This window comes from Eublepharis macularius, chromosome 19 (assembly GCF_028583425.1).
Source record: "Eublepharis macularius isolate TG4126 chromosome 19, MPM_Emac_v1.0, whole genome shotgun sequence".
In the NCBI taxonomy this organism is placed as follows: Eukaryota; Metazoa; Chordata; class Lepidosauria; order Squamata; family Eublepharidae; genus Eublepharis; species Eublepharis macularius.
The window spans coordinates 16143673-16255428 of NC_072808.1; the positions used below are offsets into that span (position 1 = coordinate 16143673).

Consider the following 111756-nt stretch of genomic DNA (forward strand, 5'->3'; position numbering starts at 1 on the left):
GAACTGCCAGAACTGCATTCCGGTGCGTTCCCCCTCAAAATGAGCCCTGGTTATATCAATCGTTTTACTTCAAGTATTTAAAGTGGCAAGTGCTCAATTGATAACAAGTAAGGACAGTTCATCAATTTCAAACAGTCTTACAAAAATATCTCATAGATTCATACAGTTAACATAATCAATGATTTCAATACTCCCCCTTAGTACATTCAGACAGAACTAAGGTAATAACTCCGGGACCAGAAGGTAAGTGCCGAAAAAGTCCTTAAGAATAATCTTTCTTAATATCTCTTTTTGTAGTTCTCTTTAGTGATCCACAGTTGACTCGATGGACAGACGGAGATCCGAAAATGACGCCCAAACTGGGGCCGGCTATCTAGAACGCAGATTTCATCCCACGGACTTCCTCAGGGGCGTGTCTATGGTCCACCATGTCATCTGTTATTCATTCATAATACCTGGAGGATGACGCTGATGCAATCTCCGGTGCTCCACACAAAGTGCGAATGGCGCTGCTGTTGCCAGTCTCGCATCCTTGACAAGTCTCCAACTTTGACATCTTCAGGCGCTGCCTTTGATTTGCATGGAGCCACCATCCCCCCAGAAATGGAAGAGCTGTGCTCAGGGACAGTTTTCGGAGGAAGAGAGGTATATACCATTTATATGCCTAACTCAAAGGATGCACTGTGGTGGTCTTTAGCGAATCTTGCAATACGTGCTTCCTGCAAAAAACATACCTGGGGTTCAAAATATGTCCCATGATACGACGTAGCTCATATTAAGGCCTGCTAATTGTGACCCAGCCAGTGTGGTGAAGGGGTTAGAGGGCCGGACTAGAATCTGGAAGAGCCGGGTCAGAATCTCTGCTCTGCCGTGGAAGTTTGCCAGGCGACCTTGGGCCACGGCCACTCTCTCACACACACAGAACTTAACTTACCTCTCAAAGGTGTTGTAAGGATAAAATGGAGGAAAGAAGAAGCCACTCTGGGTCCCCACTGAGGAAGAAAGTGGGGAATAAATGAAGGAAATAAAAATAAGTGAGATGAGGGAATCGGGACAGAGGTCGGAACTAGAAATCAGGCTTTTGTAGCGTCATCAGAACAATATCGCCTTTGGCCTAGGAGGGAAAATGCACATTGAGATAGCCTGAAGACGGGCATTTAACAAAATGGCGTCCTCCCAGTCTGTGTACAACAACTGGGGATGCTAACTTTTTCTCTGGAACCGGTAGTCAGGAGGACTAACTGTGCAATCCTAAGCAAAGTTACACCAGTCTAAGCCCATTGATTTCAATGGGTTTACAGTGGAGTAACTCTGTTTAGGATTGCACTTGATCCTCACACCTTTACATCTTTGGTGCCATCTTATGGCCACCACTGTAATGACAAGGAGCTGCAGAATGAAAAAATGAAATCCGGCCCTCAAGTCAGAGTTGATTTATGGTGACCCCAGTGGGGTTTTCATGACAAGAGACTGAGGTTTGCTGTTGCCTGCCTCTGCATCCCTGGTCTTCGTTGGAGGTCTTCCGTCCAATTACTAACCAAGGCCGACCTTGCTTGGCTTCTGAGATCTGACGAGATCAGGGTCTCCTGGCCTATGCAGAATACAGTGATCAAATTGCCAAGGCCTAACCGGGAGCAGAACTACCATGGAAGAACAAATCGGAGACAGAAAAGGGGGTTAGGAGTAAGCACCAGCAAAATCTGGTACCCTTGACCCCAGTCTCCATCAGCTCAATAACAGATTATGTAAACAATTTCAGGATGGTAATATAACAACAGCAACAACATTCAATTTACATAATGCCCTTCAGGACAACTTAATGTCCACTCAGAGCCGTTTACAAAGCATATTATTATCCCCACAACAAAACACCCTGTGAGGTGGGTGGGGCTGAGAGAGCTCCTAGAAGCTGTGACTAGTCCAAGGTCACACAGCTGGCTTCAAGTGGAGGAGTGGCGAATCAAACCTGGCCCTCCAGATTACAGTCCCGCGCTCTTAACCACTACACCAAACTGGATCTGCCCATTGGTTCACATAGGGTTAAATTAGAACTTGGCAACCGTTTACATCACCACCAGCCCTCCAAGGAGTGGATGTGTCACAGCTGGCTTTCCCATAGGAGTCCGTTCCAAAGCCATTCAACAGATGTTTTGGTGTTAAACAGTAGCCTGATTCCACCAAGTTTCAGGAGCAGTACGAATCTTTCACATTGGCGAGGCTTGTCCCCAAGCGTTCTTCAGATCCTTACAAACTTAACCCTTTTCCTCAAACAGCATCTCATAGGTGCACTGAGCCCCTTTAGATGAGGCCTACATTTAGAAAGGTGGCATTTCTGGAAAGGTGAACTGGGACTTCTAGGAATTCAGCATCTTACCTACTGACGTAAATATGCCTTATAGGACTTTGCAGCTACCTTTCCTAATCTTGGCAGGTGCCAAGATGTCCCACAACTCCCTCCTTCCACTATTAGCAGGCCTCAACAGCACACGATGGCTGCAATTTTAGCCCAAGGTAGACAATACACTCATGACAACTGAATTATCAAACTACACACTATTAGGATTCTAGCCAGAGTTTTGCTATCTTTAAAGGCCTCTTTGTCTCTGCCCAACCTCCATGTTCCCCTAAGGTGAGACAGGCTTTTACAAAAAGCAGAGCCCCTTCTTAGTTAGCACCTTCCAACCCTCAGCTGCTTGTTAGCACCAAGCCTTTTGAAGTTTCGGCACCAAGTGGAAATCCACCTGCTCCCACTGGATTTTATTATCCTCCTTTTGAGTTTCTTGCTGTGCTGTTTACGTTTTGACTGTTCCGCATCCTGCCTTTTTGTTCTATTTGATGTCATCCGCAATTTTTTTTTTACTGAATTGCTGTGTTAATTATACTCCAGCTTTGAAAAAGATACATTTTCTGGCTTTCATGCTTTTATTAAGACTACTTGCTGTAGCCCACATCCGTTCCGCTGAGGGACTGCTGGAGCCAATCCAATGTTATGAAAACAGGGTGGGGTGGAGAATGCAATGCCACGGTCACCCACACCCCGTTCCCCTTCTTGTTACAAATTCTTCCAGGAATGCTGTACATCCCTCGGTGGCCATGGGCTGCAATCCCAACAGGTATGGGGAGGGGGGAACCAACTTGCCGTTATCTGCCCATAGATGTAAGCACCGGTGGTCCTGCAACAGAGAGCGCAACAATTCATTCTGCACAACTGGTTGCACATCTTGATAAGATACTTTGTATATGACTCGACAGCCCTTAGAATGATAGAATCATAGGGTTGGAGGGGACCTCCAGTGTCATCTAGTACACCCCCTTCACGATGCAGGAAATTCACAACTATATCCCCCCCCCAACACCCCCAGTGACTGCTGCTCCAAGCCCAGAAGGTGGCAAAACACCGTCAGGATCCCTAGCCAAACTGGCCAGGGGCAAATTGCTTCCTGACCTGAAAGTGGCAATTGGCATTATGCTGGGCATGAAAGAAGGGGCCATGAGACCTAAGCAAAATACCTTGTACAGTTTTTCACTCAATATTTGTAGAACAGGCTGTCTGGATCATGCCCATAGAGAAAGTTCTTTATTCCCCCTGGCATTCTAATCAAAGCATTTGGAAACGCTTACCATGCCCACATCTTACCCCTACCTTCTATCTTCTTCCTTTCAGCTGGCTTTTTTTTTTTTACTTCTGTGTGTCTGGTTTGCATCTGAGACTTATTCTCTTCATAGGTTCCTTCCAAATTCCTCTAGGCTCCAGCAGGACTTCAAACACGGATGAATTTTTTATTTCAGCATACATTTCTGTGGCTTAGAACTCACTTCTACAGATAAGGTAGCTATACTCAAAATAAGGTTTTGCTAGACTTCCATGAAGAATACTGTTGTGTGCCCAAGCAAATTTTTACTAGCTTTTAGGTACTTTATACAGTAGTTAACACAAACCAATAAAACACATAAAATGACATTGGATCTTCTCCCACGCTGTTGAGGCTTGGTATGTCATTCATCTTAGTCCCGAAATCCTTCTCAGAAATCCCCCCCCCCCATTTAATAGTTTGGATAGCTGATTCTTCAAACATTATTCCAAAAATTTGGGGATGCTATCCATTAAAGTTGCTATAAAAAAAAAAGCTTAAACTGCGAAGACCTATTTAAAGAGCTTTGTAATAGGGCAGAATAACACAACAATCCAACTGAGGGCGGAATCCGAAGAACACATTTTAGCAATGTTTGGCGACTGAAAGACAAGTTGAAAAGGACAAAATATCTCAAACTGGAGACAGTGAGAAAAAGAAAAGGGTCTCAAGTTAAGATATTTCACACCACCTAATACTTTTAACTGGAGATGTTGGGAAACCTGGGAACTCTGGCATGCAAAGCAGATGTGCCGCTGAGCCATGACCCTCCCCCCCAAGGAAGAACATATGTTACCGTTCATCCCTCCATGAATTCTCGTTCTTTTTCTGCTTTTTGCATTGGCGGTGGGGGAGAAAATGTAGCAGGTTCGATTTTGCTGATCTGTTCAGGCTAAATGAAAATGACTGACTCAGAAAAGTGTAAGGGGTGAGAGGTGGAAAGGACACTCTAGGTGCTGAACTTTTTAGTAGCCCTGATCGTCTCCTACAGGACAAAATGGGACTGTTTTGTATCTCTTCCTTCTTACCTTTTAGAGAAACAGTCATTCTCCAATAATTAAGGAAACCATCACTTTTATACATGCTGGGATTTCCTTCCTAACCCTTTCAGGATATGATATATATGGAAAGATATACGACTGTCATCGTCTTTTGATCTCTCTGTTTAGCTCCTCTTTAGAACCTCCTCCCAATTCTTCTTGTATCCGTTCTGGCCATTAGCAATGTACCTTCTTCGTAGAGACTGATACATCTTCTGTGTTGAGCAGCTCCACCTTGTTGAGCTTCATGCTCTCCTCAGCTGGGCAGAATGTCAAGTGGGGTTTTTTTTTTTAACATGAAGGCCGCTTACTATAAGCCCTACTGTATATCTCCCTTTCCAAAAAGCGCCATGGAAAAATGGCTAAGTTACGTTACTTCTTAACAATGACATGTCCTACCTCGGCTTCAGGATGCCCCAGTACAGCTAGGTAGCCAAGACAGTTTTCTACTGAAACAAACTGAGTATTAAGTAGCCAACTTGCTTTCAATGAGACTTGGTTACGATTAACTCCATTGTCTAGTAATCCACCCCAAGGTCTTTCAGGTACTTCCTTGATAAACTCGCAGGGTAGCAAGCAGCCCTTTGATACTTTGACCTCTCTCGCTAGCTATAACCCATTTTGCCGCTTTGCTCTGTCCACGCGCAGTTTATGACAGCTTCAACAGGCCCCCAAAGAAGCTACGAACCAAATCAACAAACAGCACCGCTTTATTTAGACTTAATTCCTTTGTCACAAACAAGGACAGAAAAATGCCTGAGGCCTGGAAGGAAAACCACCGTTTCTGTCGGATGGTAATACATTAGAAGAGGATCCAAACTGGAAAGCAGAGATACACACATGGGACTGTAATGAGAAGGGCCCCCTCACAAATCCAGCACTCATGTTATGCCCACCAATTTCAGGGAGGTTTAATTCCAAAGGCCATTCACCCAAATTGCTGCCACTGTATTATTTTGGCCAGCTGAGATTAAACCTTGGCCCACTAACTTCCATTTGGACTAAACAAGGGGAGCAGAAGAATGAAGCAAAAAACCCCAAAGCATCGTCCTAGCTGAACGTTAGAGGGACAAGTCTTCAGGATTTACAAGAATGCAGTCCATATATTTACTCTCTCAATGAATGTACAAATTAAGGATAAAAGATTAGTGTATCTAGAGGCAGCAGGAGACGTTTTGCTGCCTGCGGCAGAGGAGCCAGAACGCATTTTCATTCCCATTCATTAAAATGGGGGTGCAGGTCCAGCAAGAAGTTCTCGTGCAGGTGCTTCATGTTAACGAAGCGGATTGTATGCAAGTACTCTTACGCTTTTGCGCTGCTCCCCTTAACTTCCGCCAGATGGAACTTTACACAATACATTTACACAGCATTCATGATTAAGCGTCCTTGGTCATCCTTAGCAGTATGTAAAATCCTGAGCTGGAAGCAGCCACTTCTCTTGGATTCATGGGACAGACATCTCTGGTTACGGTGCGACTGCCGTTGCGCCTGTGCTTTTGCTTAGGAACAAGAGGGAGGAGGCAGATGTGTGCGAGGAGGGGGGGGGGATGACAACAACAGCAATACTGTAATCCCGCCCCACAATTCGATTCTTCCTTTCTCCTCTTCGGCTGCCATAGCAAACTCACACTTGCAGATCTCTCGCACGACGAGGACGAAATGCAGCTTCCAAGACACAAATATCACTCAAGGCATTTCTGTAACAGCGATCCAGTTTACACTTGGCCTCGAGATTTTGCTCGGGGAGCCCTACAATGAATTGAAGGCTGCCTGCTGGAGCTTGGACATCACCTTGGTGGCTTTAATCATGGGCTTCTTACTCCAGAATATGTGGAAGAATTAATTCCCACAAAGATCTCCAGGGATCCCAGGATGCTAAACTGAGGAACCTAATGACTGAGGTTTGTACCACGTTCCAAACCTAAGGGAACTGGTACTCCCTCCATCTCCACCTCCACCCCTTTTTAACAAGGCTCTTGGGCTCTGCGTGACATTTGCACTTGCAAATGAGAGAACCCCTGGGATGCAAAGGAGAAATTTCTCCCCAGGGCTGCCAGTGAGGGGTAAACAGGGGTACATAATTCAAGCAGTCTGCATCACCTTAGAGGCTCTGCCACTGTCCTCCTGAGAGGAAGACTTCATTGGTGCTTCCTGCCGATGCTTTCAAGACACAAAGTGTAAAAAATGATCACGCGTCCCAGTCCGATTTCATCCCTTGGCTAAAGCAAGTATTAGTCAATTCTTAGGGTATCTGAGAGCACGGAGAGACAGAGGAGAGAGAAATCTCCCTGCTTCCTGTAGCACAATCATAGCAATAACTTACTCAGAGCTCAGTGGGACTTACTCCCTTGTAAGTGCGTTTTTAGGATTGCAGCCCGATTAAAATAAATGTTAATCTTTAAGGTACCATAAGATACTTGTTCCAGTTTCTTTAAACTTTGCAATGCAGTAGGAAGGATGGGTCCATCACTGAACCCCACTGAAATCAACTGGAATTTAAGCCTGCAATATGGTTTTTTTTTTCAGTGCCACCTTGGCTTGGTGTAGCTTCTCTAGATCTAACTGATGGAGGAATTCTTCTCAAAAGGCAACTCCTTTATTCCCTCTCCGTTTTGTTTCTGTTCCAGATTCTACCATGCATCATTTTTACAATTAAACTACAAGAGACAAATTACATGAGGATGCTCATACGAAGAGAGTCGCAGTGTTAGCCGGGAAGCTGAGTTTTAAAAGACGGATCGGAAGGCGTTGTCAATTTCCCCTCTCTACAGAGCCAGGGAGATCTCTGCTCAGAGGGTTTGTTAATTTCCACTTTTCCTCCAGAAGGTTTTGCCAGTTTCACCTCCCCTTCTAGGAAGCAAAGATGAAATTGACAAACCCTTTGAGGAGTGATCTTTGCTGGCTCTCTAGAGAGGTGAAATTGACAGAGCCTTCCGATCCGTCTTTTAAAACTCAGCTTCCCGGCTAACACTGCGACTCTCTTCACGTGAGCATCCTCGTGTGATTTGTCTCTTGTAGTTTAGCTCTCACAGTCAAATGAAGCTGAAAGGGTCCGCTCTTCTCTTGCTTTACCATGCTAGCAGATGCTCAATGGGTTCAACAGAAAGGGACAAGAAAGGGCAGCAGTGCAAAAATCATATTTTCATCTCTCCACCCCCGCCCCTGCTCTTTCAAAGGCTTTTCCCTTTTCTTACCAAGCCATGCTGTAATAGAACAGCAGGACATGTTAGGAAAGGGCAAATACAGGGAAAGCAAAGGGGTTCAAGGTGATGAGGGTCGCAGACTATAGCAAAGCCATCTACATCTTGAACTGCAGCTTCTATTTGAAGTGGACATTTCTAATTTTTCAGCATTTTCCTAATAAGCTGAACATGTCTACAGCAGAGGTGACGCAAATAATTGCACATAAAAGAAATCAGGCCAAATCGGTATACACTGAGATTTCGGCACAGCCGGTCACCAAAGCCACAGACTTCCGCTCCTCTAAAAATCTGTGTATTATCCACAAGCCTTGGCCCAAAACTTAAAGCACAGGGGGGGAAAAGTCTTAATAAATAAGCAGCACAAAAAATAATACCGCAGCAGAGCCAAAACACACACCTATAACACAAAACAGGATAAATTAAGCAGTGGAAATCATGGAAGACAAGTGCTTACACGCCAGGATGTGAAAAAGCGTAATCATGCGGCTGCAGAATAATTAGAACTACCAAGGAAGTGGAGAGGCACAACAGAAGTAGAAACAGAAGGGGGGAAAGTAAGGCTGAGGGACTGTGAATATGCGTATTTTAGCATTCTCCCATGGCAAGCAGGAATCCCTATTGGCAGACACCAGAAGCAGGTACGCACATTGCCTTTGTGCAGTCATCTTTCACTAGCAGCACTAGGAAAGCTTTGCCTGTTGCTTATTTTCCCTTCTAGCCTCAGAGATGAGGAAGAACAAGAGCCATGGCAGAATGTACTGTGAAGACTGCACTCCACGCTGCTTCTGGCCCCAAATCGAGAGAAGGGCCTGGGAACAGAGCTGCTCCAGGCATTCGAGGCGCCAAAGAAAGGCGTTCCAAATAGCACTCTCCCCCAGGCTCCACAAACTAACCAACCTGGGGGCACAAGGCCCTGGGAAGGCGCACAATTTACAGTGATGCTAGAGAGAGGCACAAGAGTCATTTCATTGATTATTATGTAGAGCTGCTCTACAAATGGTACCCAATGGATCGGCTCTGCTTCTATGCTCTCCACGGCCTTCCCACAGAAGAGCTTCCTCGTGGGAAGGTTTCTCTGCCTGTGAGATGAAAAGGCAGTTGGTGGGGCCAGCAGAAGTGTGGAGAGGGGAGAAGAGCAGGGGGGCAGGGGAGTGCAGTGCAAGAAAGCTCAGCGTTGGAAGAACGGTTCTGGACCAGTCAGTTCCATGGCTCAGCAACTTCTGGGATAGTTTTAAAAAAAGAGGGGAGGAATAAGCTTGAGAAGGAATCAAGGAAACTGTAGATTAGATCAAAGCCTACGAAGCTGCTAGCTTTCTGAATATGAGAGAAGTTCGCCTTGCTTGCTCCTGGGGTGGAATAACGGGCATTGCATGGGAAATCAAGGCAGGGCCTTGAGGACTGTTGAGCATCTTCCCACAGTCATCTTTATTATATCACCCTGGAAGCAAGAAGCTGTCCACACTAAGTTCACCTGCCTCGTGCTGGCTCCACACATTTTCTGGAAGCTGTGTAGATGGGCAGTGGAACCAGTTTAGGCCAAAGATCCCATCACAGGAGGGCCATGAGCTTGGATTCACTGGAAATGTCCACCGGCATAAGGAATCTCCATCCATGAGGCACAACTGTCTTGGCTTCCTTCCCTGACGGCAGCTCAAAACACCCCCTGAAAAGCTGCTTCTGGAGGACAGGGGGGCTCCTGGAAGAGCACAAGGGGCAAAAATTGTCCCCCCTTCTACTTGCAAAAGTCCTCTGTGGGCTCCAAGTTATGGAGCTCATCTACGTGAGCTTCTACTTCACAAAGCAGGCAAAGTCCAGGCATGTCCTAAGGACAGGCAAGACCCCATTAAGTTGCGGCCCCTGCTAACACAAACACCTTTGCAGTATCAAAAGTCTCTAGATCTCTACCCAAGCTAGCAATTCAGTGTATATATGCACGTGCATGCCGGTTCTTTGCAGGCTTAGAGGAACAACATATTCAGGCCTGAACACCTGTACAAGGCATCTCATGTAGTGGCCTAGGCAGAACAGCTTTAAAGGACCATCAGGGCCTGGCTTTCTGTGCGTGCCGACACACTCTTTCTCTCTCTCTCTCTCTCTCTCTCTCTCTAACAAACACACGCCCCCTTCATTCCAGTATCATCTTGGCTCAAACAGGTTTTGCAGGAGTCTGAAGTCTTGCCTGGCTACAGAAATAACAGAATAAAATTACTGTACGCAGAGGCAGTGATGGCTTGGTTTTTTTTTTTAAACCTTATCCTTTGTCTCCTTCCGAGGAAATAGACCCCGTTTTCATCCAAAAGGGAAGTCTGCTTGAGCATGGGTAGAAAGCTGAAGTCCAAGCCCATCTCACCCTCCTACAGAGGTGAACTATTCAAAAACCCTGAACAAAAAGTAGGCGCTGTCAGGAAACAACCACGGGGACCCCCGCTGAGACCCAGCCGCTGAAACAATGCCATGCAGGAAGCAGACCTCCAAGGGGGCTCTCTGATCCGCCCTTTACAAATCAGGCCAACGGCTCTGTGCGTTTGTTTGGAATGTTCTTCCTGTCCAGAAAGATACACATGGGGGCGTCTACATTGATGAATACAATTCCACTGCTGACTCCACTCCGTTGGCAACGTCGCCCAAGGCCATGGAAAGCAACCTTGGCCCAACAAGACTGTGAAAAGAGCAATGGGCTGGCTTCCTAACCCAACTTTCAACCCTAAAGGTATAGGATCCAAAAGCTGAAGTTTGGTTTGGATCATCGCCACCGGCGCAAGACTTTGTTCACTTAAAGCCTCCTCCTCCCCATGATTAATGTTACTCCATATTCAGCTGATGGAAGATAATTTAAGACGCACTGAAAAGGAAGCCAGGACTGAAAGCCTCTTTCCGGTGCCATGGAGTAAGGCAGGCTCCAGATATTCCAGGTACTGATCGTCTAGTGGCAATATTGAGTCATGTAGATCAGTGCAGCTGCGTGTTGTAATTGGAGTCTTGAGGCATCACAGACCAACCAAGGGACTATAAGATTATATTAGGACTAATAAAACGAGGCCTCTTGAAGAGCCTCCCTATGCACAATCCCGGCATCATCCTGCCCTCCAAGACCCAACTACATTTGGTGCAAGCCTGCCTTCCGTGGCCAGGCCTATTGTAACAAGGGCACCTCGCCTGAGCCAATGCACAGTAGTCACAATGCCAGCCTCTCGGCCTTCCCAGCAGCACACTGCAAGCTCTTCCAGAACCAGAGCTTAAATGTCCGTCGCCATGGGGGCCAACGTCACAGACAAGTCATCTCCAGGGCCAGCTCATGCTTCGACACCCTTTCTGAGCAGGACAGCGTTCCTGTATCCTCGGGAGGATCACGGCCTTCGTTGGCTAAGTATTCTACTAAGCAACCAGCCTTGACGCATAATGAGAAGGCAGTGAGCTGGTCTCAATGGTATGACCCCTACACAGATCAGCAGCCCCATGGAAAGCTGCCCCTTGCTCACCAGCATCACTGTACAAGTCCAGACTACCGTAGTGCGAGTCCTCCTGCTTTGCTAGCAAACAGCATCGGCTTAGATTGAAGGTACAGCTGCTACAAGCACAAAGCACTCTGAGACTGAAGACTTTGACGAACTCTGATTACGAGCACGAAACGCTTTAAGAATGGAAAGCCAGCCAGTGTGGGGAAGTGGCTCGAGCGTCAAGACGAAGACCTGGGGAATGGCCCTCTCGGCCATGGAAGCTCTCTGGGTCACCTTTCGGCCAGTCTCTCTCTCTCTCTCTCTCTCTCACATACACACACACACACACACACAGGCTAACCTACCTCACAGGTTTGTTGCAAGGATAAAAGAGAGGCGAGGAGGACAACTTAAGTTGCTTTGGGTCTCCACTGGGGAGAAAAGCAGGATATAAATGAAGAAATAAATTATGCTTCCTTTCTGGAGATATATATATTTAAAGTGCTTTGTAGTTATACTTCTCCGATCAATACTGGATAAATTAAGCCTTCGTGTGTCTTTTTAAGGACTTTATCCTCTGGAATTGGTGGAGATTTTCTGAAACATAAAGAGCATGAAGCATCTTATCGGGAACTTGGACTGTTTATTTATCTGAGAGAACTCCGGGCTGTATTTTAAGGTGGATTATTTTGAGCTTTTTCTCTGAGCTGTCGTTTAGAGGGTTTTTTTTAATCCTTAAGAGAAATGAATTAGCTAATTAAGAATTCAATGTCCTGTGTCTAGCATTCTAAGAAAAGTTTATGGATTTCTTTGGACAGATGCATTAGATACTTAATGCTCTTCTCTGTCTACGGAGGAAACAAAAATACGTTAAATAAAAATAATTTCAAAAGAAAAACTGAAAAAACTATAAATATAAAATTTTAAAAATGAATGAACAGCCAATACTATCAACATTAACGGAGAAAAATATGGAAAACAAAATAATCTAGAAAAGAGTAGCAAGGCTCCTAAATGAGTTTAAGAAGTATTTATCATTACAGTTCAGAACTTTCCGAGAGATTTATACAAGTGTTTGTATGCATTAGAACATAAGTTGGAGACAAAAAGTAATAAAATTGAGTTAACAGAAGAACTAGGAAAAAAATATTAGGAACAAGAAAATGCTACAATTAAGAAAGAAATGGAGGAACACCAAAAGTTTGTGGGGAATGGTTAAAGACGAGGAAGAACAGAGATAACTTGAATGGAACAGAATGGTCAGAAGGAGTGAAAATAAAAAAAAGCAGAAGGGGTCAACCTTATGAGAGTGTTTTACTTTATTACTTTACTTTATTACTTACTTTATTAATAGTATTACTTTACTTTATTAATAGTTTTGAACTATTCAGGGATAACAGAAACTTTATTACTTTATTACTTACTTAATAGTATTACTTTACTTTATTAATAGTTTTGAACTATTTAGGGATAACAGAAATAAGAGTATTTTCTAAATATGCAAAGCAAAAAAGTTACCACGGCAGCAGATTTAGAACAACGAGAAATTGAATCATGACGATGTTTAGAGAAGGCTAATCTGTTACGGTAAGTCGAGCTGAAAGATAAGTGTTTGCTGACTGACCAATGGCAACTTGGTGGGAGACAGAATTCTAAGCCTTCTGTAATTGTATTTGAGAACAAAGGCATACAATATAGACAGGAAAGGGTTAGTAACGCCAATTAACAAAAGGAGGGTGGAGACGAAGCATACTCTGCCTCCGAGCTGACTGAAGCTGAAAGAATGGCCACTGTGCTTCTAGAGATTATTTCCATGTAAAGTAGAAGAATGCTTATGAGGGGAGGGGCATTTTAATAAGATGATTAATAGCAGAGAGAAGAGCTTTTGCTAGCTTTTAATGGTTCTGAGTGATTTTTTTGTAGTGAGCCGCCTGGAGCGGAGGCATATAAATTTTCTAAATAAACAGATAAAGCATTGGTTTACAAAAACATCTTTTGGAAGGACTGAAGGACCAAACAGGATTGCCGTATGACACATCCCAAACAGCGAGATTAAACTTACTACTCTTGCTTTCATCATAGTTTTTCTGAAGCAGATACAATTCTTATTCATTTGAAGGTGACCCCCAAAAAATCAACAATGTGAACATCAATACAAATGGGTTTATCAGACCACACATGTTTAAGTTTACAGATACAGGAGATCAAGACAACAGGATAGAGTGAATGAATCGTTATCTGATTTTGAAAAAGGGGTAGATAAAATTATATCCTTGTCCCAAGTTAATGTAACACCTGGAATGGATGGCCTGGGAAACTTTTCATGTTTCTATGAAAAGGTATTATGTCCATGGTGAGCATGTTAAACAGGAAAAGATTAGTGGAGAGGAGACGAAAAATAAAATATTTAAAGGGCAAGAACAAAAGTTCAGTATAAGATTACAAGGGAGTTAAAACACGTAAAGAGCAGCTTCAGTTACTGGAGCTATCAAAGGCATTGTTGTTCACAAGGCAGAAGCAGTTTGAATACAGAAATAAGGAAACTACTGGCTAAGACTCAAACAGTAAAAGGAAAGATCTAGGATGCAAACTGCGTAGGTATGGGATATATAAACAGGAAGAGATTTGGGGCATTTCTGAGAAATATCAGAGGGAATTATGTACACCTAAAGAAGACACAGACATACCGACAACAGGATCTGCTAAACGGAATTCCTTTTTTAAAAAAATTAATGAAGCAAGCAGAATGGAAGCGGATGACACACATCAAGTAGCGAAAGGTGATCCACGGATTATTAAGAAATAAAAGCCCGGGCCCTGATGGTTAGCCACAGAGTCTCCTGGAAGGACCTGCAAGTTGAATACTGTCTAGTTTTTAAACAGTTCAGCAATAATGCCATCACGATCAGCATCACAATAGTCTGAGAACAGGTGCAGAAGGTTAAACTCTGCTGTGGCTGGGCAGTTTTCAGCAAGGTGGGCTACAGCGCCTTCTAGTGGACTCCCTTGAAGGGGGAGCGGAAGAAAGCACAAATGCCTTTGGGGGCCTCTGTTGTTCATCCGAGCGCATTTCTGCTCAGCTTCCATTCTCTTAATCATGTTTTAAGGCTGTTGATCTTTCAGGATTCATAACTAAAGAATAAAGTCAACTGATTTGTGGATGAAGCTGCCCACGGTCTCACTGCTGATGGGAAGCTCTTGCACTCCACTCACAGCCCAGGAGGGTCTGAAAACCATTTTGGTGGAAAGCGCAATTGCCCCCATCGGCCTCATCTTGCAGCCTTTCAATATATGCTTCTGAGAGTCTTTCCTCCTGAGCTCAGAATTTTCCAGCCTGGGAATTTTAACCGTATCCAATGATCAGCAAAGGGAGAGAAACGGCAGAGAAAACACACCAGCAGAGAAAACACACCGGCACCCCTACAAGGGGAGGAGGAAAGAGGACAACTGCTTTCCCACAAAACATGCTGCTTAACTCGTGAACTGTATATCTAAACCAGGAACTGATTCCTCAACATGCGGCACAGCCTGGTTTTTATCTTGTGCCACCTTCCCTCCAGCTTATCCCACATACTATTACGCTGTTTTACTAGTTAGGCACCACTAGCTTCACCCAGAACAAGCCAGAACTAAGATTCAAGGCATCAAGACACTTTTTAAAATATCAAGCAGCCAGCCACGTCACCCTGGCCGTTTCCCCATGTCTTAAAAATAGCGGCCCGCTCATTGAACGCCAGCAGTTTTTCAGTGCGATTTCTGACGTCACCGTTTCCAAAACAAATGCAGGCAGTAATGATTCCGTTTTCGTGGTGCCACGAAAACAGAATCGTAACTACGTGCATCCATTTTGGAAACGGTGATGTCAGAAATCACGCGGAAAAACCGCCGGCGTTCAGTGAGTGGGGTGCCATGGGGAAACGGCCCCTCTCGTGTGGTACTATTTGAGAACAGAAGTATGTGTAACATGAGAAGTAGGTTGTGATCTTTCCCCCCTACCTGATGTGTGATCAGTAGCAATACATTCCAGCAAGATCTCACCTTACAAGCTCATAATGCATGGAGAAGCAATCATATAAACCGGTGTTTAAATAGGGGGTGAGAAAAAGGCTTGCCTGATCAGCCAAGATCTTGATCTATAGCACGGAAGTTTTGAACGATGTGAGGAGACACCTAGAAGAAAGCAGGCAAGCTAGACAGGAGTGATTGCTTCCCCAAAAGCAGGAATATAAAAGCATAAAAACTCCATTCACTCTCCCCACCCACCTTTTTATTTGAATGTTCACTTCCTTGAGTATTTGTTTATAAAAGACTTACAAGATGGTCCAGGTTAAAAACAAAAAAGGACTGGGTCAAAAACTGGCCAGTTAGGACACCGGGCATGCTGATAGCCAGCTCTGAAAAGCTCTATATGGTTTTTCACGGTTACAGGCTCCGTTTTTTATAAAGGGATTTCAAGAAAAATAGAAAAGGCAGTACCATAGAAAGGAAGAAATGCTTGAGGAAATAAAGTGCTTTTAAAACAGATGAACGGAAGTCAAAACTGAATAACTTAGCATAATAGGCCTTTTGTTTTTGAAGAGGGGGAATAAATACGCAGCTTCTGCCGATTACAAACTGACACGCTATGGAGAAAACAAACTCACGACATGAGGCAGCATCAAAAAAACACTTGGGGCAAACCTGCCCCAAACCTGAACGGAAAGCACCAGGTTTTAGAAGGGGTAGAAGTCAATCTAGGTTTCTTGGTGACTGGCGTTCTTTGAAGAGCTCTAAATGTACCAAGAGGGGAAGGTTTGGAAAATACTGGAAAGGGGCTGTTCCAGGATAGATCTTCTTAAGAAGATTACTTGTACTTAGAAGGATAGATGGGGCCTCTATGCAAGATATCTGCACAAAGAAACAGTTAAAAACCAGAGTATGCTAGACACAGAAGGTGTACTTAGTGGAACAATCCAACTTAGACGCTTCGGCCCACCTTCCAAGGGGATCGTGGAAGAATTGAGGCCAAGCTGGATTAGTCTCTGATCTCTGTGCCACATCAATCCTTGCACCGACGGGTAGCAGAGAACCAGTCCCCGTATCTCGGGAGAGCAGGGGTCATGATGCGGCAGGCGACTCGGCAGCTGCCTCATCGCCCTCCTCGGAATCCCAGACTTCCGACTGCAAATAGTTGGCGAAGAGCGCCTTGGCGCGGTGCAAGACCTTGTTCAGGTTGTGTCGTCGGACCAAGCGGTCAAAATGCATGGCCAACTCGTTGTAGTCCATGTTTTTCTTGATGATGTGGTCCCGATGTTCCAGGAGGATGGCCAGGCAAAGGAAGAGTACAAACGGGTTGCCTTTGCCAAACTCTTGAGGAGGTGGGAGGCTGACAGCAGTGGTGGGCGAAGCGGCAGCGGGTCCGCATGAGGAAGAAGGGGTATTAACCACAGAGTCTCCCTTCTCCTCTTCGGACAGGCTTTCCTCGTGGCCGCTGGTCGAGGAAGAAGCCGAGTCCCGAGAGGTTGGGGTAGGGGCCCGAAGCGATGGAGCAGAGAAGGATTTGGCCACATTTGGTGCCTGGATCAAAGGATTCTGCTCGCTGCTACAGTCTTCCTCCTCTTGCACCGAGCACGGAGATTTAGGAGACGGGTCATCCTCCGAACTGTCCTCATTGCGAGCACTGTAATATTTGAATTCTCCAAAGCTAGACTGTTTGACTAACGCCTTTTCTTCAGGAACTGCCCCCTGGCAAGGTTGATCCCCAGCTGCCTCAAAACTACAAGCCGGACGCAACATGTGTCTCCGCCGGACAGGCTTGCTGCTATCTCCGGGCCTGGCCGGTGGGCCCACCAGCTCCACTTCCTTCTCAGGAGGGTCTGGCGGGAAGGAGCTCCAGGTGATCTCCAGCATGCGCAAGGCGTCCTCGAAGGCAAACTCGCGCTTGAGTTCCAACAGCAGCCAGCGGAAGCAAAAGAAGAGGTCATCAGCGCCACGGGAGAGGAGGTAGGAGTAGAACTCGGGGTCTGAGTGACGAAGGAGAAGCTTAAGGTGGGAGAACTTGACCGACATCACTTCGCCATCCACCTGGAAGTTGCCCTCCAGGCGCTTCATGATGCCACAGAAACAGATGAAAGCGTGAGCCTCGTTGTCCATCACGGCCAGGATGGGGGAGGCGATGTCACTCATACCTTGGCAGTAGGAGATCTGCGGGTGCGTCACGGCATAGGTGGTCAGCAGCTCATGGAGGGCCGTCAGGTGGGGATTGTCATCAGAGCCTGCGTAGTAAGGGTGAGCGCGGTCCGTTCGCAGAACGTCTTTCAGCACATTGCTGCGGATGAATTCTAGGTCTTCGGGGCTGGACCGTACGTTCCACTCCCCCTTCAGCTGCTCGTACTCCCGTGTCTTCCGCTTCATGTAATCTATTCGCTCCTGCCCCGTCAACCCGTCAGGGTAGACATTGAGCAAGTACCTCCAAACCACCTAAAGGAGACAGGGGTAACTCAGCATCATGAAAAAAAGCTTGCCATACTGACGGCAGCAAGCCCCGACCCTTAGAGCAAAGGGCACTCTCTCTGGTCCAACACCACTGCTGGTCAAGAAGAACAAGAGAATACAGCCTCAGAGTGGGCAGAAAGAAAAGGAAGCCGAGTTCCTGCCCGCTAGACTCCGCTCCCACTTTAAGACACAAAACCACCCCCACCTTCAATTCTCACCTTGCGCAGTGAGGGCTCCACTCCACCGTGGAAGATCCGCAGGCGCAGCTCCGCGGGCCTCGTCAGCTGCCCTTTGTGATTCAGATACGTGTGGAACTCTGAATCGCTCAGTGGGGGCTTAAAAGGTTTGACCTCCTCCCCGTAAGACCAGCCGAGGGCCTGCTGGACCTTTGACAGCGTCCTGCCAACCTGGCAAAAGATACAAGGAAAACGGAGGTCAGCAAGTGACCAGCACTCCAACATATATAGGAGAGAACTCAAATTCTAGAAATTTGGTATGAATATGTCCTCAGTGATCCTGAGAGGGAAGATAGCGGAGACTAACACCCCACTCACACACACTATTCCACATTTTATCAACAAGGTTATAGGGCTTACGCATCACGATTACAGCATTGGCTCGAAGGAGCAACTGGAAACCAGACTTCTGAACCTAAATAGCAATTATGAAAGAAATGGAATATTTTTTTTGCATAGAACTAGGTAGTGACCAGATGTCAGTCAGAACTCTATTCTACCCCTTTCCATCTAAAGAAGCTTAGTTATTCTGGGATGTTTAACTGAACATCGCATCATGAAAGCCTAGGTTGGCACAGTTCCATTCTTTTTTTCGGACTTACCTGGGAAAGGATAGACTGGGTAAAAGGCAGAGCTGCCGCTGCTAGAGATCGTTTTTCCACCAGCAGCAGGTCAGTGCTGATTACATCTTTGGGGCTGATAATGTCCCAGTCCTCCAGAAGAGGGCCTAAGAGAAGACAGAAGTGAGAGCCAACCCTTCCAGCCCGCTGTCTAAGGTCGCTATCTGCCGTTCCCTATGCTTACCAGTCTATAAAGCCATAAAACTCATTGGGAAGCCTTGAGCAACTTTACAAGCTAAACCAGGTTCTGTATTTTTGGAAACGACTACTCTCTGGCAACAAAGAGCAAAAAGTTTATTTTGCCAAATGACAGCCTCCACAATAACGGTATTGCCATCTAGCAGTAATGGCTTCCCAGTTATGGAGTACATTTGCCCAGTTATAGCTAAGATATTACATACAAAATCCAAAGAACGATCCTCAGCATTTTAATATTCCTTTCCTTATCTGACACATTTTGGGCAAGTTTTCTGCAACTTCTTGACAAAAATTTGGTAGGGCTGGTGGGGGCCAGATCGTGCCATGGGCTAACGATTGGCTATTCCTGGGCTGAATTACTTCATGAGAACTGGTGTGAGGATGAATACAAGTTCAAAACTGTAAAGCTTACAATTGTAAAGCTGCACACCAGCTGAGAAGCACTCCAAGAAGAAAACACACACATCATGATCAGGTCTATGCATATATTAAAAAAAAAACAAAAATTCAGTATGAAGAGAAGCTGAATTCCATGAGCCATAAACATTGCGCCAATCAGGCGTATTTCCACATAACTGCTTATTCTGCATAATTTTGCTTCTCTGGGGAGAAGCAGTGAGGTCTCCGCTGCTAGAAATACTTGTTGACATTTCCAACCCTATATTGGTATCCTAAAGAACAAGACCTTTGCTTTGAAAAAAAAAAGTAGGCATGGTGAATTTTAGGAAGCTAAATTCAGCACCGAATGTGAATGTCTGCACTTGCGAGCCACAATCAAAAATTCACCAAGTGCTGTCCTTCCCCAGATGTATCCAGGCTGCAGCAGGTGGCCATGACCCCAGCTCACACCTTCAATCTGCCAACAGCTCCTACAGCCACTCCAATGGGAAGAGGGCTGGCATCACCTGGCAAGTCAACACACAACTCTTATGCAGCGCTGAGGGGCTCCTTTAAGGAGCCACCAGGAGCAGCTGACCAAACCAGCTAATTTCTCAGGCCAACAGGAACAGCTGTGGGAGATCAAGGAAAGGTATTGAGCATCTGCACAATTAAGCCAGGTCCATAGAAGGGGCCAAATAGCAGGCTAGGAGAAGGCTGGAACCACAAAGGGGGAACCAAGCAGTTGCTAATCCCCTAGATCCCCACAGCGCTGAGCACAACTAAAGTTTCTGAGCGCATGAATGACCTTAAGTGCATTCCCCTAGAAGTGTCCGTACAGACAGCTCTAGAGTGAGCCAAGCCTTACACTGTATCTGAAGCTAGGATAAGTACATAGGGAGAACAGAGTCATTCTCTCCTACTCAGTCCTATAATTTTTCACTCCATACAGCATGGAAATCAAAGCTGAACAACTAGCACTTCTTTTTTATTTTTACAGCAGCAACTAGCCAACTCCTCCGCAAAAGAGTGGGGATTTGTGAATTGCTTGGGAGGCAAAGAGGGGCTGCAAATAAAGCAATCGAGGGTTCCTGGCTCTCTTGTTCAGGGGGAGAGAGTACAAATTACTCACTGTCCTCAGAAGGCTTGATGTCTATCTTGAGCTGCAAGTAAGGCTTGGAGGCACTGGCAAAGGCCACACCTAGATCCCAGTCGGACATCAGTGACAAGTATATTTCTTGGCCCTGCTTATCTCGGCCCAGATAGCAGATGCCAAAGTTCTTCTTCCTGAGGTGGGGAGAGAAGAGACCCGTGTTCACAGCCATTTAAAGCAAGCCCTGCACGGATATTCCATTGGGGTAGGACGCTATGCACACAAACAACTCTCTCATGTGCTGAGTCAGTTTCTTTTGCTGCCTGGACACACAGGGAGCAGCAAGCCCCACCCCCCTTGGCATTGCAAGAGAGGTAGAACAAATAAATGTGCCTACCACAGAACAGACAAGAAGCATGCATGTCATTTTCCTGCACACGTCCACAAAACTGTGATGTCCTGAGGGCTACTGAAGTGGACTAAATAGCTGTTTACGCATGGAGTGAAATCAAGAGCACCTTCGCTATATTCAACAGCATAATATCTTCGCCTGAACATGCATCTGTGTTATAACACTGTGGGATTTTCCTCCAGTGTGCCCATTGTGTTTCATCACAAAAGATGATGGAGGAATGATAAACTTTCCTTCTTTTTTAAATGGCCTTCTTTATTGAAAACCGCTCTGGATCACTACTGGTCAGAAGAGCCGCTACTAAAATTTTACAAAATGACAACCGGTCCGGTGTACTTGATGATGATGATGATGATGATGATAAAATTCGATTTATATACCGCCCTTCAGGATGACTTAAGACCCACTCAGAGTGGTTTACAAAGTATGTCATTATTATCCCCACAACAACAAACACCCTGTGAGGTGGGTGGGGCTGAGAGAGTTCTGAGAGAGCTGCGATTGACCCAAGGTCACCCAGCTGGCTTCAAGTGGAGGAGTGGGTAATCAAACCAGGTTTCTCCAGATTAGAGTCCTGCGCTCTTAACCACTACACCAAACTTGAGAGGAGCAAAGGATTGGTTATGCAGCTTACCACTATTCATTTTCAGAATACCCTCCTTTACTGTCTCAGAGGTGTATCTTGGAACATTCTTCCCCCTCAATGGGGAAACATAAATTGACAAAGCAAGATCGGATATCAAAGCTACACAGAGACAGAGGGGTTTCTTGTTCTCACTTCACTTGCACCATACAAAACTGAGCTTTCCTCCCAGAACTGAACACGTGTGCCCACGTACTCTAAGCCCTACTGACCGGCAGTTGGATTTACTTTCTTTTACCAAGACCCTCCAAAAGCCAGGATGGCCTGATTCCATTCTCCCCAGGACTCACCCGTTGAGATCAAAGGCTCTGATAAGGATGTGCTGCAACACTTCCAGCGAGGTGATCTGCGGGTCTACAGCAAAAGTGCGGAATTCAGGCTGCAAGAGGCCGTCGCATTTCTGCAAGGGTGACAAGGAGCAAGCGGGATTGAAACAGCGACTCCAGTCAGTCTCACAGCTTGCACATCCCATCGCCGCTGACTCCCCTACGGCTAAAGAAAGACAGTATCTAGGCTCTGAAACTCCCTCCTTCCCCTCCCCATTAGGCCCTGCTATTCTAACACACTGTGGATGGCAAGAGCATTTTGCTTTCAGTGAAACCAAACCCTTTCCTTTCAGTGTATACATCAACGATGCCAGGTGCTTTAGAAGAACAATCATTCTATCCTCAGAAAAATGTTTCCGTTTACTAAAATAAAAATGCATTATATGCCATTTCATCTAGCGAGAGAGGCCCTGTTGTTTATTAACACAGAATATTGCATTTCTAATCCGCTTACCTTGCGACTGGGCTCAGAGCAGAGCGCAAACACATATTATATGACATTAGTTTAAAACCAGATAGAACGTCAGTAAAACCAAGAATACAGTTTCTGAAAGACAGCAGCACATATATTGCATGGCCCAACAAGTTAAAATATCTGTTTGTCTCACTTCTCAGAAAAGGCCTTTTGAAAAAGCTACCGCTATGGACTTAAGTCAGATGCGCCACTTGTAACAAAGAGAGCCACAACTTAGTATTATCAAACCATACTAACAGGAGGACTCGAGGCCAACTATCTAAATTCTGCTTCCGCCCTTTGTGCATTATTACAAGTTTGTTGTCTGAGAGCCCATAAGCATTTATTCCGAACATGGGGACTCAGATATGTGAAATATATGCCCTATCACCCAATCCTATGCAGGTTAAAGATGGATCATTTATTCATGTAAGAGGGAACTGAAGAGGAGAGAAATGGCTTTTGATGACTGATGCTTTCTTTTTCATGGCAAACTGCAACTGTAGAGTCAACTGGTACTTGACAGAAGTTAGACTGTGATTCAAAAATTAAGGTTATGGGAGGTTCGTAGCAGAATAACATCAAAACAATGTGCGAACCAAGACTGTAGTCAGCAAACTGCAGGCCTAACCACGACTGTAGCCAGCAAACTGCAGGCCTAACCATGACTGTAGCCAACAAATCAGCATAATCCTAAACATATTACCATGAAAATCAGACCAGTTTCAGTAGGGCATACTGCCAGGCAGAGCAAGCCTGCATCCAGCTACAATTCCTTCTCATAAGTCAGACTATTGACTTCAATGGGACGCATTCTCAAGACTGCTAGATTTTGGCCCTGGTGGGTTAAACTCAAGAGGAGCTACATTCCTAACGCAAGTCCCTGCAAGCGAAACAGCTGCTCAGCAAATAATCTACAGATGTATTGAAGTCAGGTTGTCAAAGCAACAGTTGTTCAGAGGTATATTTTGAATCTTCGTATCAGTGCCCAATTCTAGGGGAATGTTCCTGAATTGGTGATAACTAGAATAGACCCTCTCCCGGGGCGAGCAGGCTGGGTTACTTTGATTACCACTGAAGAGAGAAAAAACTAAGAAAATGGCACCACGTGCGGTTCTTTTTTTTAAAGGGGAAAAAAAAGACCATTCTGATTTCACAGAGCAGGAGGTAAAAGAATGATTTCAGAACAGCTGACTCACAAAGGACAGCTTGTCACTGGGCTAAGTAATCTCTTTTTGGAACAAGCAGTTGTAGGTCTGTAGCCCTCAGGAGCTGCTCAGTTTGTTCCTAGGCCCTTGTAACAGCACAGTCTGCTCCTAATACTGGGATTTCTTATGGCAGTAAAGCATTTACGACTGTTACCTCATGGGGACCTTAAACGCAACACAGAAACAGAGATTCACACGCAGCAAAGAGGGCAGCTTACAATCTACCAGTATAAATATTGCACAGAAAGAAATGAGAGTGGCCCCTGAATAAGACTCCTGCTAGTTCAGAAAATAAGTCGTCGAGAATCTAGCCCACCAGGGAATTCATTCATTCATTGCTGCTGCCTCCTCCTTTTGCTTTGCAGCACTCAGAGAGGATTTATGGGAGATAAGCATCAGGTTGCTGGGTGAAGGCAGAGAAAAGTGCTTGGAGTACTCCTTCTACAAGGATACCCTCAGGATCCACCCCATGGTTTTACCTATGGTGTAATATGTTGCGGTTCACAAACCGTAACTGAAACCTTCACTTGGCGTCCAAAGGCTACTTTACCATGAAGAGAGAAATGGAGCAATGTATGTATAACATTATGAAGATGAGTGATGAGACCATGGAAAAGAAAAGCAGGTCTAAACCTCCGGTCACCTGTTGTGCGACTGGATGCTCAAACTGTGGTTTGGGTTCTGAACTACGGTTACTTAGCCGGTGACTCGCTCAAGGCCATAATTTTCACAGCCAAACAGGAATTTGAAACCTGGGTTTCTTCATACGCAAAGAGAACATTGTAACCACTGCATCACACTCGTCATCTCAAAAGCGGCTGGGAAAATATAAGGACTCTAAAGCATGATGTATATATCACAAGGGCTAAGCGAGTGGCTGACGTGTCCACACTGAAAATTCTCTTAAACCTCTTGGCCAGTGAAACTAGTCGGCCCAATCAAGTCTCAAAAATAAAACCCATTGAAGAGCAAGAGCATTCCAAAATACTATTTCTTTCTGTGTGCCTGGCTTTCATGAGCCCAATCTGACCAAATCAGCAGGGCCCAACATGAAGGATCAACTCTCACGATCATTTTGCAGAATGGAATTGACCGAACAAACATCAAGATGGACATACAAGAAAGCGACTTACCAGTCGCAGGTTACAACGGCACAATGAGTTAGGGCAAATAGCAAAACTACACAACCATTTGACCAAACTGATGCCAGCAAATAACTCTGTAAAATGTAACCGCCTCATTGCTATATCAGACCAAGTGTCTGTTTATTTAAATAAACAGCATTCTGTTTCACACCGGAGCCAACCAGATGCCCCCTCCCTAATCCTGAGCCTCTCAGCATTGTTGCTCCTCCGCAATGGTATGCAGACAATCGCTGCCTCTGAAAAAGGAGATTACATTTAATCATAGTGGCTAAAAGCCATTGATGGACCTTTCCTCTATGAATTTCTTTAATGCTCCTTTAAAGTAATGGCCATCATCACTACATCCTGCGACAATGAACTACACAAGTTTAAGTGAAGAAATAGTTCTTTTTGTCTGTCCTACTCTACCACCTAAAAACTTTATCAAGCGCGCGGGAAATGTTCTCTCCACCACACGGATAAATTTACAAAAACTCTTCACATGCACCCCACGTTGTCTTTTCTCTTTAAAAAGGCTGCAGATTCCTTGCCCTTTTGCCTTAGGGAAAACGTTCTTTAATGATTTGGTTTGCCCTGTTCTGCACTGTTTCCAACGCTGTAATATCCCTTTTGAAATACATTAACAAGGAAGTTAAACAATATTCTAAACACAGCAACACCACACATTTTGTTTCCAATTCTTTTCCTAATTATCCCTGGCACAGGATTTTCACTGCTGCTCACGTGCTAGACATTTTTATCTATGTATCCTTCAAGTCGGGATTTTTTTGCCACAACATGCTTCATTTTACAGCAAGGGTGAAAGTAAGCCATTACAAGCCAGTACTGAATACAGACTAGAAAACAGTTCTTTCTACTCGAAGCCCCTCCCCACCCAAGAAAGCCAACACTAGTTTCACCTCTGCTTTCCATTTACTGAAAGGAACGTCATCTGCTGCCTACTTGCCCAGTTGAAACCTCGTCTTAGTTAAGCCTGAAGCAGCTATTTTAAAGAGGATCACACGAATGAGTTCTCCTCGGCACACTACCTGCTTCTGATTTACCCTGACATAATTTCCTTGGAGTCTCCATTCCACCAGCCTCTCCCCAACTCAACCCAGATATCAGCACACCCAATGCATGCACCCTTCTTGTTCACCAGCCAGACTGCATACAACACACAGTCACAATTCAGGCTCCTTTGCCATTTGGGCAGCTGTGAATATGATGCAATTCAACAAAGACAAGTGCACAGTATTACATCTGGGCCACAAAAATGAGAAGCACAAATACTGGATGGGGGGTACACTTCTGGGCAGTAGTATATGTGAAATGGATCTTGGGGTAAGAGTGGACTGTAAACTGAGTATGAGCAGTCAGTATGATGCGGTGGCAAAAAAGGCTAATTCAATCCTGGGTTGTATCAAAGGGGCCATAGCGTCGAAATCGCAGGAGGTCATAGCCCCTCTCTATACTGCCTTGGTCAGGCCGCACCTGGAGTATTGTGTGCAGTTCTGGAGGCCTCGCTTCAAAAAGGATGTGGACAAAATTGAGAGGGTGCAGAGGAGAGCGACAAGAATGATCAGGGGTCTGGAGACTGAGCCCTACGAGGAAAGGCTGAGGGCCTTGGGAATGTTTAGTTTGGAGAAGAGGAGGTTGAGGGGGGACTTGATTGCTCTCTTTAAATATTTGAAAGGCTGTCATTTGGAGGAGGGCAAAGAGCTGTTCCAGTTGGCAGCAGAGGGTAGGACGCGAAGCAATGGGCTAAAACTACATGCACAAAGGTACCGACTGGATATTAGGAAAAATGGTCAGAGTAGTTCAAAAGTGGAACCAGCTGCCTAGGGAGGTGGTGAGCTCCCCTTCACTGGCAGTTTTCAAGAAGAGGCTGGATGAATACTTGTCAGAGATGCTTTAGGCTGATCCTGCACTGAGCAGGGGGTTGGACTAGATGGTCTGTATGACCCCTTCCAACTCTATGATTCTATGATCTCAATTCATTACCTTTGTTTGTTTGGATCTTACCAGTTGCTAACTTTGAGGAAGATCCTGAAGTTCTCCTGGAGTTACAAGTGATCTCCAGAACACAGTGATTAGTCCCCCTGGAACAGCAGGATTTGAGTCCAGTGGCAGCTCAGAGACCAACAAGATTTTCAGGATATGAGCTTTCAAGAATCAAAACTTCAGATACCTGACGGTATCTTCAGAAGCCAGCTTTGACACTCAAAAGCTCATATCCTGAAAACCTTGTTGGTCTTTAAGCTATCTGATATTTGAAGATACCTTCTGAAGGTATCTTCAGAAACCAGCTTTGACACTTGAAAGCTTATACTCCAAAGATCTTGTTGGTCTCTAAGGTATCTGAAGGTATCTTCAGAAGCCAGCTTTGAATCTAGGGGCCAAGCTACAAGTGACGAATGACACAGGTTGGACACTTGGCAGCTGCTCTCAAGTTTTGATGGGAAATGTAGGCGTCCTGGTCTCGAAAGTTGGCTCTCCGACTGCTGCCCAATGGACTTTTCAACTGTCACTTGTCCAACATTCCACCAAGCTGCCTACATTTCCCATCAAAACTTAGAGGGGAGCTGACTAGTGTCCAACCAGTGTCATTCATCACTTGTAGTTTGGCCCTTAAAAGTTCATACCCTGAAAATCGTGTTGGTCTCTAAGGTATCTGATACGTGAAGATATCTGAAGGTATCTACAGAAGCCAGCTTTGATAATCAAAAGCTCATACTGCTAAAAACCTTGTTGGCCCCCTAAGGTATCTGATATCCAAAGATATCTGAAGGAACCTTCCGAAGCCAGCTCTGACTTTTGAAACCTCGTACCCTCAAAATCTTGTTGGTCTCTAAGGTGCCACTGGACTCCAATCCTGCCTTTCTACTGAAGGCCAACACAGCTACGCACCTGAATCTAGTTCCTCTGAAGAAATTAAGTTCCTCAAGGTATCCCAATGCCCCCACCCCCGAGCTACCTCCTCTCCTCGAACTCTGCTTCCCCCAGGCCTCAGCGCTGAAAATCTCCCGAAATGTCTCAACCCGGTGGAGCTCCGTTAGCGGACTGAGCCCCTCCTCTCTGGGAAACGGCCAGCCTCCTCGAGCCGCCGCCGGCTCACCTTGACCCGCACGCGAACCACTTCGTGCTCCTCTTCTTCTTGCGCCGCGGGCCCGGCCCCGCCACCCGCCGCGGGCGCCGCCGCCTCCGCCATCGCGGCCCCTCCACCTTCCCTCCCTCCGCCGCGGAGGCGACTCGCGCCAGGGCCGTTGCACCCCCCTCCCCCTCCGCCTCACCCACCAGGGGCGCGGGGGAGGGGAGCCGCGAGGCGCCGGCCGGTCAGGGCGCCCGCGAGGCCCGCGCTCGCCTCGGGGCTGGCAGACGCCGGCGGGCCGCTTCCATCCCCCGACAGCCCTCCCCGCCGCCGCCGGCTACTTCCGCCTTCCGGCCGCCAGTGATGACGTCATTCCGAAGCAATCGCCTCCAGCCCCCCCCGCCGAATAGTCCCGCCCGCTACCAATGACGTCATCCCACGTCGCCAAAACGCCGCTAAAAGGGAGGGGGCAAACTGCTGAGGTGGAGTGGGAATGGCTCTAGGAAGACAAAACGAGGAGGGAAGAGCCTGCCGGTTAAAAAAACACCCAGCGCGACAGTTTCGTCCCTCACAACCAGAGGCGAAAAGTCGGCCCTCAATCATCGCGCGCACGAAAATGACGTCAGGGAGCCCCTGTTGGGAAAGGAATAACAACATCCGGATGAGGCGGAAGCATTCAAAGGCTACATCCGGTTCTAATAAGATCGCGGCCTTAGGTGGGGAGAGGGGCTCAGGTCTGGAATAAAACGTTGCTCCTCTTCAAGACGCCACAGGACTTCCGTTTTATTATTTAGTGTGAGTGCCACTCTACCGCCCAATCTCTATGGTATCTGTCCCACTTCCTCATCTAAGATTCGCCCTTCTTCCCCGTAAACCGGAAGTGTTGGCATGGTTTCCTGGAGCCTTGTGTGAGCGAAGCCCGAAGGGGTGACGTCACAATGGGAGGCGTGGCCCGCAGGCAAAACACGAGGCTGAAGTCAAAAACCAGCGCGGGGACATTTTAATCTTCCTTTACATTCTGTGGCTGGCCTAAAAGTGTCTTCAAACAAAGGAACTTCAAGAGGGTTGTATTGTATGGAGGGGGTCTCATATGCTCCACTAATAAGTTAGAGACCATACACTTCACCCATAGCCTCCACCAGTACGTTGTAGGGTTGCCAGCTCTAAGTTGGGAAATTCCTGGAGATCTGGAAGGAGAAACCTGGAGAAAGTGGGGTTTGGGGAGGGAAAGGGCCTTGGCATGGCATAATTCCATAGAGTCCACCCCCTAAAGTAGCCATTTTCTCCAGGGGAACTGATCTCTGTGGCCTGGAGACCTGCTGTAATTCTGGGAGATCTCCAGCCACTACCTGGAGGCTGGCAACCCTATGTTGCCTTATGAACTATCTGTTGCTCTAAATATGTGCTCCTGTGTCAGCCAGAATTTCTTCTATTCTGTATTGCTAGAATTGCATATAGGGTTGCCAGCTCCAAGTTGGGAAATTCCTGGAGATCTGGAGGGAGAAACCTGGAGAAAGTGGGCTTTGGGGAGGGAAAGGACCTTGGCATGGCATAATTCCAGAGAGTCTACCCCCCAAAAAAGTAGCCATTTTCTCCAGGTGAACTGATCTCTGTGGCCTGAAGACCAGCTGTAATTCTGGGAGATCTCCAGCCACTACCTGGAGGCTGGCAACCCTAATTGCTTACATTCTATTTCAGCATTTCTTCAACTTTATATTGGAATCTTAATGTTATGGCTTTGTAAACTTGTGTTTATTTACCCTGTGGCATTGTTTATGAAACTGGCCTTGATACTGACAGTACTAATCTCACACTCTGTAATCCGCCTTGAGTCTCAGTGAGAAAGGCATGACATAAATGAATAAGTAAGCCTCTCTGGAAAAGCCAATAATGCTATGAAAAGAGGAAGACAGTAGGAAAACCCAAAGTGAGATGGCTTGACTCAGTAAAGGAGGCCACATCCTTCCAGTTTGCAAGATCTGATTTTTTTTAAACCCTCTCAGCCATCCACAATCAGTTAAAGGGAAGACACAGGCTTTATCTAACTGGCTGGTAGTGTGTAAGCTTTATTTTCTCTAAAATATTCTTATTTGCGACTACCCAAATAATGTGGCCCTTTACTGTGGGGTACATAAAACCTCATTCACACAGGTATTCTGACTTGACAGAGAAGACACAGATGGAACTGAACAGACATATATTATTTACAGAAGATAAGCTGGAACACAGTAAAGCTTTAGGGTGGAATAATCAGCACAAAATGCTTTCAACTGCACTCCCCAGAGGTTATTCGTCCGTCCACTCATTGAACTAAGCCTTAATTAACAAAACAAATGCTTTTCCCCCAGATAGGGTTCTCAGCAATTAAGGTCTAATAAAACCTTTTTACCACAGCTTAGAGACTTACTGCTCAGGTTCCAGGCTGCTCTTTTACCTCACAGATCCTGGCCACAAAACCTGTACACAAAAAAGCTAGAATTGACAGGGCCCTCCACAGGGTTTGTGTTTGTTTTTCTTGGCTTTTTTCTGTATTATGTATTTTTTTGTATGTTGATCAGTTGTTTTTGTTTGTTTTATAAGTATATGCTAATTGTATTTTTTTAGGTTTGTTTTAATTATATAACTTTTAATAGTAAAAGGTTTCCTTCAAAACAAACAGTCGTATCATGTCAAATCTACACTTTCTCTAAATAATTAACAGCTTTTTTTTCTAATGTCAAAATCCCTTAATCCAGAAATCATCAAATCTTTGTTATCTATTTCATATAGTTTACGAAGGTTGTTTGTTTATCTCACAAAAAACAACTTTCGTTCCCTAACCTGACCCTAAATCCTAACTAAAAACCAAAGTAAAAAAACCTGCCTGAGCATGGGCCGTTTATCCATAGCCACCTAAAGTCCTCTCTAAGGGGGAAAGTTTCTCTCCCCCACCTCTCTCTTAAGATGAGGCCGGCTCCTCCCCTCCCACCCAGTGGAGTTCCAGAGGTTGTGAATCACCAGGATTGGTTCAGAGCCTTAGACAGTAGGCGGGACTTGGGAGGTTGATTGCCACAGTGACACGATTGTCTTTTCTAACACAGCCCTGCAATTTATTAACTTGATTTATGCCCTGCCTTTCTACCCCAACGGGGAACCAAAGTGGTTTATATTATTCACCTCTCCTCCATTTTATTCTCACAACCAGTTAGGCCAAGAGACAGCAAGTGACTGGCCAACTTCTGTGGCACAGTGCAGATGCAAACCTGAGTCTCCGAGTCCAATACTCAGTCTAACACCTGTATCACACTGGCTGCATCTTTAAGGCTGAATATACTCCACCAACAACACACCAATAGACTCCTAAAGGGAGGGCACCCAGGGACAGAGCAATTTTTTTAGAACCTTGGGAAATTCCCAGATTTGTAAGGAAAAAAATATGAAAAGTTTGGTGGTAGTTAAAAAGGGATGTCTGCATTTGTACAGACATCACAGCTCAAAGAAAAAGATCTGATGACAGCATTATGAGATCTCAGCTGCCATTTTGGGGATGAATAGCAACCTCTGTAAGCATTGTTGAAGGGAGAGGGCAGAAGGCAGCAGTGGAAGGTTTGGAGGGATTGAGTAAGGGGAGGGATTTCACCTCCCCAACAAGTTCCTTGATGTATTGTCGAAGGCTTTCACGGCCAGAGAACGATGGTTGTTGTGGGTTTTCCGGGCTGTATTGCCGAGACAATGCCAAGACCACGGCAATACAGCCCGGAAAACCCACAACAACCATAGTTCCTTGATGGTTGGAAGGCCCATTTGTTTGAAAATGTATAGGTCATGGGTAGTTGGCAAACTGATTACACAAATATTTGCCCCGACAGTGAGCGGCTAACCCAAGTTAAGAGGAGATCCAGGGACACCATCCAGGCTGCTTCCTTTACAGTGTAACCTTTGCTACAGGCACAAATGGATGGACAGGAGTTTCAAAATAGCTTTCAGAGGGTGAAGGGATGAGACTTGTAAAAGAGAAAGAAGCCCTAGCATTAGGAAGAACTCGTAATAATCCTGCTCGGGCTCAAATACACCATGATTCTCCCCGCCTCTGGCAATTCTATAAGAAGGGAACCCAGGGGTCCCACCTTCCACCATGCAATCTGGGAGCTTTGATCCCAGTCATCAGCCTTTTTATTATATGGTCAACACAACTTTCAACAATACAGTCATTATAAGAAATCATAGTATTTGCATATGTTTCGTTAACAGTTTTTTCAACAGCCAAGATCTAATTTCACTAGCTTCATGTAAAAAAAAAAAGCCACTCTTTCAGCTAATGAGTACATTTTCGCCAGCAAGGAAAAAGGTAACCATTCAGATGAATGGCCTACAATCTTGGCCAAAAGTGGAGCAATTGCTTCATATTCGATTCCTTTATCAGAGCTACAGAACTGACCGCTCTACTGTAAATGGCTGTCTGATGTTAGACATTTAATAGGAGGGAGACCTGCTTGCAGATTTCATTGAACTTAAGGCAGCTTTTGACTCAGTTTCAAAAGTGCTGCAGGACTCTGCTATTTGTGATCAGAAACTGCTCAGTCATGCAAACAGATAAAACTTTATCAACCACTTAGCTTGAGTTTTTTAAAAAGGGTTCCATATAACCAGCAGAATTCTTGCTACCATTGGGATAGAACAACATCCACAGCTAACATAATGCACCTCTGTGTTCTCTAGCCCTAGCTTAAAATTCTCATTGGTTCCAGATCAGGAGACTACCAGAAAGCCACAGCACAGAAAGAGACCCTGTGCTGAAGAATAATAAAGAGTCCAGTAGCACTTTTAAGACTAACTTTATTGTATCATAAGCTTTTGAGAACTACAGCTCTCTTCATCAGATGCTGAAAAGGATACCATGCCAAATGTTACACTTCTTGCTGAAAAATTCAAAGTTTAACAGCTAGAAAAGAGACCGAGCACCAGCCGCAGCCTCTGCAGCACCGCTCTATTGGTTTATTTGACTCCCACACCATCTTTCAATCAAGACGGATCCCCAAACGTTTACACAAAATACAACTAAACTAGGAATGCTCCCACGTTCTCTGATGTGTGATATTGGTCTCGGCTGACACAATGGAAGAATGGCAAGGGGCTCTCTGTCACTCACAGCCTGGTCCTCTGTGCTTGTGAAAAAGCTACCAAGTCCAATGCAGTTTAATTCCACTTGTGTGTAGGGGGAAAAGTAAGGTCTTACACGGCACAGAGCCCGAACAGTATATTGCGTCTCACTGTCTGAAATATCTCAAAATGGAACATAGAGTGGAACTGGGAGAGAACAACCCCCCTCAAGCAATGGAGCAGAGGACTAACCAAGCCCTGAAGAGTTACAAAACAACACCACAGTGCCCCTGAAGCAGGCCATAGCTTAAAGTGAGTGGAAAATTACCAGAGGGAGCCAGTTTGAAGTTAGCTGAGCTGTAAGCTCATACATGTATCCAAGTTATGTAGCATGATGTTAGTTAGCCAATGACAAGTCTGTAACTATGGCATGTGGTTCAGTTATGTATTCTGCCTGACAAGAATGTATTTAGGCAAGTTGCTGTCTGTGTTAGGGGGCTCAGTTTGTTTTGAGTGGCAGAAGTCACGCTGAGCCTTAGCCGGCTAATAAAGCACGCTCTCCTTCCTGAATCCTTGTTGGTCTCATTCCTGCACAACTCTTGAAGCTGCTACATTTTGGGGGCTCGTCCGGGATTTGAGGGGGCTTTTGGGTCCCCCTTGACCCTCAGGTCAGTGCAGGCCGGCTCTGGAGAGAGAGGGACTCCGTGGGCGCCACCTGACTGTTTTCAGGATCGGATACCGTCTCTCTCTGCTGCCGGTGGCACCCCTTGCAGCGTCAACGACCCGGTTAACAAGGCAGGAACAATTGCCCTGAAGGAGTCTCGGGACTGGTGAGTATAGTAACTGAGGGACCGTTCCTCTTTTAGGGACGAAGAGGGGCCTGATCACCCCCTAGCACAGCCCAAGTAGGAGAGTCACAGGGACTCATCCGAACCCACTGGTGCTGTAGGACTGGGTTGGAAACTCGTCATGTGTGATGTGAACGGAACACCGCAGGGCGATCGGTGTGTGAAGCACGTGCGTAGGGATTCCTGAGAAGCAGACCCCTTACTGCCTTCTCGCTGTTTACTCTCCCTAGATTGTCTTGTCTCTGTGTATTATGGGTGGTTCATCTTCCAAGCCAACTCCACTGGAGTTGGTACTGAAATATTTCCAGGAGGTTTATGGGAATTGGATAAAGTCAGGGGAAAATGTAACTCCTGAAACTTTGGAAACCTTATGTATGGTAGAATGGCCTACTTTTGATTTAGGATGGCCATCGGAGGGCACATTTGAAGAGTCTATTGCCCTTGATGTATATCATTTTGTTCTTAAACATCATGAAGATCAGATAGTATATGCCCAGGCTTGGCATTATATTTGTATGCACCCCCCACCCTGGGTTAAAAAGCGGCAGAGAGGCAGGGCTAAGAAAATGGAGGCGCGGCTCCTGGTCCTTGATAGGGGAAGAAAAGCAGGCCCACGACCGGGAGGACTACAGCCACAGGAAAGTCTCTATCCAGTTCTGCCCGCTAGGGGAGCCCCAGTCAGCTCCACTGCTCCACTCGATGCAGGCCTCCGACCAAAGATGAAGTTAGTGCAACAGGCCCCAGAAGATGAAATGTCTCCCCCGCCCTATGTGCCCGAGGAAGAAAGTGGAAGGACAACCCCGCCAGTGACACGGTCGCAGGCGCAGAAAAAGCAGGCTGAGGAAGAAGGTGCAGGAGAGGAGGAGATTCAGATGCCACCATTAGAAGGAGAGGCCACTAATACTTGCCCCTTAAGGGAGACTGTGGACCCTAGAACAGGAGCAACCCGGCTAATTTACCAACCATTCACCACCACTGATTTATACAATTGGAAGACCCAGACCCCTTCATTTTCGGAACAGTCTGAGCCAGTGACCACCTTATTTGGGTCAATCATTAATAGCCACCAGCCAACCTGGCAGGACTGCAATCAGCTCCTGATCACATTCTTTAATACTGAGGAGCGTAAGCGTATAATTCAGGGGGCAAAGAAATTGTTGTTAACTTTTAAAAAGGATGGTGAAGATGATAAAACAATATTAAAGGCTGCTTTCCCAGTAGAAGATCCATTGTGGGACCCCAATAATAAGGACCATAAGGATAGATTGGCTATATACCAACAGGCTATACTGAAAGGAATACAGGCGGCAGGGAAGAAAGCAACAGATATGCGTAAGGTACAGGAGGTACAGGAATTTACAAAACTTACCGGCAATACACGCCATTTGACCCAGAGGCAGAGGAGAATAAACGGATGGTTCTTACCACCTTTGTCAGCCAGGCAGCAGGGGATATAAGAAGGAAACTACAGAAGCAAGATGGCTTCCTAGGCATGAATATAGAGCAGATCCTGGAGATAGCACATAAGACTTTTATTAACAGGGAACAGGAAGAAAAGAGGCAAAGTGAGAGGAAGATGAAGAAGAAAGCAGAGTTGTTAGCAGTAGTCCTGACGCAATATCCACAGCGCGGGGCACCCCAAGGAAGGGGAAGGGGAGCCGGGATTGGAAGAAGGGTTCAGAGGCCCCTGGGCCCCAATCAATGCGCCTACTGCCACCAAGAGGGCCATTGGAAGAACGAGTGTAGAGAAAGGTTGCAGAATGTCAGAGGACGTGGAAGGGGACGAGGTGATTACAGAGGGAGAAGAGATGGATACAGGAACCGGGGAGTAGTAAGTGAAGGATTGTATGAGAGATGTGGGCCCACCGTAGCGGCAGCCCTAAATGAGGATGGATACAGATGGGAAGTTGAAGATGAAGAGGAGTGGGAGGCATAGGACAGACCGGGCACCTTCAGTCTTGGCCCCCAGGAGCCCATGGTCGAAATTTCTGTAGGGGGCCAAAACATATCTTTCCTCGTAGATACAGGGGCCGAACATTCAGTTGTAACCCAGCCAGTGGCCCCAGTCACAAGAAAAACAATAGTTGTAAGGGGGGCAACAGGGGCTTGCCAGAGACAACCTTTCCTGGCTGCCCGGATTTGTAATCTTGGCTCACATGTTGTGCGCCACCAGCTTTTATATGTGCCCCAGTGCCCTGTCCCATTGCTAGGCCGAGACCTGCTGTCTAAATTGCGGGCTACCATTTCATTTGAAAAATCAGAAGATGTGACCCTAGGAATTGGCTCCCCTGCTATGAGTTCCATAGATACAGGAGCATACGTACTAGAGTGCCCTCTAGAGGAAGAATGGAGGCTCTACCAGCTTGGGGGCAGTGAACAATCACCTTCACTCTCACAGGAATGGAATCGATTTCCAGGGGTCTGGGCAGAAGACAGTCCTCCAGGATTGGCAAGGCTCCATACCCCTATAGTAGTCCAGAAAGAACCTGGAGCCCAACCCATCCGTATAAGACAATATCGTCTTCTTACTGCAGCAATACAGGGCATACAGAAACATCTAGACCACCTCCTCAAGTATGGCATCCTAAAGGAGTGTCAGTCTCCCTGGAACACCCCCTTGCTGCCAGTCCAGAAGCCAGGAGGGGATTATAGGCCAGTGCAAGATCTGTGGGCAGTTAACCAACGAACTGTAACAATCCACCCTACGGTGCCTAACCCCTACACTTTGTTAGGCCTTGTCCCGCAGAGGGCGAACTACTTTAGTGTTTTGGACATCAAAGACGCATTCTTCTGTCTGAGGCTCGCCCCTGTTAGCCAGCCCCTCTTTGCCTTCCAATGGGAAGATCAGCATACAGGTCGTAAGTTACAGTATACCTGGACAAGGCTTCCCCAAGGCTTCAAGAATAGCCCTGTGTTGTTTGGCCAAGCATTGGCCCAAGACTTAGCTCATTTTCCCCTTGACCCTGAACAAGGGGTGTTGCTGCAATACATTGATGACTTGATGGTGTCAGCAGTGGGATGGGAGGCATACTATGAGGCTACCCAGAAGTTACTTGAAGTCCTCCATGAGGCAGGCTATAAAGTGTCTCAGAAGAAAGCCCAGTTATGTCAGCCCCGAGTAAAGTATTTAGGCTTTGAAATATCAGAAGGAACCAGATCCCTGGGACATGAGCATAAGGAAGCTGTTTGTTCCATTCCAGAACCCAAGTCCCGTAGGCGTGTGAGGGAGTTCCTAGGATCTGCAGGTTATTGTCGGATATGGATTTCTAATTTTGCTGAGATAGCACGGCCACTATATGAAGTCACAAAGGGGGGAGAACACGACCCATTCTTATGGGGAGAAGAGCAGAGGCAAGCTTTCAGAACTTTAAAGCAACAACTGTTAGAGGCCCCAGCTCTTGGCCTGCCAGATCTTATGAAGCCCTTCTGTCTTTTTGTGCATGAGCGAAACGGCACTGCAGCGGGAGTATTAACTCAGCGTTTGGGAAATTGGGAACGACCTGTAGCCTACCTGTCAAAACAGTTGGATGTTGTGGCAAAAGGCTGGCCAGCCTGCCTCCGTGCAGTAGCAGCCACAGCAGAGCTAGTTAAAGATTCACAGAAGCTGACCTTAGGACAGAAGGTCTGTGTTAAGGTTCCCCATTCAGTACTTGCCTTGATGGACTATAGGGGGAGCTACTGGTTCACAAATGTTCGCATGACTCGATATCAGGGGCTTTTGTGCGAGAACCCACAGGTTGAGATCGGGGTGATTAGTGCCCTTAACCCAGCGTCACTACTCCCTGTTAGTGATGAATGTCCAGAACATGACTGTCTCCAGACTATGGACGAAGTATATTCTAGTCGAAAGGACTTGACTGATGTTCCCATGCCAAACGCAGATATAGATTATTTTACTGATGGCAGCAGTTTTGTTGACCAGGGAATAAGACGTGCAGGGTATGCTGTTGTCACTCATGTGAAAGTCATTGAGGCCAAGCCCCTACCTGCTAATACCTCTGCCCAAAAGGCGGAACTCATTGCCTTAACAAGGGCCCTTCAACTGGCCGAAGGATTAAAGGTTAATGTCTGGACTGACTCAAAATACGCTTTCCTTACTTTGCATGCTCATGGCGCACTATATAAAGAGAAAGGCCTTATCACTGCCTCTGGGAAGGGAATTAAGAATGGCCCTGAAATTCTGCAGTTGCTTCAGGCTGTCCATGCCCCACTGAAAGTAGCAGTGATGCACTGTCGGGCACATCAGAAACCATTAAGTCCTGTAGCTAGGGGAAACCGGCGGGCAGATGAGGCTGCAAAGGCAGCTGCTAGGGAAGAATATTTGCAACCGTCTCCTCTTCAATGCCCTGTTTTCCAAGTCCGAGTGTCCGAATGGACCCCTAAATACTCTCAAGAGGAGGAAGATTGGGCCAGTACACAGAATGTCCAGCGACAACATGGATGGCTCCAGTTCCCTGATGGGAGGCTCTTTGTACCAGAGTCAGTTGCTCATGCTATAGTGCAGACTGCCCATGAAGCCACACATTATGGAAAATCTGCGTTAGCTGAACTGTTAAACAGGGACTTGTACATCGCTAAGTTGCATGGACTGTGTGCAGCAGTGTCTAGAAGTTGTGCTGTCTGTGCCAGAAATAACCCCCGACAAGGGCCAGGTCCTCCTCCTGGGTTCCAGCCCCCTGGGTCTCTGCCGTTTCAATCGCTGGTAGTAGATTTCACTGAATTACCACGGTGCCAGGTCTTTCGATATCGGTGTTCGTAGATTCCTATTCTGGGTGGGTAGAAGCATTTCCCACAAAGACTGAGAAGGCAGGGGAAGTTATCAGGTGCCTGATTTGGGAAATTATTTGTAGGTGGGGCCTGCCAGCCATAATCGGGAGTGACAATGGCTCAAGTTTTATTGACAAAATAGTCCAAGGTGTGTCTAGGTTGCTAGGAATCCGATGGAAGTTGCACACAGCATACAGACCTCAAAGTAGTGGTCAAGTGGAAAGAATGAATAGGACCCTTAAAACTCAATTAGCAAAAATCTGTCAGGAAACTGGTCTGCAGTGGCCACAAGCCCTGCCCATAGTTCTTTTCCAAGTCCGTTGTCGGCCAAATAAGCGTACAAAACTGTCCCCATTTGAACTGATGTTTGGCAGGCCAGCCCCTATTTTGCAAGGTATAACTGGAGACCCCTGTCAGCTAGGAGATTTGGTGCTCAGGGAACAAGTTATGGCACTGGGCAAAACGTTACAGCAATTACGGAAGTATGTAGGGGAACAACAGCCCCTCCCTGTGTTTAACCCAGTGCATAAGTATCAACCAGGGGATGAGGTATGGGTGAAAGACTGGCGTGTAACTCCCCTGGGGCCTAAATGGAGGGGTCCACATGTTGTTTTACTAGCTACCCCCACAGCAGTCAAGGTAGAAGGCATTGCAGCATGGGTTCACTGGACTAATGTTAAACCAGCTGCTGCGCCTTGGGTTTCAGAGGCTCATCCAGATGATCCTCTTCGCCTCCACCTGAAAAGAATACCCTCTGGATCCAGGCCTACTGGGAACAGCTAGATTTGCAAGCTCCAGTTCCAGTATCTGTACCCGCGTACACCAGACGCTGCCAGGTCCATAGCAGGAGCAGGCTCTGGTCTAGTCACCCCGGAAGCTGACTAGTCTACCCACAGCTGAAGCTTAGATCGTCGGTGGATCTCGCCTATGAAGTGATATCCTTTATAGTATTTTGTACTCATTGTCTATTGTTGTAGACTGCTTACCTGGTCTCTGGTCCACTCTTACTTTCTACTGTTCTTTTACATAGACATAGGTCGTGCAGCCGGCCAGTTATTGAGATTTGTCCCACTTGTAACTGCCACCATTATGGATATAAGCCCTGTCTTAATTGTATGCAGCCTGCTCCTTTTACCCACCCACTCTAATTTAAGTTCTCATTGTTATGGCCATAAGCGAGGGAATCGAGTGTTCTATTCCCTAGCCACTATTAATGAGCTGTGTTATCAACATCTCAGTGCATCTCCGTGTCAGAGATGGGGGAAATGGTATATTATGGCCCGTTCACAGAATAGAGTTGGTTGTTCTCATCCTACGTGGGTCTGTTTCTTACCCACTGCACGTTGGGCCCCAATTATAAAGAAGGCCAAAACAAAGGCTTCTAAGGTACCTAAAGCGCCTCTGCCTGCAGCCACTGCTAAACCTTCATTGAAGGTGTATTCTTCTTTGTATCAGGAGGTGGCACAAGAAGTACCAGTCCCGGTTCCTGGGCGGAATCTCTTTCTGACACTAGCGGAACAGATAGCTGCTTCCCTAAATGTTACTGATTGTTGGGTATGTGGGGGGCCACTTATGAGTGAGCAATGGCCTTGGGTGGCAATAGAAGTTACTCCTGAAATGTTAACTCAATGGAATCATTCTGTGAGGACTGCTCATCAGATTCAGCCACATAGTTGGGCTTTAGCCTCCCCTGTTATTGGTACCTTTTGTCTTACCCGATCCCAGGTTGCCAATTATACGATCCGAGTTGGTGAAACCCCTTGCCGAACTGCCTTGGTAGTTAATGCAAGTGACACAAAGGCTACTTGGTGGACTGATGGGTAGGTGCCCCTGACAGGTAATCCCTGGGTGAACCATACCCTCCTAAAGTCCTATTGGGAGAACCCTCAAAGCCTGTCTCATATCTGGGATGCCCCTGATGGCCTATACTGGGTGTGTGGGTCCACTGCCGATTCTCGACTCCCCAGGAGATGGACTGGTTCCTGCACAATAGGAACTATACGACCTGGGTTTTTCCTTTTACCCAACCAGATGGGCCAAACTCTGGGAATCCCTTTGTTCGATGATTTACAACACTCTAAGCGGTCAATAGACATCGGGGGATCTCAATGGGGAGATGAGTGGCCTCCACAGCGAATTATAGAGTATTATGGTCCTGCTACATGGGCTCAAGATGGGTCCTGGGGCTATCGAACTCCAGTTTATATGTTAAACCGCATAATCCGGCTTCAAGCAGTCCTTGAAATAATAACAAACCAGACTGCTTCAGCCCTAGAGCTTCTGGCCCGACAGCAGACTCAGATGAGGGCTGCTATCTATCAAAATAGATTGGCTTTAGACTACTTGCTGGCAGAGGAAGGAGGTGTACGTGGGAAATTTAATTTAACTGATTGCTGTCTTCGTATTGATGACAATGGGCAAGCGGTCACGGACATAGCTTCTAACATCCGTAAGATATCCCATGTACCTATACAAACGTGGAGATCAGCCTGGGATGCGGGATGGTGGGACTCATTGCTTGGAGATGGTTGGTGGAGACAACTTCTGCTCCTTGTGGGATGTGCTTTAGTTGGAGTTATCATTCTCCCCTGTTGTATTCCCTGCATTATACGCCTTATACAGACTACTGTTTCGAATATGACAATGTTGGCGACCCCAGTGTCAACTCCGCCCACAAGGGAATTTGCCCCTAGTGCACACCTAATGACATTCAGCTCACTGTCCTCAGAACGGGTTCGCTTAATTAAAAACTTACACAGGATGCGGCCTACCCGGGAGGAGGGGAAGGAAATGTAATTCGGCCCGCTTCCGCTTTGCTACAGGGGCCGAAAGGGGGGAAATGAAGCAGGCCATAGCTTAAAGTGAGTGGAAAATTACCAGAGGGAGCCAGTTTGAAGTTAGCTGAGCTGTAAGCTCATACATGTATCCAAGTTATGTAGCATGATGTTAGTTAGCCAATGATAAGTCTGTAACTATGGCATGTGGTTCAGTTATGTATTTTGCCGGACAAGAATGTATTTAGGCAAGTTGCTGTCTGTGTGAGGGGGCTCAGTTTGTTTTGAGTGGCAGAAGTCACGCTGAGCCTTAGCCGGCTAATAAAGCACGCTCTCCTTCCTGAATCCTTGTTGGTCTCATTCGTGCACGACTCTTGAAGCTGCTACACCCCAACCCTTAGCAACAGAACCACAAGCCATTTTGACCACCCGGGCAGGTTTGTTAGTGTCTCTTCAACTTGCTGGCATCCATCGCTTTCTGGCTGGCACTAAGGTGTTTCCAGGCGTCCACGATTAGAGCCCCAGGAATGATAATCCATAAGGCATTCATGAAGACGAAGTAGAACCAGAAGTAGAGGGGGTGCCCCATTTCACCGTGACTGAAGCCGTGGTGGTATTCGGTGTAGAAGTAAAGAATATCTCCATAGAGCTGACCTGAAAAACAGGGAGGCAGAAAGAGCGATTAGAGGAGTGGGGAGGAAAGGACCACAGGAAGCTAGAGAAGGACTACTTATTTATATATATGTTAATAATAATAAAAACAATATTCAATTTATATACTGCCCTTCAGGACAACTTCATGCCCACTGTGAGTGGTTTACAAAGTATGTTGTTGTTATCCTTACGACAAACACCCTGTGAGGTGGGTGGGGCTGAGAGAACTGTGACTGACCAAAGATCACTCAGCTGGCTTCAAGCGGAGGAGTGGGGAATCAAACCTGGCTCTCCAGATTAGAGTCCTGCCGCTCTTAACCACCACACCAAACTGGCTATTTGTAGTCTGCCTTTCCCACTGAGACTCAAGACAGATTACATAGTGTAAGTCGATACGATCACTGGCTGGGACATTCAATAAACAATGCAAGACTTGCAGGAAAACCACTTTTTAAAAAGGAAATTACTAAACATTATTTTTAAAGCTGTTTGAACGCATGCATTCTTCAGCTATCCCACTGACTTCTGAAGTCCAGTAGAAGTTAACAGGAAAACCCTTATTCTGGTTTATGCCTGGGAACACACTACCCAGACCCACTTTGGAAGTTATGGAATGGACAAGATGCTGTCGTTTTCTGTTTTACTAACAAATGCAGAGACGTCCAATGTGTGAGTTCTTCTCTACAATATCCTAAGAGCCACAGAGAGTCAGAAGCGTCCGTCCTTAAGCATCCTTAAAGCGCCCTCATCCATAAAGCTTGGGGGGCGGCGGGGAAGCTTGAGAAAAAAAGAGTGCAAACAAGCAAAGTTGGGAGGGAAATACAGCAAGGGATTTAAAAACTGCGTTTTGTAGATGAGGGACATATTTCAGAGAAAAAAGAAGAAAAGGAGGTGTTGGGAACACAGGAAAAAAATTAAGCAGGCAGAACATAGAAGAAACTGCAAGTGCCTGGATCACAGCTACTACAGGATCTTCAACAATAACAACAACAACATTTGATTTATATACTGCCCTTTGAGACAAGGCCACATTCAGAGTGATTTACAAAGTGTGTTATTATTATCCTCACAACAATCCCCCTGAGAGGTTGGCGGGGCTGCGAGAACTGTGACTGACCCATGGTCACCCAGCTGGCGTCAAGCCAACAAGTGGGGAATCAAACCTGGCTCTCCAGATTAGAGTCCTGCCGCTCTTAACCACTACACCAAACTGGCTCTCAAGTATTCTATTAGTATGGGGTTCGTACTTAATAGCTCTTAATGCAGGCAGGTTGCTTCTATATAATTTGACAGCCAGTCAGAACAGCGGATGATTTGTCCCTGAGCTTGCCTCGCATACTTACCCAGAGACACTATCAGCTGCAGCAGAAATCGGTGAGGCTGGTGTGAAAGAAAAGCAAGCGCTGTCCAGAAGCTGAGAGGCCCCCAGAGAAGGGCTGTGACAGTCTCTATAGAAACAAGGAAGTTGTCTGATCTTCAAAGAGAAGGGAGAAACAAGAGTCAAAGGCGTTTCCAAACACATCTTTTTAATCCACATGGAACAGGACACCAATCCTTCAGACATGGGTAATAAAAAGTTTGTATAATAGCAACAGACAAATCATTAGCGAATTCCACAGGAAGCTTTAGGCAAACACGCTTTTCTATTGATACTATCCTACAGAGCGCTACAGAGATACTAATATTAATCCGATTTGTCAAGACCAGCCTTTCAAAATCCTATATGGCTAACCTGTCTGGGTGACTTCAGGGCTGGATCTAGGGTTGCCAGCACCCAGGGCAACCCAAGTCTGGCCCCCTTGTGCGTGCGCTCCCAGTCATCACGCAGGGCGGAGCGTGCTGCCCTGCGGCAAGCCGGGTGCCCCGGCATGCTGAGGAGTTGGCAGAGGCAGCACAGGGGGCTGGGAAGCCGCCCGCACCATTCGCCTGCCTTGCAGGCGAATGCAGGCTGTCCTGCGGGGCAGGCGAATGGCGCGGGTGGCCTCCCAGCCCCCCGTGCTGCCTTTTGCCTGCCCTGCAGGACAGGGGGCAGCCAGCTTGCTGCGTGTCCCGTCCTGCGGGGCAGGCGAAAGGCAGCGCAGGGGGCTCAGAGGCCGCCTGCGTGCTCCCGGTGGCTGGCAGCTGTGCACGGCACCCCCTCCTTGGCAACGCCGGGGGAAGACTACCTCCCTGCCCCCCCTCGATCTGGCCCTGGGTGACTTTGGTTCAGGAATATAAGTTTCCACAGGCCCAGGTCTTAAAGAAAGAATGCAGGCCTCCTGATTAGTTGCACTTGGAGCTTGTTTACTCCCAAGGGAACCCTCCTTGGGCAGCAGGCCGAATCAGCCTCCATCTACCCACCCTAGTTTCTCATCCTAGCACCACCAGTTATCTAACTGTGCCCTGATTGGCTAACAGTTCTAGAAAAGATGGCCGCTCTATTCAGAATCAATCTACCAGCATGTGAGAGAGGCTCTCTTTGCTCCATAAAACAAACCAGGGACTGTAGTCCTATGAGACCTAACAGATATTAAAGCTAACAGTAATGCAATTTTTATAGTATTAATTTAATTTTTATATTTTTGTAAAGTGCAAAGTGCAAAAAGTGCAATCTTATACTAAGTCAAATAACGATGAATTCATTACATCCGTTCAATTGGTACCCCAAGTAACAAACTTTCAATCAACCAATGCTTCCAAGACCAGGTAAGTTTCACAGTTCATATCAATAAAGTCCTTTTTCTGTTGTAATTCTTTTTCTTATTCTCTCTTTGCAGGCAGACAACTGTCGGTGGAGAACAAAGGTTTCATCTAACGGGAAGCAAAGATCCGGGAGAGTTGGCAATGGGTGCGCTAGCAACTGAGAGCGGAACTACAAATGACAAAAGGCACAGGCTGGACACTTGTCAGCTTCCCTCAAGTTCTGATGGGAAATGTAGGCATCCTAGTCTTGCAGCTTGGCTCTCTGACTGCTGTCCAATGGACTTTTCAACGGTCACTTGTCCAACATTCCACCAAGCTGCCTACATTTCCCATCAAAACTTGAGGGAAGCTGACAAGTGTCCAATCTGTGCCTTTTGTCACTTGTACTTCCGCTCTAATACATCCCGTTTTGCAAAGCTTCTTCATAAAAGCCTACAGAGTATAAAAATATTTACAGGACTAAAAATAATAAATATATAATAAATATGCAATAAATATCATAAATATGTACATAATCTTATAATGAATTGTAAGAGTATGGATGTAAAGAATTCATAGTTATTAGACTATGGATAGAGGAGTGCGGTCCCTGCTTTGTTTTTTGGAGACCTCCCCTCTATTTTGTTTGTGGTTAGTCTCTTTACTCCATGCCAGAACTGTCTGGCATGGTTTTAGATTTCCTTTCTTAAGTCTGTAAGTACGAGCAACATACTTGGAAGCCACATCAGAGATGCAAGTTATCAAGCCTTTTAACGTCTAGCTAGCATAGATAAGTGTTATTTTTTTTCTGCCCGTTGCTTGTGCTACAATAGAGTGGTTCCTGCCCTGCATACACTCTTCCTAGGGTTGCCAGTCTCCAGGTAGTGGAGGAGAACAACGGGCGACCCTGATATGGAACCAGAGGAGAACAACAAGACCAGGGAGCCACAACTATATATAAATTTTTGTTAATCAATTTTTGAAGTGCAAAAGTGCAAAAGTGCCAATGTGAATAAATACAACAAGATAGTTACAATACTATTACAAAATACAAAGTTACAGAGTCCATCCATGTATATTACATAAAATCCTGAATAAATATTCAAAGTCCGTAGAGCTCTTTCAACACATTTAAAGTGCAAGATGCCAGCAATAACAGAAAAGCCAGTAGGTAGGGAGAAGTGCAAGATGTTATTTTTTTCACAGTCCAACAATCTTGAATTAATACATTAATAATCGCCGACGGGAGTATGCAGGCAATTTTTCATTAACCTGTTCCGTGAGTAAAAACTCACTTCATCCTGGGCATAAAACAGTTCAGACCGGACACACTGCAAGTATAAAAATATATATTGTAACGAACAATTACTCATACACCATTCCATATTAAACAATACTCAAAATCATACTCACATGCCCAAGGGCCACTTTGCATATGGCACATGCAATGTGTGCAGCCATATGGTCAGGCTTGACCAGATTCTACCGACTTATTCCTTTCACCGGAATAACTTTTCCAATTGCAAGTCCGCGAATGTTGTTTATATCATTCGATGCAAATGCCCCTTGTTATATATAGGCAGCACTACCCGCCCCCTAAGGACAAGAATCCAAGAACATATATCTGGGATCAGGAACGGAGTGCTTGAGGCACCTTTAGTGATCCATTTCCGTGAGTGCAAACACCCACACAATGATTTTAAGGTCTCTGTGCTTGAACATTTGGACCGCCCACATGCTTCAGATACAGGTAAATTTCTTATGCAATTGGAATCTAAGTGGATTTTCAAACTTCAGTCCTTAACACCGCATGGACTAAATTTGGAAATCATGTTCTCTTGTTTCTTATGATCCTCAGCGACTTCACTGTAAGTTGTGAGGTGCGTCCAGATTTCCCTCCAGCTGTGATTGATTTACATAGAACATTAAGCAATTCAGCCCCATTGCAATATATATACAGTAGCCATTTTCATTCATTATTAGTCCGTTAATACCATCCTTCATGAGCCGTAGGAGAGTGTGTCTTGAGCACGTAACGCATCGTGAGTATGATTTTGAGTTAACCCGAGTTAATGAAAAATTGCCTGCATACTCCCGTCGGCGATTATTAATGTATTAATTTAAGATTGTTGGACTGTGAAAGAAATAACATCTTGCACTACTCCCTACCTACTGGCTTTTCTATTATTGCTGGCATCTTGTACTTTAAATGTGTTGAAAGAGCTCTACGGACTTTGAATATTTATTCAGGATTTTATGTAATATACATGGATGGACTCTGTAACTTTGTATTTTGTAATTGTATTGTAACTATCTTGTTGTATTTATTCACATTGGCACTTTTGCACTTCAAAAACTGATTAACAAAAATGTATATATAGTTGTGGTTCCCTGGTCTTGTTAGTCTCCAGGTAGTGGCTGGAGATCTCCTGGAATTACAACTGGTCTCCAGGCCACAGAGATCAGTTCACCTGGAGAAAATGGCTACTTTTGGGGTGGACTCTATGGAATTATGCCATGCCAAGGTCCTTTACCTCCCCAAACCCCAATTTCTCCAGGTTTCACCCCCCCCCCCCCCAGATCTCCAGGAATTTCCCAACTTGGAGCTGGCAACCCTAACTCTTCCTAATCTGAATTACTCAATAAAACAAAATATATTTTGCTTCTGGTGTTAAAAGTTACTTATTGAATGTGTGCCCAGGGCTTTTTTTCCTGGGCAAAGAGGTGATGGAACTCAGTGGGTTGCCCTTGGCGAAAATGGTCACATGGCTGGTGGCCCCGCCCCCTGATCTCCAGACAGAGGGGAGTTGAGATTGCCCTCCGTGCTGCTCAGTGATCTAAACTCCCCTCTGTCTGGAGATCAGGGGGCGGGGCCACCAGCCATGTGACCATTTTCAAGAGGTTCTGGAATTCCGTTCCACCGCGTTCCAGCTGAAAAAAAGCCCTGTGTATGCCTATACTCTCAGAAACGGACCCAGGGGCTGGAGAGTCTCAAACTAAAGGCCAGACCCCTATAAGCCTGCTAGGGGTCTCAAGTGGCTGTTGGCTCAACACTTAGGAACGGTAGCAGAGGGTTTTCTAGGTCAAGTCACTATCCTAACAGGCTTATATCGAAAACCTTATGATGAGCCAACCCAAAATGGAAGAAGATATAGTGCTGAAAGACACGACCCCCAGCAAAGGGAAAGTCCAATGCTGTGCAGCACATAATAAGCACAAGGAATGTGAAATATATAAATCCAAGTAAGCTTGATATCATAATACAAGAAATGGAACATTTGAACATTGTAATCCTGAGGTGTAGGTGAACTAAAGTGGACTGGATTAGGACATTTTCATCAGGGAATTACAACATGTTTTACTCTGGAAATGACACATTTGGAAGGAACCGTGATGTTTTTATAGCAAAGTGACACAACGCACAATCAGGAGCTATAATGTAAAGTCTGACTGAATAATATATATCAGACTTCTCGGAAAGCCTATCAACATAACCATCGCTCAAGTTTACATCCCAACTACAGATGCTGAAGAGGAAGACATTGAAAGCTTTTTTTTTTTTAATGGAAGTGTCCGGGAAGAAATTGATCATACACCAAAACAAGATACATAGATAATTCCAATACAGTTGTTTCAAGAAACTAAGAAATCGAGTCCATCAAAATCTTAACAAGGATATGTTATCAAACCTGGAAAACAAAAAAATGCCCCACAGACTGGAAACATTCAATTCTATATTCCCATTCTTAAACAATAGATGCAAAAGACTGGAGCAACTATGTCAGATGTTCAATCTGGATTCAGAAACGGAAGAGACGTTAGAGATCGTATTGCAAATTTGCGATGGTTAATGGAGCACACCACAGAATTTCAGAAGAAAATCAGCTTGTGTTTTATAGATTACAGCAAAGCTTTTAACTGTGTGGATCATGAAAAGCTACAGGTGGTGTTAAAATAAATAGGTGTGCCACAATATCTGATTGTGTTGATGCACAACCTGGAGTCTGGACAGCAAGTTACTGTTTGAACAGAAAATGAGGAAACAGAAAGGTTTCCAATTGGCAAAGGTGTCAGGCAACGATGTATATTATCTCCTTATCTATTCAACCTGCATACTGAATATATTATAAGGAGAAATAGATTAGATTTAGATGAAGGTGGAGTGAAAACTAGTGGAAGGAACATTAACAATTAGAGATATGTAGATGACACCACGTTCCTGGCAGAAAATAGCGAAGACTTGAAATGACAACTGATAAAGGTTAAAGAAGAAAGTGCCGAAGCACAATTACAGCTGAACATCAAGAAGAAAACAGTAATGACTACTAAAGAATGACATGATGTTAAGGCCAACGATGATGCAATTGAAACTGCTAAAATTGTCCATTCCTTGCCTCAATCGTCAACAAAAGGGAGACTGCAACCAAGAAATCAGAAGAAGATTGAGACTTGGAAAGGTAGCCATGAAGGAACCAGAAAAGATTCTTAAGGATAAGGACGTGTTGCTGGGGACTAAGATCAAGATAATTCAAACCATGGTAGTCCCCATTGCCATGTATGGATGTGCAAGTTGGATGGTAAAGAAAGCTGACAGGAAGAAAACTGATTCATATGAAATGTGGTGCTGAAGGAGTTTTACAGATATCATGGCCTGCCTAAAAGACAAGGAAGTGGGTTGTAGATCCACTCAAACCTGAATTCTCCCTAGAAGCTAAAATGACAAAACTGAGGCTATTGTACTTTGGTCACATCATGAGACGACAAGACTCACTGGAAAAGTCAATAATGCTAGGAAAAGTGGAAGACAGTAGGAAAAGAGGAAGACCTAAAATGAGATGGTTTGACTCAATAAAAGAAGCCACGTCCTCCAGTTTGCAGGATCTGAGCAAGTCTGTTAATGATAGGATGTTTAGGAGGCTGTTAATTCACAGGGTCACCATGAGCCGGAAGCAGTTTGACAACACATAACACACACACGCGCGCACATTCTCGTGCACTTTACATGTTGTGTTGGCTTTAAAACCACCTTGCAAAGTTCTGGTTGTCCTTTTCTCTCCCCCACCATTGCCACTTTGCCTTCTCTCAGGTCTCTGCGGCACCACCATGCCCAGCAAGGAAGCCAACAGAGGGAATGGAATTAAGGTCACTTGATTCGGATACAAGCCCCTCCTCAGGACTCTCTCTCAACAGCGGCTACCATGCTGAGCTACTGTTTTGGACCTAGGCAGGTTTCCAAAAACTGGCACTGTAGGCTCTGGGAACCCAGAGATAAGAGTGTGAAGCAATACGAAGACTCAGGAGAAGGCACGGGCATGAATTGAAATACAAATCAAATTTCGTGACAAATCGGACCAATATGTGTATCACAAAAACACGTTTCGTGAGGCCACGTTTTTCATGAAATCCATGACTTTTTGGGCAGATTCGTTCAATTAGTGAATGCTTCGTGATGCCAGACAGGCTGGCGCCAATCCATTCAGTCCTTAGGCAACATAGGCCCGGAATGTCTGCAGACTTTTTGTTGCCATGGAAACCCCAATCTTAGCCCACATAACCTTGATAGGCAGCTTGCCCTGCCAACCTGTGATCTCCCATTTTGCTCTATGAGAGCAATGAGCAGGGGGGAGATGGGCCTTCTGTAGCCATGAGAACACCAATGTCATCCCTCCAAACCCTGTTAGGCAGGTCTGTCTGCCAACCAGAGAGCTCCTGTTCTGCTCTATGTGAGCATTTCTTATATAAGGTACAGCTCTGTGCCTCCTGCTTTCAGTTCCAGTAGACAGAGGGAGAGGGAGGAGCTGTTGCTGGGATTTGGAGTGAGAGAGAGTGGATTTTGGAACTCTTGGCTGGATTTACTGCTGCTTCAAAAGAGACTGAAAAGACTCTTATTTTTTGCTCTTGTCCTTGCTGAGGTTGTTGAGTGAGGGTACCTTTGAAGTCTCCCTGCGAGTTTGGAATCTCTGGGTATGAATGGGGCTGTTGTAGGGCCCCGGGATCTGACGAATCACGAACCTAACGAATCGTTTTGTGAAACAGGACAATTTCATGAAAGTTCGTGGTTCATGGAACGCAATGAACCACGAAACTATGGGTTCGTTTTTTCCCGTTTCGTGCCCATCTCTACTCAGGAGCAAATCTGCAGTCTGCCATGAAGCTTGCTGGATGCACTTGTGTTAGGCTTAGCTTACTTCACAGGAGGGGAGGTCCACATATGCCAACCTTGGAGAAAGGGCAGGATTAAAAAAAATGGAATTGACAGAGGGAGTTCCACCTTGCCCTTGCTCACTCCGGGCTCCTGTTTTTAAGGAAAGAGAGTCAGGAAAGAATGCAAGTGTTTCTAGGGAATGTCTGTACATTGTGCCTCGACAGGCTTTCTGATGAATTTGCTGACCTTGGAGCCAGCCTCGCCTCCCAGAAGTGCAACATGTACCTTACTGATTGGAACTAGTGAGCAAGTTTGCCACATATACACTTTGAATGCCAAGCAAGAAATTTTATACGCCATTTCTCCTCATAATTTTTATCTTGAAAGAAGGAAGACAGAACCGCCTCCCTTCTCTCTAGCCAAGTCTGCCAGCCAGATGGGGCAAGCACCCCACATATATTGGAGGGATCTATTGTCATCTCGTGAAACAAAAAAAAGGGTAGAGGTTTCTCGGAGCTCTCTCAGCCCCACTCACCTCACAGGGTGATTGGCGTGAGGATTATAATAACAATAATAATAATGGCATCCTGACACACCAGCCATCGCTCCTGTTTTTATCCGGCTTTAAGATAAGTGTCTGTGCTGAACTTTGTATTTTGATAAAGCTGCAGTTTGTTTGGATTTTGTACCTTCAAGGACACTTTCCCAGGGAACTTTAGTGCATTTCTTAACTCCCTTGGCAGCCCACGGCTGGAGAGTGAGGCGGCACTGCCGAATAAATCAGGGTGAAGCTGACTGGTTTTTAACTGAAGAACAGGAGTTTCCACTTGGAGCCCAAGCTGGCAATTTGAGGCTTCCTTCTGTCTCTTTGTATTTGGAGCTAGTGAGAGCTTGTGCTTTCCAATAATGGGAGCGTCTAAAAGAGGCTGTGATGTAGATGATTTAGCTTCCTCTCCGGCACGTAAACAGACTAAAATGGATGATTTCTTTATGCTGAGTTCAGCCCCATTGACCTCTATCCACTTTGTTAACAGCTCTGAGTGGGCGTTAGGTTGTCCTGAAGGGCAGTATATAAATTGAATGTTGTTGTTGTTAATGGGATCAGCTAGGATTCAGGACAGGAGTCAACAACCTGTGGCACATCAGCATTGCACAGCCAAAGAGATGGGACCTGCTGATCAGCTATTCAGCGCTAAATGGCGCTCCTATCTGGATGTAAACAGGGCAGCCATTTCCTCCCACTTCCCCTATAGAGGAAGAGAAGCAGGCAGAGCCCAGCAACCTTAGGCACTGTTTGAAAGGTATCAGGAAGGCAAGGGTCACACTAAACTGATAAGATCTACATTTTAAACTTCATTTATTATATCAATGCTTGTTTAAAACAAATGCTTATTTTTGAGGGGGGGAAAGTATTTACTTTAATACTAGCACGTAAAGACTGAGCACAACATTTCTGAAAGGTTGCATGCTCCTGACTTAGGAAGTCACCAGCTTAAATCTCACCCAAGCCGTCAAATGACCAAGAGATCTTAAAAAAAAATCCCAATTATCTTCCCCCCGCAGTTCCACATCTCTAGTATGGCGATAATACTGGCCTACCTTCCAGAACGGTTAAGGATTACTTTAACAATATATGTGCAGTGTTCTGAAAACAAAAAGTATTATACAAAGTGCTGATTACCTTTTTTGGCTTCCTAAACCTGCTACAGCATGCACGCTTTTTAATTACGAGCACACAAATGCTTAAGACTCTTTAGAAGAAGAATATCCTATAAACTGTAAGTGAGTCTGTTGCAAAAATGACACAAATGCCATTTTTGCAACAGACTCATCCGCGAAGATAGGCTCTTCTTTATCCATTTTTAGTCCTTTTTGCTCAATATTTGGTGCTGGATATTTGCAGGAATAATTTTTTTAGTTTGCCTCATATCGAGATAACAGAAACACAGCAATAACCTCTCCTACCCAGGCCCTTTGCGATACTTACACGAGGTATCTGCTGTCTCCTTTAGCATATTCCTTCCCTTTTAACACAGGAAGAGGAGAGATAAAATAACAGAAAGCTTGGTTATAATAAGTAAAGAAACTGTAAATTTCACAAAAATTGGTGTATGAACCAGGGTGGGGACAGAAGGGGACAGTTCTAACAAAGTTTTTGGCTTGCAAGTGTACTGATGTTTATCTCTGACACAACATTTAATTAGCACCAGCATTAATGAATGCTATTTCTACTCTTTAAAAACAGTGTTCATTTCAAGAAGGCAAAACAAAAGCTGTTTACCTCTATCAAACTTATCGATATAGGAAGTCAACATGAAGGAAATGAGAACTATGTTAGCTGCTTTGGGGTCCCAACAGCAAGAAAGAAGAAACGAACCAAATAAAATAAATAAAATTGTGCTTCCTTCTCAGTTCTTCTTGGCCTTAAGCTAGAAGGCAGTCCAGACAAGCAGCTTGCATTTAAAAACAAGCCAACAAAGCAGAGGGGGGAAAGGAAGAACCGTGGCTTTGTAGCACAAACAGACCGTATGCGAGGCTCTCCGTCCCCCTCCTAAGGCCATTTCCAAAACTGAGGCTCTCTATTCCCCATCTAAGGCCATTTACACAAAGTTTATTTGTCCAGAGTTCAATGTTGCTGGGAAGCAGGAGGTTTTCTGCTTCCCCACAGCAACATGGTATATTCATACCTCTCACAGGATTTCCCCATCTTTTCCCCAATCCCTCCCAAACCTGCTTTGCTCCAAACATTTGGGAAAGATTGCAGCAAACCCTGAATGGCTGCCCACACAGTAGCCAGCCCTTTCCCCCCACAACAGTCATTACGTCCCACTTCCAGAGCTTTTTTTCTTAATCAGCAAATGAGTATCATTATATCACTATAACGTTATAGCACCACACGTAACAAGCTTTCTGAACTTCTAGCTTTCATTTTTTTAAAAAAAAGTCTCTAGCACTTTTCAATGCAGAGGTATAAGGGGAAAGGCAGAGACTTTAATTTTTTTTAATTAAAAATGAAAACTGGGAATTCGGAGAACCAGCTACACAAATTGTTATACTGCTATAACAATACTCTATTGATGATTTATTTTTTTAAAAAATCTGCTGTGTTTGGCAAGGGGAGGGGACACTGCTGCGGGGGGACCAGGACAGGGATACTATAGAGAAACCTGTTACATGGCAGCTTCAGCAACAACAGGGCAACTACACATGCCTGGCTATGTGTGGAAGGCACTTACCTGTAAATAACTAGTAGCGCTTTGAGAGAAGATAGTAAGAATGTACACATGAAGGGAGGATGTACACAAAAGCTTTTACAGTTCTATACCTTTCTTGCCCTCCTGGTGGAAATCTAACGTCTCCATCCCACTTTGCCCCACAGCCAGTGATCAAGGCCCATTTCCTAGTCTCCCCATTATAAACCCACATCATCCCACTGTCCAGAACTGGAGACAGGTCCCAGATGCTCTGCACCCACATACCCATCCCCAGGGCTTTTTTTCTGGGAAAAGAGGTGGTGGAACTCAGTGGGTTGCCAGCACAGGGGGCAACTCCTGGCGGGAGGTGGTGCCCCTGGTACCACATGTGCACGTGCGAAGTGCACGCGCACACCCAGGACCGCACGATGGCATCACTTGGGGTCAGTTGGAACAAGGGGGGAGTTTTTTAAAGTTTATATCACCCTCGGTGAAAATGGTCACATGGCCGGTGGCCCCGCCCCCTGATCTCCAGATGGAGGGGAGTTTAGATTGGAGGGCAATCTCAACTCCCCTCTGTCTGGAGATCAGGGGGCGGGGCCACCAGCCATGTGACCATTTTCAAGAGGTTCCGGAGCTCCGTTCCACCACGTTCCTGCTGAAAAAAAAGCCCTGCCCATCCCTCCTAATACATCCCATGACAACTTACACAGCTGCGAGAGGAAGGTCTGATCCCCTGCGATCTCTACGTGGTAGAGGCTAAACCAGCCCTCGATAACAATATGAACGAAGCCACAGATCACAAACCAGCAGAGAGCCAAGGCGCGCCAAGTTCCAAAGGGGGCATCCCTCCGGCTCCACCGCCCCACTGCTAGCCAAGTCAGTATCAGGACGGCACCCGTAACAGAGAAAAATAAAGTCAAGATCTGCCACATGGGGTAGTTGTTGGGGACGTAGTTTTGGAGCTCCAGGTTCCGAGGCCAGTAGGGATGCGGGACGGCAACGGACTTTGCTTCCAGACCCATGGCAGCCAAAGAGAAGGAATAAAACAGGGTCCTGAGACAGATGTGATGTATTACCTACAAAAAGAAGAACAGTGTTGATAATGAAATGCAAAACACCCAGTTCTCCAGAAATGGCTATGTAGTGAATCCTACTAACTTGGGCCGTTTCCACACAGCTTACCTGAAGCCGGGCCATGGCGCAACGTTGCGGATCGTGCTGGGGAAAACGCAAAATATGGTGTTTTCTTGCACGAATTTTGTGCAACGTCGCACAAAACTCGCGCGAGAAAACGCCATATTTTTGCATTTTTCCCAGTACAATCCGCAACGTTGCGCCATGGCCCGGCTTCAGGTAAGCCGTGTGGAAACGGCCCTGGGCCCTTTTCACACTGCCTGTAGGGACTCGCAACGACACGGAACATTGTGCTACAAACGCGGAAAATTGCGTTTTCTCGCACGAGATTTGCACAATGTCGCGCAAATCTTGTGCAAGAAAACGCGATTTTCCATGTTTGTAGCACAATGTTCCGCGTCGTTGTGAGTCCCTACAGGCACTGTGAAAAGGGCCCTGGTTGAAGAACAAGAGGATGGTCACAAATGCTTGAGCTATCTATATAGAGTTTTTTTTAAATGAAAAGCAAAGGAAACTGTAACAGTAATTGTTCCGAAAGTAAATGAACAAATGGATTGTTCAGTCAGTCACCATTCCACCTGCTTTGCTCCTATTTCCCTTCTAAGAGATGTTTGCCTCCCATTTTACAGCCACTAAACTGAATCCAGAAAGGAAGCTAGAAATGCCTCCAGGAGATGGAACCGGTCTAGCATATACACAGGTTACAAAATACTCATCATTGTACACATGAATAAAGATTCAAAATATATTACCGCTATCCAAGCAAAATACCAAAGACAAAAATGTATAAGTTGCAAGTGTTATATTTTTACACAAGCATATTTAATATATAGTATTAGAACATAGGTTGCTGTAGGGCAGTGGTTAAGTGGTTGGGCTGCGAATCAGCACTCTACTGGTTCAAATCTCACTACTGCCATGAGATCAGTAGGTGGCTCTCAGCCCCAGATGCCCAGCTGTATTGTGGGGATAATAATACTAACTTGTTCATTGCTCTTGGTGGGGCACTAATCTGTCTAGAAAAGCAATATATAAGCACATCATCATCATCATCATTCGAGTTATCTGAAACACCATCAACAATAAGCAGAGGTCACATGTTATTATTGACTGGCCTTACTAAGCTGATACAAGTTTCTGCCGGAGACCTAAGTATCAACCAGATATCGGCGTAATATGTACGCTGTTCCAAGTAGCACCGCCTTTTGCAGCTCTGTAGGTGTTATGTCAGAAAGCTGCAGTTTTTCCATAAGAATTGCAAAGTTTTTCGAGATGGTTCCAAGTGCCCCGATGATAATGGGGACTACTGTTGCATTCTTCTTCTATAGTCGAGTGGTTTTTATTGCTAGATCTCCATATTTAATCATTTTTTCTTGTTCTTTTTCTTCGACACTGGCATCCCCAGGAATTGCAATGTCGATTATCCAGACTTTTCAGTTTTCCATGGCTGTTATGTCTGGTGTATTATGTGCCAATCAGTTTGAATTCTGTAATCCCACAAGATCTTGACTTGTTCATTTTCTAGCACCTTTTCCACTGATGTTCCCATGAATTCTTTGACACTGGCAAGTTATACTTTTAACACAATGACCAATGAATCAGCTTGGTGACACTGTCATGTCTAGCTTTGTAGTCTGTCTGTGCAATTTTGCTGTGTTCAGAGATAAGGTGGGACACAGTTCCATCTTTCTCCTAGCAAAGTCGACATTTTGGATTTTCACTAATTTTCTGAATTTTGGCTTTCATACATTCGTTTGCAATGCTTGTTCTTGTGCTGCGAAGATCAGACCTTCAGTTTCTTTCTTGACTGTACCCATCTTCAACCATGCCCAAGCTAGGCTGTTGTCACTTGTCCCTTCAATATTTTTTAGATGTTGCCCATGTAAGGGTTTGTTCTTCCAGCCATTTAATCTATTATTATTATTATTAAGCAGCCATACAAATCCATCATGCAACGGAGAATACAATGGAGAATAATCAACAGAAATCTGGTAGTGAGGTGACTCCTACTCCTAGCCTACCACTTTGCGGAACAAAGTTTATTTATGTATTCATTCATTAAAATCCACTTTTCCCTTAGACTCAAAGTTGAGTCTATCAAGGACCGCCAGGACCATCTCTACCCAGCTGAGGGAGAGCACACAGAGAGACCAGTGGCCTTTTAGGCAGAACTTACAAAACTGGCAGCGAGTTCTCACAATTGCCCTCGTAGCTGCCACCAGTCCCTTTGTCTATTCCAGGGCAGTGGAGTAAAGGGACAAATCTCCAAGCTTATCAGGGAACTAAAACAGAAGGTCTACCTTGCAAGGGTGACATGCAAGCAGAGGTCTTGGGACAAAGTTTACTTAGTAGGTTGTCCAAGAGGTACACAACAGAGGGATCGTGACTTTGAGGTTTCAGAGTCAAGAACCACAACAGAAGAAAAAAGGTGCAAAGATATTCAAAATAGACGAGACAGACTGTGGGGGATAAAAAAAACGAAAAACCTATAGCACGTAGCTCTAACTATATATACGACGGTATTCCAGAAGGCAAAACAGAAGCTAGGTAAACTGCAAATATCAGTCTCTTTCCAAGACTTCAGTTGTAGATCTAGAGGAGGTATCCGTGTTAGTCTGTAGTTGCAAAATAGTAAAGAGTCCAGTAGCACCTTTAAGACTAACCTTATTGTAGCATAAGCTTTCGAGAACCACAGCTCTCTTCATCAGATGCATGGAGGGTATAAAGAAACTGACCAGAGATATATAGGTGGTGAGGGGAGGGGGGAGAGGGTGCCGGGAGTGACGGCCACGTAAATGTAAATCAGTTGCAAACATGATCCAGGTTGGGTGCGACCCCTTTCCTCCACTGCTGAATCTGAATAGAATGCTTGAAGGCAGTTACTTCTGGTAATGAGATTACCATCTAGAGTCCCTATTAAATCCAAGTCTGACTGGGGGCCAAGCTACACGTGACGAATGACACTTGAACGGCAAGTGTATTTCTCCCTGTTCACTTGCCCTCCACTTAATCCACTTGCTGTTCAAGTGTCATTTGTCACTTGTAGCTTGGCCCTAAGTCAAATTCAGTTGTTCATCACAGCAAAGCAGAAACTTGGCTGCATATGAACTTCCATCTACAGAGCCAGAGTGAAAGACATAGGAGGGTTACAGCTTGAGTGGCTGAAATCAAACTACAGCCCAATAGCTCCATGTTGGTTAGCTATTTTTATACATTTTGGCAACCTAAGTGGCCCAGGCCTGCTAGCCAATAAGGAGCCCAAAAGCTGATGTCACCATTGCTAGGTGGGTACTTGAGGAGGCAAAATTTGCTGATTGTTCAGGAATGTTAATTGGCTCAGAACACTGTATACGGAGGCTCTACAGTGCTAACGAGCTAAAACATTATCTTTTCTCCAGGTCACTGTGTACCGAGAACCCCTGGAAGCTCTGCAACCTTCTCAAGCAGGTTTCTCATAAAGGCCTCCTTGACCAAAGTTTTTAAAAAATGACTCAGTTTGAGTCAGAAAAGAGCCATTTTTTCACAGAATCTTATTCCAATGTATGTGGTTTCCCCATTAGAAGAAGAGCCACTTAATTTAGAGGAAGGCTACTTAGAGGATGGTTGGGTCCGCTCCATTAGCTCATGTTCCAAGATTTTCTTGTTCAGAAGAATACAAGATTAAAGTCAGATGAATTTCCTGTTAAGTTTCCTGTCTTTGAAAGTCATAAAACCCAGAGCCAAGCTACAAGTGACAAAAGGCACAGGTTGGACGCTTGTCAGCTTCCCTCTTGATGGGAAATATAGACGTCCTGGTGTTGCAGCTTGGCTCTCCGACTGCTGTCCAATGGACTTTTCAACTGTCACTTGTCCAACATTCCACCAAGCTGCCTACATTTCCCATCAAAACTTGAGGGAAGCTGACAAGTGTCCAACCTGTGCCTTTTGTCACTTGTAGTTCCGCCGTCAGTGTGAACTCCACAAGACAAAAGGTCTAGAGGTAGGCAGGAACCGAAATACGAACCAAAATTCATCACGAACCAGGGGGGTTCGCAGTTCGCAAACCGGCAGTTCATCAGAGCCCATTTCTGACGAACTGCCATGAATTTTAGGGCGGTCAATTTGGTTTGTTTTTTTATTCATCGCCGCAGAGAGCCTGGCACCGATCAGTTTCCTAGGCAATTGGGGAGGGGCTTTCTGCAGACCTTCTGCTGCTCCAGGAGTGACGTTTTCACGAACCAAACAAACTGGTCCGCGAACTGGGGCAAGTTCATGGTTTGCGGTTCGTGAAACACGATGAACCATGAACCACATTTGCCCGGTTTGTGCCCATCTCTTTGAAATATCGATGTGGTGCTTAAAGCAGCAAAGAAATAGTTTCACATCGCAAGCATGTACATTTTGCCCTTGGCATTCATTTGATACACGTAATATTTCAAACATTTATTAATGTGTACAGCACAAATTAGCATTGTATATTCTGTGTTATCACACAGCGTTCCTCCTTGCTTCTTCCGTTACTAGTCTGAACATGCGGTGTACCAATTATGGCTATGATAGCATCTTTCTCTAACTAAGTTGCACATTAGGATAGTGGTGTAGAGAGAAGCTTCCTCCACTTAGTAAAGACAGTGGCAGTAATGGCTCTCAGTCGAAGCCTTTAACTAAACCTTACACAGTTTATATCACTGCCACCACCCTCCCTGCTCTGGTCCCAAAGCCGTCAAAGAGTCAGGTCTCTTGACTCGGGCCCCTCAACAAATCAAGCGTGTTCCAAGAAAGATCATCAGAGCCACTTGGGCACACTCAGGATAGAGTTTTCCCTCTTCAATCTAATTAAATAAGCTGGTTCAAGATGAGAATGGATCGGGCCTTCTTTCCCTTCCTAAAGAGACCAGCAAGACTTTGGAGACAGCAGAGCAGTGGCAGTCAGTTCCCCTGGCAAGTACACAGAAAGCGGCATACCAGATCATGCTACTTGATATTGAGGGCTGCTTCTGTGCTTCAACAACCAGGCTGAGCCCCCGAGGTGTTGCTGGCTGTGCCACCGGGGCTAGTGGTATGGAAGAAGGTGAACCCGTCACTGCCTGCCGGACCTGTATAGCCTGAGCGGAGAATCACTGAGGGGCTGGCAGCAGAGATCAGGAGCCAGTTTGGTATAATGGTTAAGAGCAGCAGCACTCTAATCTGGAGAGCCAGGTTTGGTTCTCCATTCCTCCAGTTGAAGCCAGTTGGGTGACCTAGGGTCAGTCACAGCTCTCTCAGAGCTCTCTCAGCCCCACCCACCTGACAGGGTGATCGTTGTGGGGATAATCATAAAATACTCTTTAAACTGCTCTGAGTGGATGATAAGTTGTCCTGAAGGGCAGTATATAAATCCAATGTTATTGTTATTGTCATGGTTGTTGTTGTTATTTGCTCCCAGTGCATCTGAGCAAGTACATCCCTCATCTCTCCCCCACACTTTTGATTGCTGGGACACCAAAAAGATTGCCAACCCATGCGCAAGAGCATGTGAGCAAACATACTGCAATTCTTCACATGTATCATAACTTAATTCCAACTTTCCTCCAAGGAGTTCAGAGCAATGTACATAATCTTTTCCTGTCCCCCATAACAACTTCACAAAGTACATAAGACAGAGATGAAGCAGCTAGCCCATGGTCACCCAGAGAGCATGTGGTTAAGTGTTGCTACCTTCCAAAATATTATTTTTTTTTAAATCCTTCCACATAGAATACTAGATGTTCACAGAGAAGACTAGGCTAAAATTCTTCCCTTTGACATCCAGTTGTCCATACACGGAGATTGTAGGAGGAACATGCAGTCTAAAGTGGCACAGCCCAGACAAAACACCAGTCTCATGCCCAAAGCATAATGTATTTAACACCGTACCTCAGTGCCTCTGAAAAGACTCTGCATATGCGGGTTGCTGACCTTAACAAAAACTTGCGACTCTGCTTAACTCGATAATCATCGGTTGTCCCTAATCAAGCTGTTCTTTTTTTTTTTTTTAGAAAATTTTTATTGGTGAGTATACTTTTCAAATTCAATACATACATTCCCTCAATATCTAATTAACCCTATCCCCCACCCTTTTCCTCCCCCCTCTCTATCGACTTCCAACAGCTTTCCAACCCTTACCCCCTCTTATTACTTGATAGTTCCCTTAGTCTAAGCACATTCTAATTTTTTTTCCAGGTATTCTATCATATATATCAAATACCCTATCAATATAGCATGCTTCTATCAATTATACTATCAAATATTCTATCAGTATAATATACATCTATCAATTATACTATCAATATAGTATAAATCTTATACCCCTCAATATAGACCAGTATAATATAATATAATATAATATAATATAATATAATATAATATAATATAATATAATATAATATATAACAAAAATCTTAGTTTAAACATATTCTATTTCTTTTAAACATATATTCTATCATATATACTATTATCATTATAATATGTATTAACACCCCTACTGTGCACCCTGCCACCAATGTGGCACCGCACACAGCACCATACTGCACATTCATTATATAATATACAATCTGATCTACCAACATAATAGTATATATAGTATGCCCCATCAGTATATTTGTTTAACTATTCCCTTATTCATATACTCTGATAAAGGTATTACTTATCATAACCTCCCTAGCTTATTCTTTAAAAAATCAGTTCTAAATTTCATCCCTCTTCTGCTATATTATAATCCAAGCTTAGATTAAAATAGATATAAATTCTTAATGGTAAAGTCACTTCTCTCTTCTGTTTAAAATGTCTTATTTCAAAAGTTCTCAAACTGCCACAGTTCTCCTTTCACATCCCATTTTTTTTCCAAAAATTGTTTCAGTTTTGCCCAGTCCGCCAAATACTGTCCCGGATCCAGGTCTTTAAGTTTTCTTGTCATTTTATCCATCTCTGCCATGTACAGCAATTTGTAAATCCAGTCCTCTACAGTAGGTACTTCTTGCACTTTCCATTTCTGCGCATACAGTAATCTTGCTGCAGCTGTCATATAAAATAACAATGTTCTATTTTGCACTGGAACATTCTCCATTCCCAAATTTAGTAGCAGCAGTTCTGGGTTCTTATTTATTTGGGTTTGTAAGACCTCATTAATTACTTCTATTATATCTCCCCAGTACTCCTTCGCTACTTCACAAGTCCACCACATATGGTATAATGATCCTTCGTGCTTTTTGCATTTCCAGCACTTATCTGACATTTTAGCGTTCCCCAGTGCAATTTTCTTCGGTGTTAGGTACCATCTGTATATCATCTTGTATACATTTTCTTTAATATTCGTACACGTTGTAATCTTAATTGTATTCTTCCACAAGTGCTCCCATGCCTCCATTGCTATTTCTTTATGAAAATTTATTGCCCACTTCACCATCTGTACTTTCACTGTTTCATCCTCAGTGTACCATTTTAGAAGTATCTTATAGATCTTTGAGATTTGTTTCTTGCCTTCTTGTAGCATTACTTCTTCCAATTCTGTATTTTCCATTCTTATTCCTCCCCTTGAACAGTCCGATTTATAAAGATCCCTTATCTGTCTGTATTGAAACCAACTATAGCAAGGAGACAATTCTTCTTGTGACTTTATTCTTAATGTTGAATATTGTATTTGTGTTATCTCCTTATAAATTAAACGTTGCTGTTCGTTCTCGACAGTTCTCGGGTCTATTACTTCATACGAGACCACCCAAGAGGGGATTTGATCTTCCAGATACATCTTATATTTCTTCCAGATTGTGAAGAGGCTTCTTCTAATATAGTGATGCAGAAACAGAGAGTCCGCTTTTATTTTATCGTACCATAGGTATGCATGCCATCCAAATATTTTCTTATAACCTTCCAATGCCAGAAGCTTGCGATTTTTCAACGTTATCCAATCCTTTATCCATGTCAAACAAATTGCTTCATAATACAGTCTTAAGTTGGGCAGTTTCAAGCCACCTCTTTCTTTCGCATCCTGTAACACTTTCATTTTAACACGTGGTTTCTTGCCTGCCCACACAAAATTTGAAATTTTTCTTTGCCATTTTTCAAATTGTTTACAGTCTCGAATAATCGGAATAGTTTGTAACAGAAACATCACACGAGGTAGAACATTCATTTTTATTGTCGCGATTCTGCCCAGCCATGATAAATTCAACTTGTTCCACTTTATCAAATCTCTCTATTTGTATCCACAATTTCTCATAGTTGTTCTTAAATAAGTCTATATTTTTTGCGGTTAGTTCAATTCCCAAATATTTTACTTTGTTTGTTACCTCGCAGTCCGTTAATTCCATCAGTTCTTGTTGTTTCTGTTTGGTCATATTTTTGCATAGTATCTTTGACTTCTTTTTATTTACAAAAAAACCAGCCAGATCTCCAAATTCCTTTATCTTCTTTATTACCTTTGGCATATTGTCAATTGGATCCTCTACAATCAACATTATGTCGTCCGCAAATGCTCTGACCTTGTAGGTAAACTCTGTTATCTTTATACCTTGGATTGTGTCATCCTCTCGTATCTGAATCATCAATATCTCCAAAATCAATATGAACAGCAATGGAGACAATGGGCAGCCTTGCCTTGTGCCTTTACTTATTTTCAGTTTTTTTGTCAAATCGTCATTCACTACAATCACTGCACTTTGATCTTTATAAATTCCTTTAACTGCTTGTATGAACTTTTCTCCCATTTGCAGCTTTTCCATGGTGGCGAACATAAAGTCCCAGTTCAGATTGTCAAATGCTTTTTCTGCGCCTACGAAAAAGAAACCAACCTCCTTATCACAATGCTTATCATAATATTCAATAGCATTTATTACTGTTCTCAGATTGTCTTTAATTTGTCTATTAGGTAAAAATCCCGCTTGTTCATCTGCAATGAATTCCGACATCCATCCTTTAATTCTTTCTGCCAACACCTTTGCAAATATTTTATAATCATTGTTCAACAATGAAATTGGTCTATAATTTTTAACATTAGTCAAATCTTGTCCTTCTTTTGGAATCAATGATATGTTATCCTCCTTCCAAGAATCAGGAATCTCTTGATCCTGCATAGCACCATTCATCACCTCTTTCAGGAGAGGTGCCAATTCTTGGCCCATTATTTTATAAAATTTTGCCATTAGTCCATCCGGGCCTGGCGCCTTCCCCAATTTCGTTGATTGAATAGCTTCTTTTATTTCTTCTTCTGTCACTTCCTTATTCAATTTCTCTTTCCATTCTTCAGAGAGTGTCGGAAGTTTCATCTTATCTAAATATTCCGCTATTGAATCTTTGTTCACCTCTTTTTTTTGGTATAATTTTGCATAAAATTTTAAAAAGGCTCTACTAATGGCGACTTGATCACTTAATAGCTTATCATCTTCTCGTATCGTACTGATAATTTTCTTCTCCTTCCTCTTTTTTAGTTGCCATGCCAAATATTTCCCAGGTTTATTTGCATCTTCAAACGACCTCTGATTCATCCTCTTTAAATTCCACTCCAATTCTTTATTGTTCATTGCTGATAACTGTTCTTGCAATATTTTTATATCCTGATATATTTTCTTTTTGCCTGGTCTCTTTTTGAGCTGAATCTCTTTGGCTTTAATTTTTTCCATAATTTCTTGTCTTTTCTCCTCCTTTTTCCTCCTGTCTCTTGCATTCAAGTCCATTAGTATCCCTCTGATCACGGCCTTATATGTGTCCCAAACCTTATTTGTCGATACTTCTTTATTCAAATTGTATTGCAAAAAGAACTTGGTCTCTCTTCGCAGCAACGCAATATTCTCATCCGTTTGTAACAGGTCTTCATTTATTCTCCATCCTCTTCTTTTAGTATTCTTACCAAATTTCCACACAATTGGATTATGATCTGAGCCTACCTTTGGCATTATTTCCACCTCTTTAGCCCAGAGCGACAGTTCTTTGGAGGCCCAGATCATATCAATTCTTGATAGTGTAGAGTGTCTTGCAGAGTAATATGTATATTGTCTATTCTTGGGATACTGTCTCCTCCATACATCCTCTAAACTTTCCTGTTTCATGATTGCAAAAAATGACTTTGGTAATAGTCCTCTTCTTTTTGTGTAGTCTTAGATTTCTTGTCTTCCTCCAAGTTTGTAACTCCATTAAAATCGCCTGCCAATATTATTTGGTCATAAGACAGTTCATCTTACTTTTGTAAGTCCGTAAAAATTTTTTCTTTTGCACCATTAGGCGCATAAATTCCAATCACCAATGTCTTTTTTGAATTCCAAATTATTTCCACCACCAAATATCGAGCTTCAACATCACTGAACACCACTTTAGGCTGTAGTTCCTCCTTTATATACAACACAACACCCCTCTTTTTCTGTTTGGAGGCAGCTATAAATTCTTTTCCAAGTGTTGCCATTTTCAAATATTTTACATCTTGCTTTCTAATATGTGTCTCTTGTAGGCATACAATTTTATATTTCTGTTTTACAAGCCAGTGGAAAATAACCTTATGTTTACAAGGTGAGTTTGGTCCATTTACATTCCAAGATATAATTTTACACTCCATGATCAAGGTTTTGTGGGTTTTGGTAAGTCCTTTTCATTTTTACTAATAAAATCCTCCATTTCCTGGCCAGATCTGATGCTCTTTCTTACTCCACCAAACTCAAATGTCAGTCCCTCTGGTATTTCCCATCGGTATTTTACTTTCATTTCTTTTAACATCTGGACTAGCTCTCTGTATTTCTTTCTTTCCAACAACACCGATCTGGGCAGTTCCTTCATAATTCTTACCGCCTTTCCATCAACTTCTAGTGGATCCTGAAACTGTTTGGTCACAATTAGTTCTCTTGTATTTCTTGTCGTAAATTGCACAATCATATCCCTTGGTAACTTCCTCTGAGACGCAAATTTTGAATTAATTCTGTACACCACGTCTAGGAGAGCTGCAATTTCCTCTTCCTCCTTCCCCAGGTACTCTGCCAAAAATTCTGTAATCTGCTCTCGGGCGGTCTTTTCCTCTGTTTCTGGGATCGAACGAAATCTTAGCTGTTTTTCCATTTGTTTACTTTCTGCGATGGTCACTCTCGCTTTCAGTCTTCTCATCTCTGTCCTCTGCAGATCCATCGTGTTTTCTACTACCTTCACTCTCTGCTGCGTATCTGATACGTCTTTTACCAGCTCTGCCATTTCCGATTTAAGTGTCTCTTTAAAGTCTCTAAAGTCTTTTGCCATCTCCTGTATCATACCTTTGAGCTCTTTATTGCCTTCTGTAACTTCAGAAACTTTTTTATCCAGATTCTCCATCGCAGCTTGCCACTCCTTCTTCGACATCGTGGGGCTAGATTTACCCCGCTCCCACGAGTCTGCCCTTTTCCTTAAATCCGTGGCGCTGATTTATTACTTCCAATTGCTTTAAAAAGTCCCAATTTACTCAGTTTTTGTTAAAAGTTGTTTTGCTCAGTCCAAAATGTCGGGCGTTTTTTCTCTATGATTTTAACTTGAAGCAAACGCCCTTACCTTCTTCCAAGATGTCCTACTTCCTGTTAACTTGAAGCCAAAACTTTGGCCTTCTCCGAAATGGCGAACTTCTACTTCCTGTATTAACACAGAGCGCCTCTTGCCAGTCTCTTTATGGTCCTGACGTACTTCCTGTTTCTTTAATGTTTGCAGCAGTTCTTGCAATATTCAAGCTTTCCCACAGTCCAGTATCTCTTCCCACCTCAGGTATGTAAACAATATCCAATTTTCCGCCTTAACTACTGTTTAAAATGTCACTTTTTAAATTTTCCCTTGCCAGAATCTTCCCCTTCACTTAATCAGTCTGTTCCTAATCAAGCTGTTCTTTGAATGCTCTGTCTCCACATGGTCATACCTTGCCTCGGTAGTTAGTGTCTCTATAACCTCCCCAAATCACTTCTCAAGCACGGGGTGTGCTACATATATAAAATGTGTACAGCAAAGCCCTCAATTCTTCCTTCCCTTGCGGCTTGGCTTCGAATCAGGCTTAGCCCTAGAACTCATGCCTGAATTCAGCCCCAGGAGACTGAATTCTGACGGTAATAATAACCAGTTCTCCATGTATCATTGTGACCAAGGGAGCTTCCACATCATAGGAATACAGCAGTGTTCAACTCTACATATAGTTATAATAAATGGTTCCCAATAACATTGGTAATCATTTACAATTCCTCCAACCTCTTTCCGTCACACTCCCGATTTCACCAGGAGCCTGCAGTCAATTTTTAAGGCTCCATTAGCACAAAATCACCAATGGGAGAGAATGCAGCTTAATTGTACAGCAACTGCTTGGCATGCAGAGGGACAAAGGTTCTATCCCAAGTACATCCAGTTGAAGGGATCAGGCAATAGAGGACATGAAAGATCTCTACTAAAATCCTAAAGAGTCCAGTAGCACCTTTGAGACTAACCAACTTTATTGTAGCATAAGCTTTCGAAAACCACAGCTCTCTTTGTCAGATGCATCTGACAAACATTGCTGAGCTTCTCGAAAGCTTATGTTACAACACAGGTGGTTAGTCTTAAAGATGCTACTGGACTCTTTACTATTTTGCAGCTAACAGGGCTAACGCCTCTGGATCTATGACTACTAAAATCTTAGAGAGCTACTGCCAATATAGACAATACTGACCTTGATTGACCAATGATCTAATTCAGCATAAGGCCGTTTCATATGTTCAGTTAGCTAATGCCATTTAGAATTAGCACCATTGCTCAGTGAGTGATATCCAAGGAGGAAATTTGAAAAGAAAAATGTTGCAATCTCCTAGCGATGATTAGCAGAAACTTAGGGGCAGCCATAGGAATACCTCCATTACTGTTGGAGTGGTTGCACAAGTGTCCTGGGACAGGTGTAGGGTTACTGGATTTGCAACATGGGTTATGTGATACTGCCTTGAATTAGTAGCGCAATTAGTTCAAAGGCATTGGGGGAATACTTCTGCCCACCTCTGTGAACAGAAAGCAGGAAAATCCAGATGAGGAATGATTTCAGCACAGCACCCCAACAACATACACACCACTATTGTAATTCCACAGAACAACTCGTATTAGAACAACACTATCTAGTACACACAGAACAGCTACAGCATGAAACAACGCAGGGTGGAACTATTCACATAACTGTGCAAAGCTGATTCTGTGATGTAGGTCAACCGGTGCCAGATTCTTGCCAAGGGCAAAAATATCTCTCTCACGGCTAATACTCAATGGCTCAACTCTCCTACAGATCCAGCACACACAACCCCTCCCCCACACACTTTCATTATCAATTTCATCAATTTCACACACAAAGGTACTTATACCAATTCCATCCCTTTATCTAGCAAGAGTAGTATTACTCTGGCAAGAATCCAGAGGAGTTAGCCGTGTTAGTCTGTAGTTGCAAAATAGTAAAAAGTCCAGGAGCACCTTTACGACTAACCAACTTTATTGAGGCATAAGCTTTCAAGAACCACAGCTCTCTTCGTCAGATGCATCTGACGAAGAGAGCTGTGGTTCTTGAAAGCTTATGCCTCAATAAAGTTGGTTAGTCTTAAAGGTGCTCCTGGACTTTTTACTGTCTGGCTGGAATGGCTCTCTGGGGTCTCAGGCCTCTCGGATCACCTATTACCCTCACCCTGAGTAACTCCAAAAGCCAGGGACTGGGTCTTCTGAAGGGTAACGCAAATGCAAAATAATGTTTTTATTTCATTATAACATGTATCTGTCTTACCTTTCTGTGGACACAGTCAGGACCCAAGAAGGGTACAAGAAGAAATGAAACGCAACTACAGTCCATACAACAAGTCTCATAGACTGTTTGAAATAATTCTAACATCCTGGCCAGAAAGCCTTACTCTTTCCAGGAAACCGCCCCATGCAAAAGACACAGGCAATTAACCTGACCCTACACTTGAGAATAAGGGGGCTGTAAATCAGACATTAGAAGCTAAGCAGGGTTGGCCTTGGTTAGTAATTGGATGGGAGATCTCCAGCAAAGACCAGGGTTGCAGAGGCAGAGAACGGCAAACACCCCTGTTTGTCTCTTGCTATGAAAACCCTGCCAGGGGTCACCATAAGTCAACTCTGACTTGAGGGCACTCTCCACCACTTCTCTGTAGATATCTAGTATTCTATGTGGAAGGATTTAAAAAAAAATATTTTGGAAGGTAGCAACACTTAATCACATGCTCTCTGGGTGACTTGAGAGCGAGATTTCATTTAAAAGAACTTGTTGAGAGGTGCAGAATTGCAATATGGCTTCATAAGTTTCAACCCTTCAGGGGCTTTAAAACCAGTGCCTTAAATTGGACCTTGAAAGAAGCAGCCAGTGCTGCCACGGAACCACATAACAGGGCCCGGATCACAAACGGGCCACAGCGCTTTGCATAAGCCATCTGCATAACACCTCTTCTCCCAATTGGAATGCCTTCGCTTAAAATGCTTCGATTAGTACCACATGAAAATGAAACCCTGCCCTCAAGTCATAGTTGACTTATGGCGGCCCCTGGCTGGGTTTTCATGGCACGACTAACAAAGGCGGTTTGCTGTTGCCTGTCTCTGCAACCCTGGTCTTCGTTGGAGGTCTCAGGGCCAAGCTACAAGTGACGAATGACACTTGAACGGCAAGTGGATTGAGTGGAAGGCAAGTGAACAGTGTCTTTCGTCACTTGTAGCTTGGCCCTCATGCAATTACTAACCAAGCCTAACCCTGTTTAGCTTCTGAGATCTGACGAGCTCAGGCTCTCCTGGGCTATACAGGCAAATAAACCCACCAAACAAGGTTGCCAACCTCAAGGTTGAAATCTGAGGGCAGTGCCCAAGGAGGGCAGCATTTGGGGTGGAGAGGAACCCCTGTGAGGTATAATGCCCTAGAGTCCACCCTCCAAAACAGCCGCAATCTCCAGGGGAACTGATCTCTGTCATCTGGAAACCAGTTGTAAGTCCAGGAGATCTCCAGTCCTCCCCTGGAAATTGGAAACCCTAGCAAACGATAAGTAGCCTCTGAGCACGTGCAGAGTGCATTCCTGCCACAATCTTTGTTCCTAAAGTTAATTTTAAAGTTATTTTTAACTGAGCTCCTAAGCAGCCGGTTTTGACCCTACAGGCTTTCGCGATCTCCCGCAAGATCCTTACCTTCCACTTTCAAACGCTGTTATAGCGGTTTCCCCTTTTACTACTACAGACCCTTTAGCTCCGTGAGCTGTTATCTACGCTCCACCCACTGAAGCATCGCAACCAATCAGATCGCCTCGATCCGAATAGAGGGCGTTTCTGGGTCTTCCCTCTTACCTTCAGAGGCGACGTAGCCTCTGACGTCACGGAGACCCTGGCACGATGATTGGCTAAGGCGCAACTAAGGCGATGATCGGTTCATGGGGAGGAAGGTTAAGTGCTCCTGTTGGAAAATGAGTTGTGGGTTTGCACAATCGGTCAGCCACAAATAACTATTAACGAATATTTAACAAAGAGATTGCAGTAATCTTTATAGTTACTTTGTGGTGCGAGTTACTCCAGTCTAAGGCCCATTGAAATGAATGGGTTTAGACTGGAGTGGCTCTGTTTAGGACTCCACTGACGTTGCCAACCTCCAGGTGGGTAAAAAAAAAAGGGGGGGGGCGAGAGATCAGGGTACAAAGAAGAGAAGAATAAGGGATAACCAGCCCGATAATCTCATTACTACCATTGAATCAAAGTTCTCTTGTGAAATTCAACTGGGTTTACGTACTTCTTTGTATAAATATACAAAATTGCCAAATCATCAAGTCCCTACACAAAAGCTGCTAATATTAACCTAGCCCGTTGAGATTCACAAAAATTGTATATATCCCAAAAAAATTCTTAAAAGCTTGCACAAGACAGTATATAATGCACTTCAATAAATTTGTTTGTTTCAAATTTCTATTCCGTCCACCCCACGAGCTGGCTCAATGCTGATGGCTGTCTGAAACAAAACAACACCCAGATAAGCAGTCCAAGTTGTTTGTCAGTTCCAAACGACTGTTACACAATGGCTGGCTAAATACAATTTTTGTGGGGCCTGGAGATCTCCCAGAATGATAACTGATTTCTGGATTACTGGGATCAGTTCTCCTGGGGGGAATGGAGAATGGACTCTATGGCGTTATACCTTCCACCCTGAAATCTCCAAGAATTTCCCAAATCAGAGGCTTTCTTTCCGGTATATGGACACAGGCTTGGACTGATGTCTACTTGCCTGGAGGAAAATCAGTGAAACTTGCGCCTGAACAAAGGATTTTTTTAAAAAATGGCTGCCACTGGATTGTTCAATGGCTAGTTCAGATTGTATGCAACTGCTAGGGCTTTTATCATTATTGATAACTTGCATATGGCATAGAATTATAGGGTTGGAAGGGTCCACCAGGGTTATCTAGCCCAATCCCTTGCAGAATGCTGGAAATTCACAACTACCCCCACACACACACACTCCCAGCGACCCCTGCTCCATGCCCAGAAGATGGCAAAACACCATCAGGATCCCTAGCCAAACTGGCCTGGGGAAAATTGCTTCCTGAATCCAAAGTAGCAATCACCATTACCCTGGGCATGTAATAAGGGGCATGTCCCACACCTGCGGGCATCCTGGTAGGGGAATTCCAAAAACCCAGAACACAATCCACAATAATACTTTCCATTGGGGGTGAAAAGTGCCATCAAGTCACAGCTGACTTCTGGCAACTCCATAGGGTTTTCAAGGCAACAGATACACAGAGGTAGTTTAGCACTGCTTGCCTCTGCATAGAGAACCTGGGCTTCCTCAGTAGGTTCCTATCCAAATACTAACCAGGGCAACCCTGCTTACCTTCCAAAAGCCGACGAGATCCAGCTAGCCCTGGCTATCCAAGTCAGGGTGGTCTTTTGTTAGGACCAACTAAATGCCATATAACAAACCAAGTGCAAGCTTCAGAGTTCTCCAGAACTCTTCTTCAGGCTGTAACGAGCTTTTGCCCGTGTCTGAAACTAAGCTTCTACTTAACCAAAAGAAAGATGTATCTTTTCTCTTGGAAAGCTTTCAGCAATTAGTTTTCGGACCTGTCAAACAGCAAACACCTGTTTATCAGTACATTTATTTATATAGGGTTCAATATTGCTTTGCAATGCTTTATCAAACACACAGACACCTGTCTAGAGTTTATTTCCCTTTATTGAAAATACCACCCTAGTTTTTTAATGAAGCAAGTAATTAAAATAGAAATTGACTGTGACACTGAGAGATCTCTGTCTTTTGGTGCTACACCTCTGAAGATGCCAGCCACAGCTGCTGGCAAAACGTCAGGAACTACAATGCCAAGACCACGGCAATACAGCCTGGAAAACCCACAACAACCAAAATAGAAATAGTTATTAATATAAATCCTATAAAACAGAACACAGAAAGGCAATAAGAAATAAGTTTGCTAACATTTCCTAATAAATACCAAGTTTAACATAATCAAAGTTTCTATGAAATGAATAGGTAAAGATAAATTCTCACCGAAATTCTCTCAAGAGATTTCTTCCATCAGAGCTCTGACATTCTATCTGAATTTGCATTTTTATAAGTCATCATATGCAAATATCTAAGAGCTTTTCACGTGATAGTACAAACAAACGATCATTGGTCTGATGCTTCATTGAATATTCATAGTTTCTATTGTATAACCTTCCAATTAGTAAAAAATGACGTTATACTCAAACTTGCAAAACAAAACTATAAATCTCTGAGAAATGTTAGAAAAAGTTAAGTTGAGATATCACTATTGGTTGAATCTCTGGTAAAGGAATGTTAATTTCGATAGAGTCCACTATTTTAATTAACTTTCAAAAGATTAAAGCACACCTGTTAGAATTACCTAACACTTAGAAAAAAACACACAGACGGTTCATGCAAAGTTTGAAATTTCATCTAGAATACAAGTACATGGCATAGTATTGCTCAGTATTGATTATTGCCATGTGCTTTTATCTACATTGGTGCAATAAGGCTGGATATTACCAAAACAAAAATGCACGAAGGAAAAGAAGAATGCTACGGCATGATGTCCCGTTGCAGTCTGCTTCTCCATTGCGCTCAAATAAAATGTTAGTGAAGCTTTCTGTCTATGGTTCCTGTTCAGTGCTGTATAACAAACAGAAACACAACAGCTCCCCTCCTTGCCATGTTCAATGATGGGGAAAGCTTCAGTTGTTGGATGACTTGCCTGTAGAAGATCCCAATTCAATTGGGATGGATCAATTGGGATGGAGCAGAGGTCCATCAGTGGCTATTAGCCACAAGGTGTAGATTGAACTCTCTGTCTAGGGCAGTGATGCTCTGTATTCTTGGTGTTTGGGGGGACAATCAGTGGGAGGGCTTCTAGTGTCCCTCCCTACCTCACTGGCAGACCTCCTGAGGACACCTGGGTTTTGACCAGGGCTCATTTGGAGGGGGAACGTGCTGGAACGCAGTTCTGGCAGTTCCCCCAAAAGGTCACTGTCAGGTGGCCCCACCCACCTGACTTTTGGCCATTTGGGGTGGGGGAACCTGCCCCTGCCTGGCACCGACCCGATCCCAGCCATTTCGGCCCTGATCTGGGCCCGAAAGGCCATTTTGGGCCCATTTCTGCCGGGATTGGGGCCAAAACAGCCCTGATCAGGCTACTGCCAGGTGGAGGAACATTCCCCCATCTGGCAGAAACTGAATCCCAGCCATTTTGGGCCGATCAAATCAATCATGCTAACAACACACTTCTGGTGATGTCAAGGGGCGTGGCATATGCTAAGGAGTTATGCTAATGAGTCCCTGCCGCTCTTTTTCTACAAAATGACCCCTGGTTTTGGCCACTGTGTGACACAGAGTGTTGGACTGGACGGGCCATTGGCCTGATCCAACATGGCTTCTCTTACGTTCTAATGTTCTTAATTCTTGATAGCTAGGTCCCTCAGGCAGCTGCTATGGGGTAAGGCCAGCCAGCATAGAGCCTGGGACACAGACAGACAGAGAGACAGAAAAATTTATATGTGGCCATAGGCCTTTACAAGTTAAAAACATATGTACAGCTCTAAAAATTTTAAATTTCTAAAACATCTCTTAACATTCACATTCAGACCCAAAGATTTCATTTCATTTCACCTGACTGCTTTCTTAAGAACCACATTTGCACTAATTTTCCTAGTGGCTAAAGCAAAAAGTGCCATCCTGTTGGAAACAAGGGGATCCAGAGACTGCTAAAGGCACTCAGTTAGGATTCGGCAGATTTATGTTTTGTAGCCCTCTGTGGCTGAAGTCCTATGAACACTTATTTGAAATTTCATATAAACTCAGGGCTTTTTTTCAGCTGAAACACAGTGGAACGGAGTTCCGGAACCGCTTGAAAATGGTCACATGGCTGGTGGCCCCGCCCCCTGATCTCCAGACAGAGGGGAGTTGAGATTGCCCTCCGCACCTCTGGAGCGGCGCGGAGGGCAATCTAAACTCCCCTCTGTCTGGAGATCAGGGGGCAGGGCCACCAGCCATGTGATCATTTTCGCCAAAGGCGATTTAAACTTTTAAAAACTCCCCCCTTGTTCCAGCTGACCCAAAGTGACGTCATTGGTCCTGGGAACGTGCGTGCACTTCGCGTGCGTGCATGTGGTACCAGAGGCACCACCTCCCGCCAAGAGTTGCCCCCTGTGCTGGCAACCCACTGAGTTCCACCACCTCTTTTCCCAGAAAAAAAAGCCCTGTATATACTTATTGTTATATTGTAAGCCCACTCTCTAACAAAGGACTCACAAATAATAAAATTGTGATTTAAGGGCATTTTAAAGTTTTTCTTCCAATCAAATGGCAAATATGTATGGGGGGTAGGTTTGGGGAGTATAAATGGCACCCATGAAGTACTTGATCTATGACATGTTTTGAGGATAAGAAAGTGATTTATAATTTGTGTAATTGATATAGAAAATGACGCACATTTGGAACGTTCTGTGTCGACTCTACTCAACCCAACTTTTCCCCGCATTTTGCTTCAGTCTAAGCTTTCATGAAACGCACTGCATGAAATGAGCCCTGACTTGCAAGAGCTCGTGCTGAACATGTTTTGTTCATCTTCACAGTGCCACGGAACTTCTGTTTGATGCTGCTGCTGCATACTAGCACATGGCTGCTGCTCAAGTGAAACTTCTTACCCAACTTCTATTGCATCACACAGTTCCTGGCAATTGGGTTTGATGCAGCAATACCAGTGAGACTGATGAAGCAAGACGTGGGATACTCTAGTTTGGATCCCTCCTCTGCCATGGAAGCTTGCTGGTTGACCTTAGGCCAATCATTCTCTCCATATAACCTACCCGAGAGTAGGGTTGCCAGCTCCAAGTTGGGAAATTCCTGAAGATCTGGGGGGTGAAACCCGGAGAAACCGGGAGAAAGTGGAATTTGTGGAGGAAAAGGACCTTGGCATGGCATACTTCCATAGAGTCCAACCCCGCCCCCAAAATAGCCATTTTCTCCAGGTGAACTGATCTCTGTGGCCAGTTGTAATTCCAGGAGATCTCCAGCCACTACCTGGAGGCTGGCAACCCTACCTGAGAGGGCTGTTGTGTGACGATAACATGGAGAAGGGAGGAAGGCTGCATGCCACCCTTCATAGGTCTAAACTACGGGGGGGCTGAGGGGCTCGAGCCCCCCCTGGATTTGGCCAGGGGGGGCTGAGCCCTCCCCGGGCAACCAGTGAACTATATGGGGGCTGAGGGGCTCAAGCCCCCTTGAATTTGGCCAGGGGGGCAAGCAAAAACAAACTCATATGAGGGACTCAGTTATAATGGCAGATGAAGCACAGGACTGTCCACCCCTCCTATTTATCATATTACAATTTCCATGATTCTTTGGGGCTTTGTTCCTGTTTTTTGCTCTTATGTATTTCTGTGTTTATTAAGAATTTATAATTTTAAAAAGGAGTTGCCGTTTATATAAACAATTTACAAATAAATGCTACAGAAGAATTAAGAGACTCTGACGGAAGATATAGATCCAGAGGAGTTAGCCGTGTTAGTCTGTAGTAGCAAAATCAAAAAGAGTCCAGTAGCACCTTTAAGACTAACCAATTTTATTGTAGCATAAGCTTTCGAGAATCACAGTTCTCTTCGTCAGATATAAGATTTTGAAAATCAGGCTCCTAGAAGGCAAGATGTACACACTAGCAACAATGTATGTGCCAAACAATGCAAGAGAAAACATTTATGAAAATGTTTTCCAATTCTTTTTCAATTTTCAAGCGAAAATTGAAGTGATCCAATTCTTTTTCAATTTTCAAGCGAAAATTCAAGTGATCTTTGGAGATATGAATGGGGTAATAGATCTAAAAAAAAATGATAGGTGAAAAAAACCAAAGAAGGCAAACTTCCCAAAAATGTGTTTAATTATATGGAAATGTTCCAATTGGAAGATGCTTGGAGGATCAAAAATCTGAATACGGGAGACTATACTATCTTTTCTGACAGACGTCAAACACATTCAAGGATTGATATATACTGGATATTAAAAAAAACCCTGAGTTGTTTATATTGTTTATTATATGTTTACTCTTTCATTTCTTTTTCTTTTGATGTAATTATAATTGTGCTATCATTTTTATTTTATTTTCTCTGTTTTCTCTGCTTATATTTATAAAAATAAATTTTATATAAAAAAGAATTTATACACAGCCTTAAAATGCCTATGGCTATGGCCAACACTAAGTAGCTTAGGCCTTAACCCTAAGCACAAACGAGGCTATCCCTGGTACAAATGAGCACAAGAGGTGGAAGTCCGCCTGGGAATATAGAACAAAGAACTAAATTCTCAAGAGCCAGCCTCTCTGCCATAGTTAGATTTTTCCAGGTCTTATTAGTATTTGCCTCTAGCTGCTGAATATCCCTTAACACCAAATATTCGAAGGTATTAATCCTGTGGTCAACCACAGCAGGTACAAAAGTGGATTTACTTTGTAGCTTGTTTGGTAACATCTCTCTGGGCTGCGCAGATTCCATTATTATATCCGAGAAGTATTTTTTAAGTTTAATTTGTCTAATTAATTTAAACACATCTGTTCTTGTTTGGAATGAATTATACTGAGGGGTCAGCACGAAACTTAACCCCTTATTCAAAACCCTTTCTTCCAGATGATTTAGGGGACGGGAAGAGAAGTTAAACACTAACCTTTCATTTTGTTTTTCTGGTACGGTCACTTCCTCTCTCTGCCTAAAAAATGGGTGTGCTGTTCTCTGAGTGAGGCTTTTGTTAGAGGACTGCTTATCTATGTTGTAATTGCAATATTTCACATGGTCAGAGGAATATTTGTACTATTGGAAATAATAATTTAAGCACAATTGGAAATAGGAATGTTATGAATTCTACTGTACAAAGTTTCATTCGTTATTGTGCTTGATTATAGGAGCTGTTTGCTTTATGTACTGACAGTGTAATTAGAGGCCTTAACCCTTGCTGGCTCCACCCACTTTCAATGTAGCAACAGTCAGATTGCAAGGCTTTTGTTGGACATAATTGCAACATAATTACTTGGCTCCAATTTACATTTAAAAAAAAGCCCACAGACTGGAAACGCTCAGACAACATTATAATTCTTTCATTTGTAGGGTCGCCATAGGTCAGAGGCAATTTGATGGCACATAACAACAACAAGACTTCACTTCTAACGCTGTCCCTTTCTTTAGGTTTCAGAAGTGGAGAAACCAGAGAGTTAGAAAGATAGACAGGTTAGGGCATCTGTTTACTCCTTTACTGCCCTGAACCAATCCTTTGATGTGTAGATTGTTAATCTCAGAACTTCCTGCTCAGGAATAGATCAGTAGATAGAAATTTTCTCTCCACTTTCCTATCAAAGTACGGAAATCCTATAATAAAGAACTCTTACTTCTTTTCTAAAACTAAGGCAAGTATCAGTTTGTTATTTTCTCTTTCTCTTTTACACTGACACCAGCCAGCATGCTCCAACCACCTATCATCATGCTTTCTCTGCAATCAATGCTACTCTGTTAAGGAACAGTTTCTGTTCCTTTTAATAGGGAAAATGACTATTTTATTTTACTTTTCAGTTACTTTATCATTACATTGTATTTTGGAAATGGAACACTGGGAAGGGGTAGACCTTCTGTTTCCTTGCTGAAACAGCTTGCTTGCTGTTGGGGGGAGCTGGGTGTGGGAGAACAGTTAGTTTTTTCATGGTAGTGTGTGGGGGTGCTTCAGCCACTCCTAAGCTCCTCTTTCAATTTCCATTCCATTTTTAAATGGAGAGGTGGTATCTATTGCCAAAAAAGCCAATTCCTAAAATGGCAGCCTGAGTGCTGTCTCTCTGAAACAATGAAAAAGCCCATCTGCATGAACAAGATTTGGGAGGGGGGATGCCTTTAAAAAATTTCTTTTTGCCCTGTGTGCAGCCTGGAGAGAACATTGGCAAGGAATGTGCACTTAAGAAATATCAATGTTACAGTTCAACATACAAAATAATTTGCAATGATGTATGCTTTTGTATGAAATGTTTATATGGACTTTTAAACATTTGTTTCAATTTTCTTTACTTAAGTGATTGGAGAAGTGGTGAAAATGATACATTAATGCAGGGTTTCCCGACCTTTGTTCCAAATCCCAAGGAATCCTACCTATGAAAATGTTTACAGGCCAGAAAAAGTTGATGGCAGGGAACTCAGTTCATGCGAATTGTGAAGAAATTGTATTTGTACAGAGCTAATGTTTGTGTGAGCTTACATCTTAAGAAAGTGAATGATGCTCTGTCTTTTTGTATTGTCTAATCTTTTTTAAAAACAATCAACTCAAAATAAAGTTTACTTAAACATCCAAACAAAATTCACATCCAAAGTAAATATAAGGTTGTGAAATTGCAACGGCTCCTTTTATGCTACCAGTTTTAATTGTTTTATTTCTGTATTTTTAAACTGATGCGATCCGCTCTGAGCCTGCTTGCAGGGACAATGGACTACAAATTGAATAAATAATAACAACAACAACAACAACAACAACAACAACAACAACTTACTTTTGGTGTGATATTTTGGGCTTGCATATTTGGAATTTTTCAGGCTATTTCAACATTTTTATTTACTTATTCCATGATTTCTCATGAAATCCCTGAGGTGTCAGATGGAAGCCTGGTTGGGAAACAAGGCACTTCGCAGAGTCCTCTGTTTCTTCGAAATTCCCCCCTTCCAACCAACCCGGTGCAAATTCTGCAACAGTTCACCTACCCACCCACACGCCTGCACCTAAAAGACTTCCTATTCCAGCCTTAGTTTCTTGTGCACTTCGCTCCATCCCCCAAATTTGTTATTTATTTATTTTATTTACGTCATTTATAGTCCGCCTTTCTCACTGAGACTCAAGGCGGATTACACAGTATGAGGTCAATACAATCAGTATCAAGTAAGTACATTTCAATACAATACCATAAGGTAAACAGATACAAGTTTAAAGACATAGCATCAGCAAGGATCCAAGACAGAGTAGAAAAAATACTGGAACAAAACGTTATCAATTCTAGGACTACCATTAGACAACATGGAGCACTGGTGGTACATAGGAGTACATATTTAAAGCAGCAGATAATATATAAGGCAAAAAAGGTGATGAAGTCTATGATCCCCAATTTGTTAGTGAAGCACCCGAGACCCCATTCTTACAATGCAGCCCTCCCATTTGAGTAAAAAACCTTTCTGAATAGTTCGGTTTTGCATCGTTTACGGAAAGCCACGAGAGTTAATTCCATGATCTGCCCTGCAAACCTCTCTCAATTTCATCCCACTTTACCTCTCAGCTGTCCCTTCAGAGAATCCTGGGAATTGTAGTTTGGGAAAGATGCTGCAAAGCCGCCTCGTCTCACGTGGCGGTTCTGATTTTTTTTAACCCTTTACCTACCGACCCGTTTTATTTTCTCCTCTATACAGTTTGTTCTTTGGGGTTGTCAGCAACAGAACAACAATAACAAACAAACAACCACAGAGCAAGAGTCCAGTTGCACTGACAAAATTTGTGATAGGGTGTGAGCTTTCGGGAGTCACAGCTCACTTCTTAAGATCAAGATGGGTAGCTGTGTTAGTCTGTCTGTAGAAACAGAAAAGAGTACAAATAGAAAAGAGTCCAGTAGCACCTTTAAGACTAACCAACTTTACTGTAGCATAGAAAAGAGTAAGAGTCCAGTAGCACCCATTAGACTGACATAATTGGTGGTAGGATGTGAGCTTTCGGGAGTCACAGATCTGAAGAAGTGAGCTGTGACTCTCGAAAGCTTACACCCTACCACCAATTTTGTCAGTGCTACTGGACTCTCGCTCCGTGGTTGTTTGTTTGTTTGTTGTTATTTTGTTGACAACCCCAAAGAACAAACTCTATAGAGTAGAAAATAAAATGGATAGGTAGGTAAAGCGTTTTTAAAAAAATCTTGCTCTTTTCTACTGCTACAGGCATGCTAACACGGCTACCCACCTGGATCTAACAACCACAGAGTGGCGGTTTCTTCTTTACTCCCTGACGTTTCCAGTTCTAGCGAATGCTTTTGCAAAGTAAGGGAGAAGCACAAAGCGCGCTGGTGGGACTCGAACCCGGGAACAAAGAGAGCCAGGGAGCCTTTTCTCTTCCCCTCCGCGCTGCCCTCTTACGCCCGCCCCATTTCTTCCCTCCGATTGGCCTCGACTCTTCCTTGTCGGCATCCCCATTGGTCGCCAGGGTCGATCCTCCTCCACTTTTAAAAGGGATTATTTCCCTTCTTTCCCAACCAACCCCCTACCTCGCTTCCCCCCTTTCTCCGGCATATTTCCTTGCCTGCGTTTGGAAGGGTAAAAGAGGCGAAACTGACACGCGAACCCGGGGAAAAGGAGGGCGGTGGAGGAAACCGCATAGGTGAGTTGGTGGGAATCCGGTGCCTGTCTCTTTAAGGAGCACAGCTGGATGAACCAGAGGGAACAGCTGGCCTAAAGGGATAAAGGGTGGGGGGGGAGAGGTATGGGGGAAGGGAAAAGAGAATGCTGCTGCTTTCTCACCAGGCCCCCTGCAATGCAGGAATGCAATCTTCAAAGGATTCTCTCTCCCTAGGTCCCCATGGCTTGCTGCAGAGATTCCCTTCCTTTCTCCTGCTCCAATAATATCCGGATCGGCAAGGCAAAGGAGTTCCCACGAATACCTCCCCCCCATCCCAGAATCGAGGCCCTTAGGAAAGTGAGCCAGCGTCCTCTGGGGTTTGGCAGAGGCTGCCCCTGGGGTTTATATTCTAAACAGAGGAAGAGAAGGGAATGAATGGCTCCATGAATCAGGCATTGGTTCAGCCAAAGCTTTGCAGAGAGAGTATATCTTTTCTAAATAAGTACATCTAGAGTCCACTTACTTGCATTTCCTTCCTCATTGAATATGTGCACATGTCATAGAATCATAGGGTTGGAAGAGCCAACCCCCTGCATAATGCAGGAAATTCTCAAACTACCCCCCCCACAGCCGCAGTGACCCCAGGTCATCTAGTCCAACCCCCTGCAGAATGCAGGAAATTCTCAAACTATCCCCCCACAGCCGCAGTGACCCCAGGTCATCTAGTCCAACCCCCTGCAGAATGCAGGAAATTCACAACTACCCCCCTCCCCACTCCCAGGGACCCCTGCTCCACGTCCAGAAGATGGCAAAACACCGTCAGGATCTCTAGCCAAACTGGCCCCAAGAAGGTTGCCCCAAAGTGGCAATCGGCATTACCCTGGCATGTAAGAAAGGGCCATGATGTTGGAGCAGTGAAGGCATTTCTGACTAATGATTTTCCAGCAAGTTGCCAACAGACCTGGAGAAAAATGCCCCCCCCCAACCCTTTAATAGAGGGGGAGGTGTTATGTAGAAGTGGCCAGCTGAAGTTAACAATTACCAGCTAGTAAATATCAACTTCTATTCAAAAGATGGCATTTTCCCCCCAGGCAGTTGGCAACCTTGTTTCTCAACCAGCCTCCTACTTTTTCAGCCTTTGTGTCACAGTCAAGCCTTTATCTTTCTGTGAGCAACTTTTCATTCAGCCGTCACGTGTTTCTCACCATCTATTCCTCATCCGCTGCATCTAACCATGCCTCTGTCTTATTTCCCAATTTTTGCAGCCCTTCTTCATTTGTCATTATTCCTGCTCCAGAGCCCAGCCTATACGTAGCCTCTCATATGATCGCCTGGGGCGAGCGAAGAATTGCCTCTAAGCGATTATGCAGAGGAAGTTTTACAAAAGTTGCCGCTCTGTCTCCTTAATTTTTTTTTTAATGAACACAAATGATTCACATGTAAGTGGGCCAGTTCTGGAAGATCTCAGGAACGGAAAGATACATGCTACATAACAGCCTTAACTGCTGATGCCAAGGAATGAAACTGAGATTTTTTTGCATATAAAATGTTCTCTACACTGATCTGTAGGAGGCCCAAGGTGCTGGGAATAGAATTCCTGTATATGGACTGTACCCATCATCATTGTCATGTTGGTAGATCAAGATGGGTAGCTGTGTTAGTCTGTCTGTAGCAATAGAAAAGAGCAAGAGTCCAGTAGCACCTATAACAAAATTTGTGGTACAGTGTGAGCTTTCACGAGCCACCGTTCACTTCTTCAGATACAACTAGAATGTGAGTCTATCTGTCCTTATATCTTGGAGAGAGGAGTGTTTACAGGAGCCGAATGACAGTCGCTGGTGAGGTGAATGACAATAGCAGGCATGATTGGATAGGGTGGGTAGTGGGTGTGGAGAAATCAGCATTGGTGATGAGACAGGAAGCCTGGGTCTTGATTCAATCCAGGTGGATGCATTGTCTTGAGCTTCATTATCAGTTGCAATTCAGCAGTTTGTCCTGTTGGTAGTTTGGATTCATGGTGATACTGGAATGCCTTGCAGGAAACTGGGCATGCAAAACTAGCTAACAATCACAGTCCTAAACTCTGTGGAGTAGAAGCTTTCCGCTAGACCAGTGATCCCCAACATGGTGCCCACTGGGGGTCTCCCATTTACTTCTCTGACAAAGCATCTCTTCCTTAAAGCAGAGAGCCAATCCTTGCTTTCTTCCACCTCACTGAAGCAGATGGTGCTTCAGAAGAACACAGGAGGCTTCATCTTTGTGTTTACAAGAAGCTCCCGTTTCAAAAGAGCTGTCTCCAGTGTAGGAAAGCTTGGGACTTCTCAACATTGTGCAATTAGCCTCAGTAGCCCCGTGGCAGCCATTTTGCATAGCAGGTGTTTTATGTTTATGTCCCCCTCCATTTTCAAAATTCCAAAAGTGTCCACATACTCGACAAAATGGGGGACTCCTGAGCTCGAGCAACTGAGATGTTAAGAATGGGATTGTACGTATCCTGTGATTCTACTACTGTAGACAGAGCGAGCAATGAAACGAGTGTAGAATGCAACAGGGGGCAGATCTTACCGGGCCTTTTCTGAAGGCGGCTGTGCATGTTGGAGACCTGTCTTTCCGCTATGCTTTTCACCTCTTGGTAGCCTTTGCCTCCTACATCTTCCAGGCCGTGGCTATGGCCACGTTCACCCGTGCGGAATTCTACCAGCAGCTGCTGACGGGTTGCATGCTGCCCACCGCTCAGCAAGGTTTCGAACAGGTCTGGACGCTTCTTCTCTTGTGCCTGCTGTGTCGTCTCTTTTGGAGGCTGGGTAAGTACAGGCCGTCAACCCTTCCCTGTGACACGCTGGTCCTCCTAGGTGACTATATTCTTTTTTAAAAAATATATTATTAATAATTATTTATTTATTTTAATTGTATGCTTTTAATTGTATTTATATAATTATGTATTTTTGGAATGTGGTACCCCGTCCTGAGCCCGTGTGCAGGGAGGGTGGGCTAAATACCAAATAAAGTAAGGTAAGTAAAGTAAAGAACATAAGCAATTCTGGGGCTGACGTAGGAGCACATATTTAAAGCAGATAGTATGTAACATAGTGGTGAAGTCTATGGTCCCTAACTCATTAGCAGAGCCTCTGAAACCCCTCCCAGAATACAAAAGCCATTTTGAATAATTTGGTTTTGCATTGTTTGCAGAAAGCTAGGAGAGTGGGGGCTCTCCTGACCTCCTCGGGCAGGCCATTCCACAGTATAGGGGCCACCACAGAGAAAGCCCGTGTACGGGCTGCTGTTGATTTTGCCCATGTGCAGGGTGGCACCTGCAGGGGACCCTGTTTAGATGAGCGAAGTTGCCAGGGAGGAACGTAAGGAGGGAGGCGGTCCCGCAGGTATGCCAGCCATGAAGAGCTTTAGCTCTTGTCTTTATTGACAATGGCTCTTTCAGATGTGGTGACAAAATTGCTCGCAGGGGGCGGGGCTGAGGATATTCTCTGGGAGCTTCTCTGCAAAGAGCTGGAGGGAGAGTGTTTGGGATCTTCCTCCTCTCTGACCTTCCTCCCTCCTCTTTGCCCTCACAGCTCTGCCGTCTTACGCCAAGCACCTCAGCACCGTGGCTGGTGGCTTCTATGCCCTCTACCACTTCTTCCAGCTGCAGATGGTGTGGGTCGTGCTGCTGAGCCTTCTCTGCTACCTGGTGCTGTTCTTGTGTCGCCACTCGACCCAGCGGGGCGTCCTCCTCTCCATCACTATCCTCATCTATTTGCTGATGGGGTGAGTCAGAGGACTGGGGAGGTGGCAAGAAAGGGCATTCGCAACCACGTCGAGGGAAATGACCTTCTCTGGGAAAGATCAGGAAATGTAGTTTGAGGGACAAAGAGAAGGTAGGCTTTACTGTGTGGAGTGGTGGTGAAAGAGATGTGGATCTCCTGAGAGGTAAGAGGTAAGCAACGGAGTAAGTCTCAGCTGTTCACTAGGAATACTTATAATAATAATAATATTTGATTTCTATACTACCCTTCAGGACAACTTAATGCCCACTCACAGCAGTTACAATTATCCTCACAACATTCCCTCTTTGATGTGGGTGGGGTTGAGAGAGCTCTGAGACATATCTTACCTTACTACTGAATATCTTCCCTTTTTGTTGTTATTGAAATTATTGAAAATATTTTTTTTTTAAAAGAGAGAGAGCTCTGAGAGAGCTGTGACTGATGCAAGGTCACCCAGCTGGCTTCAAGCAGAGGAGTGGGGAATCAAACCCGGCTCTCCAGATTAGAGTCCTGCCGCTCTTAACCACTACACCAAACTGGCTGGGCCATTCTAGAAGGAGACTGGGCCAAAGAAGAGATGATGAAGTTTGTGGGGGGAGTACATTTTTGCTTAAAGATTTGTGTCCTCCTGTCACAAGCAGCATTATAACAGTTAAAACATTTCTAACAACCAGATAAAATTACTTACAGCTCATAACGTCAGAGATTACCCATTCTCACCAGCCTTTTAAATACGGTGCATTTTTATCTATTTGTTTAGAAAACTGATACCCCCTGCTCAAGGCAAGTGTGATAAAATCATTAAAAAATATAGAAATAAGTTAACAGATCATTTTTTTTAAAAGCTATTAGAATCCCAGCCATATACTGAGTCAGACCTTTGGTCTATGAAGAGCAAGATATGAGTCCAAGATTCATGATGAAGGGAGCTTTGACTCTTGAAAGTTCATACCCTGGAAATCTTGTTGGTCTTTTAAGGTGCAGTTGGACTTGAACGCAGACCAACAGGTTGACCCACCAGAAACTGCTTTATCAAGATTAGTCTTGTCTTCTCTGTCTGACAAGTACGTCTCCAGGGTCTTAAACGGAGGACTTTTGCATTACCTCCTACCGGATCCTTGTAATTGGAGGTGCCGTAGATTGAACCTGGAACGTTCTACATGCAAAGCGGATGCTCTACCACTGACACACAGCCCTTCCCCAAATAAAGCAACCCTGCATAACGTCTGCAAATGGGCCAGTCGGATGCCCTTCCGATTTCTTTGGGAGGGCAATTCCAGAAGGATGTAATTAACGATGAAAATGATCAAGATCAGGTTGTAGCCTATTTAATAGATCTGAGAGAGGAGGGGATAAATAGGATGGAGCTCTACAAGGATCTAAACTTCCGCACATGTTTATACCAGGAAAGATGGTCCTTTAGTTAAGCATAAAGCTTTCAAAGTAATAACCGAGGATTTGATTGGATCTTGGATTGGACCTAGAAGCAGGGCTTTCTGGGAAAAGAGGTGGTGGAACTCAGTGGGTTGCCCTCGGAGAAAATGGTCACATGGCTGGTGGCCCCACCCCCTGATCTCCAGACAGAGGGGAGTTGAGATTGCCCTCTGCACCGTCTGGAGATCAGGGGGTGGGGCCCTGATCTCCAGAGGATCAGGGGGTGGGGCCCTGATCTCCAGAGGTTCAAGAGGTTCCGGAACTCCATTCCACCACGTTCCAGCTGAAAAAAAGCCCTGCCTAGAAGCATACGGGTAGCCAATGAAGGTGACTTAAAATCAGAATAACGTGATAAGGCTTTTGTCAATAGACAAGCAGCTGTGTTCTGTGTTCATGAGCTGTGGAAACAAAAGATCAGAGAAGAGTAAGCCATTGAAAGGAGAGTCTGGCTAGTGGAGGAAGTCAGCCAAAACAAAGAGCCTAACCAACTTTATTGTAGCATAAGCTTTCGAGAACCACAGCTCTCTTCGTCAGATGCATCTGACGAAGAGAGCTGTGGTTCTCGAAAGCTTATGCTACAATAAAGTTGGTTAGTCTTAAAGGTGCTACTGGACTCTTTACTATTTTGCAACTACAAACTACTAACACAGCGAACTCCTCTGGGTCTAAAACAAAGAGAATACAGTTCAGTGGCAAGAGTTCGCTTTTGATGAGGAGCAGGAAGTCGTGATTAATTTGAGGTGAAAGTTGAGTTGATGGTGACGATGAAAAGAGTGGGTAGGTGTAGAAAGTCCATGGGACAGGATGGTGAAACTCTTTTGAATCGGCTAGATTCCAGTATCCCTGGTGTTCCCTCTTATTGGAATGCCCAGTGGAATGCCCAGTCTGGGGAGACTGTCAGATAGGAGAGAGAGAGTGGGGAAAGAAAAAAAGGAAGCGGATTACTGATTCACAAGGATCTCCTTCTCTTCTGACCCCTTGCAGGGAGATGCACATGGTAGACACCATGACGTGGCACAAGATGAGAGGTACGTTTTCCATGGAGTGTTTCTCTGATATGGTGCAGGCTGCGGAATGTATGTTGGGAGGGCAGGTGAGTCTGTAGGTATGGAAGAAAGTGCAGAAAGTGATTTCAGTGTCGCGTTCACATCGTTCCTTTAAAAAAATTGTGTATGTAAAATATACAGACACAATTTTTTAAAAAAAAAAACAGAACATCCATCTATTCCATCACTTATGAAATGAAACCCTGCCCTCAAGTCATAGTTGACTTATGGCGACCCCTGGTGGGGTTTTCATGGCAAGAGACTAACAGAGGTGGCTTGCTATTGCCTGCCTCTGCAACACTTGTAAGAGTGGAAAAATACATCAGATTGTATATTACCTTCATGTTGAACATCCTGGTGCGTTATAAAGAGCACCCGTTTCTCAATAAATGTATTCGTTTGGGAGTTAACACTTGGCTTTGAAAAGGGGATGGTGCATAGCAGGAGAATGGAGGTGAACTGGTGTGAACTGGAACGTCTGCATTTTTTAAAGAAAAGTGGATTCTGGTAGCTTAGGAAGTGGATGGGAGGAAGGAATGTGGACCTTAGAAAAAAATAAAGCCTTTATCTTCAACAAGAGCAAGAGAAAATTTGCAAATGATACTTATCTTTGAGTTTACATGCTTTTTTTCCTTTCCCTTGCCTTTTCCGTTTTGTCTGTATGATCTATTCTCTTTGTTAGCTGATATTTCTGGGGTTCGCTTTTGTGTCACGGTCGTTTTGTGCCTTGTTTTCTTCATTATATAAAACTCTTCATTTAAAAAAGGAAGTGGGTGGGAGGAGCCTGGAGGTCAAATTTAAACGTTGCTTTGCTGGATAATGTTAAGCAGGGCTTTTTTTCAGCTGGAACACGGTGGAACGGAGTTCCGGAACCTCTTGAAAATGGTCACATGGCTGGTGGCCCCGCCCCCTGATCTCCAGACAGAGGGGAGTTGAGATTGCCCTCCGCGCCGCCGAGTGGCGCGGAGGGCGATCTCAACTCCCCTCTGTCTGGAGATCAGGGGGCGAGGCCACCAGCCATGTGAACATTTTCTCCGAGGGCAACCCACTGAGTTCCACCACCTCTTTTCCCAGGAAAAAAAACCCTGATGTTAAGATCTACCTAGTATGACCTTTCTGTTTCCATCAGTGGCCAAAAGATGCTTTTTGGACGCCCAGAAGCAAGGCAGAGACATCGCAGCCTTCCAGTTGTTTTCCCCTGCCCTTTATTAACCTGAGACATTCTACTCATGAACATGGAGGTTCCATCGAGTTATCGTGGCTAATACTCTTTGAACATGCTTCTCCATGCATCTGTCCCTCCAAGCCGGTGCACCGTGTGAAAGTTCCACACAAACGCCGCCCTCTTTTCCCTTCTCTGCCCAGGAGCGCAAATGATTGTGGCCATGAAGGCTGTGTCGCTGGGCTTTGATTTGGACCGGGGTGAGGTGCCGTCCATCCCTTCCCCAGTGGAATTCATGGGTTATATCTACTTCGTTGGGACGGTCATCTTTGGGCCTTGGTTCCGCTTTCGCACCTACCTACAGGCCGTGGAGAGCAGGGAAATGGTGAGTGCCTTCTAGGGGGTTGTTCTTGGCACAGCAGGACAAACAAGTTCTTACATCCTGAGAAAGGACAAATTTAGGTTCTTTGATGGATCCTGAAACACTCAGTCTTTCCTGTTTTTCCTGAGATTGGTCCAAAGAATAATAACAATCATAATATTCGATTTATATACCGCCCTTCAGGATGGCTTAACACCCACTCAGAGTAGTATACAAAGTGTGTTATTATTATTATCCTCCCAACAATCACCCTGTGAGGTGGGTGGGGCTGAGAGAGCTCTGAGAGAGCTGTGACTGACCCAAGGTCACCCGGCTGGCTGCAAGCAGAGGAGTGGGGAATCAAACCCGGTTCTCCAGATTAGAGTCCTGCCGCTCTTAACCACTACACCAAACTGGCTCTCAGTGCACAGGACTTCCTTCATCATGTAGCCAAAAACTGACCAGATGACAGGTCTGAGCAAAATAACAAAACCCTTTAATGCAATGATCTAATTTGTTTGATGTAATGTCAATTGCTTTAAGATATTTAATAAGTAAACTCCTCGCGTGTTCTCTTTGAACACTGTCTGATTCAGGGGTCCCCAGCCTCTTTGAGCCTGTGGGTCCAGCTGCCGTGTCCTGTGTCCTGTAAAAGAGCTTCCCTCGACCCCAAAAGGCTGTCATAGACAGCTGCTGATCACTTACCCTGTAACTGACTGATGGATGTTTTATGAGCCGCCCATGTTGGGCCTCAACATCACAAGTGTATCATAAAACCTGCCCTCACCTGGATAGCCCAGATCTCAGAAGCTAAGCAGGGTCAACTTTGGTTAATAATTGGATGGGAGACCTCCAACAAACACCAGAGTCGCAGAGGCAAGCAATGGCGAACCACCTCTGTTAGTCCCTTGCCTTGAAAACCCCACTAGGGGTCACCATATTCACCTATGACTTGACAGTACACTCCACCACCATCATAAAACCAGTGCAGAGGGTATGCCTTAGATAATTCTGTGTTATCTTTTCCCCTCATTGTAGAGCTTCTCCTGGTTCAAGAAGGTGTGCTGGAGCAGTTTCCTCTCCCTGGTGTGTCTCATCATGTCCACTTGCATAGCCCCCTACCTCTTCTCTTACTTCATCCCCCTCTACAGCTACAAGCTGCTCAGAAAGTAAGTTGGGTGCTTGGAACAGTTGCTTTGGGCTTGGAAGTCCAAATAGGTTTCTACTGCTTTTAACTTTTTTGTTGTTTGTACAAAGCAAAACAACAATCAAACAAAAACGATGCTGGCAAATCTATACGTAAGCGTAACAGGCCTTTTTTTGCCTGTGTCTTAACTAAGCTTTGTCAGAACCGTGGCTAGATAATATCCTTACTCCAGTCTGCCTTCTGCAATTAGACAATAGTCCATTGTTTCCAAAAAGCATTTAATGAAGAAAAAGATCATTACAGTCCACTGGCCTGAATGCAATATTCAGGTTGGTACATATGCATTGTTACCAATGACTAGCAAATATTCTAGCAAATGACTAGCAAATAGCAATATTCAGGATGGTACATATGCATTGTTACCAATGACTAGCAAATATTCTAGCAAATGACTAGCAAATAGCAATATTCAGGATGGTACATATGCATTGTTACCAATGACTAGCAAAGCATGAGGTACAAAGTAACAGATCACAGATGGCCCAACCTCCCCCCCATAGTTCTCAAAACAACCCCTTTGAAGTCAGGATAGCGAAAGTTCCCAAGGCCGGTTCTTGGTGGAACGTCGGTAGCCAAAACAACCCTCTTCTGTGAGATAGCTGCCTGGGAATCTTGGCACCTGGGGAGAGAGCACTTAAACACTGAAAGGATTAAATATGGAGTCGGTTAAGCAAAAGCATACATGACAGCATTCTGAACCTGACAAGCTTCTACTACTCCAAAGGAAAGATTTATCTTTTCTTTTGGATAGAGTTTAGCAACTAGTTCTAGACCTGTCAAGCAAAATTGTTCTTTGAACCGTTTGCTTATCAGTACATTTATTCGTAAAAGGTTCTTTATTGCTTTGCCGCTTTTAGTTAAAGTACTCAGACACCTGTTAGAGTTTATTTCTTTTATTGAAAATACACTCTATTTTTTCATGAAGCAAGTAATTAAAAATATATGTGATTATTCATATAAATCCTACAAAAATAGAACACAGAAAGGCAAATAAAATTAAATTTGCTAACGTTTCCTAACTAACTTTTAAGTTTAAAATAATCAAAGTTCTTATGAAATGCATTGCAAAGATGAGAATCTCAGCTAATCTTCATGAGAGCTCTTCCAGTCAGAACTCTTAACTCATTATCGAGATTAGCATGTTTTGTAGGTTATCATATGCAAATATCTAAAATCTTTTCATGTAATAGCATAAGCAAACTATGATTGGTTTAATGCTTCATTGAATATTCATTTCTATTGTAAAACCTTCTAATTAGCCGAAACATGACGTTATAGCTAACTTGCAAAACAAAGCCATAAATCCATGAGAAATGACAGGAAAAGTTAAGATACTAGATCACTATCGTTCCAGTCTCTGATAAAGAAACATTAATCTAGATGGAGTCTGCTATTTTTAATTAGCTGTTAAAAGATTAAAGCGCACCTGTTTTAGTTACCTAACACTAAAAAAATGCATAGACAGTTCATGAAAAGTTTAAAAGTTCACCCAGAATACAAGCCGTTACTATGTATTAACTTAGTATTGATTAGTATAATGTGCTTTAATCAGGGGTCATTTCGTAGAAAAAGAGCTGGAGGAACTCATTAGCATAACTCATTAGCATATGCCACATTTCTTGCAATCACTGGAAATGTGTCATTAGTATAACTGATTTGCATATGCCACACCCCCTGACATCACCTATTCTGGCTGTTTTGGACCCAATCCTGGCCATTCAGGGCTTAAATTGGGCCCAAAATGGCAAAAAGGGGCTGAAAAGGGGCCCAAAATGGTCAGGATCAGGCCGCTGATGAGCGGGAGAGTGATCCATCACCCGTCAGAGGTCCGATCCAGGCTGTTTCGGCTCCAATCCAGGCTGAAACAGGCCCAAAATGGCCGAGAGTCAGGTGGGCGGGGCTACCTGTCATGTGATCTCTTTGGGGAACTGCCAGAACTGTGTTCCTGTGCGTTCCCCCTCGAAATGAGCCCTGGCTTTAATTTATACTATCACAACATAAGCTTCTATAAAACATCTCCCAATATCTAAAAATAAGTCCATACACAACTGTTGAAGAACTTACTAACTTAACAACATTTGAACACATAGCACATATGCTATGTGTTCAAATGTTGGTAAGTTAGTAAGTTCTTCAATCCAAAGAGTTACAGGAAGTGGCTTTTGTCTTTGCTGTAGTGTCGGTCTTTTAGCGACTGTAAAGACACAGAGGGTCCGTTTCTGTTAACCATCAGATTCCCACTACTGGTAATGGTTTTCCGGGTGAAGTAAACCGTTCAACATTGTCCAGCTTGGGGTGGGGGGTGGGGACTAATTGGAAGGTGATTTAAAACAGGGTACCTGTTTTTGTCCTTAATATCTTCAACTTCTAAAGCAGGTCTGTGCAACAATATAATACGTTTCTTAGCCTAGACAGATCATAACAGCAGAGCATTTATTAACTACCCAGCAATTCTCAAGATGTGTCTGAGAGCCAAGCTACAAGTGATGAATGACACAGGTTGGACACTTGTCAGCTTCCCTCAAGTTTTGATGGGAAATGTAGGCATCCTGGTCTTGCAGCTTGGCTCTCCGACTGCTGTCCAATTGACTTTTCAGCTGTCACTTGCCCAACATTCCACCAAGCTGCCTACATTTCCCATCAAAACTTGAGGGAAGCTGACAAGTGTCCAACCTGCGTCATTCATCACTTGTAGTTTGGCCCTGAGATACTGTGTAGAATCTGGCGGGTGGGGTGGGAGGGACATCTGTTGTTTAGGATTGCTCTACATTCTCACTTCGGACCGTAATTCTTTTATTGCTCACCATGGGATACAGAAGGCTTTCTCTTTTAAGGACCTAAAAGCCTTATCTCCTTCCTTCTGAAATGTCACTGTAGAGATAAGGCTTCAGTTAAGGAGATTGTCCGTCATATCCACAAGAGAGTTCTTGTACCTTGCAGATGATAGAAGAGCTGTGGCCTTTTAAAGGTGCGTTCATCCCTTGATGGCTGCAGCATCAGCCATTCTGGGTGTGAATTAAACCACTACAGGTCAAACCCAGAAGGTTCCTATCACTTCACACCACCTCAGTGGGGTCCATTCACACATTCATCTGTAGGTCATCAAGTGATGAGTGCCGTGTATATGTTTGAGCCAGCATTAGAGCTTGACATGTTGTAGGTGTGTGTTCGAGTGAGCTGACATTCAGGGTAGGTAAAAGACACAAGATCTTCTTCTTTTCCTTCCTCCTCTTTTCTTTGCATACTTCCCTCTTCTTTTCTACCTCAGTTCTTCAGGAACTTAGTACTTCCATTTATTTGGACTGTGGTGTCTACTTAACTGAAGACTTTTGGGTCATCTTAGAAGAGCCTTAGGTAGTCATTCACCTCGTGTGTAGATGGAAGCATCTGGAACACTGAGAAGGATTTGTTACTTTGTTCATCTTCTGAAGCTTTCTGCTCTGCTTATTCCTTAAAATTCTTCTGTTTGAAATTGTGCAGCACCACAGGATGGAGGGGGGCGTGTATGGGGGTGTTGAAACATTTAGGAGTTTCTTAACATAAGCAGCTGTGAGGCAGGGAGGAGCTCAGCAAGAAGTTGTGCCTGTCAAACTTCTCTCTGCTGCTTAGTTACAGTGCAGAAACCCTCCTCAAGAACAGATATCCTACTATATAAAAGGCAAGCCGTATTTGCGATGACTCACTTTTCATCCTTGCGCAGGTGCATTGCCGACAACTCTGGCCTCGAGGCCACTGCGAAGCGCCTGCTTGCTGCCAGGAGGGCCCCCACTGAATCAGTTTTCTAGAGCCCGTTGTATTTTTTCACACAACAGGCGTTTTTTCTAGTTTCCAATATTGTTCAGAATTATCTATGCCCTAATGTGCGCCTTCTTTCTCTTCTGTCCTACCTTTCATCTTTTCTCTCCCTCTCATTACTTTCTGTTTGGGATCCCGTCGCTGGCCACAGAAAGCGGAAAACCAGGTAACAGCCTAGATGATGTTTCTTTGGAGCCACCGTAGTCACCGTCTCATCGCTCATGCAGCTACCTTCTTTGCTTCTACACGCATCCCGTCGTTTTTGTGGCTTTCATCCATGGCAGCCCATTTGCTTCGCTACTGGCACTGTGGTGTGTGGTGGTTCCCCCCAATCTGTGACACATCGTCTTCGTACACTTCATTTTTCTCTGTGGCCCAGCAGCTGCCGTGTCCTGTGGCTTACTGGTTCACTCCTGTCGTGGCTCATTTTGTGACACAGGATGTCTGCAGAGGTCTTTCCTCTTGCTCTGTGGCCGGTGCATTTGTAGATCTTTTGTGGTCTACCCTATAGTGGCCTTCCTTCATGCTTCAATGGCATACTAGTTTCTACCTGATTTATGTCTCTGTCATTCAGTGGCTTTGGAGAAGGGCTTGTTTCTCTTTCCCTGGGTCTATGTTGTGGTGGTTTATGGCTGGCTCTGTGGCTCTCTCCCACCCCCATCTTCAGCGCTCTTCATACTTCTACTCTAAAATTAGGAACCCATGAGAACCTCCATGCATAGGGGCAGTATACCTCTGAATCTCAGATGCCAGGGTAAGACAGGAAGAAAGCCATTACCTTCTAATGATTGGCCACTGTTGAACATGGCAAGCTTGGCTAGTGAGTCTCCTTGATCTGAGCCAGCCAGGCAATGCTTATTTTCAACAAAACTATCAAATCTTAATCAAGTAACCATATTGGCACGTTGATTTAAATCTTTACAGGTTTGCACAGGAGGAAAAAAACTGGATCTAAAGAAATAAGGTTGCCTTTTGTAGATGCACACAAAGGCTCATTTTTAAAAGAAGCACCCCATTTCTCCTTTGCACAGCAGAGAATGCATCTTTCCAGATCACGCTGGCCCTCTGCTGCTTTTATAAGTGTTAAGTGATAAAATCTGCTGCTCATTTGAGGGACTTCTTTGTCGCCCATCAACCAAAATGGTTTTTTTTAATTGATTAAATGTTGTGTTGCCGTCAAGTGGATCTCACTCTGATAACTGGTTTTCCTGACCAGCACACTGTAACAGATATGGCCCTAACTCTGAGGCATCAGTTTCAAAACAAGAGAACAATTCTCCCATTAAGTTGGTTGCTATCAGACAAAACAGTCTGTAGTATATGGAGAGAGGGAACAGGCCAATTGGGTTGCTGCTAGAGGTGGGCACGAACCGAAATATGAACCAAAGTTTGTCACGATCTGGGCTGTTTTTTTGGTTCATGAACTGGCAGTTCGTCAGAGGGCATTTCTGATGAACCACAACAATTTTTAGGCCAGTTTGTTTGGGGTTCCCCCCCCCCCCGGTTTGTCACTACAGACAGCCTGGCACCGATCAATCAGTTTCCTAGGCAACAGGGGGGATGGGCTTTCTGCAGACCTTCTGCTGCCCCGGAAGTGATGTATTCATGAACCGAACGAATCGGTTCGTGAACCGGTTCATGCCAGTTTGTGGTTCGTGAAATGCAATGAACTGCCATTTTCCCGGTTCGTGCCCATCTCTAGTTGTTGCTTTATTTTACCTGGTAAGGTTTCCTGTGGCTTGAACAGCTCCAAATCCCACATGCTTTTGTCTTTAGCATAGAGATGGAATGATGGGACAAAACATCTACCATGGTGAAAGGGGCAAAGTTCCAAAGCCATCCAATCTCCAACAAATGTCCTCCTAGACTGCATAGAGATGGGATGGGAATGCTCTCATTGACCGAATCAATTCATGAAGGAGCAGAGACTGTGAAAGACAGATGAATGTCCAGTGTTTTTCCAGCCTCATAGGATGGCTAAGTGGGGACCCAGTTTGAGCTCTGCGAGTTCTCAAGTCATGTAGCAGGCAAGGAATGTCTAGGGAAGAGTTAGTCCTTGGATGGGAGTCTTCTATGTTGGGTCATTCCAAACCCTGGCTGTTCTCTTGTTGGCATTCTGCTCACAGGCCAAGATTTCTTGGCTTTGGCCAGACTTTTCTGTTGGTGACAGAAAGACTCGTGCACCACACTCTCACCAGATTTATCCTGGGTGGGATAAAGTTGGGGGGTAGTTGGTTAGATTTTCAAGGGATCTGACATTCCAAAACAGTCACTGACAGGAAGTAATTCCCACTTCAGCATTTTTAAGTTGTGTGTAATATCCAAACATTCATGATATGAATAAGACGTTCATAAGAATGTGATAACATTAAAATATATGTTTATGGAAGTCCAGAAAGTCCTCTTTCCAGACAAAGGAATGACCCATCTAGTAAATTTTGCTCCCCCTTCCCTTAGCTCCTGTCCTCTTTACCTGGTTTGCTTTAACACAGCAATGGCAACTGTTAGACGTGGCGGGTGGGCCTACCAGAAACATGGCAGTTGCATCCACCCTCTCTTGAATGTAAGTATTTCAGAGGGTGACACACAAGCAAAGGGATACAGATCTCAAGCCCTGTGATAATGCTGTAATCTGACCCATAGAGACTGCAGAAAATAGAAAATAAACATCCAAGTCTTGGTTACAGGATGAACCAGACGGTGGGTGGGGCCACGTGCATTGTTCCCCAATCATAATTCTGCCCCTAGGAAAGTTGATGCCGGCGACCTATGGCAATGGAGCACTTTTGTATACATTGCCCAACTTCTTCTTCCTTGGCCAGCCATGCAAAATGGCTTCAGAGCCTGAATTTCCCTGCCATTAGCTACTAAATAATCCTGCTGAGTTTTTCCCTAAGATTTGACCTTGTATTTCACATGCACTTCTGAGACTATTTTTGCAACCCTGACGGCTAGAAAATTGCCTTTTCTTATCAGTTCTGCACTTGCACAGTGCCGCAGAGCCTGCCCTGCCCTGCTTTTATTCAATGTGAATCAAAACTGTGCAAAATACAACCAAACGATGCAGCTCTTTGTGCCTCCCCCCCCCCCCCGCGATATTTCTGTGGTTCTGTCTGGGGAAAAAAATACTCTGGTACTCCATGCTCCTACTGATCTCTGTCTTATCCTCTCGCTGTTGGTCCTTTCTTTCTTCCCTGCTTTCCCACTGTGCCAGGAGCTCCATGTTAAGGTGAGTCTTTGCGGGACTTTAGTTTTCTGCTGTCTTAAGGTGGGGGGGATGTTTGCCAAGATTCAACAGAGTCGAATCCTGACTCCCTGCTCTTACAACACAGGTGGCTCCGGGCATATGAAAGCGCCAGTTCTTTCCACTTCAGCAACTATTTTGTAGGCTTTCTCTCTGAAGCGACAGCCACATTGGCAGGGGCCGGCTTCACAGAGGAGAAGGATCATTTGAAATGGTGAGCGACGCTCAAGAAAGGGAGTAACCTGGGACGCTGTCCTCCTAAAACGCTGAAATTCCCCATGTTGCCATTTCAATGAATTGGGGGATTTGGGGAAAAAAATGTAACGGATTTGCATTGTCTGTCGGGAGTAGACATGGGCACGAACGGGAAAAAAACCCCGAACACCCTGTTCGTCATTCGGTGCCATCCGCGAACAACAAACATGAACTGTTCCCGGACATGTTCATTGTTTGTTGTTGGCCAGAACCCCCACGGCTGCCGAAGGCAACGAACCCCCACGGCTGCCGAAGGCAACGAACGAGGCTTGCAATGATCACCTGTTCGGTTAGGATGGAGCCTCACGAACAGCTTGTTCGAGAGGGATTTTTTTCTGTTTGTAATGCTGTTCGTGCCCATGTCTAGTTGAGAGGGGGGAATTGGTTCAGGCGAGGTCATTCTAAGCAAGATACGCACCTCTTCTAGGCCTGAGCCACGAAGCTCAGGATTCCTTCTCTATATCCTACCCAGTGTGATTTTTTCTTCCTGCCTCTTTTCAGGGATCTAACAGTGTCTCGCCCCCTGAATGTGGAACTGCCCCGTTCTATGGTGGAAGTGGTCACCAGTTGGAATCTGCCTATGTCCCGTTGGCTGAACACCTGTAAGGGCTTTTATGTCTCTGTTATTAGTTAATAGTGGGGTGGCTTTAGAAACATGCTACCTTCCAAGGGTGGAATGACATAGTATAGCCCGGTCTTGTCAGATCTCAGAAGCTAAGCAAAGTTGGAACTTGGATGAGGGACCTCTAAGGAAGACCTGGTTTATGTGGAGGAAGGCAATGGCAAACCACCTCTGCTCACCCTTTGCCTTGAAATCTCCATGAGGGGTTGCCGTCAGTTGGTTGCAACTAGACAGCACACACACACACACCTTGAGAGGATCAGCCTTGGATAGCTGTGCCTCATATATCTGGTAACATTTCCTTTTCAATGAACTTTAGAGGTGCAGGATCCAATATAGTGGTGCTTCTCAACTAGCGGTACATGTACCACCAGTGGGATGCAGAAGTACTTTTGGTGGATCAAGATGGGTAGCCATGTTGGTCTGTCTGTAGCAGTGGAAGAGAGCAAGAGTCCAGTAGCACCTATAAGACTAACAAAATTAGTGGTAGGGTATGAGCTTTTGTGAACCACAGCTCACTTCTTCAGATACAGATGATATGTGTGTATCTGAAGAAGTGAGCTGTGGCTCACAAAAGCTCACACTCTACCACTAATTTTGTTATTCTTATAGGTGCTACTGGATGCTTGTTCTCTTCCACTACTTTAGGTGGATCGTGGGATTTTTATAACAATTACTAAGAATTTGCTCTCCCTCAATCTCTGTGTCCGTCTGCAAGGGTGACGCACCGACTTCTGCCAACCCTACCTACAAGGGGACTATCTATCTTTCAAGGATCTTTTGAGATCTCACCAGATTGGGTTATATCATACCACCTTCTCTCTCCACCTCCATAGCAGACGCATAATCATTGCCTCCTCAGGGCACACAAACTTCTGGCTCTCTCTCTGGCAAAGGAGAGGAAGTTGTAGAGCCTCCAGCTCTCCTCAGATCTTTGCGTTTTTGCGGTGTGGGAACGGAATGGGAGTAGGACAGATTCGGGGAGAGAGGTTACAACACGAGCCTGGTACAGATGTGATGGAGGGAGAGCTGGCCGCTCAGTGATCACGTGGTGGCAGGAGTGGAACCAAAGCACTTTTGGACACTCTCCATAGAGTATGTCAACAGATGGGTTGTCGAAGGAGCAGGGGCAAACCCCAGCCAGTAGCATCTCTCTTGCTGTCACCTGCTAGTTGCTTCTGTGCTCAGCTTATAAGCTTCCTGGCTAGATAGTACTGGAAGCAGAATGCTAGATAAGATGGATCTTTATCTAGTTGCTATTATATTTGTACATGTGGGATCTCTGGCAAGTGCTTCCCACCGCTCCAGCAGGGTGATTTACATATGGAACACTTAGGAGTGAACTTAATTGGAACAACTTATTGATGACATAGCACTATAATCCAGCCTTCTGGAGCTCTTTGATGTCTATGGACTTACGCAATAACTGTAATTTTGTAACAAAATATTTACAACGTACGTATTATTCAGCATGAGCACCTGATTGTAACTTAACAGTCAGGCATATTACAATTAGAACTGGCAACTTAGTGCAATAATTATGTTCATCTGTTGGGTATACTCTTGGCACAAGCGCTTTGAGAAAGATTTCGTGGGAGGTAGATAAAGCGATGTAAGGAGACTTTATTCTGCTATCATTATTAAGAGCATACAAACTGAATGTGTCATATGAGTCAAAAAAGGACTGTTCTGTGATAGCCAAATTCAATTGTCTTTAATTACACCCATTTTCTTGATTGCTATGCTTAGTTAGGTTTCGCTGTTTTTTTTCCCCTTGGATATGCATCGGTGGCAACCGGGAAAGAGATCTTGGCACTGCCATCTCTTGGCAAGGTGACCAAAAGATGTAATCTGTGCTAGTAAGAGTGATATCCGTTCACAACCTGTTCAATGAAGGTCCAAGTGAATTCGTTGCAGTCGTGCTATTGGGGGTGGAGCAAAACAAGGAAAGTGCTTAGATAGCCAAATCTTGATAATGGATTACCTAAGAACAGGGCGATATTTTTTATTTTTAGTATTAGTGTTATTTTTTTTCTTTCATTTTTACATCTCGGTAGAGGATTCTGGAAAGAGGCGAGGCGTAAGAGGCTGCCCAGTCACTAACATATTCTGTTTCCAGATGTCTTTAAGAGCTCCCTGAAACTGGGCACCTTTTCGGCAATCATCGTAACCTATGCTGCAAGCGCCCTCTTACATGTGAGTATCTCATGTATACAGTCTATAAAAGCCAACTCCTGGGTGCCATCGCTTGGTCACATCCTATTGTGACCCAAAAATGTAATCTATGCTGGCAGGAGCCATTCCACCTCACTCTCTATTTAGTTACTTATCCTACCATTCATCATGACTCAAGGTGGCTTACAAGTGACCATTTAAAAACTTACATGTCAGACTATGGAATCCCAGTTATCCAGAGTTCGTCTCTCCCCTTCTGCAAGAAGCACAACGTTTCTTGATTCCAAAAGGTTTATTGAAAGACTATGCTCAGTATACAGGGGTCCACACTCCAAAGGCTGAAGGCCCTTGGCTGAACGAAAGCTTTGTTGAGAATGACACATGAAATGAAAGTAACAACATGGTTGTTGTGGGTTTTCCGGGCTGTATTGCCGTGGTCTTGGCATTGTAGTTCCTGACGTTTCGCCAGCAGCTGTGGCTGGCATCTTCAGAGGTGTAGCACCAAAAGACAGAGATCTCTGTGACACTGAGAGATCTCTGTCTTTTGGTGCTACACCTCTGAAGATGCCAGCCACAGCTGCTGGCGAAACGTCAGGAACTACAATGCCAAGACCACGGCTATACAGCCCGGAAAACCCACAACAACCATCGTTCTCCGGCCGTGAAAGCCTTCAACAGTACAAAGTAACAACAGTTCAAACACCCATTCTCAGCCTCCCCCCTTAGTCCTGTCTGCGAAGGCATGAGAAGATGAGGACATCAAGGTCGTTGGCTGGAACGGGCTGATAAGGACTCTTCGCTTCCATGGATATATGCGGCCTGGGTACCATCTGGGCCTAGAGGGAGGAAAACTAAACAACTACAGATTATAGCATGTTAAAATGGCGTGACTCTGGCTAGAAAACTGACAAGAATACTGACACTCTGACATTACAGAATAAAATAAAAGCACAAACCACCACCAACCAAAAGATACCTGCTGACTATGCTGTTGGGGGAAACTTTTATTACCTCTGTTTGCCAGTTACGAGGTCCCCCTTCTCTCCTTGCCTGAATAATATATCAAGGCTTCAAACTTGGTGATCTTAGAAGCGGAACAGGTTTATTTTGAGAAGTTCTCAAATATGCCTGATGTACACATGCTCTTACAGCAGGGTGCATGCTAAAAAAACAAGCAGCACTTACATTTATACCATCACACAGGCATGATGCAAATAAACAACAATTTCTGACAGGACAGAGGATTATTGCAAGAATATATAAACAATCAAGTGAATGTCTCGTGATTTGGAACATGATAGATTGACAGGTCGAGATTATGTTTCCTTTCAGGTCATGTAACGTAACTGTCCGTGGTTATCGCTACATTGCTGTGGAAAAACATCCCCAAGGCTGAGAACAGGGCAGGAAGGAAACATATGTAGCCTTCACTTGTTCTCAGAGTGCAAACTGACTGTACACAGCAAGGGCTTCGTGTTATTACAACCAAAATACAGAATGGATCGAGGGGGAATAAGCACACAGAGAGAAGAGTTTTATTCAAAAGTTGTTTCCTGCTGCCCCAGAAGGTCGGACCAGAACCAGAATCAAAGGAGTTTTCGGCTAAACATTGGGAAGAACTTCCTGACAGTTAGAGAGGTCCCTCAGTGGAACAGGCTTCCTCGGGAGGTGGTGGGCTCTCCTTCTTTGGAGGTTTTTAAGCAGAGGCTAGATGGCCATCTGACAGCAGTGCTGATTCTGTGAACCTGGGCAGACCATGAGAGGAAGGGCAGGAAGGGTAACGTCAGTGCTTAGTTCTTATGGTCCCTTCTTACATGCCCAGGGTAATGCCAATCGCCACCTTGGAGTCAGATAGCAATTTCCCCCAGGCCAGTTTGGCTCTAGTTGATGCCACAAGGGCTATCCAAAGCCGGGAGACAACTAACAAGCGGCAACTGTAGCCAGGGAGACGTACGGGATGGTCCTATGGACCTAATGGAAAAGTGCACTTGTTGCAGTCAGGCTATCCTTGCTTCCCCCACGCACAAGAGCAAGTTTTGTGTAGTGATTGAGGTGCTGGACTAGGATCTGGAAGGCCCGGGTTTAGATTCCTGCTCGCCATGAAACTCACTGGGTGATCACTTCCTTAGTCAGCTACTCACTTCCCCAGCCTACTGCACAGGGTTGTTGTAAAAGTAAAATGGAGAAGTATGTTGCCTTAGCTTTTTGGAGAAAGATTGAGAGAAACGTAGTAAATAAATCTCTAAATTGAGCGACAGGCAAATTTCAGTTACACTGACTTCAAAGCAAATATGTTTCCTATTGCAGCAATTAGCTAAAAGCAGGGTTTTTTTTCAGCTGGAATGTGGTGGAATGGAGTTCCGGAGCCTCTTGAAAATGGTCACATGGCCGGTGGCCCCGCCCCCTGATCTCCAGACAGAGGGGAGTTTAGATTGCCCTCTGTGGAGGGCAATCTAAACTCCCCTCTGTCTGGAGATCAGGGGGCGGGGCCACCAGCCATGTGACCATTTTCTCCGAGGGCAACCCACTGAATTCCACCACCTCCTTTCCTAGAAAAAAAGCCCTGACTAAAAGGACCCTGACTTGGAAATAAGAGCCATCCAAGCGAATGGGGTTTACATCCAAATAAACGTACTTAGCTGTTTGTAAGCTTCCTCTCAGAGTTCCCCCCTTCCTCTTCCTCCCAGGGGCTGAGTTTTCACCTGGCTGCTGTGCTTTTATCACTTGGCTTCATCACTTACATAGAACATGGTGAGTCTTGACTGTGTTTCTGCTGGGGAGGAATTTCTTTTTTCTTTTCTTTTTTAAATTATAAATGCAAAACCCATAAAAATAAAAAAGCAACTAGAAGATAGAAAGAAGGAAAGGAAGAAAGAGAAAGAAAACGGCGGTGGCTACAAAAACGTTATTGGTAAATCTATGTATGAGTATGTATGTTATGTGCCATCAAGTCACCTCCAACCTAAGGCGACCCTATAAATGAAAGACCTCGAAAACATCCTATTATTAACAGACTTGTTCAGAACCTGCAAACTGGAGTCAAGTCATCTCGTTTTAGGTCTTCTTTTCCTACTGCTTTCCACTTTTCCTAGCATTATTGACTTTTCCAGAGAATCTTGTCTTCTCCTGATGGGACCAAAGTACGATAGCCTCAGTTTTGTCACTTTAGCTTCTAGGGAGAATTCAGGCTTGATTTGATCTAGTGTCCACTTATTTGTCTTTTTGGCTGTCCATGATACATGGTAGTAAAGAGTCCAGTAGCACCTTTAAGATTAACCATAGCATAAGCTTTCGAGAACCACAGCTCTCTTCTTTATTGTAGCATAAGCTTTCGAGAACCACAGCACAGTTTGTTTTTGGGCTTGGGCACAGACCTTAAAATACCTTGACTTGTGTATATGTGTGGGTTTCCCCTAGTTCTTCGGAAGCGTCTGTCGGTCATATTCAACGCCTGCATACTCTCTAAGAAGTGCCAGCCGGGGTGTTCGCATCACCACACCACAGTGAGTTCGGTCACAAATGCCAAGGGTCAAAGGATACTGTTGGTCTAGCAGTTCTTCTAGCCAGTACTGCCTTCCCTGGGATCCCAAATGTTTGGGCAGAGAGCAAGTACGGTATAGTGGTTAGAGCAGAAAAGAGCAAGAGTCTAGTAGCACCTGTAAGACTAACAAATTAGTGGTAGGGTGTGAGCTCTTGTGAGTCACAGCTCACTTCTTCAGATACCAATGGTTAGAGTGTCGGACTAGAATCTGGGAGACCCAGGTTTGAATCCCTAAACTACTATGGAAGCTTGTTGGGTGACCTTGGGCCATCAGTCTCTCACAACCTAGCCTACCTCATAGGGATGTTGTGAGGATAAAATGGAGCAAAAGAGAATTATGTAAGCCAGTTTAGGGAGAAAGGCAAAGTATAAATGAAGTAAGTACATATTTCCCAGCCTGGCCTCCTGAAATCCTTTTCCCCGTCAATTGTTGAGGATGATAGTGAGGAAGTTACGCACTCTGGGGTCTGATGCAGGGAAAACCCTCTTCATGTCTTCTTCCACAGGATTTTTGGGTTCGCCTCCTCAACTTGCTCTTTGGGGTGCTAGCGGTGTTTCACCTGGCCTACCTCGGCTCGTTGTTTGACATGGACGCTGATGACTCCGTGGAAGAGCAGGTAAGGTTGACGGTGGTAGGGAAAAGATAGCTACTTCCGGCCACGCTTAGGAGCTGCGTTGGCCATGTTTTTAGGAGCACCAATGAAGAGGCAAGTAATCAAATAGATAGCACCTGGAATCCTGAGGAGATCGGCTGCTACAGCTGTCTCCCCGCTCACTGCAACTTCAGTGCCTGCTCCTTTAGCTGTTATATAGCATCTCAAGCGGTAACCAAGATATGAAATGTGGTTGCCAACCTCCAGGTGGTGGCTGGCGATCTCCTAGAATAACAACTAATCTCCAGCTGACAGAGTTTAGTTCCCCTGGAGAAATTGGAGGGTGGACTCTATGGCATTATTCTCTGCTGAGGTCCCTCCCCTCCTAAATCCCATCCTTTCCAGGCTCCATCCTCAAAATTCCCAGAAATTTTACAACCTGGATCTGGCAACCCTAATATTTTCATATCTTTCGGTTGAGCAGAAATGAAAAATTATGGACTTATTTTTTTTTAACTGTTTAATTTAAAAAAGAGGCCTCCTCACCCACCCGGAAGTGTTTCTCCATCTCAGTGGACAAGCCCAGTTGGCTCTGATTTCCAAAATGTGCCCACTGCACTGTACCTCTTCTGGATCAGAGTCCACAATAAGGGATTTAAGAAGAATTGGGGAGGGAAGAAGAGAGGGGAACCCATGAGGGCTCTTTGTTGAAGTCTGAGTAGAAGAAAGGTCACCAAACCAGTGCTGGGAGAAGGTGTACAGATTTTATACTCAATCTGTCCCTCAAGTAAGGATGTGTTTCCTTGGCCATGGGCAGGTTCCCTGTCATTCCGCACACATCAGAGACTTCAGAGCCAAACTACAAGTGACAAATGACACAGGTTGGACAGTTGTTAGCTTCCCTCAAGTTTTGATGGGAAATGTAGGCAGCTTGGCGGAATGTTGGACAAGTGACAGTTGAAAAGTCCATTGGACAACAGCCGGAGAGCCAAGCTGCAAGACCAGGATGCCTACATTTCCCATTAAAACTTGAGGAAAGCTGTCATTCATCACTTGTAGCTTGGCCCTTTGTCACAGAAGTGATATTAAAACTTATGTCTGAGGTGTCGGCTGTAGAATTGAGGCTGAAAAAAATTCCTTAATATTGAAAGTACGTTAGGCAAAAGGGTTCTAGCCCCATCTCCTCTGTGGCACACCAGCTTTTGTGAAAGAAACTTTGTGTGGAAGAATATTCAGTTATATTGATGATGTGGGTTCCCCTCCTCAGGAAACACAAGGCCCAAGAAAGCTACTTGCCTCTATCAGTGTTGCCTGGTAGTATATCATCTTCCCTATGTAGTTTAAGGTCACTCTTGCTCTTTGGGGTCATTTTGGTAAAGGATAACCTGTATTTGTGATTCATTAGTCTCTTTTTTAAATGAATTCTTTGATGATACTTACGAGAAATAAAAGCATGCTGAAACATCGAGAAAAAATATCCTAAAACAAAACAGAGGCAGGACATTGTCATTCAAAGATCCATAAAGAACCGTAAACACAGATGCACAGAATATACATATAAGGAATCCTAAAAGAGATGATTAGTGATTAAAGTTCTCCTGTTAGAACTGGGTGAGAGCAGGAGTTGAGCAAATTTTTCTGAGGAGAGCATTCCGCGAGATGGGTGGCCACAACTGAAAAGGCCCAGTTCCGAGCCACAGTCCCAGCTTGTACGTATCGCCTCTATTTAAAGCGTTAGTCATAACCTTTAAAACTCTCAATGGCCTGGTCCTAAATGAAAACAAAGATGACAGAGCAAGAAAACTTTGGGTGATCTTGGAAGTCGGGAAGCAATGTATGGAAGAAGATAGTCCATGCAGGGACCAGACTAGTTAGATCTTTATTACCTGGTTATTACCTTTTAATCAGCACCTTGGAGTCAGAGCAGGAGAGCTCAGATGGCGTAACTTGTTTTTTGCAACCTGTAATAAATGAGCTGCAGCTTCCAGACATAAGGAGTCTATTCTAGTAATTCCTGAACTCACAGCTGTGAGTTGTGAGGCTGGAATCCAGGAGAAAATAGGGCAATTTATTTACCAAGCGACTGGTTGTTGCCTCCATGGGTCCAGAAGAATCTCCGGACTGTAGGCAGAGTGTGATCATGTCGAAAGCAGGGTAAACACCCTATCTCTGTGTCCCAAGTCTATCCATCCCCTTAAAAATGTTATGTTTTACCTTCATTAAGCATCCATTTCCAGTGAGTGAGCCCTCCTTCCTGCCCAATGTTTTAATTTTTGAAAATATTTTTGGATGTATTTTATCTCTGCTTTTAATTGTTTTAATGATGTGTGTGTGCTTGGTTTTAGTGGTTTTTAAATATGGGTGTAAATATGAGCCACCATCTGTTTTATTTTCTGAATGGTATGTCTATTTATGGTTTTAAAGCTATTTTATTGGAAATTTTAAAATGATGTTAATCCGCTCTGAGTCTGTTCGCGGGGAGAGTGGATTATGAATGAACGAACGAACGAACAAATGAACGAATGAATGAATGAATGAACGAACGAACGAATCTATCTCTCTATTATGTATGTTTTTACTTTGTTAACCACCTTGGGGGCCTTTATGAGGGCAGGAAGGCGGAGTATAACTTTTGTAGAATAAATAAAACGTGTGACTGTTTTCTCCCTTCCAGGGCTATGGCATGTCTTATACTATCCAAAAGTGGTCCGAGCTGAACTGGGCCAGCCACTGGGTGACCTTTGGGTGCTGGGTCTTCTACCGGCTCATCAGCTGAACTTTGACCTCTGTGCAGACTTGAGGAAATGGAGCAGGAGGGCAAAAGGAGAGGTGGAGCTCAGGACCCGCCTTTCACGCCAAGAAAACTGGATGCTGCCAAGGACTTGAACACTCCGGATGCTGCCTGATCCTTTTCCTTATGGGACCCACTTATTCAGGGAAGGGGTCTGTAGCTGGGGGTGACCTTAGGTAAATCCTGACCCATTGCCCTCAAAAGGAAGTAAATTAGGTCAAAGAAAGGACTGCTGAGAGAGAGAGAGAGAAAGAGAGAGTTCTCTTTCCTCTCTACCAAATGACTACCTGGGGAAACAGCACCCCATACCGCTTGGAAAATTTTTGCCTCGCCTTGGGAATTTCCTTTATTAGCAATCTGTGGCAACTACACCAGCTCTTCTTTTATGTCGCCGTATGATCAAAACGGTCTCCTCCTCTTAATTCAATGCATGCTCTCTTATTCCTTTCTTCTCTCTTGTTGCTCAGCGTGTGGCCTGCAACCACGGTTTTCCTTACACCTCTCATTTTTGCCGGGATTGGTCTTTTGTTGTGACTCGCTGCTCATTAGCCTGTTGGAATGTTTATCTTTTAAAATGTATACAGGGTTTTAAACATCCCTAGTTTGGAAGGTAGGGCAAGGCAACTCTTCACCGACCCTGCCGTCCTGCATGCAAAATAAATGTATGCAAATCCAGCAGTTTTGCATAATTTATTTTGTTTCCAAGATCCCTGCGTTCGACGCATCCAAAATTTTTGTTAAGGGCAGAAAAGAAGAAAAGGATATTGAGCACATGGCTAGGGGAGGTGAAAAGGCAAACCCTATCCATGCAGAAAAGCAAATTGCTATCAGAGCACTGAAATTCGACCCATTCCAACCGCTGGAATGCTTGCTGCAAAATATTCTTTGTTTGCAGTGTGTAGACTAGAAAATCGCTCCATTTTTTTTCTAAATTAAAGCTGAAATGCTCAGTTTCCTACATTCCATGTCAGGTTCTGCTTATGTGGGGAATACTCTTGTTACTCTGGATTGATTAATCTGCAATAATAATGCCCTCTGTTCCATACAGAGAAGGTTTCTCTTGCACATGTCACTGTTCCAATCAGTGTGAAATTATGCAGAGTTAAGTGGTTGATTTCTTATCTTGTACCCCATCAGACTGGAAGGGAAGGATGGTGTAATGGGAGTGTTCAGCATAGAAGGTGCTGGGTTCAGTTTTTGATATCTCCAGTCAGGGCTTTTTTTCAGCTGGAACGCACCGGAACGGCGTTCCGGCACCTCTTGAAAATGGTCACATGGCTGGTGGTCCCACCCCCTGATCTCCAGACAGAGGGGAGTTTAGATTGCCCTCCTTTTAAAAACTCCCCCTTGTTCCAGCTGACCCAAAGTGACATCATTGGCCCTGGGAGCATGTGTGCACTTTGCACGCGCACATGTGGTACCAGCGGCACCACCTCCCGCCAAGAGTTGCCTCCTGTGCTGGCAACCCACTGAGTTCCACCACTTCTTCTCCCAGAAAAAAAGCCCTGTCTCCAGTTAAACAGAGTTTCCAGGTGTAGGCTACGCTGCTGCCTGTCAGAGTAGAGCATTTTGGCTAGCTGGACCAGTGGTTTGACCTGTTCTAAGACAACTTTGCATATTCATATGATTGCATGGAGAAAACAAGTACATCAAGGAAAAAGAGTGAGCAGAGCCACTTCCTTGTGTGCTTGGTTTTCATCATGCAGGGTTTTTTGTCATGTATGGGAGAATTCAAAAAATCGGCACTACATATGTTATGATACTGTTAGAAACGTGTCCTCAGTGTGCAGTCCTAAACAGAGTTACACCTAGGGTTGCCAGCCGACTGATGGCAACCAACCAGAGACTTAAGAGGGTGGGGACAAGTAAAATTACATCACTTCCATGATTGTGCATCACTTCCATTATGCACTTTCAGTGGAATCCTAGAGTGTCCCCCCTGATGCAATGACGTCACTTCTGGGTTAGTGCCAGAAGGGATGTCATGTCATTGGAGCAACGGCAATTTTTGCCCCTTTTGGGTCTTCCACCACCCTGTGGAGCTGTTGTGAGGATCAGGGGCTGCTGGGTGGGTGGTCTGCTGTAATCTAGCATACTAGTTACCCCGTTCAGAGCCTATGGACTTACGTATAACTGCTTAGGACGGTACTAGAGAAGTTAGCCATGTTAGTCTGTAGTAGCAAAATCAAAAAGAGTCCAGTAGCACCTTTAAGACGAACCAACTTTACTGTAGCATAAGCTTTTGAGAATCACAGTTCTCTTCGTCAGATGCATCTAATGAAGAGAACTGTGCTTCTTGAAAGCTTATACTACAGTAAAGTTTGTTGGTCTTAAAGGTGCTACTGGACTCTTTTCGATTTTAGGACAGTACTGTAAGTCTACCACTGAGTAGTGAGTACCTGCCCTTTTTTTCAGTGTTCTGCCAGGTCCTGAGGGGGGGGGAGGTGGAAATGGGCACAACCTTATATTGGCACTTTTTAAAAAACAAAAAAGCACAGGTCTCCTGCCTTGTTCTGCTTAATGTGTGGGTGCAAAGGGGAAGGGGAGGCTGGGAACACAACGAGAACAGGACTTCTCTGAAGTCCAGAGAGCGCCCCAGACTACTTCCAGCTATTAAGCCCCCCCCAGCTGTAATAAAAATAAAAGGGATGACACATGAAAACAAAATAGGACACTCCAAAGAGCGAGAAATAAATTAACAAAAATTATCCATTGCTAAAAGAACGTTAACTGTCTAAATTTGAGTCCCACCTGGCCCCGTCTGCAGACTAACTAGCGGAAAAAGAGGACCAGGCATCTATTCCTTCAATAATGGGTGGTATAAAGGAATAGGAACTCAGTCCTTGAGCTACCTCTGCTTATTCATCTTCTTTTGAAAACGGGGACCAAGAATTTGATGGAACCTTCTCTTCAGTCCCTGCCTCCTTGTGGCCCAAAGTACGCCAGTGTGAATCCCCTAGAAGTGGTTTTCTGCCTTCTAGCTTGGTAAGAGAACAGGAGGATTTAACATAACTGTATGTGGTTTAGAAAAGTGAGAACAATAGGGTGTTTTTTATTACTATCATTATTGCATTTGATTTGTCCTCTTTAAAACAAATATTAGGGGGAAACACTTAAACGCTGTTGCAATTCTCTGGTTGTATCTACTCCTTAGTGAAAAGTCAAAGGAGTTGGTTTGTGTGTGGGCTATTCATGGAATGCGTTTAAACAGCCATATTGGCAAAATCTAGAAAAAGAAACAAAATCATATAATACCTTTTATTCAGATCAGCCCCAAATGGACACAGAGCTGCGCAAGTTTTTGATTTCTACAAACAGGCAGATATTACCAAAATTTAAAAATGAAGGAGGGGGGAAAGCAACTTTTTTCCAGTCCTGAAAAACACCAGGCTAACAAAATACTCTATACCCGACAATAGCCCTGCAGAGAAGATTAGCATATCAAGCACTAATCCATATGCAAAAGAACCTCCTCAGGATACAGTGAACCCTCCCTCCATTAGCATTCCACACCCTGGGAAAGTCTTACAGGATGACTCAGCCCAACCCCACCTTCCTGAGTAGATATAAATGACCTGCCAACATCTTTTTCCACACTGTGACACTGAGAGATCACTGTCTTTTGGTGCTATACCTCTGAAGATGCCAGCCACAGCTGCTGGCGAAACGTCAGGAACTACAATGCCAAGACCACGGCTATACAGCCCGGAAAATCCACAACAACCATCATTCTCCGGCTGTGAAGAGCCTTCGACAAAATTGTACGAGTCTGTTAATCACTGCTTCCCAACAAGTCAAACACCTGCCTCCAGGTCCAGCCTTAGATACGTGGAGGTAGAAAATTCAGATGGTAGCGCACGGACATTCTCTTCATGGCCAGTTCCTCCTATACAAGTCTTATTCAAATGAACAAAAGCTTTCAAGACCATAGTTCCTGCTTATATATTTCTGTATTTTTATGACATGCAGTTTGTCTCTGACAGACCTTAAGGCAACTGAGTTCTCAGAACATCTCCCATTAAGAAGGTATCGTGGGTGTATCAACTACCCTCCAGTCACACTCTAGGCCTTGTTACAAGCCCTGCATAGGTCACAGTGAATGCACATGTATCCTGCATGTGTGTGCATACACTGGTGTGAAAGACTGAATGCACAATCACTTCACAAATGAAAATGGGGACCAGTTAGGTAGCCGGGCCTAGTCTGGCAACTGGTGGGAGCTTGTGGGGGCAGGGACATGGGGGCGCACTGGTGTTGCATGTGCCATGATGTCACTTCCAGGAAAACCCAGAAGTGATGTCACATCGCCCTAAGAATCTCCAGAAACTCTATGATAAAACCATAGTGTGATACCATGCCACTGGTGTGGTTTTTAAAAGAAAACTTTCTCCCACTGCTGCCCTGAGCAGAGGTGGGCAACAAGGGTTACCAGCAGGAGGCAGGCAACTCTATTTTATTTATTTATTTACTTTCGGTTTCTATTCCGCCCTCCCCGAACTGGCAGGCTCAGGGCGGATTAACACTCTGCAAAACAACACACTAAAAAACTTACATTTTACAATTTTAGAACAGTGCGATATCAATAATTAAAAAGGTACAAGAAAGCAGCGCAGGAGTAGTCAGTTTATTGATCAATCCACCACCTACTCCGCCATATTAAAATTACTTGTGTGGTTGGTTAAAAAGTTTGATGGTGGATGCCTCTAGCAGAGAGGGCGTTCACCTCTATTTGACTCAGCCTCAACCATACGCCTGGTGGAACAGCTCCGTCTTACAGGCCTGGCAGAAGGATAACGGATCCAGCCGGGCCCTGGTCTCGTTGGATAGAGCGTTCCACCAGGTTGGAGCCAGGACCGAAAAGGCCCTGGCTCTGGTTGAGGCTAAGTGGGCCTCTCTGGGTCCAACGACTACTAACAGGACCAGTTAGGGACCAGTACCTGTATAAATGTGGGGTTTAAATCACAAGTACATGCATTGAATGTAGCATGAAAATTATTTGACATGCACATTAAAAAAATCAAGTGTGCAATGTGCATGGATTGTACGCACATTTGCTGTAAGCTGTAAACAGAGCTATGGTATTTGTTTCAATTTGTGCAGCACCTTTGTGCAGGAGAACTTCCCAGAGGCAACCAGTCCA

General features: G+C 44.5%; 3 protein-coding genes across 3 annotated transcripts; 1 reads left to right on the forward strand and 2 right to left on the reverse strand.

Annotated features, from left to right (window-relative positions):
* Nucleotides 1-15137: 15137 nt before the first annotated feature.
* Nucleotides 15138-27794, reverse strand: TBC1D25 (TBC1 domain family member 25). The gene is made up of 6 exons (XM_055003980.1): nucleotides 27597-27794; nucleotides 21657-21766; nucleotides 20351-20505; nucleotides 18625-18749; nucleotides 18005-18193; nucleotides 15138-17771 (listed from the first exon to the last, which is right to left on the reverse strand). The coding sequence occupies exons 1-6, from the start codon at nucleotides 27687-27689 to the stop codon at nucleotides 16410-16412; spliced, it is 2034 nt and encodes a 677-aa protein (XP_054859955.1). The 5' UTR covers nucleotides 27690-27794; the 3' UTR covers nucleotides 15138-16409.
* A 13449-nt stretch (nucleotides 27795-41243) lies between these two features.
* EBP (EBP cholestenol delta-isomerase) lies at nucleotides 41244-70015 on the reverse strand. The gene is made up of 5 exons (XM_055003573.1): nucleotides 69940-70015; nucleotides 54401-54770; nucleotides 52485-52521; nucleotides 43035-43165; nucleotides 41244-41691 (listed from the first exon to the last, which is right to left on the reverse strand). Exons 2-5 carry the CDS (start codon nucleotides 54714-54716, stop codon nucleotides 41480-41482), a joined length of 696 nt encoding a protein of 231 aa, XP_054859548.1. The 5' UTR covers nucleotides 54717-54770; nucleotides 69940-70015; the 3' UTR covers nucleotides 41244-41479.
* Nucleotides 70016-80540: 10525 nt separating this feature from the next.
* Nucleotides 80541-107566, forward strand: PORCN (porcupine O-acyltransferase). Its single transcript, XM_055003452.1, has 13 exons — nucleotides 80541-80671; nucleotides 83289-83433; nucleotides 84199-84391; nucleotides 86809-86852; nucleotides 88236-88417; nucleotides 89432-89562; nucleotides 96728-96853; nucleotides 97396-97496; nucleotides 99636-99712; nucleotides 102379-102442; nucleotides 103109-103194; nucleotides 103739-103849; nucleotides 106500-107566. The coding sequence occupies exons 2-13, from the start codon at nucleotides 83298-83300 to the stop codon at nucleotides 106599-106601; spliced, it is 1353 nt and encodes a 450-aa protein (XP_054859427.1). The 5' UTR covers nucleotides 80541-80671; nucleotides 83289-83297; the 3' UTR covers nucleotides 106602-107566.
* The last annotated feature ends 4190 nt before the right edge of the window (nucleotides 107567-111756 follow it).

Coding starts and splice junctions, on each gene's coding strand:
- PORCN (XM_055003452.1), top strand. CDS start 83,298: ATGGCCACGTTCACCCGTGCGGAATTCTACCAGCAGCTGCTGACGGGT. Junction 102,443..103,108: donor CATCACTTACATAGAACATG/GTGAGTCTTGAC, acceptor GGTTTCCCCTAG/TTCTTCGGAAGCGTCTGTCG. Junction 103,195..103,738: donor GTTCGCATCACCACACCACA/GTGAGTTCGGTC, acceptor CTTCTTCCACAG/GATTTTTGGGTTCGCCTCCT.
- EBP (XM_055003573.1), bottom strand. CDS start 54,716: ATGGGTCTGGAAGCAAAGTCCGTTGCCGTCCCGCATCCCTACTGGCCT. Junction 43,166..52,484: donor GGAGACAGCAGATACCTCGT/GTAAGTATCGCA, acceptor TTCTCTTTGAAG/ATCAGACAACTTCCTTGTTT. Junction 41,692..43,034: donor GCAGCTGATAGTGTCTCTGG/GTAAGTATGCGA, acceptor CCTGTTTTTCAG/GTCAGCTCTATGGAGATATT.
- TBC1D25 (XM_055003980.1), bottom strand. CDS start 27,689: ATGGCGGAGGCGGCGGCGCCCGCGGCGGGTGGCGGGGCCGGGCCCGCG. Junction 20,506..21,656: donor AGAGCCTTTGATCTCAACGG/GTGAGTCCTGGG, acceptor TCCCCACCTCAG/GAAGAAGAACTTTGGCATCT. Junction 18,750..20,350: donor CATCAAGCCTTCTGAGGACA/GTGAGTAATTTG, acceptor GTCTTCTCTTAG/GCCCTCTTCTGGAGGACTGG.